Source organism: Aulostomus chinensis, chromosome 1 (genome assembly GCF_037954235.1).
Source record: "Aulostomus chinensis isolate RoL2024-O1b breed Wild chromosome 1, RoL_Achi_v1.0, whole genome shotgun sequence".
In the NCBI taxonomy this organism is placed as follows: Eukaryota; Metazoa; Chordata; class Actinopteri; order Syngnathiformes; family Aulostomidae; genus Aulostomus; species Aulostomus chinensis.
In genome coordinates this window covers 56979014-57121793 of record NC_141320.1, presented here as the reverse complement: position 1 = coordinate 57121793, position 142780 = coordinate 56979014, and the positions used below count along the sequence as shown (strand labels likewise).

General features: G+C 46.0%; 6 protein-coding genes across 12 annotated transcripts; 3 read left to right on the top strand and 3 right to left on the bottom strand.

Annotated features, from left to right (window-relative positions):
* The first annotated feature begins 22870 nt into the window (after positions 1-22870).
* prkx (protein kinase X-linked) lies at positions 22871-44115 on the top strand. Of its 2 annotated transcripts, XM_086211480.1 has the most exons (8): positions 22871-23533; positions 27623-27791; positions 28795-29058; positions 32246-32365; positions 38057-38152; positions 40976-41033; positions 41594-41671; positions 41790-44115. In XM_086211480.1, exons 1-8 carry the CDS (start codon positions 23386-23388, stop codon positions 41913-41915), a joined length of 1059 nt encoding a protein of 352 aa, XP_086067606.1. In that variant the 5' UTR covers positions 22871-23385; the 3' UTR covers positions 41916-44115. The 2 variants fall into 2 exon arrangements, with proteins under 2 accessions (XP_086067606.1, XP_086067684.1); XM_086211558.1 differs by lacking the exons at positions 38057-38152; positions 40976-41033; positions 41594-41671; positions 41790-44115 and adding an exon at positions 33396-37007.
* A 17342-nt stretch (positions 44116-61457) lies between these two features.
* On the top strand, positions 61458-73720 carry mxra5a (matrix-remodelling associated 5a). The gene is made up of 8 exons (XM_086202806.1): positions 61458-61507; positions 62238-62460; positions 62549-62678; positions 63078-63468; positions 63566-67435; positions 68417-69320; positions 69415-69741; positions 70858-73720. Exons 2-8 carry the CDS (start codon positions 62264-62266, stop codon positions 72446-72448), a joined length of 7410 nt encoding a protein of 2469 aa, XP_086058932.1. The 5' UTR covers positions 61458-61507; positions 62238-62263; the 3' UTR covers positions 72449-73720.
* Positions 73721-81016: 7296 nt separating this feature from the next.
* gyg2 (glycogenin 2) lies at positions 81017-88315 on the bottom strand. Of its 3 annotated transcripts, none has more exons than XM_086204053.1 (10): positions 88041-88315; positions 86973-87111; positions 86689-86863; positions 84397-84559; positions 83697-83823; positions 83384-83567; positions 82943-83065; positions 82303-82387; positions 81456-81509; positions 81017-81290 (listed from the first exon to the last, which is right to left on the bottom strand). In XM_086204053.1, the coding sequence occupies exons 1-10, from the start codon at positions 88045-88047 to the stop codon at positions 81157-81159; spliced, it is 1191 nt and encodes a 396-aa protein (XP_086060179.1). In that variant the 5' UTR covers positions 88048-88315; the 3' UTR covers positions 81017-81156. The 3 variants fall into 3 exon arrangements, with proteins under 3 accessions (XP_086060179.1, XP_086060163.1, XP_086060171.1); XM_086204037.1 differs by having other exon boundaries at positions 81026-81290; positions 82256-82387; XM_086204045.1 differs by having other exon boundaries at positions 81026-81290; positions 82256-82387; positions 86973-87108.
* Positions 88316-90631: 2316 nt separating this feature from the next.
* Positions 90632-107818, bottom strand: cd99 (CD99 molecule). Of its 3 annotated transcripts, none has more exons than XM_086211282.1 (13): positions 107584-107814; positions 102559-102588; positions 101399-101458; positions 100115-100147; positions 99813-99857; positions 99195-99233; positions 99005-99043; positions 98163-98216; positions 97946-98026; positions 97054-97080; positions 96341-96361; positions 93574-93744; positions 90632-92881 (listed from the first exon to the last, which is right to left on the bottom strand). In XM_086211282.1, exons 1-13 carry the CDS (start codon positions 107645-107647, stop codon positions 92853-92855), a joined length of 693 nt encoding a protein of 230 aa, XP_086067408.1. In that variant the 5' UTR covers positions 107648-107814; the 3' UTR covers positions 90632-92852. The 3 variants fall into 3 exon arrangements, with proteins under 3 accessions (XP_086067408.1, XP_086067332.1, XP_086067481.1); XM_086211206.1 differs by having other exon boundaries at positions 93574-93747; positions 107584-107813; XM_086211355.1 differs by lacking the exons at positions 90632-92881; positions 93574-93744 and adding an exon at positions 93806-95961 and having other exon boundaries at positions 107584-107818.
* Positions 107819-111968: 4150 nt separating this feature from the next.
* LOC147272360 (uncharacterized) lies at positions 111969-126536 on the bottom strand. 2 transcript variants are annotated; one of them, XR_015117570.1, is made up of 7 exons: positions 126164-126536; positions 121189-121730; positions 115978-117990; positions 115829-115891; positions 115005-115127; positions 114618-114719; positions 111969-112837 (listed from the first exon to the last, which is right to left on the bottom strand). XR_015117570.1 is itself a non-coding variant. In XM_086211083.1 (3 exons), exons 1-3 carry the CDS (start codon positions 126429-126431, stop codon positions 117959-117961), a joined length of 708 nt encoding a protein of 235 aa, XP_086067209.1. In that variant the 5' UTR covers positions 126432-126536; the 3' UTR covers positions 117830-117958. The 2 variants fall into 2 exon arrangements, 1 of the variants encoding a protein (XP_086067209.1); XM_086211083.1 differs by lacking the exons at positions 111969-112837; positions 114618-114719; positions 115005-115127; positions 115829-115891 and having other exon boundaries at positions 117830-117990; positions 121323-121730.
* Positions 126537-131823: 5287 nt separating this feature from the next.
* On the top strand, positions 131824-136055 carry LOC147272359 (uncharacterized). The gene is made up of 2 exons (XM_086207864.1): positions 131824-132195; positions 134139-136055. The coding sequence occupies exons 1-2, from the start codon at positions 131931-131933 to the stop codon at positions 135413-135415; spliced, it is 1542 nt and encodes a 513-aa protein (XP_086063990.1). The 5' UTR covers positions 131824-131930; the 3' UTR covers positions 135416-136055.
* Positions 136056-142780: the final 6725 nt, after the last annotated feature.

Sequence of the window (142780 nt, the reverse complement as noted above, 5' to 3'; positions counted from 1 at the left end):
TTTTCCAGCATTTTCAGTATTTCCACTCAGGTAGTTTTTTTGTTGATCTCCCTCAGCCTCTGCGAACCAAACGGTTGTTGGATGCAGTCCCCGTCCTCCCCATGTTCTAAAGGTCTCTTTCTTTGTTTTTTGTCGAGATTTTCCAGGAAACGTGAAAAAAGATGGTGATGCACATGCCCCTCCGTGTCTGAACAGCTTTAAGAAGAAAAAAAGAGAAAATATGATGCATGGGTGGAAGAGTTCAGGTTTAGATTATCTCAAGTCCCCTAAAGTACATGAGAAAATCATATTCAGTTTTATCTGTTCTCAACTGATAAAAGTTGTAAAGAGACACTGGTACATTTTTCACTCTGAGAAATATCTGAACATTTGCACACACACTTGCTTCATGTGCCAAAAACATCTTTGCTAGATCTGAGCTGAGAAGGATGAAGGGATTCTTGTTGTTCATGTGCTACTGTTACTGTTGTCGCCTGCTCTCTAATAGACACTTCTATTATTAGTGTTCTTATTGAGATGTCGGTATGAACCAGAAGGGTGATGGACAGAAGAATTTGCTTTGCCAGTTCCAGTTAGAGTGCAACTCTATGTTTGTGTTAAAAACAAATATTGTGGTACCTTTATGTTTGCACTGGCAGATGTGAGTTGCTTCATCTGTTGACTTCCTCATGTGGTGCCCTCACCTCAGTAGCTGGTTTATACAGACTCTTGTCATTCTTCTGTCGACATGGGTGTGGTCCAATCAGAATAGTTTGAATGACATCATGCATTCTGTTAACAGCCCCAGATGGAGGTCTGTTGATTATTAGGACAGTCGTTTCATGTCTCTTCATCTGGCAAACTGGTACTAGTTCAACCGACGACATGCTTAGAGGGGAGGGGCAGCATGGCTCAGTGGTAGAGTGGCCGTCTATCAACCACACGGTCGCTGGTTCGATCCTCACGTCCTCTGGTGACCATGTCAAAGTATCCTTTGGGAAGACACTGATCCCCTAATTGCTCCTGATGGCCCTGCGACAGACTGGCGACCTGTCCAGGGTGAACCCCACCTCTCGCCCAATGTCAGCCAGGACAGGCTCCAAACCCCCACCTCCACAACCCTAAACGAATTAGCCGCATAGAAAATGGATGGGTGTTTGGAGGGAAAAGTTCCAGAAATGCTAACATTAGCTTCATCATCCCAAAATCTGTCCTCAAATCCAGCGTCAAAAGAGTAATCACTTCCTTATTACTTGGTCCATAATGTTGAACCAAACATTTTCCTTCCAGCACTTTCTATCCTGTCATGGAATTGTAGGTATAGTTCAGTACTTCTTACTTTGCTTTGTCTCTTAATGTGTCTAGAGGTTAAAATTCATTCTAGAATAATGCAAACCTTCTGTTACGAATAAACACAAGACCGTCAGGACAGTTTGCAATGACCCTTCTGAGCCTCCAATGTTTGCTAACCAAACCCTCTATTATACAGTCAACAACACATTTAATGTTTACTGTTGGAGGTCCCGAATTAATCTCGAGGATGAAGTGGATCGTTACTGTGTGCAATAAAACCTGTTCATCCCGAGGCAGGACAATATGTCCAGGGTCCGTCCTCCAAAACAGAGGACGCCGTCTGTGATCTGTCCCCTGACTTGGATGCGGAACCTGACCGATCCATTTGCCTCCATTGATAAACACACAGTGGGGGTAATAAGAGCTGGATATGCACAGATAATCAGAGGATAAGAGCTCATCTACAACATCCAAGCCGCTAAAACCTCAACTTCTGCTGAACAGAAATTCACATTCATTCGCAGACACAAACACAGACATGGTGTGTTGGATGTTTAATGAAAGACTGCACCGAGCCAGCACCCAACATGCAAGCCAAAATAGTATTCTGAGATTTTTTTTAAGTACAATCACAGCAGTTTTACCATAGAAAAATCACATAACCATTGCTCATTTACCATGTTAATGCAGGTGAATGAAATATTTCCACTGATAGCAGGATTTGTCTTCAAGTGGCGGAGATACTGGGCTGTCCAAGTGGCTGAAAGTCCAGAGTAAAACTCTGCTGGAGGCCTTTAATGGGAGCAGTGCCCTCAGATAAATGTAGGTCAGCTGTGACTCTGTAGCTGCTTCCACTTTTAACCCACTTTACAGCTTTTAACTGCTCCAACTTTTACACCAACCCAGCAACATTCTGACAGACACCAGGTACTCTCTAAAGTCTCGTTGTCTGTTTTTTCTCCTCTTAACCTGGAGGTTTGAGTCATCTCGCCTCCTTCTCTCTGTCTCTCTCTTAAACCATCCGGTTGAGGCAGATGGCCGCCCGCCTGGAATCAGGTTCTGCTCAAGGGAGTTTTTCTTCACAGATGTTGCCGAAGTGCATTATAAATGAAACTGGTTTGATGACAAAACAAACATAAAAATGTATCTGTTTCTTCCACTCAAGCAGTGCCAGCCCGAGCCTTTAGGGGGGCCTAAGCAGAATTTGATTTTGCCCCTCCCCCCAACACCACCATCATCATGTAGAGTAAACTGCGCTGGATGATTATTGACACAGATATCACACTATAATGTTATATTACCAAGTATTAATGCAAACGTATTATGAACTATGGCCACCGGCTACAGATGCATAAGGTAAGGGTGTTTTTTTCAAGAGTGGGTGCAAACTGGATGGGGGTTAGGGGGTTGATGTGCATGAGTCATGATGTAAACAATAGGTGTATTGATCATGGAAAAAAAGGCAAAAAACATTTGATTAGGGGCCCCCTGGTGGCCATGGGGCCCCAAGAAGCTGCTTAGTTCGCTTATGCCTCAGGCTGGCCCTGCAATCATGGCTGGAATTTCAGAATTCCCCAATAAACCCAAGACACTGTAGCTTCCTGGCAGGGTGTAAAATCTATTGACATGTTCACGTCAAAGGCCAACTGAATTGTTTACATTACATCATGACTGCATTACCTGCAAAGGCCATGAAAAGGTGTGAATAGACACAAGTTCACCTCTGTTTCTGTCAAGATGCGCAAATGACAAGTAGCATGGATTAAATGCACCTTTTACCATATTCAAGCTATTTCTAAATATTGACCGATGAGGAAAAATTAGCTTCAAGCTGTGTTGCAACAGCCTGGACCATCAGAATGTTGGTAGCTCTACACATCCCACAGCAGACATGAGACGTCCCAGCTAGCGGGAGACTTCAGGATGAATTGGTCATGTGAGTTCACACCCGGTGGTCCTGCCTGGGGCTGCTGTTGGCACTGTTAGCAAAGACTGCCATCAACAGAGTCTAAGAGCAGCTGTAGAATGCTAGCGACGGTTGACAGCATCTCTGACTGCAGCTGGCAAGGCTGCTACTCACCTTGGTAGGTAGCTTGTTGTCTCTGATGATGCCTGGTCAAGAAGGACTTACATGGGTGAATCCTGTTTCGAGTTACACCGTGTAGTGGTTCAACATGGGTGTGTGAGCTCCTGTGACTGTCAACAGCTTTGCTAACTAGCATAGTGCTGCACTATCCATTATCTAGGCCAACAGTTCAGCATAAAATTGGATAGCTGTAACCATCATTTAGATAAAACGACTTCAAACTGAATGTCTAAACATGTACGTGCTCACCTAAAACACGGCTTAATTCTACACAAATACTTGTGCTGCAACAACTCTTGCACCAGGATCCACTCTTCCCTCCAGAGAAGCAAGCTAGCAGATTACTTTAACCAAGGGTAGATGAACACAAGCGATCTGGCAACCGAACTCCCACAAATGGAGCAACAAATTTGGCTTGGTGTTGGTGTGAACACAGCTGGAGTTGTGTTGGAGGAGAGGTTGGACCCGCGGGGGCCAGTTCACACAGAGGACAGTTACTTATGGCCTTGTTGTTCCGTCTATATCGTGTACTGGGGAAACAAAGGATTACGAGGTAAAAGTTCCCACTAAGTGGCTGTACCAAAGTGAATAGAATGACAGGAAGCAGCTTAAACCAGAGGCAGAGAGGTCTAATTCTCAAAAATATACATAAATTGGTACAGAGCATCTGGAGGTAAACAGGGCAGGATTAAAGGCTGTCTCAGTTAGGATGTAAGGCTGAGGGGGTGCTCATACAACCACCCGGAGTCCTTCGCTGCAAGACGTTATCTGGGTTGTTTCCCAGCCAAGTGACAAAATAGAAAGGATACCTTTACTTCTCCCAAAGTACATAATTGTTAACACACAAGAATACTGGGACTTTTAAGTAAAGCCCGGATAGGTGTGCTACTCTGACATCATCAGGTGTTATTCTGTTGTAACCTGTAAGTAAGCTAACATGCAGGAATATATTGATTGTGTTGCTTAGCGCATGTCCAATCCTGGCAGAGTTGCAGAGCCAAATATATGATTTGTTACACGATAATTCAGCATTTTTTTTCATTATATATGATTGTTTAAATAAAAATTATGTCGAACAAATGGGTGATCTGTCTCGTATCACTGTTACCTGAGGATTGTTGTAGTTGTATAGGGGGAATATCACCTTCAAGGTCATACTGTTGTACTGAATATCACTGTGATGCAGTCCTGCGGCCTCGTATATTTTTAGTACCACATATATTCAGTACAGCAGTACTACCTCTCATGTGATATTGCTTCTGGATGATTATTGATTTGCAAGCTAAGTCTTCCCTTAGAAGCAGCCTGTAGTTACACAGCATGGTCCCATTATCAGGTCTGAGGGTCTTTACAAGTTCTGCCTGATTCAGTCACACTTATGCCAACTTACAGAGGTGGTAGAAGAAAGTATTTCGAGAGAATACTACTAAAATATTAAATCTGTTTTAGTTTCATCAGAGCATGACAAGACAATCAAGAAATATCCCACGCTAATTGACCCCCAAGATGGGACGTTTATCTCCTCTCTTTGTATTGGTGGTCTGGGCCTCACCTGACGTGCATCATATGACAAGCTACAATGTGTTTTAAGCTTTAGAGGAAAACAGATTGAACAAAAACTATTACAAATTAAAATAACGAGCATAATGTTGCCAGAACATATTTGGCTTAATTCCTGCAGAGGTCCAGCTGTCAGTGGAGTAGGACCGAGATGAGCCATTCAGTGTAGATGACCTCTCCAAGCTTGGGTAGATTAAAATAAAATATGACAGTAAAATCTTTGTTGTAATCAAATACAGGCATCCCGTCTTAGGAAGGCCTCCTTCTCTGAGATGAGGAGGGTGAGCAGAGAGCCTGTAGCATCCAAACAGTAAAGACAGGAAAAAGAGAAGATCAGGCACTCACTAGGCTTACACACACATTCAGTATTCCACTGGTATTATCTGTCTTATTTCAAAATAGACAGTATTCCAAGTAAGCTGTTTACATGGCAAAGGAAATGAATTCTCAGCTAATAATCCTGTTTACATGGTTCAGCTTGTCAGAAAGACTAAGGGCGGAACTAAAGTCTGCTGCCGTTGTTTCCCTCCTGTCTGTATTACTCCCAGCGACAGTTGAGTTATAGTTATATTTTCCCCTATTTCATGAACGATAAGGAGGAGACGGTAAGTATCATTCTACTGTTACCTTACTGTGTTACTTGATATTTAAAGATTAATCAGTCTCTGGCTGAATTTCAGGAAGTTAGACGAGTTATTCGTTAGCAGTCTACACGTTAGCATCGAGCTAACGTATTAAAGCTCTACACACCATACACATGTCCAGAGAGAAATGCTGAATTCAGTTCACTTGGAGAAAAGCCATTGTTACTCCGCGCTACTTTCTGGTGCATCAGCAGGAGAGGACGAAATGTGGAGAAAAAGAGAGGTTCACCAGAGCAACCGAGATGTTGAATCTTCAGATTTTTATTTTTTTAAAGTGCCAACATATGGGGACTCACGTTTTGACAACATCAATAAATGAAAATCTGAAGACTCGACATCTGCGTTGCTCCGGTGAACCTCTCTTTTTTCAGTTTACTTGACACTTAATTCATTCATATTGTTCATGCTCTTATTTTAACGTGACAATGGTCTCCCTTCACCAATATGAAACTCCATATAGAGACATAGAGAGATATAGAGACAGCCATGTTTAACTGGAGATGTACCTTTTATCAGAATCAGTTGGTTGCTGGTTTATGCCATAATGCATTATGTATCTTCTGTGTACTATCATTGCATTTTGGTGTATTTGTAAGCAGCTGAGTGACAACTGATGAAAATGACTTAAATCCTGAACCGTGCACCGGGCCGCAGCTCTCGCGTTTGTCATGCTACATGCTTCTGCACAAATACAGACACTACTGGTGAAAGTGCAACATGCTGGTGAGGTCGATTTGTGTCAGGACACAAGAGGCTTTGCTGATAAAGGTTTAGAATTAAACGTGACGCTGGGATGAATCAGGCTGACTCCTTCACTGTGTTCTCAGATGCCTTTGACCTTTGTGCTTCAGTCTCTTTATCTGGACAGACCGCAGCCTGGCACAATGTGTCTTTCACGCCACTCTGGGATCTCCGCACCTTATCAGTTCGAGGACAGAATAATTGTGCAAAAAAAAAAAAAGGCTCTGTTTGAGAATGATAAAGGAACGGAGACTATTTTTTCCCATCAAACACTTGGGGCTTATCTTAGACGCTCGTCTGGAGAGGTGGTTGGATAACGAGTACGCTGTGAAGAGCATGTCTCCCTCTCCTCTCTCTGGAACATTCCTACAACATTCAGGTTTAGGCTGTGCACACAGAGCCGGCCTCATTCATGGAGGACGCCTGATTGCTACTCACTCTGTTACTGAAACAATGGCCTCTCAGCAGGAGTGTGACCAAGTGGTGCTTGTCTATAATAGGCAAACTCACACTGCTCTTAAAAGGACTGTTTTTGTGTTGAGTGTGATAAAAAGCAGCACATTTCAATTTCAGCACAAAGCCAACACGTGCAGTCCTAGAGAAATATCTCAGAACTGTTTCTTCTTCGCAGAAGTACAAGAGGGTTAGGGTTAGGGTTAGAATTCATGTCTGAATTTACCCGGATTACCTGTCTCACCTGTGCTGCAGGCCGCTGTGCTCACGGGCTACATCTCGTCAGCTCTCCGCCTACAAACGTGGACCAATCGGTAAATCGTGTGACCTTCAGAGTTTGCGAAGGTTATCACACAAAAAAGATGACATCATGGTAGTGAAACGTGATTTCGATTTCATCTTTTAAATGTATTTGTTTCACAGCTAAGACAAAAGCGACTTCTTCCATTTTACATGAATTTTGTTCTTTAATTTGAGGAAACCGGGCTACAGGTAAACAGCTGAATATTCAGATTATACTGTGTTATGATGTGAGCTCAACAGAATCCTCCTCTCCGGGAGCTCAGAGGAACATCGCCTAATAACTCATAACGACTTTCACATGCGGTTGATTTCTCTGAACAAAGGCAACATCTCAGGAGTTTCATCTCCTTAAGTGATCTTCTGTTCAGGGAAATGTTTACAGCGGTTACAGAAGATTTCATTCTCTGACCTGCAATATTCAATTCGATTAAAGTCATTATACTTTACACAAAGAGGCAGCGTGACCAGAGAGGCCGAACTCCAACACTCTGCTGGGCCCACCTGGTTCAGTCTGCTGGCTCTGTTAACCTCGGTCAACTGTGCTGGTCTACAAATCCTGCTGAAGCTGCAATGACACAACTAGAGCAGTTCCGACAACACAACCTACGAAGATGTGGCGAATTTTGCGCTAGGATTCTGTTAATTACACCTGAAGCAGCATTCGTCACATATTTCAAATCTTTTTTTTTTATCAGTAGACATGTAAAATTACCTTGAATCAGTAGAAAATGTAGGGCTGCACGGTGGTGGAGTGGTTAGTACTGTCGCCTGACAGCAAGAAGTTTCCGGGTTCGAGTCCCGGCTCAGGCAGGGGATTTTTCTGCATGGAGTCTGCATCTCTTCAGGTACTCTGGCTTCTTCCCACAGTCCAAAGACATCAAGAGGAGATGAGGCTGATTGATACTCTAAATTGACTGTAGGTGTGACTGTGAGTGTGAATGGTTGTCTGTCTCTATGTGTTGGCCCTGTGATGGACTGGCGACCTGTCCAGGGTGAACCCTGCCTGTAGCCCCTGGGATAGGCTGTGACCCTTAAAAGGAATAAGCGGAAGAAAATGGATGGATAGAGTACAAAATGATAGCCTCTACTCTTTTGGAATAGTACCAACTAAGAATGAGGTGCTGGTGTGGCCCCCCCACTTAATGGTGCACATCACCTGCCTTAATCCTCCTTGTGTCTGGATGTCGATGAATTTGTTGCTCACTATTCAAGAGGGTTTTTTTTATTAATGTGGTGTGTGTTTTTGTATAACAGAGTAACATTTTTCTCAAAGCTTCAGGCTTTCCATAAAGTTGCCTTCCTTCCTAAATGTAAGGTTGTTGCCATGATGTGGTGAAGCCACTGGCGCCTCTGATATCTCTTGGGCACTAGCAATTTTCAGCTGCTCGATTACATCTCTTTGAGTTTGTGTGCTTTTAAGGCTCTGCTAGTGTGTTATGGTGGACTGTGGAAGGCAGTTTTATCATGCTCACAGACAGCCTTATTCCAATTTGAAAACCCAGAATCACTGAGGAATGAATTTTCTTCCACACAGACGACATGAAAAGCAGAATGTGGAGTTTCTGGCTACAGAATACTCGGGCCATTTAAATTGCTCAAGACCAACTCATTAAATGCTCTTTGGAGAGCTCCTGCTTGACTGAGGGGGTATAGATGGAGATGAACATGCTGTCTTGCCTGAAAACTCATTTTACCATCAAAAACCACAATCATTCCACGCACTTGTCAAACTCAGTCAATCTGTGAATGGATAGTTTATTAGCTAGCAACCCATGTTGAGGAGATCTCTTCAAAACTTAGTTTGGCACATAACTAATGTTAGCTTGCTTTCTGGCCAACATTCCATTTGCCTGAGGGGGTTCCTGTTACTGAGGCAGCATCATTTTAAATAACGTCTGACATCTCACCAACTCACTGCTGCTAACGTTAGCTTGCTTTGCTAGCCAACATTCCATATATCTGAGGTGGATGGTGTCACGTAACAAAGGCAGTCTAAAGTTTATTGATGCCTGCCACCTCATCAACTAACTGCTGCTTACATTAGCCTGCTTTGCTAGTCAATATTCCATATACCTAAGTTGGTAGGTGTCATGTAATTAGCCTCATGGTAAATGACACGTGCCACCTCACCAACTCATTGCAAGCTAACAGCTAGTGCCAGCTGCAGTTAGCTTACTAGCGTTAAGTTGAAGCGTGGATTCGTTAGCCTGAGGCGTCGGTCTGAGAGATGAACATTCAATGGAGGCTGGAGTTGAAAATTCACCTCCTTTATTCATCTTTAAATGGATTTTCAACTTCTTTTTTTATTTTAGTTTTTTTACCCCCATCACTATTTCTAGGCAGTGCATTTTTGTTCCTGCAAGCACATTCACATGTAAAATGGCAAATGGAGGGAAGCATCTGACTGGAGTTTTCAGATGTAATGAGAACTGTCCACTATTGCTGGATCTATATCGGAGGCATGGCTGCGTGTGGCCATGCAGCACCGCTCCCCAGAGACTGATGTTCGTCTGGATGAGTCAGTCCAGCTCATAATAAGTAGTACCATCTTTCTGACAGTCCTCATCCAAGCTGTCGCAAAGCTTTAAACTCAATGTGAAGCTCGCCTGCTACTTCTTATTTGCATCTCCTGGTTTTCTGAGCAGATTTCTTTGAGGTAAGGAATGTATTTCACCTCTGTTCATCATGTACACAAACTGACCTTGTACCTCCGTACAAGTACTTGTACCTCTGTACATTGCCAGCAGAGGAGAAAACACTCTGTACTCCGAACTGTGTCTCTTCTGTCTTCCAGTTGCTCTGTAACAAAGGAGCTTTGTGAAGCTGTTTGGGGCCTAATTATTTTTTTGAGCGCAGAAAGATTTTTCAGCATGAAACTACAGTAAAACTGAACATTTCCCATTCGAGGAGGAATGATGAATCTGCAGTTGCTGTTCGTAAACAAGTTATTGAAATCCAGAAGAAATTACTTAAATTGAGCTGTTACATTTGAGCGCCGGTGCAAAGATGAGCTGGAAAGTCCATGCTAGACAAGCGTGGGGATCAAGACCATTAGAGCACAGACCAGGATGTGTGTAGATGAATGGACCGTAATGTCTTACTGTGTATTCACACCAAACGCAAATTTGCACATCCGCTCCAACGAATTTTCAGTTGGGCGACGCGAGTGACGCGAATTCACGTCACGAAATTTCACCATTCGCGCATCAACTTTGGCAAACAATTCGCATTACGACAGCCAATCAGCGTTGAGGTTGTCCCCACATCACTGCTGGCTGTGTCACAAGATGGAGGACAAGTTGATTGTGGCTGTGTGTGGGAACCCAGTGCTATATGACACTACGTGTCAAAATTACAAGAACCAGTTAAATAAGTTGGTGTCCATTTGTGAAATTATGTCACCGATCCTTACTAGCAGGTCGTGAAAACTGGCCAGTCGTCATCCAAAAATACCGCTGGAAGCGGCAGCTATCCAGACGCAGCCCCTGGATGAGCTCTGTGAATATTCACCGAGCTGTGCTCGCCTCTAGATGGTGTCGTGAACCCAGATACGACGGCGCGAAATTCACATTCGCGTTTGGAGTGAACACACAGTTAGTCTTCTGAGTCACTCGGCAGTTTTCGCGGTGTGAAGTTTGCATTACATCCTCCCAGACCTACTCTACCTCTTTCCAGACCTGCTCCATACCAGCCCTGGTGGGCCCAGGGCTGGAACCATGGACCTGGTGTGAAGTCAGAACTCTGAGGCTTTCTGCTATGTTCCACGTGTTATCCATGACAGAGAGAATATGTCTGTCATGTACCATCACATGGACTGATGGAGGTTTCAGACTCGCCTGTGGCCTCCTGAGTCAGGTGACCAGCTATATGGTCACACGACTACATCTCACCTGAATACAACCTTACCACTAACACATTCATTATATTTCTCATAAGCGATTAACAAAAAAGACGCACGGAGAAGTTTGAAACATGAATGTTTTTCGAGGTATCGAGTGATACATTCACTCATGGTGAGGTACGTATAACGTTTGAAAAAGTACACGACACATATATTTAAGATTTTCTTTTCTTAATTACAACAGAAGTCAGAATTTATTACATTTTGTACGCCAAAGCTCTATCGATACTCTCCCCTAAAGGCCTGATTCAAGTTGAAATAATGCAGAATAAAATCTCTCAAGCTCAGATATTAAGTCCCCCTTACCTCTTTAAGTCCTCCTTGAATATGAGAAAAGGTCATTTCAGGAGAGAGGTACAAAGAGCCGAGAGGAATTATGAGTGCTGACAATGGCGAGCGGCTTAAGAACAGAGGAAGAGCAACCAGAGGAGGGAGGGAGGGAAAACCTTTTAGAGGAGGAGATTTAGACGAGGAGAGTGAGGGGGTCAGACGGAGAACACTCTAAACTACTGTACGACCAACTTGGGCCGATGGGAGGAGTGTATGAGTGGCGCTGTTTAAACACCTGTGTTACAGGTGTTTTGCGGGAGACCGACTGGATCACCACAGCTACAGAACACGTGGGTGTGTCTACGCTCGGTCCACTGCGTCACGCATCTATTTCCTCTTTCAGGGATTCTAATTTGCTGCTGCTCAGATGAAGTGAACCAGCTTCCTGTCTGGACTCATCAGATCACCGGGTCCAACATGATTCCACAGCTTACTGGTACCCTGGTGTACGGTTCGGTTCAGTTTGGTACATTTGTAGAATCTTGGCTCAGGCTTGTTCAGGTTCTCTATCATGTGACACCAGAGCGGCTCTTTTTGGCGCCGATGAAAATGATGAACAATCTCAGGCTTCCTCAATCCAAACGTTTTCATGCGAGCTCTACAGAGTTCTTCCCCCCGGTTCTAAGTGTTTGTGTTCTTTAATTAAAGATAGTAGGCCTATAAAAAAAATTCAAAGTGGGAAAATGAACTCTGTCAAAGCCGATAAAATAACGCACTGATAACCACAATAAATAGCTCAAGGAATGTGTGAATAAAAATTAAAGGAACATTTGATTCATGTCCAGACATTCTTTTCTAGTCTGGATGCATTTATTCAGCAGAACTCTTTTATTATCAGGAACATTAAAACATAGATGAAATTCACAACGCCGGGCCAGAAGTCATTAAAGCATGTGCTGATACTTTATGACCCGAAGATATAAAACTGTATTGTATGAAAGCATGACTTTGCCTTCATATCAGTCCAAGGGAAGTGCTGCAGATGCCAACAGACAGGTGAAACTCAGCGAAACACCTGGTTGCAGCTGGTCTCTAGAGGACCTTCACTGAATTTGTGGTCTCCGTGTTGTCATTATCCGATTGGATAGTTCCCTCTGTAAAAGTATGAGAGCAGTGGGCCACTGAGATCCTGGGACCAGGGCCTGCTAGTTGGTTCCCCATCCAGACTGGAACGTGAACACCAGCTACACTTGCACTGATACCTACCCTTTTGTTTAGATTTTTAACTTTCTACTCTTCTGCACATTTCTATGTGAAAGAAAAGGGCCATCCCTGTTGAAGTGGGTGAGGCTTCAGTCAGCCAGTCCATCCATTTTCTACTACTTAATACTGTTGAGGGTTGCGGGGGGGGGGGGGGGGTGGAGCTGGAGCCTATCCCAGCTGCCTTCTGGCAAGAGGCAGGGCTCCCCCTGGGTGGGTCACCAGTTCATCACAGGGCCAACACACATTGACAGACAACCATTCACACTCACAGTCAAACCTAAGGTCAATTTAGAGTATCAATCAGCCTCGTCCCCCATGCATGTTGTTGGACGGTGGAAAGAAGCCGGAGTACCCGGTGAGAACCCACGCAGGCACAGGGAGAACATGGAGACTCCACGCAGAAAGATCCCGTGCCCAAGCCTGGAACCTTCTTGCTGTGAGGCGACAGTGCTAACCACTGCACCACCGTGCCGCATGCTAAACACAGACCAAGCAAATGGTACACATCAGCTAAGACAAACTCACCGCTGGCAATCATAATCGAAACATCAGCTAGTACAACCTAAATACTAGCTAGGACAAGCTAAACACCAACGAGTACACACTTAACATCAGCTAGATTAAGCTAAATGTTGTTTAGCACACATTAACAATGGCTAGCACAATCTAAACACTGGCTAGTGTGCACTAAATATAGGCTAGAACAAGGTAAACACTGGATAGCACAACTTAAAAACTGGGTAACCCAAGCTAAATGCAGCCTCGCACATTCTTAATATCAGCTAGGACAATTTAAACACTGAAAAGTACAACCTTAACACCAGCGAGGACAAGCTCAATCCAGCTACCATGCGCTGAACATCGGCTAGGACAAGCTGAACACTGCCTAGCGCAACATAAATGCCCACCAGGAGAAATTAAATGCCTGCTTACACAACCAAAATTACTGGCTAGCACACATCAAGCATCAGCAAGCACACGCTAAACATCTGCTAGGACAAGCTAAACACCAGCTAGCAGTGGTTAACCTCCAGTGCTTGTCCCCTACCTGTGCTCACTGGTGGGTAAAAGTCTCACCCTTCTTCTGCAACAAGCTTCATCCACATCTTCCTCATCAACCTCGCTGGAATTTGAGGTCGTGGTGTGTGTGTGTGTGTGTGTGTGGGGGGGGGGGGGTCCCTAACCCTAACCCTAACCCCTCCCCTCCCCAACCACAAGCCTGCCAACAAAACAAACAGACAACACAGACCCTGATGTGTCTCCTATAATTATTCATCAAAGATAATTCAGCAACATAGCAATATTGACAGCACGGAATTCATTTTGCTTATAAGTGAAATTTCTTCTCTTATGTTATCTGTGGTGATTTTAATAATCTGTAATAAATCAGCTGGTATCTAGTGTCATAATCTCCCAAAAATCCTACTGGTTCAGTTCACTCAGGTGGATACAGTGAAGCCCGGAGAGCCTGATCTATCACACACACACCTGCTGACACACTGGCTCACCAAATACTTTTCACTACCTCATGATGGAAGTGCAAATGTTAGGCCGCTTCCGTCTATATCAAATCCATCTTCATTCCACTCATGCAGCAGACAGCATGAAGGGGGACCCAGCTAGAATACTAACAGCTGCTCGGCTTTGCACTGCGGTCAGAAAAACCTCTAAACAATGAGCGAATGTGTAATAATTAATCATTAATGTCTTCACACTTTTATATAGTTCGGTCCCACTTAAAGGGTCTGGTGGAGGCTAATTGTATTCTGAGGGAGAGTTATCAGTGTGAAATAGAAATATGTGGAGCAGACTTCAAAGCAGTCAGACCCCTACCTCCCCACCCCTATCCTGGTCTGCCTGGAGGAGGTGAGGTGGACTGAGGGCAGCTCAGGCACTCGCACCAGTCCTGAGGCGTTGATGTTCTCCTCCTGGAAGGGGGGGGTGTCACTGCTGCCAAAGTGAGGAGGCAAAAACCCACTCAGTGTGAATGTGTACAAGTATATCGGTGTCACTGCGTCACAATGGCAGCTTCATCTGAGGGTGAATTCATCTGTTAATGGAAACTACCTTAGTTCCATCGAAGTGCAAATAATACCAGATACACAAATGCATCCAGACAAATATCGCATCAGGAAGTCTGGATGGGATAGAATGACTCAGTTATTAATGAATTTATCAGTTAATATGATCAAAATAAATTTTATGAAGCGCAAATATCACTCCGTGGTACAAGAACATTCCTGGTCGGTGGTGCAGGTTAGTGACTGGCTGTTAAACTACAGAACCAGAACTTTCCAACAAGCTCCTGATGGTCTTGTTTACTCTCAGGTGGAAATGATGGATCAGTCTGACCTGTTTCCTGGTGCACTGCTGCATCCCATTATTGAAAATAGAGGCAGAAAATAGTCTGTGAAATCAACCAAATAGTTCAGCAAATCATCCGGATCATTAAAATTAAGACGGAATGAATCATTTAGAAGAGAAACACTAAGTTCCAGAACAACGCATGCAGGTGATGCTGAGTGACATTCTGAACTGTCATGAAACGCAATGACGAACACGGGAAAGAGTTCTGAGACCAGAACTCAAACACTGCCTCAGTCCTGGCTCTGAGACCAGAACTCTAAAGCTGTGTTCACACCACGCGAATTATCGCGTCGCTTCATTTGTGCGAATTTGACCGCTGGATCATTTGTTTTGTATTTGCGTCACTCGCGCCAACTCTTTCCCCCGTGAAGAGAATTTTATTTCAGCCATCATCAGCCATGGCTGATGTTACAGCAGTTGCTGGCTTGTACCTGTTGTGGAAGTCCCTGATACGGCGGTAAACGCAACGAAATTCGCGTTGCGTTATTTGCTTCATTCACACCCCTCTGGCGAGTATTCACGCAAATTTGCGTCTATTCACCTCTCTACATAGTCTTTACATGTAAGCTTGACACGCAAAATATTTGCGTCACGTTGGGTGTGAACACACCTTAACACTGCCCCAGTCCTGGGTCTGAGACCTGAACTCTTAACACTCCCCAAATCCTGGCACTGATACCAGAACCTTGAAAGTCTCCAAGTCCTGGCATTCATATCAGAACTGTAGCACTCACCAAGTCCTTGCACTGATACCAGAACATTAACACTCCCTCGGTCCTGGCACTGAGACCAGAACATTAACACTCCCCCAGTCCTGGCACTGAGACCAGAACATTAACACTCCCCCGGTCCTGGCATTGAGACCAGAACTCGAACGCTCCCCAAGTCCTGGCACTGATACCAGAACTCTAATGCTCCCCCCAGTCCCCAAACTGATACCAGAGCTCTAACGCTCCCCTAGTTCTAGAACGGATACCAAAATGCAAATCGATGTTTGTTTTTATCAGCGCCATGTTGTTAGTACAGGTCACAGTACAAAAACTAGCGGTACGAACCAGCATGGAAGGTCATCCTGCTCTGTTCACACCTCTCAGCGTGTGTGTGTTTGTGCATGTGTGTGTGTGTGTGTGTGTGTGTCACCACCATCATTGGGACTCAAGCTGCATGTGCTGCATTCTCGAGACCTGAGTACAGAACGTTCTGTCATTTCAGGAGTTTTTTTTATTCTTTTCACCCCCCAACAAAGGAACAGGCTGCCTGGTTACTACTGCCACTGCTACTTTTACTTCAAAGCGATTATTACTGTACTCCATCTACCATCAGTATCTACTCCGATAACATTTTATTTCTTCATTTAAGGGGGGTTTTTATTGTGCATGCCTGTCGCTCAGCCTCCAAATGCAGTGTGAGTGTGTGAGTCACCAGGACACACTGACGGACATCATCTTAGCTCGACGATTTTGAAGCCGGTCCCACCTCACTAGGAGGGCGGAGGACAGCGAGACTATCATTGTCTCGCAGCTCTCATCTCGCTCCGCACTGATAAACAGCAGATCAGATGCTCAGGAAACGACGGGCAGCACCAGCTCCTACATGATTGCAGAGGTGAGAGGAGCAGTCAAGGAAAATGCCTGGCGGATGAAAGAATTGTTTGATGCCGCTTGTGTTGAGAGAGAAAACCCATGAGTTGATTACATCAAATCACAGATAGGAAAGAATAAAAAAAAAAAAATCTCTGATACACAAGAGGAACAGATTTCTTATTTGGGAAAGTACTCATACTGCAGTAATCTCCAGTTTGGCTGAGAAGGGGAAGCAGAGTGTACAAGAAGAAGTCATTCAGGGGTACTGAGCTCTTCTTCCAGGGCCACAGATAAAGTACCACATGTCAGTGATGCGCTGCGTGGCCTCAGCCCCAGACCCAAGACACTCCATCCACAGCTCACCTCTTGGATACGTCCTGCTGCTGCTCTGTGGAAAAGCTTGTGGAGAGCAAAAAACAGCCTGGAGAAGAAATTAATTCAGTACAATTCAAACGTACTTCCTCGGATCGTCAAGGGGCGCTTTGAGGCAAGAATGTCCGTAATCAATTACAAATAAACAGTTCCCACACATTTGAGAAACTGAAAGAACGCTCTGTGTGTGTGTGTGTGTGTGTGTGTGTGTGTGTGTGTGTGTGTGTGTGTGTGTGTGTGAATAAGCCCGCAGCAGGGAGCTGTGTCTTTATGATGGGATATAATGATTAAAAAAACACTACATCAAATTCTTAATACAAGCTGCACCTGTCATAAAAATTGAAAATAATGAGCCTGTCAAAAGCTGGGGCTGGCTCCCTTTGTGTAAGGGACACTGCCCAACAAGTTGTCCATTACCGGGTATTTATGGATGACGGGGCCATGGAGGGTCACCGGCAAAGTCCATTAATTCCTGATAATGGACACCTCGAAGGGTATTATCCTGCTTGCATCATCGTCACTTGCCAAAGAGATAGAAATAAGGCCATTAATTTCTATCTTCATGTATTCTACAATCAAATATTGGTGAAGAGGGAAAAAGATGGACGCACCAGGAAGCGTCATTTAAGGGTTTTATTGTGCAGTGACGCTTTGAGCCAAAATGCTCTTCGTTCGACAGTGTTAGTTTTACTTTGTATCCATCTTCTATAATCAAAATCTGAACATTTTGCAAAAGCTGTAACCCCATATCTCAAGTAAAACTCCAGTTGTGACTACAACCTGTAGTTTAATTCCCATCCCACGCAGTTCTTACGCTATGGAAAGCTTCACTACTTCAGTAAATGAGGGGGACCACTGATACAAGCTGACATAAACTCAGTGTGGCTTGGCTACTAGCAGGAAAGCTAACGTTACAAATTCAAACTTAATTACATGGAGGATGTTTGACTTACGTACATATAAGTGTTTCAGTATTATGGTTAATAATAGCTGACAGTTTAGTTGCCCAAAAGATTATCCAGTTAATCAGGTCTTGTCCACCCATCTATTCATTTTCTACTGCTTATCCTGTTTAAGGGTTACGGGGGTGGGGAGGTGAAACTCAGCGGAACACTTGGTTGCAGCTGGTCTCTAGAGGACCTTCACTGAATTTGTGGTCTCCGTGTTGTCATTGTCCGATTGGATAGTTCCCTCTGTAAAAGTTCGAGAGCAGCAGGCCTATGAGATCCTGGGACCAGGGCCTGCTAGTTGGTTCCCCATCCAGACTGGAACGTTCTCCTTTAACACCAGCTACAGACCCTTTTGTTTAGATTTTAATTTTCTACTCTTCTGCACTTTTGTATGTGTGTGTTGATGCAGTTGTTGAGGTTTTTTTTATTTTTATTAGCTCTTTGAAGCACTATGGTCTTGAAAGGTGCTATATAAATTATTATTATGAGCTGGGTGATTCTAAAGCTAAAAGAAAAGGGTGAGGCCATCCCTGTTGCTATGGATGAGGCTTCACTCACAGAGACCCCTCACTAGTCAGCCAGTACATCTATTTTCTACTGCTTATTCCGTTAAGGGTCACCGAGGGCTGGAGCCTATCCCAGCTGCCTTCAGGCGAGAGGCGGGGTTCACCCTGGACAGGTCACCAGTCCATCACAGGACCAACACATAGAGACAGACAACCATTCACACTCACAGTCACACCTACGGTCAATTTAGAGTATCAATCAGCCTCGTCCCCTCTTGATGTCTTTGGACTGTGGGAGGAAGCTGGAGTACCAGAGAGAACCCACACAGGAACAGGGAGAACATGGAGACTCCACACAGAAAGATCCTGTGATGGAGCCGGGACTCAAACCTGGAACCTTCTTGCTGTGAGGGGACAGTGATGACCACTGCACCACCGTGCAGCCCAATCAGGTCATGTCACTGTCCCCAGTTAAATGGAGGTTTTCAAAAACAAATGACTCTTACACAAGAGATCAATCAGTTTATGGAGCAGCAGCTGAGCTACGAGCAGGAAAGCTAATGTTAAGCTGGTGACATTCAATGCTAATCACATGCTTAGATCTGTCAAAACATGTGCTTCAGACATAATTGGCTATTTTGAAATAAAATTAGCACATTTGTTGGTTCAAAAACTTATAATTGGTAATATTAGTAGTTTATATTATTGGGTCAAACATCAAGCAAGAGCAGAGGGTGAGAGACAAATGACGGGACAGTACATGGACCTCCTGCCAGAGTCCCGGAGAGGGACATGGTCTCTGTTAGTCAGCACAAGCTAGAGTTTACTGAGACCAGCACCTCATGAATGGTTGAAGACATGGTTACCTCCCTTGTCTCCTTCCATTCCACACAGGTAAGAGAACCCTCCCTGATCCCACTCGCGTCCCTTGCTTGGTTGTCTTCAGGAAAACAGTGCCCCCTGTCCTTCAGGACACCAATCCTGTCTTCCCTGATGGACCCACAAGCCTCATAGCAGATCTGGAATAGATGGTGAAAGTGTGGCTGGACTGGTGTAAAAATTTGTCAACAAACACGTTGTATTCTGCCGCGAGGAAGGGCATCCGGAGCAGGTTGTCAACAGCATAGCCCAAACCATTGTCACATGTCTTGTATGTCACAGAAGCTGACATAAAATAGCTATGTTGCGGAATGTCTATTTTAAGGTTTATGAAACATAAACACAATGCATGCGTGTACGATCACGTTAAAGTCGAATCAATGTACGTTTTCATTGTTCAACATGAAAGTGACACAATTACACGTGTCACATCTCCCTCGTCGAACTAGAAACCTACGTCAGTTCCACATTTTCAGTCACATGATTGAATAACTCGTGTCTTACTAACACAGAAGTCTATGTCATATTAAGCGCGATTGTCTAGCAGAGTTGCACGTGGATGTGAGCATGAATCCAGTCGTCAGAATAAAAGCCTAAAAACTTAAGGGTTGAAAAGCACTCAAAAGGAAGAGTGATCCGTGTCAACTGTGCTGTGACAGTTGATGCCGCTCACTTGTCTGACTCCACTCCCCTCGAATGGATCCCCCTGGGGACCCGCTTGTGCTCGACTTGACTTGATATTAATCAGTTAAATGAGTCAGATAGTGATTTTTGTGACAGCCATTTCATTGAAAAGAATCACTGACGGCATAACACACCATTTCAAAATCAATAAATTGCCTGGACCAGTTGGCCTCGCTGTCAGATTTTATCAAGCATTTTCTGTCAGCTTAGCCCAGTTTAAAAAGAAATATTTGCAAATGACACTGACAGAGTTTCAGTCAATAGTGAAGTAGATACTGTTATTGTTTTGTGCAAAATATGGAGATTTCTATCAATGCAGCATTTATACTTTTATATATATATATATATATATATATATTTACCTTTTAAAGGCCTTTATTAGGATGCTTAACAACATTCCATCCTTCTCAAATGGTTAGCAACTTAATACTTAATTACTGTAAATTATTTCCAGTGAATACATCTACGCGGTATGGTGGTGCAGTGGTTAGCCCAGTCCAAAGACATCAAGTGGGGACCAGGTTAATCCAGACTCTAAATTGACCGTAGGTGTGACTGTGAGAGCCAATGGTTGTCTGTCTACATGTGTTGGCCCTGCCACGGACTGGCGACCCGCCCACGGTGAACCCTGCCTCTTGCTCGAAAGCCGCTGGGAAAGCCGCGACCCTTAACAGGATAAGCGGAAGAAAATGGATGGATGGATACATATACTGAGACTACGTATCTGATATGTTAGAAACTCTGCTGCATATGCACGGGTCAAAATGATTAAAGAAAATCAGAGGAACCTAAAACTTGCCTCAGTTCTTCAGAAGATATTAAAGTGTCTGAGAAATGTGAGGCTTCATTCTGTTATTGTCTCAAATACTGTCAGACCAATAAAAGAGCAGGACAAAGGTCAATAATGGTTCCGCATCTCTACGCTGGTCGAAGCTGAAAGACCAAAAGGGGTTGAAAAGAGCGGACACTTTTCTGATGGACAGCTAAGCTAACGGTGGCTAACTAACAGTAGCAATAGCTCAAGTTAGCAACAGTAGTCTCTGACAGGTTCATGATGATGAGATCGACCACAGGACTTCTCTGTCTTATTACTGCTATTCCAACTCTGACCACATGTGGTTAGTTGAGTCAACCTGGTAACCAGTAGAAGAGATTACTGCAGCAGGAGTGAGGGACACACCTGCTGACTGGGAGGTGGACATGTCGAACTTTGAATCTTAAAGCAAATGTGTTGGAGTCGGAAAAAATAGTCAAGCATTCGAATCTGAACAAGAACCACACAGTGATGGTTTTGTTGTTGGATCAGAGCATCTAAACTTCAGGTCTGCTTTGGGGTCCTGGTCTTCAGTGGTAATGACCTAAGAAAGTGGTCTAAGGGAGGATAATCAGTGAACTAATGACAGGGGCTTGGGGCCCAAGGCTCACTGATGCACATGTGAATGCGTGAGTCCATACGGTCTGACACAGAAGAGCTGCTGGAGCACAATCCACATGCAGGCCCTTGAGCATCAGAACTGGACCACTGAGCTTTGGAAGAAGGTGAATTGGTCTGATGAATAATTGTTGGAATTATGTGGGTGTAGCTTATCTGGGAAAGAGATAGTACCAGGATGCATTGTGGGTAGAGGGTGAGTCAGCAGAGGTAGCCTGATGCCTTGGCCAATGTTGTGTTGGGACAATTTGGGTCCTGCCTTCATGGGGAGGTCACTTTGACACAGGCCACCTACCTACACGTGCCTTAGACCAGCAGGATAACACACCTGCCCCACTGCAAAAATGTTTATGAGGAACTCAATAATGAGTTCTGTGTGTTGCCGGCCTCTAAATTCTCCAGATCTCAATCCAACCAAACTTGCGAGATGTCCTGGACGAACAAGTCCAATCCTCACATCCTGGCTCGAAGGCCCAAAAAAACAAAGAAATCATTTCAAAGATATTTTAAGGCATCTGTGGATTTAGAGGTACATAAACTCTTCCCCATTGAGAGCCCGTCTGCCAGTTCCGCTACCTGGAACCAAGGGGTTGCTGTCTGTCCCTAAAAACCTGAAGCTCCTGAGAGTCATTTTGATGCTTTTTACCCTCCTTACTCTATTTATTTCTTCTTTACTACAATAAATAAACGAATGTTAGGTATCCATTAGGAACTTCATCTGTGTAGAGCATCAGTGTGTGTACAGGTCACATGCATGTCACACATCACCTACCAGCGATCAACAGTATTAAGTGAGGAAAGGAAAGTAGAGCAAAGCTTCAAAAGCGCATTAAATACAAGATAAGAGAGAAAATTACAAATTCCACCAAGTGAAATAGCTGTTTTTGTTACCTCCGGTGTCATTTTCCCCAGCCAGCTTCTTCATCTTTATAACACCTACAGTGGGGCACTGCCCTGAACGAGGGCAACCGGGTGGTCGAGTCAGAGGAACCAGCTCACCTGTGCTGGTGGGCAGTCGCACCAATCCAGGTACAACAGTGTTCGATTTAGCTCCAGTCAAAGTGTCGGTGGATTACAGAGCGTGTGACTGGAGCAAGAAGAAGTGGGCAAAACCATCATTGCGGACTTAAATTCATTCCCCCCCCCCCCTTTAACCTTATATCATCTTATTTTCACCATTTAATTCTCTTAGCATCGTAACGATGAGGGTATGAGCCCCTTTAACCTGTTTATCTCGTTCATTTCTTTTTCACTGAACTTTTTAGATGTTTTGACTCCGTTTCCGTTGTGTACTTTCTATTTTTTTTTCCCATTTGTATCTTTATGTGATATAAAATAAGATTCATTGGAAGAAGTACCGTCAAGGCCAATAGTGGAAACACTGGAAGTGAATCACCCAGCATGTCAGGACTTGTTCTCAGCAGTAGTAGTTGTATTAGTACTAAAAGTAGTAGTGTAAAGTTTGTTTGGAACACTTTGATCCACAATCACATTGACTGTCCCCGTGGACATGTAATACACAATACATGTAGCACACATTCCGTTCTGATACTTCTACATTATTACTTTGAAATTCAGCACCGGAAGTGACTTGTCCACGCGATCTCTTCCTGGTTGATGTGGCCAGTCGGAATAGCTGGGTGTGAGGTCTGTTGTTGTAGCCCAGTCAGGAATGGAGAAAATCCCTAATTTGGAGTCGGAAGAGCCGCTGAGTTGAAGGCTCGTCCTCCTGACTACCGGGACGTTTCTCCCGCGGCTTCGGGGGATGCGGCTGCCCGTCACGGTGTCACCTTTTCGGGTTTGAACGCATCTCCCACTTGCTCGGTGTGGCTGTTAGCTGCTAACCAGGGTCGCTAAAGCTACATACCAGAGCCATGCACCTGTCACCGGCGTCTTTGTCTCTTCCGTGTGTCCGACTCTCTCCTAGTTAACCCGACTCGTTAACAACACCGGGGCAGATTAGTTTCGGTCCCTCATGCAGATGTGGAAGGTTTTACTGTCTGAGATCAGCCGGCGCTCGTAGACCAGGAAGATGAAACCTGCGTCCAGACATGTACGACATCAATTCCGTATCTGATAGTTGTGAACCCCCCATAGTCGTGAGTCCGGAACATTAACGATGGCGTCCTCCAAAGCCAAGGTGGCAGCCAGCAATGACGGCAACTCTCCGAAAGACAGTAAAAGCAACGCCAGCTGCTCAGCGGGCGAAGCTGCAGCCAACAGCCGAGTGTACAGCCTGGATGACCTGGAGACACTCGCCACAGTGGGTGAGTAGCAGGCCGGGGTGCCCCCTCAGCCCCTTGGTGACCGGAGTTCAATAACTAGAAGAAGCACAGACTGGAGCAGCTGGAAACATGTTCAAGGGGTCTTCAATAGCACCAGCCTTAGCTGACTCCTGATGTGACTCCAGATCTGGTTCTTGATGTGATGTGACTCCTGATGTGATGTGACTCCTGATGTCATGTGACTCCAGCCTTAGCTGAATCCTGATGTGACTCCTGATCTGGTTCTTGATGTGATGTGACTCCTGATGTCATGTGACTCCTGCCTTAGCTGACTCCTGATTTGGTTCTTGATATGATGTGACTCCTGATGTGATGTGACTCCTGATGTCATGTTACTCCAGCCTTAGCTGACTCCTGATATGACTTCTGATCTGGTTCTTGATGTGATGTGACTCCTGATGTCATGTGACTCCTGATTTGACTCCTGATCTGGTTCTTGATGTGATGTGATGTGACTCCTGATCTGGTTTTCGATGTGATGTGATGTGACTCCTGATGTGACTCCTGATCTGGTTCTTGATGTGATGTGACTCCTGATCTGGTTCTCGATGTGATGTGATGGGACTCCTGATCTGGTTCTCGATGTGATGTGATGGGACTCCTGATCTGGTTCTCGATGTGATGTGACTCCTGATGTGACTCCTGATCTGGTTCTCGATGTGATGTGATGTGACTCCTGATCTGGTTCTTGACGTGATGTGACTCCTGATGTGATGCGACTCCCGTCTTAGTTGACTCCTGATATGACTCCCGATGTGGCTCCTAAAGTGATGTGACTCCTGTTGGGACTCTTGCCTTAGTTGACTCCTGTTATGAAGTGACCCCTGATGTGACAGATCAACCAAGGTCGTGAGGGTCGTGGTCAATCTGGACTAAGAGAGGTACTGGGTTACTCCTCAGGGTGGAGTTGATTTTATCTTCGGGGCGGTCAGCTTATCATAACCTGGAAACATCTTAAATCAGTTTGAACTAAACGTAATAATAGTTAATAAGAGTTATTTCAACATTTACATATATAGTTGATTAACAAATTAACTCTACACGTTCCACTGATAATTAAATGTAACGTTTTCATGGAAGCAGGAGAACACTAATGTAGTGTGACACCAGAGAAGTTCAGGGTGTGTAACTTCACCTGCCAACTGATGACTCACTGCTGTTCCAGTTCTGGACTCCAGCCTCGACTAAAACCAAACCTGCTGTATTATATTGTTCCCCAGTTTTGTATTCCTACATGTATTGGCTACTCTATTTCTGTTTTCTCCTCATGGTTCAGTTGGAGATGTGCTGATAGTGGTAGAGGACATTTTCTAAGCGATCAGAAGTACTTCTGAGCTTCACTTTTGGTTCTTTAGCAATGGTGAAGTTGCTTTGATTTCCCAACAGAGGGCGCTCCAACTCTTCCGTCTCCAATCCCTTAGTGGCCTCTGGGAGGCGGGTGAAGCGGCGTCTGTATGTTAGGTGGCTAACACAAAGACCCAGTCAGACCCGGACTGTGAGACGTATCCCGGGTTCACTTAGAAGGACCTGCTCATCAGCTTATGTCTCTTCTTTAGGCAGGAATAGTTCGGATTGGCCTGCCAGCAGTGGCACATTAGCCTGCCGTTTATTTGTCAGGATCTAACAGTCCCATAACAAACCCACCAGACCATCCAAAACCTTAAACAGATATACAAATATCAGCATGATTTTCGTTGGTTTTCTTTTTAATATAAAAATAGCATGTAAAGTCCAATAATCCAACATTTGCAGTATTGTGGAAGTCCTCTCTCTGGAGCCTGTAGCCTGGGGATGAACATTTGAAGCAGAAACACTACTTTATATTCACTGGCAACCCTTTGAATCTGATATGAATTTTGTTCCTCTGTGGAACCAGAAAAAATGACTGTTCAGTGCTTGTTGAAGGGTTTGGTCTGATGTCCCCGGCGAAGATGCACGCGCTTGTATGGGGACCACTCAGATATCGCTAGAGCTAGTAGATGACGCTGGTGGTGAAACCCGCTCTGATTGGCTATGTTTGCTCGCCTGCTAACGTCTATACGGCGAGCTTAATCTTCAGTATATCGACACACGTGTGAACGAGGTGGAGTAGGGAACTCGTGTTTCTACACTTGTGCCGCCGCATCCCTCCATCTGCTGATGTGCTCCATCTTCCTGGACAGGAGCCGCTGCAGTGCTCTGGTACTTCTGCGGTCTTTGACATCCTTCGTCGTCCCGGTGTGTTTTACGATGTAGGTGATGTCACAGTGGCTCCATGCTGTGTTGGCATGACTACCGGCCACACTGCGGTTGAAGTTTACTGTAAAAACGAGGTCTGCGTAAAAAATGCAGGTGAAATCCAGATGGTGGCTGGAGAGCAGCGGCGTATTCTCCAGCTGACAGGGTGGCGCTGCCGCTTCGTAAAAGTCCAGATGTGAAAGAAAAGACAGCACACCCCAGAGTGATGACATCACATTCCCCCGGCTTGTCTCGTTACTAGCAATACTTCGATCCGGGCAGCTTAAACGTACGTTCTGATTGATGACATCATGTTGCATACTTCATGGAGGACATCAAGCACAGTAATGTGCAGTAGGCTACAGGCAGGCCCAGAGCTTAACGTTTGTCAGGGAGGTGTGCAGCTGGGAATGGCTCTCATCCTGTGTTGTCAGGAGAAAGTTCCAAGCTTATGAGCTCTGCATAAAAATCCAATTTGCCAAGCCATTTTGTCTGATGAGAAGGATTTGCTGCCTAAAACAAATCAGCTAAAGCTCTTTATCTGCCCGCTGTTGTTTGATTGTCATTGAAATCATGAGGCAACTCTCTTGTGGCATTTGATTTATTTGCTGTGGGAGCGCGTATGACCCTGAGAATATCACTTGAAGCAGCAAATCCAGTCCTGGCAGAGTGAAGCCATTCATCAGCCACATCCCTATCATCAACATAATTTGTGGAGCTTTTCTGATCGGGCTTGTGTGAGACTCTGACTCATAAATGTTGCATTATGCCAGAGTCACAACAGGAATTTCAAGAGTTGCGTACACTGCAGCTGTTTTCCCAGTTTGAGAACCCGAGCAGGTGGAAGACAAGTCAGGGATGACCCAGTTTCCACAGGACTGCGTATCACCTACAGCTCACTCTCTCTGAAATCATCTGGCCATGCCTTGATCTTGTCTCTGGGTTCTTATAACAACCCTCGCTCAGGAACCACCAAAGACGCAGCCCTAGAACGTGTCAGGCGTCTAAGTGTGAGGAGGGAGGCTTCGTCTGTCGTCGTCCTGTGCAGTATGTGTTCATGCGCTCCAACAATAGAGGCCTTACCCTGTGGTTCAGTCAGCTGTAACATTACACCGCTGATGCTAACTGATACCTGGCAGCTTCTACTGTATCACCATCAAAGTGTGTTTGCACTTGGGTCAGTCACTGTGGAACCAGTGTTCACATGATACACCCTCAATAAAAGATGCTCCCGTGTTTATGTCCCAAGCAGAACCAGGGTGAGACGGTCGTAGCTTTGTCTGTGAACCCAGCTGGCTGGTCTTGCTCCACAGTGATGGTCTATTCAGTCCAACACCAGTGACTAATGACTAATGGAACTCAATGGCCACACCTCACCCTGAGAGTTGACTTCCACGGCTGCTTCCTGGAAGTTGACGATGAGTTGAATAATGGCTCCGAACTCCACCTTCAGTCCACGGAGATTCTCCAAGTGGACAAGCCCTCCTAGTGTGGCACCGTTTCTTGCAGCCCCTCGTATTGAACACTCTCTGAGAGTGATGGGAAAAGTGCTGCGTGAGTGATACTGTAAGCCCCAGGGATGGGCCACAGGTCAGAGGAATGCTGATTAACAGCAGGACGGTCACGAGTGTTGACATTATGAATCATTTATGGGGAAAATATTACTTGGGCAACATTAGTCATAGGAATGGGAAGAGCAGAGCCAAGTTTGAGATGTCTTCGACAGCACTGATGACCGTTATTATTCACATGCATGATTGATCAGCGGGGAGTGTGATCAATACACGCATCACTCCCTCATGATGGTCTAGCAGTCCCAGTGGTTGATCCGGCCCCCTGTGTCCCCTTCCTCAGGCACTGGGACGTTTGGCCGTGTGTTCCTGGTCAAAGACAAGAAGAGCAGGGCCTTCTACGCCCTGAAGCAGATGAAAATCCCCGACGTGATCCGGCTCAAGCAGGAGCAACACGTCCACAACGAGAAGGAGGTGCTGACCGAGGTCAACCATCCCTTCCTCATCCGACTGTGAGTATACCCACACCACAGGAAGGCGTGGGAGGGGGGTCAATGAGGTCAAAGTTCATTATCTGCTGATTTTGAGTCAATGATGTCCTTATGAGTGGCAGAGCGGTTTCTATCAGAGTGTAATCAATAGATATCAAATCAATTCAGCTTACACTTCCTAATTAAGTCAATACACTCAAATGATAACAGGCCTGGAGGCTGACAATGAGCTGAGAGTTTGACTGAATCTTACTTTGCATAATCAGAATCCAACAGGAACTGCTGGATATTGAAAATAACTTTTTGTAAATGCGATATACCACCAAAATCTGCAAAAAGTAAACCTCAAATGTAGCAAAGCGAATAAACCATAAACAAAGAAAGAGAGGAGGCCAGGATAGCTCATATAGCTAAAGCTATCTGAATCATTATTACCCGTGACGCAACATTGTAGTCCGAGCACTACCTCGCTGTGAGAGCACTGTGTGCACCAGAACTCTCGGCTGCTGGCGGCAGAGACTGAACCAGTACAGGGTGTTGAAAGACCCCCAATGTACAACCGGCCTGTGTACGTGCCCCGTGTATTTTAGGGGTTAGAGAGCCCCGGGGTGTAATTTGAGACCTTTTGCTGAGGTTGCGCTGGAGCTTGACATATGAAATGAAAGGAGTAAAAAGCCTTTCTTCCTCTGTAGTGTAGTAGCTTTATTCATAGCTAGCTTTACAGCTAGAATAAGTTAGCTGGAGATGTGGGAGAAAATGGGAGTGCAGAAAAGAGGCAGTCATCGTCTTTGTGGCCAGCCGCCAGCACTTATGGGACACACTGGTGGCTACCCGTCTTCATCAGTGACAGTGCCTCTTGTTTTTTGGTTTTTTTTAACCTCAGAAATCTTCTAGCTGAAAGCGTTGCTTCCTGCTCGAAACCACACACTCTTCTGTCTTTGTTGACCCAGGACTAATGAAGTGCCAGCAAGCTAACGATTGAACCAGCTGTGTTCGATCTGACCTCTGTGTGATGGTTTCCCAGGTTTTGGACCCACCATGATGAACGCTTCCTCTACATGCTGATGGACTACGTGCCGGGCGGCGAGCTCTTCAGCTACCTCCGCAGCCGTGGGCGCTTCAGCAATGCCACGGGCCTCTTCTATACCTCTGAGATCGTATGTGCCATCGAGTACCTCCACTCCCAGGAAATAGTGTACCGGGATCTGAAGCCAGAGAACATTCTGCTGGACAGCGAGGGGCACATCCGCCTGACTGACTTTGGCTTCGCTAAGAAGCTTTCTGACAGGTGAGTGCAGTAATGAGGTCAGCCACAATGGCAGCGATCAGTCACATTCACAGGACATCATTTACATGATTTAAAGATGATTTAGGTTTTCACTTCAAAGTCAGAGCTGTAGTTTTTTATCTTAGGTTCTCTCAGAACAGTTTGTCCGTCAGCTGTATTGGGATGTTGGAGAGGAACGCGATAGAGAGGTGGCGAAATCTTTTTTTGGGAACATTCGAGTACAAACTTAACTTCGACGTTTGATTGGTCCTGAAAAATCAACACACGCAGGTTCAAACCTATTTGAGTATTTGTCTTTGCGCGTCTTGTCCGTAACCCTTTAAGTGATGTCAGCGAGCCCTTGATGATTTTACAGCTCATAAGAGGACAAAAGAGTAAAAGCCACCGTACTTTAAGGGGTACATGTGTCCATTAAAGAGATGATGTGCATCAGTCGAACATACACAAATGAACCAGGTTGTAGGCAGTGTCCATGGAGAAGGAGAAAAAGCAATCGGTAAATACTATTGTGACACTATAGAGCCACAAATGCCATCTTGCTTCAGTTTTCCACCCAAAATCAGAAGTATCATCAAATTAACTCAGTGGTCCTCCTTTATCCACTCTGTCACTTCACAGCATGTTCAACCTCCAATTAGGTCACCGGTAGAAGGTTACCTCTCAAACTGGAATGAGAACAGACTGCTCAGATATGTGCGCGTGCTCTTAGGCTACGGTCCAAACTGTGCTGGTTTTGAGCGGTTTGGGCCCAGAGACTTGGGCTACGTCCCGTCTTCAAAAAATTGTTTCACCTATCTGAGAAATGAGTGGTTGAAGACTTCAAAAATAAAAACATTCCCAAAATAAAACACTCTTTTATCCAAGGGGCTGGTTGTGTAGATTCCACAGTCAATAGCCAGAGAGTTGGGGTGTCTGACATTATCTAATTAATCATGCAAATGTTAACTTGCGGTGAGCGTCCGTCCAGCGCTGGGGGGTGCAACATTGCGCCAAACACGGCTCAAACGTGTTCACAGTTGCAGTGTGAGTGAGACGCGCGCCAGAAACTAAGTTTCTCTCCATTTTCCACTGGTAGAAGAGGTCCAGATGCGCCTGGATGTGTCTGACCATCAGTAAGAGGGAGGCATGGGCTCTGGTTCCTTTGTTCAGGCGAGCAGCATCAAAGAAATCCTCAGGACTACACAGGAGTCGGGAGAGTTCAGGCTTGTACGGGAGCTACGACTTCCTGATCACGTCCAGGTTGATTCCAGGCTGAACACAGCCAGGGTCATCTTTTTCCTCGGTCGCTATTTTGAATCAGTGAGGGAGTCGATAGAGAAACAGACTGACATGAAGCATTGATATCACAATGTTGAAGAATAAGATTTTACATTGAGAACAGGTCAAAACCTGATGAAGATAATGTACTTTTACTCAGAGAGGGCCCAATCAACTGGAACCTATATAATTTCAACTTGACCTTCAGCCCAAGTACTGAAGTACACAGACATCACGGGGCACGTGTTACTTAAATTTTGACACTCAATCGTCTGCCGGGACCGTTCTGCGAGGAGCTCTCCGCTCCAGCTTCCTCCCACATCCCAAGAACGTGCGCATTCGGTAAATGGAGAATCTAAGTGGCCTGATGGTGAGAATGTGAGGGTGAATGATTGTCTGTCTCCCTGTGATGGATGGGTGACCTGTCCAAGATGCACCACCATAACTGTAGACGGAACCTTCGTAGCACCCGTTGGCTCGGCCAGTCGTATCGATTCATCGACGACTGAATGGGCCTGTTGCTTAGTTGGTGTGTGACATTATCTGCTCAGTCATGAGTTGATGATGTCAGAGGGTGGAGCAGGAGCATCCTGCCCAGGTGCCTCTGTCCTTTAGAGGCTCTTATCTTCCTCTGGGAATCTTTGGGAATCCTCCCAACTCAAAGAAAGGCATGGCTGTACCAGCGAAGGACAAACTTCCCCGACTGATGGATTGAGTTGGAATTAGAGAGTGAGCGGGCCTCCTGGCAATCTCAGCGGAATTGGAAACATGTAGTGTGGAGGAGAAGAGACAGCTTTATGTCTGCACTGCAGTCTTGCTGCAGCAATGTTTTTCCCAAACATTTCACAAAGTGCAGCGTTGACCCCGGCTGACATGTAAACTTAATGGAGTAAGATTACATTTTCCCCCAGACTGGGAGAGCAAAACAGATGGGAAGTAGATACCTCTCTGATGTGCAAGTGACCCACTTACATAAATGGAGGGCAGCGCAATTGCCTGGATAGGAAGACAACTGCCTCCGTGCTACACAAGTGGGCAGGCCTGCTGGTGCTGCCACAGTGCCCCCTGCTGGCAATGAAGCTTATCACACAGTGGATCAAACCCTCCAGGACAACTCGCTGCCCTGAAGAGCACCAACTCCTGTTTTTTTTGTTTTGTTTTTTATTTCCACTGCAGCCACACCTCCGCCCATCCACCACCTATTCCCTTGTCATCAGCAGCCCCCTTATCCTCCACCAGACCTAACATAATTTCCATTCAAATTACCGTTGTCATGGCAACTAGCCGAAAGAGGTCATTACCCAGGTTATATCGGTGGCAGACTATGAAAGCCTGGTGCCGGGCCAAGTGCTCTTCATCAGAGGACAAGTGGCTTTCACAGAGAACGCCGCCTGTTTGTTGTACATGCTCCGAGTGTCAATCAGCCACTCTGTCAGGCGCAAAGAGGGAAGCTTAGCAAGCAACAAATACAAAAACGAATAACCTCTTCCTGTCCGCGTCGCAGCCGTCAGTGAATGTTGTCCAAAATATCTACTCATCATCACATATCTGGAAGAAACGCGAGACGTGGGGGCATTGCGTTGTACTTGTGTATGGGTGCTGATAGTCTGGTGTCTCTGTAGCAGACCATCCAGGCACATCACTTGTGCTTGTGCATCACTTGAGCATTTGTACATGTTTACAGAACGAGCCAGGCTGTCATTTCTTCTGTCTCCAGGGGGGGAGAATGGCGTCTCTGTATGCCCTAGACCTGCTGTAGTCCTGCTCATAGAACTCTTATTAGACTTGATCTGAACCTGCGTTAGAAAAGAAAATGAGAGGTATACCAGGAAGGGTCAGACACATGTTCAGTCAACGCGCTTTGCTCTGTCCGTGTGTGTGTGTGTGTGTGTGTGTGTGTGTGTGTGTGTGTGTGTGTGTGTGTGAGCAGGACCTGGACTCTGTGTGGGACCCCTGAGTATTTGGCCCCTGAAGTCATCCAAAGCAAAGGTCACGGCCAAGCAGTGGACTGGTGGGCTCTAGGCATCCTCATCTTTGAAATGCTGGCTGGGTACGTACTGCAGTACACACACACACACACACACACACACACAGAGTATATGTACTCATTTGAAACAGCAGGGGGCAACCTGTCCTCCACCAGAGAAGTAAAGATGATCCAGCTCTCCCTTTCATCTGACTGTCAAAGACTTCACTCTGATTAAAGACACAAGGAAAGAGTTTAACTAAAAAAGTGTGTGTGTGTGTGTGTGTGTGTGTGTGTGTGTGTTAGACCTGCTGCTAAAAGATTAGCAAGCTCTTAGTCTTTTTCATCTTTTAACCTTTTCACACACAGACACACACACACGTGTGTGTGAAAGAGTCCCAGTGTGAAGCTTTGAACACACACACCTGTAAGAACCTGAACTAGAATGATACTGATGCAGTCACACACTACAGCCCTTCCCTCCCACTGTGTGTATGTGTGTTTGTATGTGTGCATGTGTGCCCATGCTTACTGGATGCTGCTGGAGCTGCAACAGATTAATCTGTGAATGGGAGTCACTGATGGAGATGAAGAACCGTAATTTTAATCCCCCTCAGAAGCACAGGAATATATTCTGATGTTCTCATCCTGCATGAATGGTATCATCGACATTCTCAGCAGGCATGAAGGTCGACACCCCCCCGTCACATTCACTTTGTTTCTGCTGATTTTCTGGAATCCATTTTGTTTTATTTAGTTATTATTGATATGTAATTCATTAATTTGCATTTATCTTATTTTACTAGCGCATGTGCGGATTCTTGATTTGAGTGTATGTGATGGTGGAAAGGTGAAGCTAAATCAGTTGTTAGCGGCCTCCGTTGTGTGTTTGTTGTGCACTGTGTGAGTCTAGTTTGTTGATGAGTGCACTTGGGTATCTGCATCACTTTAGTTGTGTCACCATGAAAGCTGCAGCAGGAGGGAACACGCTCACACACACACACACACACACACACACACACACACATACACACACACGGCATGGGGCCTGTAATCTGGCACATTCCTGCTAGTAGTAGTTGATGATGAAACAACACATGTTCTGTCCGCGTAGGTTTCCACAAGTGAGGGAAAACCCGTTGACCTGCACCGTGCTGAGGGGCATGACAGACGGTGTGATGTTATGTGACTGTGTGGACACTCAAGCCCCTCCCACGTCAGATCCACTTGTGCTGACACAGCACAATTTTAAAAACCCTCAGTGAAAGGTCGCAGGCTCCATGGCAGGAGGAAGAGGGAGAATGGCTCCATAATCCCACCTCCAGGGCGTGATTCCTGCCCTTAATGGAAACCAGTGTATCGAGTGTGTGCATGGCAGTGTGTTGGTGTGACTGCTCCAGTGTGGCACTAGTCCACACCCTCATCACACTGGCCTCAGACTTCACTGTGAGACAACTACACTACTATTCAACAGTCCATCTGCATCTGTCCTGATTCTTCTTCTTGGCCTACAAACTTTCCTGAAAATCAGCCCGCCTCTAGCTGAAGCTACAACTTAGAGGAGGCAAATATGTTCTTCTCACACCGCTAATGTTTGATGGCGACCTGGAAGAATCAGCTCAGTTTTTGGCTAACCTCTCATGCTACTGCTAAACGAAGCTAAGCTGAACTTTGACATCACGCAGCTGTTTGGTCCTCACATGCACCTTTGCACACCAGCAAGAACACAGCAACGATGCGTGATGAAGCTAAACTTGAAGAGCGTTTTGAGTTGTCCACTATAAGGACGTAGCGTTAGTCCAAGAGGGAGAACCTATGAGACATGTTCTCCTGAAGAGGACAGTTGTATTCTCAAGCAGGGAAAACGTCTGTGCTTGATCTCTCGACTGAAGGGCTCCCAGCCAACACAGGAACATGTTTAAAGCTGTCTGGGTGAAATATACAATCCTAAAGAGTTCCACGTTTTGCTTACCATCTGATCCTGTGAACAGTACAGTAAATCACCTCCATAACAAATCTCTGGCTTTGATCTCAGACTTATTTGTTTAATCTTGGGGCTCTGACTTTCATCTCAGATTTTTCCCTTTGATCTTGGGGCTCGGCTTTTGATCTCTTTGATTTCAGGAACTCTACTTGGGCGGCATGGCTCAGGGGTAGAGTGGCCGTCTAGCAACCAAAGGGTTGCTGGTTCGATCCCCGACCCCGGTGACCATGTCAAAGTGTCCTTGAGCAAGATACTGAACCCATAATTGCTCCTGATGAGTAGGTTGGCGCCTCGCATGGCAGCGTCCACCATCAGTGTGTGAATGGGTGAATGAGATGACACTGTAAAGCGCTTTGAGTACCGCTAAGGTAGAAAAGCGCTATATAAGATTGAGTCCATTTACCATTTTACTTGACATTTTTTGACAGGTTGTATTAGAACACAGCTTTTTCATGAAAGACCTGTTTAGTCTGCTGGTGCTTGATCAGGAAGAAGACCAGTGCAAAGAAAACCTTGAGGTCGGGTTCAGGCCAGAGAGAGAGGAGGGACTGAACCTGAACTCTGTAACAGTGTCTACATCACCTGACTCGAGGGGTTCAATCTGTTGGACACAATTGACACCATCAGTTACTTGGACTCCTGCATTCACAAATTCTGCTTTGCCTACATTAATGAGTGGCCCAGTAAAAGGAGGAGTGTCCTCTGTGTGAACAGCTGTTAAATTTAATCCATTGTTCTGTGACTCCAGAGGAAGGCCTCGCCAAGTATGACACACACATAGGAGAGTCTGCAGGATGACCAGTATGACCAGTTTATTATCTACTACAGCCCAGCTGTGTCTGATGAGGACTGAGTCCACTGCCGTATCCATTCCAGGGGTGCACCTTCAGTGTCATCTGGTGGTGGGACTATGAGACACCCGGCCCACCATCTCACATCACAGAAGAGCTGTCAGCCCCTTGATGACTCCCACAGCGAGAATGTATTATTGTTGGTTTTATTCAGCCAACGGCCGAGCAGGTGCTGATATCCTCAGACTCTGAAGAGTTTCTCACCGATGACTCTGATCAGGACCAGAGGTCAACTAGGGTGGTAGCAGGCACTGGAGTTGGCTCAGCCCAGAGACCAGCCGAAGGCGCCATGGGAGGAGGTCAAGGAATAATAAAAGCAGGCGCTCACTCTGACCTCCCACCTCTCATATCAGCTGGACTCAGAGCTGTATTCCGTCTCTGGCTCCATGAGCTGCTGAGCCAGAAGGCGCCCTCCATGAACGGCCGATGGAGCAATCGCTCCCTTCCAGTAAAATTAAACACATATATATGTACACATAGTCCAGTGTTGTGACTTGACCACCAGATGGATAGGCTTCAGGCTACTGTGAGAAAGGTGACTACAAACATGGCGTCATGGCTGGGAGCTCTGGTGTGGTCAAGTGTATTTGTGCTAAGGGAGCTAACAGAGAAACCACTGGAGCTCCTTGCCTGAGAGCTGTAGAGGATTCAAACACCTCTCAGTTAGGATCGTCAGCAAAACCTGATTGATTGACTGCATACAAATGAAAGTGACCTCGTCTGTCTCATCACTGCCTCACTCCCCGGCTGGTGCTCGTCCACTCCGCTTCAGTGGAGCGTCCAACTGCTGATTAGAGGTCCTAGAGGACGAGAGCCGTCACCCTAGCACACCAGGTCTCTCTATCATGGATTTACGTCAGCACAAGACTACTGGAGGTACTACTTTTCCTTCAGAAGAGGACGCATATCTGCCCTTTTTTTTCCCCCTTCTCATTACTGAAGAAATGAAAATGAACCTTAACACCTATTCTTGAATTCCATTTTTACTTGGGATTACCAGGGATTGTGTTAAACAATTGAACGAATTCTGTTCCTCCTGTGTACACATCATAGTGCAGTACTACAGTCTGAAGTAAACGGTATCAAAACTAATGACGGGTGTGTTCCTCGTGGTGTAGCATCTCACCCACCATGACAGCTGGACGAATCGGCACAGCGCTCCGTGCCTGTGCTCCGCTGTGGTCATGGTTATATCGAACCTAATCTACACATGTCCTCAGCTCATCTCAAGGCCACTAGTTCAGTTTTCACGGTGATAAAAACAGGAAGCCTCACTGCTGGTGTTGAGTCTACGAGTGGCGGACCCGTCCGCCTGACGGAGGTGATTCCTAGCAAGAAGACCAGCACTGCTGAAGTTACTTCCTCTCACAGCTCATCCACTGTAAACAGCTTTTAAATCATTATTAAGGATCCAGTGTACTGATTGGCTTGTGCCATTGCTGGCTCCACCCACTTTCTCAGCTTAACACCATGAAGTTGGTCACCTAGGGCTACGTAACTTTCGAGTGACTCTGCTTCCCCTCTGCTGTCACACTCTTAGCATGTCCCTCTGTAATTACTGTTAGATTTCTGTCCAACCGACAACCAGTGACACAGACATGTTTTTCCTCCTTCTGCATTTCCTGTTTGTCACATCAGTTGAAATCAGAAAATAGTGCTCCATTTGGTCCTTCCCCTTTTTGCTGCAATGACCCAGATTCTCCAGCTATGACAGCATCAGTTTAGGAGCATGGAGTGTGTGGGGCACAGCCAGCTCCTAGACACCCCGGCCCAGCGTCTCTTGATTCTGGAGCTTTCTGCTGAAAAGGCAAGCAGCGTGTGACAAACTGGTGCGATTACACGCCTGTCTTCTCGCCGCATAATGCGTTTAGGGGCTGGGCACATTATGTAATTTGTGGGTAATGACTTGTCCAAGCTGGAGCAGACGGAAGAACAGCAGAGCTGAGAAAGCATGCCGAGAAGTGCAGGAGGCCAGTCGGAGGCTGAAACACACCCGCGCGCGTGCGCGCACACACACACACACACACACACACACACACACACACACACACACACTCAGAATAGTCAGAGTAGCTGTGAACAAAAGCTGCATTGTCTCCATCAGACACACATTGATAATGAGCCCCCCCTCGCCCCCGCTGATGACACGTACTGGAGCACATCAGATGTCCCAGCAAGACACTACGGTGTGTAAGTGGTGTCGTATGATGGACACACTAAGGATAGCAGAGGTTCACCAGAGTCCAGACCATGCTCTGGTTCTGATGGTTGATGACAGCCATAGAAGGAAGCCCACTGCTCCTGCTTCCACTGACACTGGCGTAGAACCCAAGGGTACTTACAAAGGCCTAACCTCCACCAGGTGGTGCTGGAGAACACACACACTCGCAATGAAGGAGAGCGCTGGACATCAACGGTCACTTTGATGTGCGTTCCATCGGTCTCACTTCCTGTAGCCAGCAGGTGGTGCTGTGACTAATCCGCCCTGAAGTGGATTCGTGGCCCATCGTGCCCTAAGGTGGCTGGGTACATTTTGTAGTGAGAATTGACTGATGATAGCAGACTGACTTTCACCATCCAGTCAGTTGTGAGTGTGTGGCTCTGTTGGAACCGGGAGGGGTCCAACAGAACCACCTCAGGTCTTCAGCCTCGTGCATGTGGGTTCACTGGTCCAGTACAGAAGCAATCTACCTTAAGAGGAGGAATATTTACCTCAGTAATTACGGAAATACAGGTTGGTAGTCTTAAGAGTCCCAGACCTGTTTGTCTGACTGATCCAGGTGTGTGTGTGTGTGTGTGTGTGTGTGTGTGTGTGTGAGCTCTTACATACGTTACCTGCTGCTTGCATCAGGATGTTTTGCCGAAGCCTAAATTGAGTGTGCTAACTGTGACAGCAGCAGAGCTGCTTCAGAGGGCCATCACAGTTATGTTTCTCTGCAGGTACCCTCCTTTCTTTGATGACAACCCATTTGGAATCTACCAGAAGATCCTGGCCGGAAAACTGGAATTCCCACGCCATCTGGATTTCTATGTCAAGTAAGTTCCGGACACCAGGCCGCTGCCAAACAACACAAGCAGGAGTGTGTGTATCCTGGCGCTGTATTCACCGTGCAGAGCAGCTCCTCCTTCTCAGATGTGGTCACATTTCGAGGCTTATGTGAGGTTACCTGCTGCTGCTAACATGCTGCTGCTGCTGCTAGCATGTTGCTGCCGCTAACCCTCAAACTCAATTGTACCTCCATTCCTAATCCAGATGATCTCTGCTGGCCTCCTAATCCCAGTCTGATGCCAAGATGGAGGATGGTAGTTATACATGTGTGTGTTCGTCAGGGACAGTTCATCGCTCAGGGACACCAGTAGTACCTGGACTGGACACAGACGGAGACAAACATCAACAACCACCTAGGATACCTGGGAGGAGTGCTTTTACTCCTGGTCATTGGGCAGTGCAATACTCAGACCGGTGACATCACACACAAGCAGAACCCAATTGGTTCTCTTGTTTGCGTTCAAAAAAGCCACGACAACCAGGACGGTTTGACCTTAGAGGGGCAACCATTCCACTGTCTTAAGAAAAGCACAAAAATGTATGCAACTAGAAAGTAGAAGAACACACACATTGTGGATTTAAGCCTCCACAACCTCTCCGCTTCATCCTGTTGTCCCAGTGGAAGAAAGAGATTCCTGCTGAGTAACAAGTCAACAGGGGCGAGGGAACGGTTCTCACATAATTTCGAGAAGAACAAGAATATGGACGTCACTGAAAAACTTTCAATAGAGAACTTGTCAGTACACTGCACTAAATTAATAACTGGATTGTTTCGAAACCGAATAATAATAATAAAAATAATAACGATAATAGTTGGAATAAGAAGCTCCAGCAGGTTGTTCCAGCCCCCCAAACCATTAATCAACCCAAAGAAGATGATGGTGTTTAAGATCTGAGACCTGAAGGTGAGCTAGCGTGTGTAGGGTCATTGACACCCCCCGCCCATCCACCCTAATGGCTGTTTAGGAACAATGAACATAAGACCTGAAGAGGGGCTTCAGAGGACCTGCAGCCCCTAATGACACACCCGGCACACCTTGGTGCTCACCCAGCCATTAGAGCAGCTGCTGGCAGTAGGAATGTGCCAGATTACAGGCCCAGTGCCGTGTGTGTGTGTGTGTGCACACGCACACATGCATGCATGCATGCGCTCCCCCCTAGAAATTCAGAGCTTCCTGCTGCTCAGCCATCTATCTCACAGCCAGCAGACTGAGGCATTTTTGATACTTGTACCATTTATATCATTTTTAGAGAGTTCCACGTCTCAAACTCTATCCATTAGGGAGTTAGAACTGAGTCTGCTAGCCAGCACAGATGATTCCCCACCGGGAGAGGCGAAGCTCCGGCAGCCCCAGTCCAGCCCGACACCAACTGACTCACTAGACCTGATAATCTATCGATGGTATATGAGTCGCACAGTTACTCAGTCTCTTTCATTTACCTGGCAGCTGTCAAATTTAGACAGTAAAAACAATAACGAAGAAGAGCTCATTCTTCTAATACACCTCAGTGCTGATTAGGCCACAATACAGATAGACGTGTCTGAGTCTCATTCGTTAGCGACGAGCTATCGTACCTGCCTCAGTGAGGGTGACCCGTGTTCCCCCGAGCCATGCAACCTCCACTCTACACGTGCTGCGGGTAATCCTGTCAGTGTCTCCTCTGGGGCGGGGGTGTCTGTACAATGTGCGTAGGAGCGGCTTCTCTGAACAGAATAGGAGAAATGTCCAATGATGCAGAGTGAAATGGAACAGCCCCGCATGAATCAGATCAATCGCATAATCCTGATTAGTTTATGTATTAGAAGAACAAGTTCGAGACCTGCTCCTTAGGAAAGTGACCTTTATATATGTGGCGCTACGTATGAAATAAGATTAATAAATAATATAATATATAATATAATTAACTTACCATTCCAGTGGGGTCCTTGTTTGGGGGTGGGGGGAACGTGTTTGTGGTGTCCTCCCAGGTCAAGAATCAGAAGTCCATGAGGAATGATAATTATATATTATCTATCGGTGTTGAATGTTCATCGAACTTTTGGGGTTTAGCATCAAAAATCTCATTTACATGAACGTTCATCATAGTACCCTGATGACTAATAATGAGCCATCAACAATCTCATGGTTTCGACGGTCGGTGCTGCCACCGACAGAGACACGCTGCCGCACTACGGACGTGGAGGTGCTCCCCTGTAGGCCCCAGCCCTGGTTCTAACACCTGGAAGGAAGACCCGCAAGGTGTCGACCGGTTTTCCTCCTGCCATGTATTGTTGAACTCTCCTCTGTGAGCAGACGCTTATGCAGATATTTCCCCGGGAGTGTATTAAAGTATTTGTGAGGGACATACCCCCGTCCCCAGGTGTCGGAGGGATTAAGATGGCGCAGCCTTTTCAGCACCCAGCCGGTGTATTAATGAGCCTGTCAGCACCCTCCGGATGGGAGATACAGCACCTTTATCAGAAGCTCTGTTTGTCGGCACCTATCACATTTCATCAGAAAGCTGCTTCTACTGCTTTAAGACGCCAATGAATCAGTGCCCCTCTTCCTGTCGCATGGATGTCTTCATCACACGCAGGTTTTGTAGGGTTGCAAAGTTTCTGTCCACACAACCGGCTCACTTTGGTCAATTAAAAGATTGTGAGAAGGACACGAGTCACTTAGCCAGCCTGGTCACCTCTCCTGGGCTGCCACGCTACCTCAGCTGGGGACGCATTTGTCATCTTGACAGCACCAAAAACCTCCTGACCCGTGTTCCGAGAGGGAAAGATGAGAGAGACGTACTGTACCCTGTTTCTGTCTCCTCCCCAGGGACCTCATCAAGAAGTTCCTGGTCATTGATCGCGCCAGACGGCTGGGCAACATGAAGGTGAGTTCCTGTGACTTCCTGTTTCCCTCCACCTCGGGGGCCCTCAGTGTTTCAGACCGCTAGGACGTCCTCAGAGGTTCTCAGTGAGAGAACTAGGAAGAGACCAAAGCTCAGTGAGCTTCCTCTCAGTGAAATGCAGAAGGCCTGGTAACATATCTGTGGTGCTTGACACACAAGTGTCCCATGAACAGAAACACGTGTGTCAAGTGTGACACAGGTCCACCAAACAGTCCAGAATCCATGCGGCTTGGGGGCTTAAGGCCCCACTGTGTCCTCAGGCACTGAGTGCTGGCTAGAAAGAGGGACACATCTGTAGATGCATGTGTTCCTATCCATGTAAGAGGGGACAGGACCACTCCCCTATGGTCCAGCACTAGTACAAGGGTTTGGGTGTCTGGGTCCAAGTAACCCCCCAAGACAAACCCACCACCGTGTTCAGCCTCAAACAGTGTCTCCTAAGATGCATAGGTTGCATGGTCTGGAAGTGTGTGTGTGTGTGTGTGTGTGTGTGTGTGTGTGTGTGTGTGTGTGTAGTTGATGAGGCCTCCCTCCTGTTTCAGAACGGGGCTGATGATGTGAAGAAGCACCGCTGGTTCAAGACCATAGACTGGGAGGCTGTCCCCCTCAGGAAGCTGAAGGTCAGACCCTTGAGTTGCGTGCGCACACACACACACACACACACACACACACAGGTCAGGAAATGTGTGTGTGTGTCCCAACTGACACTCTCATCCCACTGTGTCTGTGTTTCCACAGCCACCCATTGTTCCAAAAGTGTCCCACGAGGGCGACACATCCAACTTCGAGGTGTACCCAGATGACGACTGGAAGAAGGACCCTCCTGTGCCTCCCAAGGACCTGGAGCTCTTCAAGAACTTCTGACCCCTCAGTCCAAGGCTGCTGCTGTAAAACCAACAGAACACCTGGACTGGTTTATCAAAGTGGGTGTGTCATCCTAAGAACCTCGCCCTTCACAGATGATTGACGCTGTGACATGTACACAAAGATCATTTGCTTTTTATATTTTTATTTATCTGTTTCTGCTGTTTTTTTTTATCACTGATTTTTCTGAGCCTGCTTATATGCAAGAATGGTTCCTTTGAAACCAGAAGACTGTTATGTTCTCGGTCCCTCCAGAACCAGGACCAGCTCTTTTTTTATAGCCTCCTGTTTTATACTTGATGTCTTTTTTAAATGTTCACGTCGTGACTTCAGACGAGTCGTCACTTATAAACTCTTCGTCCTGTGACCGTGACAAGCCGCACTTGTAAATGAGTGCCTTATGTCGCAGGAAGTGATGTCACACAGTTGAACTTGTTGGTCTCCTACTGTAACCTTCACGTCCACTTTATGTGTGTAGTCTCCTGCTGCTGCAGCAGCACTCCAAACAGAGCTAAACTTAAATGTCCCTCATCCTCCTCATCCTCATCCTCATCTTCATCATGGTGGAAGGTGATGGTTCAGCCAGTCCATATGAACTTGTGGTATTTCAGGCATTAAAATGAAAACTCCTGTCAGCGTCTCTGTGCCTCACTGCTGTCCTAGCGGAGACTATCTCATCCCAAGAACTGCCTTGACCTTTGACCTCTACTCCGTCACACACTCAAACACAGACAAAAAACAAAATGGGGGGGGGGAATAGTGGTTCACACAAAGATGTGCAGCTCTTTTTTTTCTCTTTTTTTTGGAATCTCGGTCTCAGCTACTTCCTGCTTGAGGTGGTGACATCATGTCTGGGCAGGCCCACACTGGGACCACGGTCTGTGGACTATTTGGCTCCTCTGACAGCAGGTTGGGCCAACTGGTACAGGAGTTGTATCCTGTTTAAGGAGCTTTCACAAGGGAGTTGAAGCAGAACATGTGTGTGACACGTGAACAGCTGGACCAGATCATCCATGTCAGCATGTGGTCTCTGGGGGGGGCGGGGCTACATACCTGTGTCTGGTGTGTTCGTTATTCTGTGTTTCGGCACTCAGGTGAACCTCAGCCTGTGAGCAGAGACCTTAAAGGCTCCACGAGGCCAGAGGGCGACTGTGACACTAGTGAGTAGCCCTGCCTCAGCTCCCACTTCCTTCGTCAAGGAGCATCAGGAGGACTAGTGGAGGGATGAGAGGCTCAATAAACATGAATGTGTGGCTGCATGAAACTGTGAACACATAAATGCAGTTTCGACATAATTAAGGAGTTTTGGTATTTCTGTGTCAGCCAACGTGACACATCTGTGAGTCAGAGCCATCGTCCCTCCTCAGGTGCTCTCATTCTGGGGTCAATAAAAGATCAAAGCCTCTACATCTGTCTTTAATGTCGACTCAGCAGACCACCACAGCTGCAGAGTTTCTGGTTCTTCCAGTAATCCTGCCAGTCTGAAGTGCAGAAACATCAGTAGCCATCAACATGGCGCCACGTCATCAGAGAAACACTCACCTTCACGCCTCCAGGTTGTGAACATGGAATCAACCCTGTTCTCCGGCAGCTCCCTGTTCACCCACCATGTGTGAGATTTTTCTGGGGCGTCGGTGCGTTCTTGTTCCTGGAAATGTCTGTGAAGGGATGAGACGACATTCCATACACACTCTCCGGGTGTTTACAACCATTAGTAGGTGTAATATTTATGTGAACGCAGTAGTCAGTACGACAAACACTGACATTTACAGTAAATTAACTCATGTTCAGGTTTTGTATTTCAGGGAATTGTGAGAAGTAGGTGGAATTTGAATGACTGAAATGTGATTTTTGTTTTCCCTGCAAAAAGCAAGGACACACACACACACACAAAGTATTTATGCCAGTGGTGTTCATACCTTAATACACAAGATGAAGACAGCGCAGGTGTAGTGAATATATCGGTGAGACAGGGATGCGTCTGCTGCTGCTCCACATCATGTATAATAGTGATGCCTAAATAATCATCATATGTGTATTTATATTTAAAGCAGTACTGGAAGTCACTAAGTACTGAGAGTGAATTGTGTATTTATTGCCACGGTCCTGCTGAAATAATGAGTGTGGTTCGTTTTCCCTGTCATCCTCTGTGTACTCATCCTCTCAATAAAGGCTACTCTGAGTTAGCGTGAACTCCAAGCTGGCCTCCACAAGCTGTTACTCCTACAAAATAAAATCCGACACTTGTGGGAAGTTAATTCATTTCGGTGATGTTAAGTTTCTCAGGCGTTGATGACATATTGCAGTATTTCACCAGATTAGCACCTGCTCGGCTTTTGGCTGAATAAAACCAACAATAATACATCCTCGCTGTGGGAGTCATCGGGGGGTCGACAGCTCTTCTGTGGTGTGAGATGGTGGGCCGGGTGTCTTATAGTCCCACCACCAGGTGTCACTGAGAGTAGATGTGCACCCCTGGGTCAGATCTGGTTCCAAAAGTGGACTCAGTCCTCATCGCCAGACACAGCTGGGCTGTAGCAGATAATAAACTGGTCATCCTGCAGACTCTCCTATGTGTGTGTCATACTTGGCGAGGTCTTCCTCTGGAGTCACAGAACGATGGATTAAATTTAACGGCTGTTTACACAGAGGACACTCCTTTTTCTGGGCCACTCATTAATGCAGGCAAAGCAGAATTTGTGAATGCAGGAGTCCACAGATTGAACCCCTGGAGTCAGGTGATGTAGACAGTGTTACAAGAGATTAGCTTCAGTCCCTCCTCTCTCTCGATCCTGAACCTGACCTCAAGGTTTTCTTGGCACTTGTCTTCCTCTGAATCAAGCACCAGCAGAGTAAACAGGTCCTTCATGATAAAGCTGAGCAGTTCTTATACAACCTGTCAAAAATGTCAAGTGGAATTCCTGATATCAAAGAGATCAAAAGCAGAGCCCCAAGATCAAAGGAAAAAATCTGAGATGAAAGTCAGAGACCCAAGATTAAACAAATAAGTCTTAGAGCAAAGCCAGAGATTCATCAAAGTCAGGGGCCTTTAATGAAAGTGTGAAAGTAAAGTTAAGCTCCAAATGTTGTGAGGAAAGAACAATTCAAAAGAAATGTGTACTAGCCACTTGGACTAGCTGAAGAAAAATGTCTCTCTGCTGTGGCTTCCTGTACCAGCCAGGGGCCAGCGTTAAGATCAGACCCTGTAATAACAGTAAAAGCCGAACCTGCCCTGTCAAAGTCATTGTGAATCAGCTGGTGGTGAACCAAGTCTGCCCCATGTTATGGAGGGAGACTTGGTTCGTCCCTCGTCTTCAAGTTTAGCTTCATCGGGCATCGTTGGCGTGCTCCTGCTGGTGCGTGCAGGCGCGTGAGGACCAATCAGCTTCCTGATGTCAAAGTTCAGTTTAGATTAGTTTACTAGTAGTATGAGAGGTTAGCCAAACACTGAGCTGATTCTTCCAGGTTGCTGTCAAACATTAGCGGTGTGAGTACAACATATTGCCTCTTTGAAGTTGTAGGGGGTTTGTTGAATTTCGCCATCTTGTTGGGTCTCCAGTGAGAGTGCATTGGTAGAGAGACATAATTTGACCCCACTCTGATGGTTGTAAATGTTACTTGCAGGATGCGTCAGGCAGCAGAGATTCTCCCGTTTCAGAGGGGCTCCTCAATGTCTCAATCAGGTCTAAAGATATTAAATACAATTCAAACATGCTCTGACAGGGTGTTGACTCAGTGCCTCGGGGCTGATCTACGCTTTAAAACAAATCTTTATTGACAGAGACCATTTGTCAGAACTGCCCGCAGGGTTGAACACATGAATCATCCGAGCATACAGCATGATCTCTAAGAGAATACAGCAGATTTGCTGGAAGCTTCTTGACAGAAGTGCAGCTCCTCGACTGCTGGGCGTTCTTCTTCTTTGCCCATACACACTTGGTCATTGTTCACTAGTGTCACTAACCCTGAACATCCAGTGTTGGAGTGACTACAACATTTCTTATTGTCTTTATCAGTCTGGGTCTGGCTGGGTAGACTGTAGCAAACGCTAGAAAAACAGAATATTCAGAAGAGGGTTGTTGATTTGAAATAAAAAAATGATCTTGCTTTATTGTTCCATATTTTACCAAAATAATGGTCAAAATGCATGTATACGGGTTTGTTTGTTCTCAAAATTGTAAAGCAATCTGGCAAGCAAATATAGCAAACAAGCTACCAGTTGCAAACTGTGAAACAAGGTCTGAAGACTTTGTGCTTCCCAGCCAAAAGCCACCACTGTAGGCCTCAGCACGGCCTCGAATGGCTAATGGACCTCTCTACCTGCAGGGGGCGCACACTAAACAGAAAGTTACCATTACACAAATCTCACACTCAGCAGTACATAGGAAATAAGCAGATTATGACTTTAAAAAAATAGAAACATAGAAATTGGCTCCTACAGTACCGGCCCCTGACTGTATTTGGGGAATCACAACAATTACTTTTCATTTAAAGGGAACCTCTACTTGACCATTAGGTAAAACTATGGGTTCCTGAGGTTGAATGGCTGCTACTATTGTTCTGTGTCTTCCAGCAGCAGACAGGGCTTTGTATTGGGCCTCTCCAGTACGCTGGTTTGCGTCTTAACTTTGACACTTCTCACCAGGCTTCACGACTTCACCTCTAATACTCTTCCTGAGACCCATGAGCCGCGTGGTGCAGAGGAATCCTCCACCATCACCAGGTCTCCAGGAGTGAAGCTTCTTCTCTTTATGCACCTTTTTTTTCTGTACTGCATTAGAGACAAGTACTACAGGGTCCAACTTTTTCAAAATAAATTGGCCGTGTACTGCACCTGTCTCCAGCAGCCCCCCATACGGGTCATTCTTCTCAAAGATCCCAAGTGGATCTTTCTCACTGACCTTATGAACCGCTCCCACACTCCTCAGTGGTGGGATGCTCCAGGGGGAGGGGGCTGAAACTCCACTGCACACCCCTGTGAAGAAGAGCTCCTTCCACTTTATTCTGGTTTAGGGATGAGAGAGCTTCCCTGAGTTCCCGCTCGGCCCCGACAAAGTTGGTGCCATTGTAGGACTGGATATTCACTTGCCCTCTCCTACAGGTGAATCATCTCAGGGCATGGATACATGAGTCTGTATCAAGAGAGTTGGCGACTTCATTATGCACGGCTCTACTGGTCTTGCACGTGAATAAGACCCAATATCTCTTCAATGTGGTGCGTCCTCTTTTGATGTTGATGGGGCCAAAATAATCAACACCTACATTCGAGAGTGAGTGACCATTTCCTCTTCCTCTCAGTGGCCCATTGACCACCCAGCCCAGCAGGGTCCTTTCTGCATGTTGACCCTGTCCTTGGCTGTTAATGACCTGCCAAGGTTCCATTACCACTGGTGCATCAGTGCCTATCAAAAGGTCATCGTCAGCATCAATGTGGTGGTGTCTGACGTCCTTGAGGTATGGCCTCTTGATAATATCACGAGGGGTAGGGATGTTCTGTTTTGTGACAGGCGTGGTCTTGTGGGTGTATGCAACTGGGAGAGATATGAATGTGTTGCCATGTTCCTCACTCACCTCCAGGCCTTAGGACAATTTGACTGCTTTGTCTTTTCTTGACCCATGGTGCGAAGCGGGATGCTGTTCTCTTTTCCTCTGATACATGAGTCAGTTTATGCAGAATGTGGCCATGCTGCCAAGGTCAAGGAATGCATATGTATTGATTAAATTGTTCCCTTTGCTGGATTTCACCTGAACAGGCACAGTGCAGACTCCTCTTCACCGGCCATCGACCCCAATCGGCCCACATGCAGAGACCTTCACACCACTCATTGAGTCCTGTCCTGTTCCCTGCATGGTTCCTTTTTCCTTATCCATGTTGTTCCTATATGAAGCACAGTTGAGCGGGTTTGCACACTTCGCATAAGAGACGCCTGTTGCAGTCTTTGCTCGTGTGCCCTAGTTTGAGACACCCGAAACAGATTCACTTTTACTTCAGGAAACAAATCTTTTCTTTGTGCAATTTCCTTGAGTTGCGGCCGTGTTCATTTGAGTAGAACAGACAGACTTGCCCCTTTAAACAAGAGGATGTGAAGGTACTGTAGAGGAGAGTTTGGAACCGACTTGAGATGCACTTTCGTGGGGAGCAACATGAACAAGAGCTTTGGCATCCTTTTCATTCGTGAAATCTTTGTCTTCGTCATCGTCATCATCATAATTGTCAATCATTGCTGGTGGATTTGACAGCCACTTATTCATGTGAGCATTAATTTATCAATGGAGGCTATTTTGGAACTAAACCAGCTACCAGTGTCATTGTCTCTGTCGTTATAGGCAAAATCTTTAAATTCTTCAATCAAGTCAGAATATTTCAGTGTGTGTTCCTTTACTTCATCAATATTTGCCACATACTTCATTAATTCAAGGACAATGTTCTTTCTGCGCATTAACTGCCCAAGCTTGGCTTTTCTGGATAAACGTAGTTTCTTTTCGTCGGAAACATTTGCAGAAAACTTCTCTTTCTCCTTATCTTGCGTTTTTTTTCCTCGTCTTCCGAGAGGAATTTTACCTCCACATCACTCGTGTTAATGCAAGTTGACTTCCTTTTATCATTCGCACTTTATTAATTTCTCCAAACAGGCCAGTCCTTGCAAGCGCTCCATAATTTGAATACATCCCAAATTCAAACAAACGATGGTACACCAAACAATTTTTATCTCATTCCTTCAGCTCAAATTCACTCCTTTAGTGATCCTAAATACAAATTCCTGTCCGTCTGAAATAAAAACACATCCAATGTTGCAATTCCACTTGATAATTTCATTTGGAGAATTCTGAACTTGCAATTTTATACACTTTTTCAGCGCTCCGCCTTGGTGCTGTGTTCGGGGTCAGTCCTCAGTTTTCCAAACTCCACATTTCCTTGGAAAATCTGGTAATCCACGGATCATCAAGCAAGTCTTTAGACTAATGTAGGGACTAAAACATTTCCTATTGTCTGTATCACTCTGGGTGCGACTGGGTAGATGAAATTAAAAAATGATCTTGCTTTATTGTTCCATATTTTACCAAAATAATGGTCAAAATGCATGTATACGGGTTTGTTTGTTCTCAAAATTGTAAAGCAATCTGGCAAGCAAATATAGCAAACAAGCTACCAGTTGCAAACTGTGAAACAAGGTCTGAAGACTTTGTGCTTCCCAGCCAAAAGCCACCACTGTAGGCCTCAGCACGACCTCGAATGGCTAATGGACCTCTCCACCTGCAGGGGGCGCCCACTAAAGAGAAAGTTACCATCGCACAAATCTCACACTCAACAGTGCATAAGAAATAAGCAGATTATGACTTTAAAAAAATAGAAACATAGAAATTGGCTCCTACAAATGCTGACACACAACATGTGGTACCAGCCACTATACGATGACACACACCCAAAGTACAAGTACTTGGGACCTAAGTATGACCAGTACTGCTGTGTTGGTTAGGGAGGATCTAGACTAGCTTGATTGGTTTATACCGGGGTGTGCTGCACTTCCTCTCACTACAGTGCAGGGTGCTAGAGAGTCATGCTTGAGCTTGAGGTCGAGCTCAGCTGGTTGCTATTAGGGCTGATAATGAGGCCTAATTAGCTGAGCTGCTGTTACTGCACCACGTTGTGTTCTCTCACTTCTTCTCTGGGAACACAATCCACTCCGAGTGTTCCGCGTTAACTGATAATGTTCTCATAGCACGATGATGGTTCCTCAGGAGAACGTTTACCACCCGCTATGTCTGTGTGAGGAAGTTATTTTCCATTGTCCCCAGGGCCATACAAGAGCTACAGAGAATGCTAGTTAGCTTAGCACAATGAATGGTGGTGAATCGGAAATGTTAGCAAAGCTCAGTCACAAATACCAGATACACATCTCATGACTGCAGCTGTAGTTGTGTTTAGCTAACAAGAGCGAACAACTAGCAGAGCGACTGTCAGAGAGAACGATCACTGCTGGATTGACCAAGACCCTGGTCCTGATCTAGATTATCCAGGATAGACAGAGGAGGACCTCCAGGTCTTGGAAACTGAGCAAGTTGAATGGAAGTATGCTAACCTGCCCATCCACCACCAGTCACTTTACTAAGCTCACTATCTGTGTGGATCACAGCTCCACAGAGGACAGAAGTATGTTCCTCTGATCTGTGTCCAATCAAAGTTCCAACCAATGGGATGAATGCTTAACTGCAGTGTTAGCTTGCTAGCTAACGCTGCTAACAGGGATCTGATGTTCCCAATGCCACAATCATACTCATCAGCTCATCTGCTTTCAGTGTCTTCAGACCCAGACCTGCAGCTCCCTGCCTGGTTCTGGGAGCTGTGATAATGAAGGACCTGGCCCGGAGGCTGCAGGTCAGACAGAAACGGTACCAGACAGCTACTCAGACACTCCATGTCACGGGCTGGCATCATCTTAATGGGTTCACTGAACTCAATTTGAAAAGTTCTCTGTTTAATAAAACAGCGTTCAGTGGGACTAAATAGCAAACTTTAGCATGAAACTTTGTTGGAATATTCTTTGCTCCTTCGGTTGACCTTTGACCCTCAGAACCAGAATCAACGGGCCCGTGTACATGAGTCTAATAGTGACTGACGAGAACAGGAGAACAGCCGGAGTTATCAATCACGGTCAATCAGTCGTGTATTGGATTATTAGACACAGTGCCACCTGGAGGATTAACATGCTGAACTCTCATGTGGCTCTTTGAGTGATTTTCGCTTCAGTCACATGACTCGGTCACATGACTCGGTCACAAGACTCGGTCCCGTGTCTCCCTCAATTTTCAAACGATTTGAAAAGAATTCTAGCTCTCCTGCTGCAAAATTAGCAGCAATGTCAGCCTGATTTGTTCTGGTTCTCCAGCCGGCAGGCCGAGGAAAGACTCAGTCTGACCCAAAATGCACCAGTTCTTTGTTCCTGTGCGAGATGTTCCCTCAGCCGCACCTCGCCCATCTTGTTGGACACGGATCACACGTTTGAGGGGGGGATAGTGAGCGTTGGAGCAGCATCTGCTTCAGCTTAGCGTCTCTCTTCTCGTCTGCTTTCCGTCTCTCCTGGAACTCTTAGTTTAACTGATCCCACGCTCCCGATGCACCGGCCTCCAGACCTTCAGTGGAGACGCAGCTAATCCCAGTTGCAGGATCATTGACCCGGTCAAGCTCCACCCGGCCAAACCACAGGTTGCGCTTGTTCACGCGCCTTGTGATGTTGCACTAATAACAGGCTGCACTCAGTTCAGCTCAGCACCGCCCGCCTGGAGCCCCCTTGTCATCACCCCCCCCCCCACTGCTCATCCCTGCAACTGTCTTCTGTCCCCTGCTGAAGCAGCAGCAGCAGCTCCACCCCTCCCAACTCACCTGGAGGAGCAGGAAGTGGCATCCAACAATCACGCTGGCGTAAGAGACACACTTTAGAATGAGAGGGGATGGATGCTGACGCCCTCAGATACACACACGCCGACAGCTCTGTCTGTGTGTGTGTGTGTGTGTGTGTGTGTGTGTGTGTGTGTGTGTGTGTGTGTGTGTGTGTGTGTGAGACAACCTCAGATAAGATACTGTTTATTCACATGTAGATAAAGCTCAGCCGTGTGTGATCGTAGCAGCTGGAGAACAACTTGAACGATCGACGTCTTTTCCTTCCCAACATGAGAACCGCTCATTCATTCATGGTGACGCTGTTCCACTCCGCAGGGTTCTACTCAGAGGAGTTCCCCCCTAAAAGAAACAGCAGAACACTCAGTATGTGACAGCTGATCCTGATGAGAACGTGGATCTCGGAGACCTCCGTATCTGTCTCAGAGGGATGTTCCTGATCCTGGTGGAGGTCCAGCTGAGTTCTAAACAGCTTGGATGGTAGGTCAAAGTCACATTGTAGCAGAGAAGTACTTAGTACCTGTAATACCTGTACCCACACGTACCTACAATACATGTACCTTTAACCATCACATCTTGGGCTGAGGGAGGGCTCTGATGGTAGACCCCCCCCCCCCCAGCAACTTCCCTCCATGGAGCTTTACTCTTCATCTGAGACACCAAACATTCCTATTTGTCCCATAACTGTTTTCATAATAAAATCTGTAATAATACGAACAAATGTTGTAATACTACTACTACTATTACTACTATTAATAATAACAATAATACATGCTGTAGTAATACATGAACAACCCCAGTGTGAGGTGAGAGAACAGCTCTCAGGTTCTGTTGCTCTCTCTGGGGCCTGAGGAGGGATGTGCTGATTGGCTGATGAAAGGAACTAGTACCTTTGTAGTACATATATAGTATATACAGTATCCAGTATCGTCTAATCCACCGGTCTAATCTCATATAAACAAGTTCTTCCGTCCCCTCCTGACTTCATTATGTGGCTACTGCTCAGTAAGCGGAGACACATGGCTGGGGCCCCCGATCCAACCTGGAGCAGCTGGATGTGATTGTGAGCTTCTACGCCGCGCTCAGTCTCACCGTCTCCCTCACCGTCTCCCTCTCCTCGCTCGCTGGCTCACATCACACCGCACCACGGGAGATCCTTCCCTCCTTCAGCTTCAATTTAAACACATCCTTCATTTCATTGAAGGATTTGGGTAGCAGCGCTTGCTCCATCCCTCCCTCTCTCCCTCCCTCCATCCCTCAAGATGCTGCTCACTTCTTCAGCCGTGCTTGTGTGCACAATGAGCCCATTGAGTCTGCTGACCCTTTGTGCTGCTGTTCCGGCACAGCTCCGGTGCTGTTCCGGCACAGCTCCGGTGCTGTTCTGGTGTAGCCCTGGTGCTGCACTGGCGCAAACTCGGTCGACTTCTCCTCTGGATACAGGGCTTTGTGGAGACATCTTCTTGGCCCTGGAGGAAGGAAACATTAACACAGGCCGGTGGCTCTAAGACAAGCGAGGGGGAGATTGTTTCATCATCCTGCTGGCCAGGAACGCCTCCAGGCTCAGCTGCCGAGCAGCTTGGCCCTCCACAAATCAATGAATCATCCTAATTCCTCATGGTTAATGTGTCTTCTTTGCAAAATTGTTCATCTGTGGGCATGACAGATGTAGTGTGCGAGGCCCCAGTTTTCCTGATTTAGTAAGCGAGTCTGAAAGAGGGAGCGGTTTCTGATATTTACGCAGTCAAAGATCCAGCAGAGAGACCCGTGGCCCCGCTGACCCCCCATCTAGTCCTGCATGAATCATAGATAGCTCGCTGACGGTGTCCAGACACATCGCTGGTGTCTAAGCATGGAGATCTGGTTACCTCAGAGAGTTTCTGTGTGTGTGTGTGGTGTGTGTGTGTGTGTCAGAGCACAGAGGAATGAACTGATGATGAGCGGGGAGTGTATAAATGAAGACTAACCAGCAGTGATTCAGGTGTGCAGACGGATGAAGCCTGTTTTTAAAAACTTAGAACAAATCACCTTCTCACTCCCTGGGGTGATAAAACTGTTGAGCCTCTCAGGGAGGGGTGAGGTGGGGAGGGGTGAGGCCAGAGTTTAAGAACAAAGGAGTTCACAGATTAAAGTGGATGACAGGATTCTCCTCCCGAGGCAGGTGAGGAGTGGAACTGTTGTTCCTGCAAACCCAGAGGAGTCCATCAAGGAGGATTACTGCCAGGTTCCTGAAGGTATTCCAGGGAATCCCAGCTGGGGGGAAGAGCTGGAGGGATCATGTGGCTCATCTGGCCTGGGAACATGTGGGGGTCCCCCAGGTATGTAAAGTCGTCAGGAGAGCAGGCTCGTCTCCTGGTGACCCTGATGTGTCACCCTGATGTGTGACCCTGATGTGTGACCCTAGTGTGTGACCCTAGTGTGTGGTACAAATATCTCCTCTAGAACTTCAGTCACTGGAGTTGCTGGAGTCACTGGAGTGGAATAGCAGTTCATTTTGGGGTTACTCAGAACAGGAGAGTACAGTCTAATCCAGTATTTGATGGAGTTCCAGTGAGGATCGGAGCGTCCGGTTGCTTCCGAGCAGCTGGAACCAGTTAGTGATGATGTCATTCCCTCCTCTCTCACAGCGATAGATGGTCTGTGGGCCCTGAAGACCCCCAACTCTGTTGATGAGGCCCTGCTGCTCAGAGTCTGCAGTGACTGAAGGAGCACGATGAAAACAACCAGCCAGCAGACAATGTGGGACTCACTATCTCATCTCTCACTCGCTCGCTCGCTCGCTCACTCACTCACTCACTCACTCACGTATGTTCTCATCTCTCACTCACTCACCTGCTCACTCACTCACTTGCTCACTCAGTAACTCACTCACTCTCACTAACTCAATCACTCACTCACTTGCTCACTCACTTTAACTCATTCACTCACTCTGTCAGTAAATCACTGCCTCACTGACTCTCACTCACTCCCTTACTCCCTCAATCATTCACTCACTCACTCTCTCTAAAAAACACGTTCACTCACTCTAATACACTCATTTATTAACTAACTCAGTCACGCTAACTAACTCACTCACCTACTCAGTAACTAACTCATTCACACGCTCACTCTAACTAGCTCACTCAGTTATTCACTCAGTAACTATATCATTCAGTCACTCACTCTAACAAACTCACTCACCTACTCAGTACCTAACTAACTAACTCAGTCAATTACCAACCCACTCACTCACTCACTCACTCACTCACTCACTCACTCACTCACTCAGTAACTAACTTGTTCACTCACTCAATTACTAACTCATCCAGTTACTCACTCTAACTCACTCACTCAGTAACTAACTAACTCTATTCCTTTTTCTACTGCTTATGCTGTTAAGGGTCATGGGGGGGTTAGGGGTGCGGGTTGCTTTCGGGCAAGAGGTGGGGTTGACCCAAGACGGGTCACCAGTCTATCGCTGGGCCAACACTTATAGACAGACACACAGGCACACACACACACACACCTGACACACACACACCTGACACATCTGTAGAGCAAGGTGTGGACTGTAGCGTTGATGGCACAGAAGAGGAGTGAGGGGTTTTGGAAGGTGCTGAGCTGGGCGCACTCTTGAGCGTAACACCAGCGTCTGCTAACAGGACGTGCCTCACAACAGACTGAAGCTCTCAGCCCCATGAACATGTCTGGACCTGGAACGCCGGATCAAAGCTTGGGGACGGGGCAGCAGGCGTTAGCTGCGTGCTTGTTACGGGAAACTTGGTGTTGTAATTTGAGGGAGGTAATGAGTCAAATCCCGGCAGGGGAGGAGATTGTAAAGCCAGATGAATTTTCAATTTGGTGGGTGAATAAATGTAGCACCTGGACCTGCTGTGTCAGAGGTCATAAGGTCACTGATGACGCACTGATTCATTTGCTGAGAGGGAGGCCAATGAGCTGACGTGCCTTAGATATTAAACCACATTCCCCGATACTGATACTTCCAGCGCCGATATCATCTCGGTCATGATTCCAGGACTGATGAGCCTGAGTTTTCGTGACCAATACAGCAAAAATGCAGCTGTGAACTCGTCGTCATGGAGCTGCTGAGAGAGACTGAAGGATTGAGCGAAGGCGTCCGGCCTACTGCTCGAGGCTGGCGTTCCGAGTCGCTCACAGACGGTACTCTCATCATCTCGGCTTCTCATGATCCAGCTGCCAGACGTGGGAGTCAGTTCCAGCTGATTCACGGCTCCCTCCAGGGTGGAGAGACCTCACCGTATGGAAGCAACCACGGCGCGTCACACCTGACGCCCAAGTTCCTGGACAAATAACACGACGGCTGCAGTTTTACAAGTCAGTGAGTTCAGAGCTGAAGTTACTCCCATCACAACAGATCCAGGAACGGGGTTTACCGAATCGGGAGAAGGACCACATAGACCGCGGACACTGACCTCAAAGCCCAAAGTGATGTATGCATCACAGCACGGCCCAAGGCTTGTAGGCGGAGTCAGGGAACCAGGTGTGATGTGGATCCTGACTGCCCTGTTTCATGAAAGTGCTAAAGTGCTACATGCTAATATGAACGCAGCGGTGGTCACGGGTGTCCAGCTGCACCACATGGCTCAAACATGCGCTCTCTCCTTCAAAACAGCCAGAAACCTCTAAATCCACATGTGTGCTTTCATGTGTCAGATGCATGCTCACATGCGGTAGCATGTAACTTTCATATGTATGAAGCCAGCCACAGCCCTGTAATTAGCGTGTCTAATGATGGCGAACCGCTCGCACCCGCACCTGGCAGCCACCTTTCATTTGCTTCTCCTGCCCTACAGATGGGCCTGAAGTGTGTGAAGTGTGTGTGTGTGTGTGTGTGTGTGTGTGTGTGTGTGTGTGTGCATGTGCGTGTGCGTGTGTGTGTGTGTGTGTGCGTGCGTGTGTGTGTATGCATGAACAGAAGAACAGGAGCCAGTACAACAGAAGCTATGTCAAGATCTCAGCATTTACTTCAGAAACACCCCCCACCCCCCCCCCATCAGCAATTGTTCTCCTTCAAGATATCAACTGTGGTTCTCCTTCAAGATAACACCATGACTGACTCTGACTCAGGGAAACCATTTATTCAGACCTTCTAAAGCTCAGTATTCTTTCTGGTGGTTGCAGCGCTCAAGTGCGGACCAGACAGCCAGACCTGGCCAGGAACACTCGTCCTCTCATCATCACATGTTGATGCTCGAAATGTGTGTAGTGTGTTGTTTGTTTTTGTGCAGTTCGGTACCTGCTAGATGTGTCTGAAGAACAGATGTTTCTTGCTCCCTCGGTGTGCACATGTTGGGTTGTGATGGGAGGCCCGGAGTCTGGCAGTCTACATCACAGCATCCTAACTTCCGTGAACTGGAGCACCAGAACAATTCGGCAGACACCAGACAACGAGTCCGGGACTTTTATTGTAGTACTCTTGGCTCTGATGTGTGTAACAACTTTGTAATAACTCCTGAGAAGTTCTCTTAGAGGACTCTGGAACACTAGACCCACCAGAACCTTATACATGGGGCGGGGCAGTACCAGGACCCGATCTTTTTGGGGGCTCAGCATCTCAAGCAAAAATTTAGGAATAAAAATTAAAAATCCTTTTAAATTCTCTCAACCCGAATCAAAACCCAGACTACCTTATGATACTCCCGCTTTTCCTTCATCTCTCTTACGCTGCGTGTTGCTAACCAGGCTAACATCATCTACCTTGGCTGATTGGCGTGTAGCGTGGCCCCGATGTCACTCTCTCACCCGACACCATACTCTTTACGCTAACTCATTATCATTCTATCAGATTAGGGAGAATAATATGACCAAATAAAAACAGCTTCCTTCAATAGCTTGTTAGTTAGCGAGGTTGCTATGCTAGTAGCTAGCTCACAGAACAAAGCAGAATCTTTGATGTAGCTAACAAACACTGTTAGCAGACATTTATTGATTTGCATTTATTCAACTATAGAAAGACTGTCCATCTACTAATGAAGCTGAAGGTGGGTGGGCGGGGTTGTGCAGGTAGATGGGCAGAGCTATGTCCCATGCAGCAGAGGATGAAAGGAGGAAGAAGAGAGGAAAATATTCATGATTCCACGCCCTGCTAATATCCAGCATCTTGGCACCGCCACCGAGGAGGAATCACATGATCCTGGTGTTTAATGGTTAACACCTGTCAGGTGAGTCACATGGATCAGACAGAAACCTTTGGTGTCAGAGTCTGTGGACAGGATGTGTCCCACCACTGCGTCACATGACCAGATGTAGCCCTTCCTGAGCTCTCCTCTGTATCCCTGCCAGAACTATTTTTTAAAGTATGTATCATGTGTGTCATCCAAACAAAAAGAAGAAAAAACTCTTTGTCTGCCGACCGAAGCAACAGTCTGACCATGAAGCCGCTGAGAGGCTGTAAAGTTGCAGTGTGTGAAACATCTGGAGGACATTAGCTGGTGATGTCAGAGGCTGCAGCAGACATCACGCCTCCTCCCAGGCCAGTCGCTAACGCCGTACTTTTACTCTCTTTGTCCCTCATTTGCCTGCAATTAATCTAGACGTGTTGTACCGGGGTCACATGACTGCTCCGCTCCAGTAAGGCCAGTCCTCTCACAACCCAGTCATGTACTGGGTGATTATACAATTACACACCCACCCACACCCACTCTGCCCCTCCCAGTGAAAACAGCCTGGAGTGGAGGGGGGTGGATGGAGGGAGCTCTGGTCCCTTCACCTTCCAGGCACTGGGCTCACCTGGCCAGAGCATGTCTGATTCATACATGTGTGCTGGTCTCCTCTCAGCCCTGCTTTTACTGCTGTCTGAGCTTCACACACACACACACACACACACACACACACACACACACACACACACACACACACACACACACACACACACACACACACACACCGGTTCTCTCTCCCAGCTCTGTGTATGTTCAGGTGCGTCACGGCTGCTGGCTGAGTACAGAGGTTCCCCTCATCCTGCAGTGGTGCATCACTGGACTGATGGACTCAAACGTGTGTTCTTGTTTAACGTACATGTATCATGTTGTTGCCAGAAGATGAGAAACTCTGCTTCTGTTCTTAGTACCAGAGCTCTGGCTGCACGGCACCGGAACCTGCTGCCAGGTACTATGCTGCTCAGTTTGTACAAGAACTGCAATAAGATTTCTCACCCAATGCCCCCCGCCTTTTACCCAATGACACAGTCCACCTGTTACCCTACCTCTGATGTGTCATGGTGTTCCAGTTCTAGGTCAATGAGGTGGAAATTGGTGTTAATGAAAGGACCTTTATGTTAACCTTTAACAGGTGAGAGAAGAGAGAAGATCAAAGCCAAGAGTTCAGAGACTTATTTATAGCTGACAAACATGACCTTTCTGACCTGACAGACCTCAGTAAACTATTCAGTTCATGTACAGGTAGATGGTATTTCCTGCTTGGCATCGCTGCCTGTCGCACCTCCTCCAGTGCCTACGGGTAAGCTGCACGGTCGTCAGCGAGGAACCACCATCCGCCAACTTTTGCTCCTTTTATCAATAGAACGTCTCCTGGTGGTGGAGCAGTGACAGGGACGTCTCCTTGTCACCCCCTGCAGGTGAGAGGTGTTACCCCCTGCTGCTGTTGTCGGGGTTACTTGTTCTTTCCCCTGCTCCTGTCCTTCCTCCTCAGCCAGAGCCAAAAAGCTGCCTTTCTTGGCCTCCCCCGCAAGATCTTTTGTGGCCTTCCTCAGACCTCCCTACTTCTGCGTCCCTCAAAAGGCATATGGTTGACAGCTCCCCATAGCCTCGGCAGCCAATCTCAACTGAGTAGGTGGTGGACTTCCAGCCAGCCTCCGGCACTTAGCGGCCAGCTCAGAGTACTTGGCCTTCTTGTGCTCAAAGGCGGCCTCAATCCCCTCTATTGATGGCACTGTCAGCTCGATGAGGTGCACCACTCTTTCCTTGGTGGACCACACCACAATGTCAGGGCGCAGAGATGTAGTTGTGATCTCCGTGGGGAACCGAAGCTGCTTGTTGAGATCAACCCTCATGTCCCACTCCTGGTCACAGGAAAAGGGCCTTGGTGTCTCTCTTGGCCTGGTGTATCTTTGGTCACCCCCTTCCATGACCCAGCGAGTGTGGTTCTCTGCTGGTGGTGATTCTTTGCTGCCCTGTTGACAGCCTTCCAGCACCTCAGTCAGTTTCCTCAGGACCTGGTCGTGACACCATCTATAGCACCCCTGAGAGTGCAATCTTGCAGCACGACAAGATGTGCTGCAAGATTGCATTTGGAGCATTGCAGAGTGAGCAGCATTCCACATTCCGGAACGAGGAGAACAGGGAAGTGTGTCAGAAGTTCCACTCATGAGGACGGTGGTCCTTATGACCTAAATGGGTCCAATGACCTCAGTGTGACTCTTACATGTATCTGCTGCTCTTCATCCTGTTAGCGTGTGTTTCTCTACACATGGTCACTAGCTGTGTCTCCTCCTCCTCATCAGCTTTCCTTCATCACAGCTCTCTGAATATGTCACTCATTTGAATTAAGAGGTGTGCAGGTCACCTGCATGCAGCTTCATCACCCCTACCCCCCCATCTGCCCCCCCAACTTGTCGCCCTCACCTGTCCCCTCCTAAACTGCCCCCCTCCACCTACGCCCCGCCCCCACACACCTATACACCTGTGCCCCCACCACCTATTTCTATTTGTCGACTGATTATTAGCCTTTTAATTTGCCTCTGGTGTTTCAGATCAATGATGGGGTTTCCCCAGCCAGTACTCTGATGTTAGTTACAAAGCGCACGTGTGTGTGAGCCAAAGACAGTAAGTCAATAAGTGCGTGTGTTTGTGTGCGTGTGTGTGTGTGTTGGTGGGTGCTAGTGTGTGAAGCACTCTTTTTTACATCGTATATCAAACTCTCTTGATGGTGTTGCTATAGCAACTGTAAAAAACATTTAAATTCAGAAACAATCAGCTACAAGCTAAATGCTATGTGCTAAATGTTGTCCCTGACCTTTGACCTGAGGCATTTTCGAGTCAATGATTTCAAAAATGTAGCCTCTGTTTTGTTGTTGTTGCTCAACTGACACCAAACTTGCGTGAGTGCATTTTCGGATCCAGCTGGATATTAAACGGTTCAGAATTGCTCGCTACTGCTCATTCTCCCTCCGTATATCTAATGGAGCAATTGTAGATGACAGGCGTGTCTGTGAAGTTCACAGAGGTTTCTCACACGCAACATCCCTCAACGTTCTACCACCTTCAACGCAGCTGCTGTAGATGAACATCTCTCACGCCACGCACATTCACATTGATAGGATGGAGATATTTAGCTCAGCAGGTAGGGCAGCTGCCAGGTAAAGAACAGATCCCCAGTTTACCCTCGGCTCCCCCAGACTTTGTGTCTCCTGGTTAATGCAGAGAAAGACTTTTCCCCTCTGGGACGGCCGTAAATCCTCCCCGCTCCTGGTGTGTGTGTGTTAAAGATGTCAGCGCTCTTGATGTGGTTCAGTTTGGAATAAATCACCACGTGGGATTGTTGCAGTCATGTATGTGTTTCAGATTAGCAGGCTGTTCCCAAGGTGATGGGGGCTGGCAGAGGAGGAGCTGGTGTGGTGTGACAGGCTGGAGACACAATTGGAGGCCAAAGATTAAAAGTAACTAAAGGTTATGCTGCAGTTTGATAATGTGTGTGTGTGTGTGTGTGTGTGTGTGTGTGAGAGAGACAGAGAGAGAGAGAGAGAGAGATCTGTGAATCTGATTTCACATATTTTCAGCACAACTGGCTGAGTACACACATCCAGTGCTCCCACACTCTGCAGCATCAGCACACCCGAGTGTGTCAGTGTTTTTTTTCCAGTGTGGAATCTTGAGTCAGGCCCACTACCGAAGCCCTGGCTCCGGGCCTCCAGCTGCAGGCTCCTCCTGTTGCGTCTCTTCACTGCGCGCTGCAGAGGCTCCATCCCTCATTCCTGACTTGGAGTCCACAGCGCACACTCCTAACCAGGAGGAGCTCCACGTCCCCCCCCCTCACCAGTCCCCTCTCAGCCCCTCGGAGGTGTTTGCTGTGTGCAGGATTTGACACTTTGTCGCACCAACTTCTTCTTTCCTTCCTCGGAGAGCTGCGGAATTTGATTTCTGCCGCGCGTTGCTTTTCCTCATGCGTGTTGAAATGGACCGTGAGGAGTTCCCCGGAGGGAGGCTATCAAAGTTCTGAGGTAAAAGCGTTATATTTATTCCATCAAACTCATCAAATATTCAGCGCTTGGCCTCACAGTTCCTCGCCGCGGCTCATTCATAAACTGCTGGAGGCGGAGACACCGGGACCTGGCCGGACTCGCTCCTTCCCGGGGACGGTCATGAGGAGGTCCATCAGTCTCAGTAGTTCCCTTTGGCCCCTTAAATGCATTACACTACTACTAGTACTACTACTGCTTCTACTTCTAGGAATAATAATAATGATGCTGAGCTAATGTGGAGTTGTGCAAACTCCATTTACCCCCTTATAAAACTGCTCCAATTAATAATATTTCATCAGAAATGAATGAAAATGTAATAAAAAAAAAGCCTTATCATGGGATCATTCCAGATATTCAAGTTTGCCATTCAACCCATCGCATATATTTAGAATTATTTTGAAAAATAAAACAGATCAGTCTTATTTAAAAAAAAAAAAAATTAAAGTCCATGTAATTCTTTCTGAGAGATTCATGAAAATTTCAAAAGTGCCAGGGTTACAATGTTAAAGCTAATGGAAAAAAAATCCTGGATCTTGTTCATAAAAATACCACCACCACCACCACCACCACCACCACCACCAACAACAACAACAACAACAACAACAATAATAATAAAAACAATAATATTTCTGCCATGTGCAGTGATGATTCTGTTTGCTGAGGCAGCAGTAATACACATATGACTTCACTGTTTTTGTGAAACACACAGCTGCTGTGACTCCAACCCCCCTGCTGATGAAAATGGACCGGTCCACCATGTGCGTCCTCCAGACCCTGCTGCTGCTGTTGCTGATGGTTTTACCCCCTGTGGCCTGCGCTCCCTGCCCCCGCCCCTGCTCCTGCCCCCGGCCCACCGAACTGCACTGCACCTTCCGCTCCCTCCTCACCTTCCCAGCTGCTGTATCCAGACATGTGGAACGCATCAACCTAGGGTCGGTCCCCCCGGCAGCCTCACCACTACGGAGCTTGACACAGACAACAGGTTGAATTTACTGCTCACATTTGTTTTTGCTGTTTCAGGTTCAACAGCATCAATAAGCTCACAGAGAAGTCGCTGGCTGGTATGAGGAGGCTGGAGCTGCTGATGATCCACGGGAACAACATCCACACTCTGCCTGATGGAGTGTTCCGAGACCTCATCTCACTCCAGGTACCCTGAACCTCCTAACACACTTCCTCCCAGTGTGTGTCTGTGAATTGTCTGCTGCTCCGCCATCGCAGCTGTAAGTTCAGATGTAACCAGATGTTAACAGGACTGGAACCAGCTTCCTGTCCTGTCAGTCTCTGCAGTGTTTGGTTCCTTTTAAAGATTACAGCTGGTTCATGTTTCTATTTATCATCAGTAGGACAGTGTGCGTGTGCGTACGCATGTGTGTAAACCTCGTGTGTATTATAATTAACATGCTTTACCAGGACCCATTAAGGCTTCGGTCCTGAATATAAATCTGTTTTTTTCTAAATTTGAATTCTGATTTCCTTTCTGAAATGTTGATTTAAATTTAATATTTGACATTTGATTTGATCTTGATGATCATCCTCCTCGTCTTAGATGTTGAAGATGAGCTACAACAAACTGACGGAGCTCACGAGACACAGCCTCCAGGGTCTGTGGGGTCTGACAAGATTACACCTGGATCACAACCAGCTGGAGTTCATCCACCCAGATGCCTTCCATGGCCTCACCTCCTTGAGGCTCCTGCAGCTGGAGGGGAACTCTCTTCAGCAGCTCCACCCGGACACCTTCACCACCTTCACTCTGATAGGACACCTGCATGTGTCCACACTGAGACACCTGTACCTGTCTGACAATGGGCTGATGTCCCTGCGTTCGAGGCTGCTCGAAACCATGCCGCAGCTCGAGAACCTGTACCTCCATGGGAACCCATGGTCCTGCGATTGCAGCATGATGTGGCTCCATGACTGGGACAAAACCTCACCAGGTTAGACCCTGACACTGTAAACCTGTCCAGTGAGCTCTACATCAGTGAGGCACTGCTTCCTCTGCTTATTTGACAGCATTTTTGTTTTTTGCTCCAGGTGTCTTGAAATGTAAGAAGGACAAGGCGCTTCCCAGTGGACAGGTGTGTCCTATATGCTCATCTCCCAGGATCCTCCAGCAGAAGGAGCTCCAGGCTGTGGAGAACCTGGTGTGCAGTGGCCCTGTCATCACCTCTCCTCACAGGACTTCCCCACCTGAGGACACAGAGAGTGAAGTGATGACCATGGAGGACTTCAGGGAGGTGGGCAGCAACATCTCTTTGGGCCTGTCAGACGAACATGGCAATGAGGTGGCTCTGGACTGTAGCTTAGGTGAGCCTCGAGAGCTCACCAAGGTCAGCTGGGAGCAGCTCACTCAGCTCCAGCTGCTGTCCAATGTTACATTAGCAGTGGATCTTGAATGCCCTGTGGACAGAGAGAAGTATGAGCAACTGTGGAGGTTAATTGCCTACTACAGCAATGTGCCCGCGCACTTAAAGAGAGACAGTATACTCAGTGAGGAGCCTCGGCCAACCTACATATATAAACAGGATTGGGAGAAAGACGCCCTGTACTACACGGGCGTTAAGGTCAACATCATGTCCCAGGCAGCATGGCTAATGCAGACCTCTGTGGACCTCCAGCTGAACAGGCTTCAGTCGTCAGGCAACACTGTCAAGTTGATCTTGAGCACCTTCCTCTCAGAGACAGTGGAGGCTGAGCGGGAGCGGAGGCTGAGAAGAACATGGGTCATGATCCAATCAACAAATATGACACGCACAGTTTTCAGTGCTCTCTTGGGCAGTCCGGTTCAAATGGACTGTAGCGTTCACAGTTCTGGTCTGCCGGTTATTCACTGGATGCTGCCAGATGGCTCCAAGCTGGAGGCCCCATCCACTAGCTCAGACAACAGGGTGTCTGTGTCTGCTGATGGGAGGCTGGCCATTCAGTCTGTCAGTCACACGGATACAGGAGTCTACTACTGTATTGCCAAGGTTCATGGAGACCTGGCTGTCCTGCCCTTCCATCTGACGGTGCAGGACTCCTCCAGTCCTCCTCCAGGGCAAGATGCCTCCCTTCCACCCATCGAGGGATCTTCAGGGAACCCCCTTTCCCTCCCTTGCACTGCATCTAGCTCCCCTGATGCTGAAATCAACTGGATTTTACCAAGCAGGAATATAGTTAGCCTCCATGACAACTCCTCCAGAGCTTTAGTCTACTCCAACGGCACCCTACACATCCCACGCACTCAGCCAGCAGACAGCGGCTACTACAAATGCATAGCTATCAATCAGCATGGTGTGGATACACTCGCTACAAAAGTCTCTATTGTGAAGCGCAAAGAGACTGTAAGGCCTTTGAAGAGGTTTCCAGCGAGACCTCAGTCAGCTGCAGGGGTCAACACCAAGATTAGTGTCCCAGCAGAGGATACAGAGGAGGCATCCGGAGACATGGAGGGGACTCAAGGGGGGGTGTCAAGGAGCCGCATGGATTCTTTGAGGAGGAGAGTTCCAGGAGGTGTGGCAATGGGCAGGAGAGGTGCGCATCCGTCACGGGGTATGTGGCAGAGACAACCAGTGCTAAGGAAACAAACAGGATCACGTGGCGAAGACAAGAAGGATATTGTTGAAAATAGGAGGAGGATCAATATGTCAAAGAGTAAAATAGATCCAGAGAAGTGGGCTGATATCTTGGCAAAGATTCGGGAGAAAAATGTTCAAAACACTGTGACAGCAAACCCGGCCCAGCTCACTACAGAGAGGGAACACACAGAACCAGGAGGAACCACTGATGGATCACCGCACACTCCACAACTGCATACTCACAATAATGAAGACACACATGTGACCTTGAAGAGCTTAATTACACACAACAGACATAATCTGACATCAGACAGCCGTTACACACATGATATGCATGCTACAACAAAACCACACACAACACAGAGTTTTTACAACCTGCAGCAGATTACAACTGAGGATGTGGAGCCACACACAAGTTCACACAGTGAGGCTCCACCGACCACATCTGTTCCCCTGCACACTCTCACTTCCTGGCATGTCAGTGCAAGCACCGCTAGTAGCAGCGATACATTTTCTCTACAACACAATGATAACATAAATACAGATGTTTATGGAGTCAAAACAGCGGAGCGGTCCAAGGCATCAGAGAGCAGCGAGAACACGGATGGACTGGATATTGTTGCCAGCTCTGATACTGAGACAGAACTCTCCTCAAGTGGAAGTCCCATTATCCACTCAGTCCATCCAAATAAATCAGAACCAAACCAGGAAGAAAATGGAAAATATCATGATGAAGCTGCAGTGACATCACAGCCTCACACTCGGCCAAAACACATAACGCTTAATGATTTCCAATCACAAGCAATGCTCACAACAGCATCTCTGACAACTGCTGTGGTGCCCACAACAAGTACAAGGGGATTGCAAGGACCATCAACCACAGTCCACCAACAACAACATTCCAGAAGAAGAAATGGAGGCCGGAGGAAAAGGCCCAACAGAAGGAAACAAAAACAGAATAAATTCAGCCATTCTCTCACCACTACACCTGTAAATCCTCCCCTGGAAACCATCGAGACCACTCCCTCACAGCTAAAAATACACACTGTGGATGTTACAACAGAGTATTTCCAAGCCACTGTTCCATTCAGCAGCAGCCAAGCAGCATCATCAGGCAGACTGAGTCACAAGGAAAGCAATGTCTCAGGGCAGGACGAGGAGAAACCCACCTCCTCCCCACCAGCATCACCCCACAAAACAAAGGACAGCCTCAGCCTTCTACCTCTGGAAAAAAGACTCTACACATCAGTGGCACCAGCATTTCCACGAGCCTCTCCAGAGGTACCACATGAAGAGGTTCATTACGAAACAGTAGTGGGAATCTCTGAGGGTGTGCTGCCTTCAGAAAACTCAGAGATGCAGACATCACTTAGTCAGCAGAGTTACGAAGACAGCAGTCTTCCCTCTGTCAAACCCATCGAGGAGGCACAGAAACCAAGAATTGGCGGAGGGCTTGGACCTGCACCATGTTCTGGAAATTCCTGTGAGACCCAACAATCTTATGTGGAGGGATCATATCATCTGGATCCGCTCAAAGAAAAGGCTGAAGAGATCAGCAAGTCTGTTATGCTGCTGCCATCCGCCACCACCTCAGCTGCTTCCTGGTTTGCACATGAAACAGAAGCAACCTCCAGCATGTATACACCTGATAGCTCCACGGTAACACCGAGCATGGTCTATGAAGGTGTTACCATGACCACCGCTGCAGGCCCTGATAATTCAGACCATAGCTTCAGTCTAACTGAGACCACAAGGGAGCCAGAGGCTGAGCAGCTTCTTACGGAAACCTCAAACACCGGGATCAGTGCTTGTCTTACAACAACAGCACCTCCCTCGGTTGCTTCATCAAGGTTTGATCCCATGACCGAACCACATGTCCCACTACCCAAGCTAGACCACTCACCACAGGCCACCACCCAACAGGGTCCTCAGCTTCGTGGAACTCCACAAAACATTGGTCGCCCAGTCCAGCCCCTTACCATGTCACCATTGAGGGGAGCACCAGACATTCACCCTGAAACACAGTCACATGACCAGGAACAGGCCCTGTTCACAAGCACAACTTCCTCAGCTCTAAATCCGAGCCATGGACACACAACGCAGCAGATGACCACCGCTGAAACAACCATTCAGCCTCATCCATCCCGAGAGAAGCTACCAACAACCACTCAGGATCAGTCCAGAAAGCTCCAGTTACCTGCTCGAGGATCCTTTCCAAGAGGAAAGCCGAGGATAATCCTGAGTGATTCCCAGACTTTCACAGTGAGAGAGGAAAGAGACGCTCAGCTTCCTTGTGAGGCTGTCGGTGAGCCAGTACCCTTCCTGTCATGGACCAAAGTTGCGAGTGGTATGTTTTACTTTTCCTCTTTATTACATTTTTGCAGTCCTCCATGTCTTTCAGTGGCATATCTGGTGAGAACACGAGAGAGATGCTGACATCAGCTGGTTTGCATGCTGGTTTGGATGATGATCATCACAGAAGATTATTGTTCATTGACCTTTGGTTCAATTTGATTTGGTCTAAACTCTCTTGAAAAAGTCTACATTCAGAGACAATGATGACCCAGAATACTAATTCCACACCAATGATAGACTTAGAGAGCTTAAAGATAGAAGTGCTAAGGACAAAAATGTCACCTGTCAATCATCCTGCCGTTAAATCAGCAGGCTGATGATGCCACAGCTGTCAGGGAGAGGGATGAAGAACTCACTGACATGGATCTGAACATATTAATAAACAATTTAGTTTTCCTTGAGGCAATCTCGCAACTTTTGCTTGAACTTGTAGAAAGTTTTGGCTTTTAGTACTTTTGTTGAGGGTATTTTCTGACATTGATAACCTTTGTTTGGAATATGAGGTTCCAGGCTCTTTCAGATTCTTACATGAACATTAAAGAAAAATGTGAACATTGTGTACATGAACTAAACCACCCAAGAAATTCTGTTCAGACTGAAAGGTGCTGGAAAAGTCAGGTGCTCAGATGTGAAACATTCAAATAAGAACCTTTGGCAAATTAAGATGTTTTTTTTCCCTCCTGTATTATTTCTTTGTGACTCCATAAAGAATTGACCACATGTATTTAGCTTGAAGCTAATGGAGACTCTTGGCTAACAACAGCTAAACTGTCCAGAAACGTCAGTTTATAAATTCTCCAGGTTGTCTGGTATAATCCAAGTCTTCTTAATACAGACATATGATCAGTGATCCTCAAAAACTTTGACTGGAGATTCAAAACCAGTGGTTCAGCACTTCTGTTGATGAAGCACAGCATGTTTCATTTGTAAAGTTTGTATATTTTTTAACTTTGTTTTCTCTCCATTTATGCAGGTGCCAGTATTGCTCAGAACACCAGGGTCCAGAGGTTTGAGGTGCATGTGAATGGTACATTAACCATCAGAAACACACAGCCAACAGATGGCGGCCAGTACCAGTGCATTGTCCAGAACCAGTATGGTACAGACAGGATGGTGGTTGACCTCGTGGTCCTGTCACCCCACCCTCAGCAACGAGACGTCACTGTTCATCTTGGTGGCAGCATCGATCTTGAGTGTGATGTTGGGGGTGATCCTATACGTCGAGTCACATGGGTGCTTCCTAACCAAGCCCACATGGCTCCTGCCCAACTCAGTGTTGGCTCCCAGCAGCGTGTGACTGTCCTAAGGAATGGAACGCTCCGGATCAGCCAGACTACTTACACTGATAGGGGACTTTATAAGTGCATTGCCAGCAGTGCAACTGGACCTGACACAATGTCAGTCCACCTCTATGTCTCAGCATTGGCACCAGTTATTCAACAGTCACCAGAGGAGAACAGAACCCTGACTGAGGGCAGTCGGGCCTACATCCACTGTACTGCCACAGGGGCCCCCCCTCCAGTTGTCCAATGGGTCACACCTGAGGGCGTACGGCTCACTCCCTCTATGTTTGTTACTGGCCACAATCTTTTTGTATTTCCCAATGGCACCCTCTACATACACCAACTGGGCCCAGGGAATTCTGGGAGATATGAGTGTACCGCCAGTAATGCAGTTGCATCCACTAAGAAAGTGGTTGTTTTGAATATTGTGAGGAATCTCTTGTCTGCCAAAGCCATGATCACCTCATCATCACCCCAGAGAACAGATGTCATCTATGGGGGAATACTAGTGCTCCACTGCATGGCAGCAGGTCAGCCAGACCCTTGGATCATCTGGAAAACACCCTCAAAGAAGCTGGTAGATGCCCAGTACAGGTAGAGTCACCCCAGTACAAGCTTCCATCCTCAGTGAATGCTCAAATGAAAACCCTGATATAATCAAATGATATAATTTCTACTTTGTTTTCAGTTTTGACCCCAGAATCAAGGTGTTTGCCAACGGCACCATCACCGTTCATGCTGTGACCAACAAAGACGACGGGGACTACCTGTGTGTGGCGCGCAACAAGATGGGTGATGACTATGTACAGCTGCATGTCAATGTGCTGACGAGGCCTGCCAAGATTGAGCAGAAGCAGCAGCGATCCAATCAGGAGGTGGTTTATGGCGGAGACCTCAAAGTGGACTGTGTGGCGTCTGGGCTTCCCAACCCGGAGATCAGCTGGGCATTGCCAGACGGCACCATGGTCAACCCAGTCAAACAGAGGCAGAGTGTCAGTGGGGGGCGCAGTCGCAGGTATGAGTTGCTCAGTAGTCTCTAGGTAGCAATAACCAATTGCCGTCACTGAGCCTGGAGCTTGTGCTTTCACCTTATACTAAGACCTCTTTAAATTCCTTTTCAGTTCCATTTTAATCCATAATAACTATTTTTGTCATTATGAAATCCACAAACTCTAAACAAATACAGCTCCAAAAATATTTTACAACTGTTGGTTGTTGTGTTGAAAGCAAGTAAATTTATGTTGAATCTGTAGGCTAGAATAGAAATGTCTACCAATGACCTCACTGACTGTAGCTCCATCAGTTGATGAAATCCCTGCTACACTCACTAAGACAATTCCTCAATTGGATCTGAGTTTATCTTTGAACAGATATTTGTTTGATGGTATGAAACCTCATTGAAGGAGTATTTGAAAAAAACTTTAATCCCTTTAGACCTGCATCAACCACATGAAATAACACTCTTCAACATAACACTTGCATAGTATCACAGATATGCTGGAAATGTTTGGAATTTAGTCGGAACGTGTTTAGGAAGTCTGGATTAACAGTTACAGCTTGTATGTGCTGCTGTCCACGGTAATAAACACCAACATACTGGAACCATTTAGAAGCGGTTTATAAGAAAACTCGCTCGTGCGTATGTTGGCTGAACGTTAGCAGGTGTTGGAAACTGCATCGAGTTGTTTTTTCATTCTTCCTCAGCCTGCTTTCACCCTGCTGATCTCACCATAAACCTGCGCATAATTAATCAATTCAAACCTTAGAATCATATGTGATTGCTTCATGAAATTAAAACCAGGCTCGCTATTGGAAACTCCTCCCTGACTGAGCTGTGAGTGCAGCTAACTCCCTTTAGATTCATGACTTTTCTTTTCCACAGAAAAGGAATTCAAGAAGCTGCTATGATACAAAAATGCCTTCATCCTTAAGCTTCCATGAAACCTAAAGAATACTGTAGATACTACTTCAACTACCACACATGTTCTTGAAACATGAAACCCACTCATAAGTTTGTTCGTAGTCAAATCTTAAAAAGAAATAAAAAGCCATAATACTGGTGTGTTAAGTGGCAGATAACAGTGGCAGTAACCACCTCTGTCCTCTTCTTCACTGCGTCAACGCTCTGCAGATACGTAGTCTTTGACAACGGGACCCTCTACTTCAATGATGTTGGCATGCGAGAAGAGGGTGACTACACATGCTACGCTGAGAACCAGCTGGGCAAAGATGAGATGAAGGTGCGAGTCAAGATCAAGGCTTCGACTGCCCCACCACGGATCCAGGACAAAGACCGCAACACTGCCAAGGTTTTCTATGGTGAGACAGCATCACTCAAGTGTCATGCGAAAGGAGAACCAATGCCGGTTGTCACTTGGATATCTCCTACCAATAGAGTCATCTCCCCTTCTGTGGATAAATATCAAGTCCTGAATGATGGGACATTGGTGATTCAGAAGGTCCAACGTTTTGATGGAGGGAATTACACCTGCACAGCTAGAAACAGTGCAGGACAAGACCTTAACATCATCAGACTGGAGGTCATGGTAACACCCCCAACGATCAATGGCTTGAGAGGCACTGAGAATGTTATTAGGATGCTAGCAGTCCAGGATCAGTGGAAGCTGATGGACTGCATCGCAAAGGGAACTCCCACCCCTCGCACAATGTGGGTCTTACCAGGAAACGTTATTCTACCTTCACCATACCACAGCAAAAGAATGACAGTTCACCAAAATGGCTCCTTGGAGATACGGCCCCTCAAGAAGACGGACTCAGGTCAACTGGCTTGTATCGCTCGAAATGAAGGAGGCGAGGTCAGGTTGGTGGTTAACCTGGATGTAAAGGAGGCTGTTGAGAAGCCACAAATTAGAGGACCCAAAACAGACAGCCTGTCTCTGACTGTGGGGACTGACATGACTTTGAACTGCTTCTTTGAGGGTCCAATGCTACCTCACATCACATGGATCCTACCCAGTGGAATACCTTTACTGAGTGGCGCTCGCTCCTCCAAGTTCTTCCACCAGCCCAACGGCTCTTTAATTATTAGCAACCCGTCTATAGCTGAGGCTGGAATGTACCGCTGCTTGAACTACCACTCTGGAGGTGTGGTGGAGCAAATCATCACGCTGTCTCCCGGGAGAAAGCCAGAGATCATCAACAGGTACAGCTCTCCTGTCAGCATCATGAATGGAGAGACCTTCTTTCTCCATTGTCTTACCAGTGATGAGCCCCTTAGACTGACATGGACGCTGCCCAGCGGCGTTGTCCTCAACAGACCGCAGAGAGCAGGACGATATTCTGTCCTGGCCAATGGAACACTTGCCATCCAGCAGGTATCAGTTTATGATCGGGGGTCCTATGTTTGCAGAGCTGCCAATGAGTATGGCAGCTCTCTGCTCTCAGTGAACGTAGTAGTGATAGCGTACCCACCCCGTATTACCAATGGCCCCCCACCTGTGATGTACGCCAAACGTGGGGTTGCTGTTCAGCTGAACTGCATCGCAACTGGTATCCCGAGAGCGGAGGTAGCGTGGGAAACTCCTGATAAAACCCGCCTAGCTGCCAGTGCGCAGCCACGTCTTTTTGGCAACAAGTACCTCCATCCACAAGGCTCCCTCGTTATCCAGAACCCCACACAGAAGGATGCCGGTGTGTACCGGTGCACCGCCAGGAACGCCATCGGCATTGACTCCAAAGCTACATTTCTTAATGTATTCTGAGTGCTGTTGCTGTGCTCCCTGGTCCTCCACCATGCACTGCTCACATGCAGCTTGTGTTTTTCATTTTAAAATGTTGTAAAACTGCTGTCACAAAGATGAAAGAATGAGTGGAGTGAAACCTTCACTGGGGATCTGAGTGTTGCTGCCACCATGTTTAAGTCACTCAAACTACTCTGAATTCTCCCCAAGCCTCCCGTCTCTGGGAACTGCCTCAGTTAAAAGCAGCGGGAGAAATGTCAGTCATTTGAGAAACCAACTCGTTGCTTCAGCAGGTCAGCTTTGACCATCCGAATCTTTCTGTTTAACAATGATCATGTTTTTAATCCGTCAAATGTTCCCATCAAAATGTTGCGTTTTGGAGGTTCAAACCACCTTTTGTATTTATTAATCTACACATAGTGCAGTTTACACACTGTTGTATGTGTAGCGGTGACCGACGGCCTGGATTGGTTAATAGTGTTTATGTAAAATAGGATTTATGATTCTGGTGCCTTATGATGAACATACACAATAATTACTGGTTAAGAAGTACAGTAGCTCTAAATTCTATATTTGATGTGCTGGCTTCACAACACAAAACTTTGAAATATTTCAATTCACTCAGAGAAGCTGAAGTACTTCATGTACTCCGAGGCAGAGCTGAAAAAAAAAACTTTACTTGTTAAGGGTCTTGGCCACTTTCTGTTACAACTTAGGTTGAATCTCTTATAACTTAAGTTGAAGGCAGAAACTTGACCATCCAGGTATACTTAAAGTAGTACTGATATTATAATTACAGTTTTACTTGACTCAAGCACATACATTTATAAAAGTTTTTTTTTTATTGTCATTTCATATTGTTCCATCTCTTCAAGTCATGCCACTATGTTGGATAAGCCACACCTATTAGTCAGCCAGTTATTGTATGAGCTTACATTATGTATATTTCTATACATAATGTATATTTCTATACATCATGTATATTTATATGCTTTCTGTGTATTTATATACGGTGTGCAGGGCGAATGGCCACATGATGGTGCTATTGACACAGGTCCTCTTTGAGCTTTCTGTGGTTTTATATCATGTTTTTATTGTCCAACCCAACCGACTGTGGTAGAGCTATGTAGTTTTGATACACGGTAGGTATACCAGGTGTGTAGAAATACACCAAGTGGTTCAGTTCCAGGCTTCGTCCAGTTGTACATATCAATACTTTTACTTTGACGATTCAGAATGTTGGACAAGGACAGATTATGTCCAGCTGTAAAGAAATAAATAACGTCCATTTAAGAAAAACAACAACAACTAGGATATATTGTTTAATTTAATTGTAGAATTGAATTGAAAATATGTACAATGTTGTGGAATCTGATTTTAAAGTTATTTGAATGTTTCGTGTTGCTCTGTGTGTGTTTCATCCATGTAAGGTGTGTGTCCTGGGTTCCTGGGGTTGGTCGTTGGAATCAACCGTGTGCCTCGTTTCACTCGGCGTTGATTCTCCATGTCATCTTTTATGAACTAATTGTCTTTGAAGGAATTTGATTGATAGCAATTTCTACATTTCAATAAAAAAGATTTTCATCTAAGTGCAGAGACGAGGAGAGGAAAAGATGGGAAGATTGCCACAACTATGGATGATGTCCATTTGTGAGGGTAATGTTTCTATTTAACTTAACAAAAAAAGCCTTCAGGAGACCAAAAAAACTACATATTTTCCACTTTTTCCACATGACAAATAGCGTATTTTGTCCTGCAGGAACTGAGGAGCAGATATAAATCAGACAAGAATATTCAATTTAGCATGTAGGATGAATGAAGTAGGTCACCATTCTTCTGCAAGAGTAAAACCTTGCAATTATCGCTCTGGGAATACAGCCGCAGTTTTCTCTTCTAGCAAGGAGAAACATCTGGAGCCATGAGGAAATCCCCCCATTAGTTCAGCAGAGTCGGCCTGAAACGGCCCCACTATAAACTTCAGTGTCTTTGGCATTCATCAGCAAAGCGCTGTCTCTGCTGCATCAGCTCGTTTCCACCCAAATGCTCTTCAGCCTACATGGGAAATGTTCCACGCGCTGATAAGGCTGCGTTGAGCGATGCGCTTGTCGTCCCCGACAGGTAAGCCAGACTGATCATGACATGCCACGTCATGTTGCGGGGCTGCGTTCAAAAGCGCGTTTACTTGTACTCCGGCGCTGAGGTAACAGGCCGTCTGACGTGACTGGAAATGAAAGAAGACGTCGTGATTTAAGGGATCGCAGCTAATCAAGGCGCTTCCTCTTCCACTCAGAAGCAACTAAATAAGAGAAGCTGGAGCATTTGAGAATTTGTGTCCTACAGCGACATGATGAATGCGCGTGAACATCAAGGCACTTCATGTCTGATCCACAGAGGAGCTGAATTTGAAGAGAAGTTGAAAGGAGCACTCCATCAGAAGACTTTGGCAGTGTAGATGTGCAGATTCATTGGTAATGAAAGCAGCAACTATTCTTTTTCTTCATTGCTTGTGCTGCTGCTGAGATTCTGACGTTTTCATTGGGTTCCCGGTTGAAGTCATTCTGCTGAGCGGCGGCGGCCTCTACTGACAACGCAAGGTAAAAACAGGACGCGAGACTTGGTAGAGCCCTGCGCCGTTGTGTCTCTTCAAGTTGCATCTGATTTTGACAACAAAATCCAAGGAAAGGAACAGAAGCTGTTATAAGGAGTTGAAAACACTTGAGACTGAACACACGTAAAACACATTTGCTAACAGCTAGCGACCATGACTAGCAGCAGGTACTGCTGTTGTCCTTTCGTGAGAATTCTGAGCTAGCTTCCAACTGAACTTCAGTACTGGTTTTTAGCGTTTTACTAGCCGTCGTGCTCAAAACACACAATGTAGAAACAGATGTCGCAAGTGTACCATCATAATGTCAGGAAACATACAGTACTCACCTCAGTAAAAGAATGGTGATTGCAGTACTCTTCAGTCATTATACTGCTACATAGTGAATAACACAGCTGCTAACTGAGTCTTGACTCATGTAATTGAGTTTTTTTTTTTTTTTTTACATGCTCGTGTTTATGGAAAATCACCCGTCTTGAAATGTGGTGCGGTATTTTCTGCGGCAGTGATTTGTATACGGTCACAGATTTCCATGGCACGTGCTCACTGTTGTCATCAGTACTGCGTTTAGTAGGGCTGAGAAGTAAATTCTGCTGTGGTAGTACTTCAGTCATGGTTGGTGTTGAGACCATTATTTTACCCTGTCTGACATGAACTAACTGGGTTCCTTCAAGGTTACATTAGGATAAGTGCTAGGTTGGCTAGTAGTGGTTAGGGCTACGGTTAGGGTACGCTTCCAGGAAGTGTTCCAGCATTCTCTGAAGTGATGAAAACATGACTGCGTCGATATTCTGGCTGTAATACATGTTGTGTGTTTGTGTATGCATTGTGTGTGTGAAGTCACTAACACACTCCAGCAGGAGCAGAGGGACTTCAGTGTCCGTCTCGGACCGGACGAGGGGCCAAGATTCGTGCTCATTCCCCGTGAGATTGCAGAGGTGAGGCTGAGATGTATGGAACAGCGTAAGTAATGGTCGCAAATGACGAGTAATATTTACCACCGAGTGCAACAATCGGTGCATCATTTACAAAACTCACAAAATATAGTCACCAAACCACACTCAGACACCAAGCAGGAAAAACAACACACAAACATCCCTAGCTGGAAAAGAATCAGACTTTTGGCTTTGGCCAGCCACACCACTGCTGTGGTCGCTGACTGACAGGACTGAAATGCGCCTGTGCAGCATCAAGAGTGGACTCCTGTGTGACTGGGGGCTCCACAGAGCACCAGAAGAAGTGAGGGTGCTTTGCTGCACTGCTCTGACCTTGATCACCTATCCTAAGATTGAATACATTAATATTATAATTTGTCAAATTAAGAGGACCAAATATTTTGGTAGCCATGTCAAGTGTTATTTCATGTATGCTGTTGTGACGTCTAACTGTGTGTTGGCGGTGAAGAAATGCTGTAAACTTGAATTGTGAGTGCGTTGCCGTCACTGACAGAGCCGAGACTGGGAGCAGAGGGTGTGTTGATATCATCTGCTGTCATATGGCTGTGAGCCACGTGGCGCTTGATGTCCACGGTCACGGAGTAACATGGATGATAGTGGGAGTTTCTGGATGTATAAAGAATTCATCATGATTCATGGTGAGCTGAAACCATATCGGGTGCATCCTAATTGTTCTTCTTTTTTTGTTCTTCTTCTTTGTGGTTTTGCAATAATCCAAGTCTGAATATTGTCTGCTGTTCCCTCTCGTGAGTCCGTACAACATACATGTGAACATGCAGGTGAATATGCAGGTGGACACGCATTTGAATGTACATGTGAAAGTGCATGTGAACCAGCATGTGAGTGTACATGTGAAAGTGCATGTGAACATGCATGTGAATGTACAGGTGATTCTTGCATGTTAATGTGCATGTGAACGTACATGTGAGCATACATGTCAACGTTCACACAAACGGACATGTAAACATGCTGGTGAACCAGAATGTGAATGTACATGTGAAAGTGCATGTGAACATGCATGTGAATGTACAGGTGATTCTTGCATGTGAACGAACATGTAAACCAGCATGTGGACCTACGTGTGAACGAGCAAGTGAACGTTCATCTGAACACTCATGCGAAACAGCATGTACGTTCCCATGCATGTTCACATGCAAGTTCACGTGTAGGTTCACATGCACATTCACATGTATGTCCCCAACACGTAGGTCCCCAAGCATGTTCACATGCACATTCACACATAGGTCCCCGTGCATGTTCACATGCAAGTTCACACGTAGGTCCCCATGCATGTTCACATGCACATTCCCATGTTGGTCCCCATGCATGTTCACATGCACATTCCCATGTTGGTCCCCATGCATGGTCACGTGCAAGTTCACATTTATGTTGACATGTGAACATGCATGTGCCAAACTTGAGAGTTAAATAGATGTTGATGGACAGTTCTGCTGTTGTTAGCCATCAGTCTCCATTAGCTTTGAGCTAAATAGACATGGCTGGCTCTTCCTGTATTATGGAGTCACTTAGAAGTAATGCTGTAAAACATCTTAATGTGCTCAAGGCTCTATTAGTGAGTACTTGAAAGGTTAAAATACACTTTTCGGGGGACATTGACAGCATGATGAGGTCTGTGTTAGCCTGGCATCATTTGTAATGCCTCCCTCCATTATGTGTTTTTGTACCTCTTCTTTAAGTATTTAGACTTGTGAAAGGTTCATTTGCTGTCAGGTTCTCAGCCATATTCAGCATCGCTCCAGTGATTCCTTCCAGCATTCTGTCTCTAGTTATCTAATATGCAGCTCGGCAGCAGTTGTGTAATCTCCTCCAGCACACTTTAGAGGCACTCCAAAAAATGATTTGACCTTGAATGTTGTTGAAGATGCGAGTGCCCATTGACCTGGAAAGTGCTTCGTTGCCTAATAGTAGGAATCTGTGTTGGTTTGTGGCCCAGTTTAGAGCCGGCAGTCTGCCACTGGAAGACAAACTCCACCCAGCTGCTCGCCCCGTCACAAGACTGGAAATATCCCCTCCGCAGCTGACTGTCATTACTCTTGCTATCCCCAATTAGCCTATTCTCAGAAAATGTGGGTCATTATTCTGAAATCGCTGGTTAAACCGCTGATCAAATTAGGCGAACGACTTTGAGAATGAATCAAAATAGTCATGTAATGGCTGCCATACATGATGAGTGGGGGGGGGAGCATGGGAGGCAGTTCAGCCAAAACATATGGAGGCGATTAGGAACCTCTGACAGTTATCACATTACCATTTAGTCCAAAGTGAGTGTGTGTGTGTGTGTGTGTGTGTGTGTGTGTGTGTGTGTGTGTGTGCGTGGGTGTGTGTGTGTAAGCAATCATAACATGGTCGGGGCTCAGCTGGGCTGACTGGCGTGGGTGTGTTTACACCTCTACACATCTCTACATCATCCAGACAGACGGCGCAAGGAGGAGGTGGAGGAAGAGCCAGGAGCGTCTCTTGCTCAGCCCTCCGTCCGCACAACTGGGTCAGTGAGCTGAACTGTTCCAGGGTCAATGTGACATCAGTGCTGGATTCATAAGTGAGGGTGAAATCATCGTTCTCGGCTCATTTTTCTCGACTGGTCCTCGATGCAGCTTCTCACTTTAGCGTGAGGAGTGAAATCACCGGAAAGAACCGATCCATGAGTTAGCAGCCACCCTCCGGTACCGGTGCGTTTTAGGGGACCAGTGAGAAGCAGGTTTTGACGATATTATTAAGGCTGTTTCTGTCTTTCACTGTGAGGCTGTGAAACCAGCCGGTAAGATCCGTATAAGATGGGTCAGGGGATGACAGGAAATGGGTTCTGTGTCCCACTTTCCTCGTGTGAACATGGTCAGTTAGCACGTTAGCTGCAGCAGCTGCTGTGAGCATCCCGTTACCACATGGATGTATTTCAGTAGCTTGTCAGAGGTTTTACGGTGCAGTATCAGTGGATCCCACCGTGTGTGCATACTCTGTAGTTCAGCATTGGAAGTACTAACTAGACGGCTGTACTTGTACTTCAGAGCAGCAGTACATCATGAGGCAGAGCGGGCGGCGGCTTCTGACAGTGACAGTGATGAATAATGATGAAAACAAATGCAGCATAGTCCAGAATACATATGTTTTCTAGCTGTAGACGTTTGTACCAAGCCAATAATGAGGGAGAGCATCGGTCTCTTGAGCCTGCGGCTACTGACGGATGATTTTGATCAGGTTTGCAGGGACGAGTCTCCATGGGGGTCAAAGTCTAGAACTGGACATGTTCTTAAAGGATCAGTTGTTTGCAGACTACAAATGAAAGCTGCAGAAAAAAGCTTAAGTTACTATCGGAGGAGTTTGAAGGATAAGAGTGAAGGTCTAAAGAAAGACATTGTTGATTTGCATAATGGGAAATGTAGGACGGATCTGGTATTTCCTCAACTTGACACATGCAAACAATCCAGCACTGGAATATTCTGCTTTGACTTTGACGTATTTTTTTCATTTGTTTCCTGCAAGTCCACCGACTCATGTACAATATTCAAATATTGCAGCACCCTCAGAATTCTAAACAGGTTGCTTCTCCAAAACCAAAGAAAATCAAATGCAGCAGCGTCTTCCTCTGACAAACACGGCGAGGGAGGCAGTCCACACTGGCTCCCTGACGCCGTAGCAGAAGCAGCAACTCTGAATGTGTCTCAGTCCTCTTTCATTCCCAACGGGCTTCAAATCATTGACCCAGCAGACGAGGTGAAATTGGAGCCAATCTAGTTCATTTAAAACTGAGTTCATACTTTTAAAGAAACACTCCCATAAATGTTAGGAAGCTTAAACTAAGATTACTAACAGTTTCAGACTGTTACTGGGATGTATCATCGTACGTACATGTCATTTGCCTTTAGATTACTTCCAGATTGATTAATTAAAACCTGTGTGTGTGTGTGTGTGTGTGTGTGTGTGTGTGTGTGTGTGTGTGTGTGTGTGTGTGTGTGTCCCTGCTTATAATTAGCAGTCGCTGGCTGCCATGAGTGACAGGTCATATTTACTATCAAGGACGTGACAGGAATGCAGGATGAGCCTCCGATGGAGCAGCTAATCAGGAGCTGGAGCTCCATTGCTGGAATAAAAACTCTCTGCTGAGCCCCAAATAAAGATGGTTCTCTTCTTAGTCATCCCGGTCTGACGCCGAGTTTAACAGCAATGTTCCAGAAATATCAGCGTCTGCAGGGACCTTTCTTTGATTTCTCCTCACGGCTTAAAGCCTGAGGCCGTCCGTGAGAAGCAGACGTCAGTCCTCACCGTTTAATCGTGATGAATGTGCGTTCAGGGGAGCAGCCTCACGTCGGCCTGTCCGTCGAGGCATCATCACAACACATGATCACACCGACGCTGGACCACTGCTTCTGAAAAGTACATGTAGTGTGTGCCAGTGGATGGGATCACACAGCATACGGTTGCTGCCGCAGCCCTGTGCTCCTGCTGCCATGGAGGAAGAGGCACAGTGCCCCCTGGTGGCTCCCTTCACTGGATGTCCCTTTTTGTGTGTGTTAGTGTGAGTGCTGAGGTTAAGAGGTAAATGTACTGCCTTTAGCGTCACCTATACAGAAATACTGTTTACTACTCCTTCATTCACTCACCCTTGACCAGACATCAGCCCAGCATATCCCAGAATGCATTTGGCTTCAGCACAAAAGGCCATTCTGAGTCATTGAGAGTTGATGTTGTGATGGTTGCACGACTTTACATGCTGTCTCCACACAACCGATCAGCGTATTCAGTGAATAGTATTATATATATTATTATATTGTCAGTCGTTATAGACTAATAAACACGTACTGCATCGGCCTGTCGATCAACAGTCTTACTGGCTGCACGTTCCTTCAGCTGCAGGACAGAAACCTGGAGGTCCTGGTCCAGAGCGGGTCTGCGTTGTGTCCTAGCACATTTCCACCACTAACGTTTTCTCTATTTCAACTCAGTCAACCAAGCAAGCAGGGGAGCCTCTGGCTGTGGGCAGTGAGGATACATCAGCTCGTTTTAGCACAGCTTTTATTTTTGAACTTTTAAGTTTCTAAAGACACAACAGAGGCTCATTTCCACAGCATGGACCCTTTCCTATCACCTTCCAAGGATGTGCTTATGTAGAAAACTCTTATTTCCCATCAAACTCTTACTGAAGTCCAGTATCAGTAATCCAGTTCTAGTCCAGGAAGCGGTCCAGCATCTTCTGGATGTTGTGGAATGCATCTTTGCCCATGTAGTCGACGTGTCCTTCCTCCCACAGCCGCCGTTGCTCCGGCAGCTCCGTCTCCACAGGCATCTGCCATGATTAGATTTGAAAGAGAATTCATCTCAGGAGACACAAGTGGAACGTGCGAATCGATCCATCTGTTCATTCCTGATCATCTTCGTTCAAAGAAGAGAATCAAAGGCTTCCTGGATGGCCTGGAACCTGGTGTGATCCAGGTCATTCCAGGCCACTCACCTGAGGGGAAGGTTGTCTCGGGGCTTGCTGGGTGACTGGACTGGCCGGGACAGGCTGGTGACAATGAGACATTTATTAATGACATCATAACACCTGTGATGACTTGTCAGGTTTAAGAATGTGTGTGTGAACACTTTACAGCCAGCGAACACTGAACCTGATCCCTCATGAGGTTCACGGTGATCTGGATCTACTATGGAACTGATGTACTTTTAAAACTTCTTTTGGCAACAGTTCACTGGCCGTCTTCTGTTATGCGAAAAAGTTACAAAAGTGAATCCTGCTTTTTTGTATTCACAGTAGCTGCATGCTAACGTGCTATCATGATCTTAAAATGCTAATATCTATGGTATTTAACACACAAGCTTCTGCTGATAGACTACTGTAATTTACTAACACCCATACATGATGGCAGTTGGCAAGCTGAGCGCTGCCGTTAGCATTTTTAGCATGCTGGCAGCCGCTTAACATGCTAACATTTTTCAATTTTGGGAATCAGCGAGCCAGCTGCTGCTTGTCGCACGATGCTAAAATTCTTACTTGGTAGCAATCAGCAAGCTATTTGTTCCTCTTAACATGCTAACAGCAGGATAATATATCAATGCTAAAATTTTATTCATGACAGCATTTGGAAAAGCTGACTTGTTTTGTTAGCATGTTGATATCTTGAATGCTACTTCCACGACTTCTTTTACCTTCAAAACAGACATCTGGTCTATAACTGACCTCATCGTTGTATTTGCAATTATGCTGTGTATATTTCACCAGCACAGGAGCAAACTCGTGTTGGGTTTACACACCGATTGTGCATCGGTGTCGCTGGCCTCCGAGCCCTCTGCACCCAGACCTGAGTCCTTGATATCCCTGGTCTCCGGTGATCCGGCCTCATCCTCCAAGGGGGGATCTGCTATCTGTACATCTGTGGGGGAAGACTGGAGAACACACGGGAGTCACCTCACTCTTCAAAGCTGCACAGATGCGCAGGTAAATGCGACGTCGGATTAAATGAAGTTCTTTCTGAATGTGGGGTGTTTGATAACAATGATGTATTAAATGTTCATGTCCTCTGTTCCAGCTTGTATAAACACAATATATCAAGTTGAAATGGATTTAACAAACGACAGAAATGCAATGAGCAGCTTGGAGGCCTGTGGCAGATAACCCACTCTGGGTCGCGGTGCTGCTTTCTCTCTGCTGGACTCAAACGCAGTCAAGCAAAACTACTCATAAATTAACAGTCTCATCGGCGTGAGCTAACAAGAGCTGCCTAATAACCCTTCATAATCATCACTGTGATATATTATAAACACAAGCAGCTATGCTAATGGGGTCATTCATTCAGATAATTAATTGAAAAATTAGCAAATAACTCTAATGACTACTTACTTGGCTTCACATAGAATTGTTTTGGAGCTGTTTTGTCTGTTCTGCAGTTCAAGATTTACATCAACACACACACACACACACACACACACTTACTGACTTACTGTCTGTGGCTCAGCAGATGCAGGAAGCCTCTCACAGGGCAGTGGAGGGTAATGTGTCAGCAGAGAGTTTGAGCTGTGCAGGTTCTTTTCGGTCTCTGGCATCTTTACTTCTGGTTCCTGGATCTGCAAACCAAGGAGGTTGTTGAATGTCCGCACCTGAGCTGGTTCACACAAGCTACCCTCATTAACCACTATGGTGAGCTGCAGGTATGACGATGTTTTGTAGTCCAACCAGAAGTTATCATATCAGGGATGAGGTATATTTGTAGTCCAACAGGAAGTGAACATATCAGGGTTGACGTACATTTTTAGTCCAACAGGAAGTGACCGTGTCAGGGTTGAGGTATGTTTGTAGTCCAACAGGAATTTACTATGTCAGGGATAAGGTATTTTTGTAGTCCAATGGGAACTTAGCATGTCAGGGTTGAGATATGTTCATACTTGGGTTACATGGTGGTGCTGACTGGTCTGGCTCACTGCTGGAGGAGAAGACGTGTGGCTGAGATACTCCTTCCACCAAAGAGAGACAAAATCTCCCATCGAGTGTGAGTGTCCAGTGGCCTGCTGTTGGCTCCAGGGTTTCTCTGCTCCCAGGAAGTGAACAATCTTTGCATTGTGGCCAAACCTGCTCGAACAGAGCACCGGAATTACCTACCCTAGTTTAAGTGTGTGTGTGTGTGTGTGTGTGTGTGTGTGTGTGTGTGTGTGTGTGTGTGTGTGTGTGTGTGTGTGTGTGTGTTGCAGAGCCACTCACTGCTGGAAGGCAGGCCGGTAACTGTAGACTGAGGTGGCACACAGGTTGTAAATGAAGGGCAGGTGTTTCCTGATGTCCTCCACGGCCCAACCACTGAAGAAAGAGTTCAGCAGGCCCTGGTCCCCTCCTGACAGCAAGTCATCAGCTCTTCACTCATCATAATCATTCCTAAAGGAGTATTAAGGGGGTAGTGTAGGACCAGGACCAGGAGCGTAGGGATGCTATGATCCAGCTTGAAGAGCTAACAGCAGCTACAGGAGGCATCGCGACTGTTGGCATCAATGCACATGAAGTTGTGGTGCTGAGGTCGTTAGCGAGGTGTTTAAATACCTCACAACAGCAGAGAAAGCTGCCCCCGAGCGCTACCAGTGCTAGCAGGCTAACATTTGCCCCTCACATGACCAACTGTTGTCAGTTGTGTTAAGTTGATAAGAGTTGTGTGCTTTATTACTGACATTACTATTATTACTGATCATGTAAACACTCACGTAATCCAGTTTTGTTTTTGTGCCCCCTTGTGTGTCTTTTCTTGTATTACTTCCTGAATTCTCGGTTTCTCAGGTGACACATTTGAGTGGCAGCAGGCATGTGCTAAAGGCTACATTGCTAAATTAACAACTGCATCCCTTCGAGTGAACAAACACGATGTTCCTGTGCATGAGCAGATGTGGTTGAGTTGTCGGTGTTCTTCGGGTGTTACCGTCAAAGCTGCCGTGCTGAAGGGCGTGTTCCAGGAGCCTGGCGTGAGTCTGGTGCGACGGTCTGAACACAAACACGCCGGAGTTGAAGCAGTCGGGCCAGCCGGGATCAGGAGCAGCCGACAGCTCATCCCTCTCAAACAACTCGTCCACGTTAGACAGGACCTGGGAAGGACCAGGTCAGCCAGAGGTCAGCCAGTGGTCAGATTGCTTCATTGAAACAACACGCCTTCCAGATGGATTCATAGAATCCAGCATCAGGTTCACATTTGACTCAGCCTATGGTGTTTTCCAAAGTCTCAGATAAAACTGAACAATACTGAACCTAATTAATACCAATGCATACAAGTCTGGATGGACATATGCAGTTCTTCATGAAGTACAACATTGAGCAACAGGATGAAAAGACTAGATAAAGACCTGACCCCCCTGTAACTGATGATCCACATTCATAAGTATTTCAGGTAATCCCAGACCAACACCTGCCTAAGGTGGGTCAAGGGTGAGGTACCAGTCCCTCAACAGCCACAGTGCTGAAGCAGCGTCCCAGCCTCCTACCTGGACCATCAGCTTCCCGAGAGCTCTGGATGGCCTCATTCTGATTTTGCAGAAGAAAAGTGAGGCTCAGTGAAGTGATACACACTCATCGTCTGGTGAGGCATTGTGAGTCCTGATCTGCCCCTCGTCTGTTACCTTGGAAACAGGTCCAGGCTGCGCTGAAGATGGTGGACGCTAAGTGATTTTGTCCTACAGATGTTGACAGATGTTCATCGTCTCTGCCACTCTCTCACCAGCAGCAGCTGTGGTGAGAGGTTACACACAGTACGAACACAACCCCTCTGTATTAATACTGTAATAATACTGCTGTAAAAAGGAGCCGTTACCATGGAGATTCTCTTATGACCTGCCCTGCTATGATCACGTTACACATCGTGTTACATGTGTTGTGTTTGAGTCCAGAGCTAGCAGCTAGTTGGAGATGCTACGCCACGATAAACTCCACGTGAGAGAATCTCCGCGTCTCTCAGGACCTTAGACTCACTCGCTAGCAACTTTGAGTGTAAGACTGATCCAAAGCACCTTGATCGCCCCCTGGTGGCTGGTTGCAGTAAAGCTCATAAGTCCCACCCCTTTCTTGCTGGAAGGCTGAAAGATGGGACAGATATTACATCTGAAGTTTTGAACTGCCAAATTTAATATTTGAAATTTGATTTATTGTGATGTACCATAAACTGGTCATCATTGTATTATGTATTATGTGTATTATTACATTTTCCTCATAATAACCACGAACGTCCATGTACATAAAAGTTTATTACAACTATATTGTAGTATTGCATTATGTTGTTACATAATAATGGGAGTGTGTACTACATTATGTGTTGTTAGAGTTGTTTGTGTATGTGCAGACACATATGCATGTACGTCAGTGCAGGCGTGACCTTGAGACCCCAGTTCATGTTTGTTGACTCAGCTCAAACATGCCTGTGTCAGCTAACAATGATAACATGTCCCCCACTGTCCAAACACGCAGCAACGACAAGTTCTAAAGCCCACCAAGATCAGAGAAGGGTATTGAGCTCCATGGCCAGGTGGACCTGTAGGGGGCGCTTGCCAGCAATCTGGGATTCCCGTTTAGAGCTGCTGTGAAGGAAGTTTTCTCTAGTGGTAGCACTATAGAACAGATCAGAGCTCTATTAAAACCTCCTGGTGGGTTCTGACCTGTTGGACACGCACAGTCCTTCATTCTGTTCTTCGTCAGGACTGAAGCTGCTACCCAGAGACAGTGGACATGTCTAAACCTCCATCCGCCAACTGAGGCGGCTTCCAAAGACTACAGGAACGTGACAGAGGGGAAGGAATCACACATTTAGTCGAAGATGAAGGTGCTGAACATGTTTGACGCTGCGCCTGTTCTCACCTGTCCTCACCTGTTCCCACCTGTCCTAAATCTGTCTGCACCTATCACCATCTGTCCTCACTTGTCCTCCCCTTCCCCTCATTCGCTCCCATCTGCCCTTATCTGTACTCAGCTGGTCATACCTATCTCCACCTGTCCTCACCTATCCACGCTTGTCCTCCCCTGTCCCTCACCTGTCCCCTCTGCACTCATCTGTCCCATCTGTCCTCACCTGTTCACACCTGTCCCCATGTGCCTTAAAACACTCTTGCCTGTTTTGTGGCAACAAAGGAGGAATAAGTATTGTGATATTGTTGTAGTTGTCTCATTGGTCTCGGTTCTGGTCCCTGTCCCTGTCCCAGCTCTCAGTAGTGTGTCTGTGGTGTATCCTCACCAGCGTGTCAGCATCCAGGAAGACACATTTCCTGTACTGAGTCAGGGTCCAGCAGTGGATCTTGGTGAAGGTGATACCAAGCTCAGGGCGTCCCAGCCAGGACAGGTGAAGATGGTCCTCACTGTCCATCCCATCTACCACGATGACCTCATCAAAGATGTCCTCCAGGGCGGCCCTGATGATATTAGTGGAGTATTCTAATGGTGTGGTGGAATTTATGAGCCATCCTTTCCTTCTAGCGCTCCCTAATGGCAGCAGCAGGAAACCTGAGGTTTCTGTCCTACCTCGACTCTTCTGACACATTTGTGGTCACCATCACAGCGATGCGGCGGGTCGTCCCATGCCGCCGTAAACTCATGGCCACCACGAGGGCTCCGGTGCAGTAGCCGTTCGAGGTGGCCAGCGTGACGAAGGCCTCATCTGCTGCAACACAGCTGACGTTACTCCAACACGCTCTACTGTCCCACAAACTCCACCAGTCATCATCAGCAGCACAAACCAAGTCATGTCTACCTGCCAAACACCTGACAACAGTGACCCACTCGCTGCTTCATCCAGGCCCGATCACTTTACGAGGCTCACGCCCCAAAAGCCAAGAAACTGGGGAGACACTGACTTTAAATCCACTTCCTCAAAAGGTGGATTGTAAACCATTAAGGATCATGATAAATCTCGTAGGGGGTCAGCTCCAGAACACAGAGACGACTTCCTGATCCATCTCTACTGACCCTCAAAGCCCAGAACTAAAGGTGAACTCTGCGGTCCCCTCAGATCAGGGAAACCAGCTCACTGTCTGCTGGGAACTCACTCGTTCAGACCCGCCTTAAATCATATTAATTAATATTATGTATCATATTATGTAGAATCTTGTGCTTTGATTCTAATTATTATTATGATCAACAGCAACAATGATAAAAACTGTATCAATGTACCACATTAATGTGAAGTCTGAACGAGCCCTGACATGTTCTAATGCTAGCCGCGTGTGCTAACTTGGTCCCGCGCCGAGTATTGAGTTAGATTAGCGGCTGTCACGTTGTTATTTTCCCGCCTGCAGTCACATGCAGCTCTCTGCAGCACTGCCTTTCCAGCTGGCTCGGTGCTGCGATGACAGAGCTTGCTCTGATTTCACGTCCATCTGGGTCACTACACTTTGTTTCATTTAACGTAATAGGTCAGAGGGAAACCGGAGAGAAGCACTCTCTCTGTTCCCAGGATTCACAGCTGAATTTGTTGGTCAGTGTTCGAAGTCTGCTGTTTTTTTTTCTTGTCTTTTAATGTCTCTTAACTTTTGCAGAAAGATGTCAGCCAGCAGATAGGAGCACATTCACTCAGCTCAGAAACACACATACCTGACATTTTAGCGCCTGCTCTCCAGGGGTCAGGAGCTGAGTGGACGTCTGTGTTTAAGGCCTGTCACTCAGTCTTCTAGCAGCAGTCGGTCTCAGAGAGCTGCATCTCGGCACCTGCTGCTACTGGAGGGTGAAGGAAGTGTGCAGCGGGAGGTCCAGTCCCAGTCTGTTTTCACTGGTGGAGGGAAGCGTGGAGCCAGGCCCACCGCTGCTGCTCTGTTTGCTCAACTGGTCATTCAACTACAAGAAAGTCAGCTTTGACAAACGTTGTGCAACCATGCTGGACCTTCATGAAGTGCCCTCCTGCCCCTCCAGTCCCTCTTGTCCCTCCAGCCCCTCCAGTCCCTACTGTCCCTCTTGTCCCTCCAGCCCCCTGCCCCTTCTGCCAGTACTGTCCCACCATTCCCTCCTTCCCCTCCAGTCCCTACTGTCCCTCCTACCCTTCTTGTCCCTCCAGTCCCTCTAGCCCCTCAGCTCTCTCATTCAGTCCCTCCCGATCACCATTTTTCTCTCACACTCTCACGTAACAACTCACAGACACACATGTTGCCTGGGTAGATCAGCTCCATTGTTAGGGAGATGTTAGCTTTGGCCCAGTTCACAAGGACGATGCGACGATCATTCCAAAATATGTTGAAACATTCTGAAGTTGTTCTGTTACCTTGTAAATCATCGGTATGACCCAGGTCTGATCAGAGGCTTGAACCAGTTCTGTCTTCAGGACCCCTCTTCCATGTTGAGCATGAGTGAAAGCAGTTACTTTGTTTCAAGGTTAAGAACTAAGAAACTGTTTGACTACGACATCTGTCATGACTGAACGACTAGCTGTTGTCCCTCTTCCTCCCTGCAGCGGCACGGAGGTCCCTCAGGTCCATCCCAGTGTCATGTACATGGACAGTCTGGGAGTTTCAGGGGGTTTTCCATTGTTGTTCTCCACAGATGTCACGAGGGTGCTCCCTTCCATCTTGGGGCCCCAAGCAATAATCTTGATTGTTACAACAACCCTGATTTTTAAAGGATTTTAAAAAGGATGTGGATTTGGGGGGGGGGGGGGGCTGCACGGTGGTGCAGTGGTCAGCACTGTGGCCTCACAGCAAGAAGGTTCCGGGTTTGAGTCCCGACTCGGGCGCGGGATCTTTCTGTGTGGAGTTTGCATGTTCTCCCTGTTCCTGTGTGGGTTCTCTCTGGTACTCCAGCTTCCTCCCACAGTCCAAAGACATCAAGAGGGGACGAGGCTGATTGATACTCTAAATTGACTGTAGGTGTGACTGTGAGTGTGAATGGTTGTCTGTCTATATGTGTTGGTCTTGGGATGGACTGGTGACCTGTCCAGGGTGAACCCCGCCTCTCGCCCATAGATGCTGGGATAGGCTCCAGCCCCCCCGTGACCCTTACTAGTAAGGAGTAAGTGGAAGACGACGATGGATTTGGGGGGCAGGACAAACAGGAAGTCTGCACATCTAAAACCAGGATCTTATCCTGATGATCCGTGTGATGGAACCAGTGGGAGTGATCTGACTGCTGCTTTTCACATGGTTTAACATGTAATCAAGTACATTCAATTACTACGATACATATTTGACCACCGGCCCTCAGAGCGCCTCAACACCAGGTGGTGTCCTCCAGGGCTCATTGGTTGGACCTCTTTTGTGGAATTTCTACTTAATCCTGAAGGCTAATACCAATACACATTTTGTAGTTTCGTGCTGCACGTAAAGATATGATATACAAATAGTTCTACACCATCACTGAATGATTCAGGTTCAAGTACTTGAGGCACGATCTCGATCATTCAGAGCAAACCTTGTAAACATGTCAAGTCTCCGGACTGTTGGTGGTTCTCAGGTTCTCAGATTAAAGCTGCTTCAAGACATGAGCTTTGAGACTGGAAACAATGCAAAGCATTTTGAATTCCGAATGTAAGTCTCTGGGCCCTATCTTAAGCGACTTTTTAGTTCACGCCACTGCAAATGACATCTTCACACCAAGCGTCCTCAGCCTTTAAGTAGCTAATGGACCTGTGCTCCACCTGCACCAACAGGTGCTCCATTATGTTACGGAGGTTGGTCTGGTGGCACCGTAGTGGTGCTCAGTAGCATCAGGAGACGTTTGCTCCATAGACCAAGAAGAGGCTGTTCTTTGGTCAGTGGAGTTAAGAGGGACGTGATATTGAAAGACTCAACCAGACCAGGAGAGGCGCAGAGAACCTAGAGACATGGACCTGCTCCACCTCTTCAGTTTCTTCTAACTGACTGTGTTCTCTTTGCTCTTGGTGAGTTTTTGTGTTTCAAGTTTTTATGGTTCCTCGCTGTTGTCCTGTCAGGACTGTATTTGGATGAAACTCTTCAGGTAGAAGGTTCTCAGGCAGCTTTTCTGGTGTTGGGTGGTGATGCGGCTGGTGTCACAGATGCGCAACAGAGGAACCCTCACAGGCTCCTAAGGGTGCCCACCCAACCTCCTACTGAGACGAAGCCTCATTGATAATGCGGCGTCTTATTTTAGCAGTGTAACGGATGGAGTTGCAGTACTATTACGGTACACTACCTACTTCCAACTAAAACCTCCATAGTAAGAAAGACAAATCAATAATGAACTGTACAACACCTTTTTATTGAGACCAGGTACATACACATTAAAGTCACACACACGCTCACACAAACACACACGCACACACACATTCATCTAATCACCAGGAGTAGAAGTAATATACCGGGATAAACAATGCTTGTTAAACTGAGAGTAAAAATACTCCAACAAACCTGTAATGGACACAATTATTGTTATGACTAGAAAGCAACATCAAGCAAAATCAGCAAGTATCTACACACACGTCACTCAAGTATTTACATCTCACTTTCAGTGCCATAGCAACCGACGCTAAGACCCTGATCACATGGTGCCCGATCGAATGGCTTTATGAGCTCATGACAGGCTCCAATAAACAGATGACAAACGTGAGGGAATGGAGATACGAGTCAGCATCATGCAAATCTACAAACGGCATTATCGTCATCGTCAGAGTGCAGCATCTGCAAAACCTCAGAGCTCTGCTCCTGCAGCAAAGACAGTTAATACAATCAATGACAAGTGCAAAAAACATTTCTGTCCATTAGCGAGCCCGTAAACAAGTAAGACGCACGACTTTCACTTGATAGATTCTAGAGAGTTCTTCAACTAAGTCAGTTGTTTGAGGTTCCATTCGAGGTTTATTTTAAAGCCGCATTATGTGTATTTTTTTTTTGGGGGGGGCCAAATTGTAGCAGCAGAGCAACAGAACAAACAGGGTTTGATGTCTCAGCAACAGTCAAGCTGAAGCAGGAAGGGGCTCCCAATAGATGAAGTCTTTCACCCTTGAGCCACTAGATGTCAGTAACCTCCTCGGTTACACCGGAACTGGCTACAAAACCAAAACAGAGGCCTTAAAAAGAGGCTAAAGCACCTGCAGTTTGAGTACAGCTCCTAACAAAGCGAGACGGCGAGGACTCAAAATTCACACAGAAATGGATTTTGCGGTACACAATCACAATGCAACGAGAGTCCAGAGGTAATACAACCCCCAGTTGGGATACAAGAGCAATGTCACTCACAAAGGTCAGATAAAAGTAGCAGAGCTGTATACATTAACAGAATATGTGTAACTCCTTCTGCCATCGGTACATTCAGCATTGTACAAGCTCCTTCTGTTTACATGAGGGATAGATCAAAGCACACACACACACACACACACACACACACACACATCACTGATTAGTGATCTATCGATCCTGATTATTGATCCTGTATCGGATACCCATCGCTGACCTCCAACATTTACCAGACTCAACTCTTCCTCAAGCAAGTCACTGCCATTAAGCGCAGCAGCAAATGCTTATAAGCTAGAATTAATAGAACCACTTCCTGATCTTACATTTCACATTAAAAGCTATTCACCAACACAAATGGTTAAACTCCACTTGGTGGTAGGCTTTTATTTTGAAATATCAACAGGAAGTCTGTTGTGTCAGATGTGCGTATTAAAGGGTTGGTTGGACAGAGTAGGACAATGGAGCCACAGATTCTGATGATACACAGGAACAAATGTGCCTGAACACATTTAAGGTGCAAAGGGACATACTACATCCACTCTGGATGACAGGAAAATACACAACAAAATATAAATGCAACACTTGTACTTTTGCAGTAGTAATACCTGAAACATTTGTTCTTCATGCCCAAAGATTCTGATAGTATTAGTATAAACGTTTGAATGTTGAACTTCTACGGAAATTTTCCTGCAAAAGTGTCTGCAGTCTATTTCCCACGACGAATTTCAAGTCCCTGCATTGTTTGAGACCCATGCTAGATAGCTTAGCACAATGAATGGTAATGGATGGGAAGTGTTAGCTGGTTGTTGTGGGGCTCTATCGTCTTTCCTAAAAATGGGCGTGTGTCTCTAAGTGTTGCATCTATTTCCTGTTTCAGTGTAGGTTCACGCCGATGATGCGTGCACAACACACATGTTTACTTTAAACATGTATGATGACGTAAACTACCCTCAGGTAGCCACATGTAACAATGTGTATTTGTACTAGCAAGAGTTAAAGAGACATAAGGACAATAGAACAATGAATCCATGAGTACTTTGGTATTTGAGTCCAATTCATCATCAGAAAAGTACTTTATGTTATTGTGTAGTTTTCAAGTTGTGTGCATCCATTTTTTTGAGAGGAAAGACGACACACCGAAGATGAAGAGGCCACTGACTGGTCTGGTCCTGGGGGGTCCTGGGGTGGGGGGTGGGGTGGCAGTGTGGGGGGGGGGTGGCGAGTGGTTCTAGGACGTCCTGAGTAAGTTGCTAAACACTGAAAGGAAAAAGAACACAGTGATGAATCAGATGAATTCAGTACCAACAGTTCACCACTAGATGTCACGCTACACCAGCACAGCTAAGTACATACTACATACTAAGTAAGTATGAAGCTCAGTCGCCTCATAAAAAAACAACACTGCGAACATTTTGGAGGCATGGAGTCAGCAGACAGGTTTAAGAACAACGGCATTCATTCATGAGGCACAAGTTTTTCCTTGCAGGACCTTATTTAACCCTCCGTGTAGCCTTACAGGCAGGAAAAAAGGAAGCAAAGCCTGATGACTTGTTAAAACTCCTCCCCCGGTTGATTGACAGCTACCTTAGAGAGTAGAGCTACAAATAACCCTCAGGCTTTGCTCCCTACCTGTCAGACTGAATTGAGGGTTAAAAGGTGTTGGCTGTATTTATCAATTTAGCAGCTGAATATGTTTCTAAGGTGTGTCAGCGGCGTCACCCTCACAGGTGTAAATAATAACATCGTGAATCGCATCACAGATATTTTTCTAAACTGTTGAGCTCTGGTGGCCCCGCCTCCTCACAAATCCACAACCACTGAAGTGAAACATCAATGATTGGGGCAGCAACTCGGCGCAGATGTACTGTTTCCTGTCCACATGCTGCCATTTGATGACTTTTGAGTTGATTCATTTGTATTTATTGTTCAAAAAATATATCAGAGAGAACCTTGAGGATCCGACTGAGTGCCGTGATGTCCTTTGCCGCTCTCTGGGTCGGCGCCTCCCTGAATCTTGAAACACAGTTTCTTCTTCTGGTAGGCGAAGTAACTGGATGCTGCCCCCAGCAGAGCCACTCCGATGGCGCTGACGACTCCTGCAATCGGTCCAGATCCGGCTTCTGCTGCGGGACATAACCAGCATGTTAAAACTTGACGCTTGCTAGAGTGCCATTACAGTCTACAGACACACACACACACACACACACACACACACACACACACACACACACACACACACACACACACACACACACACTTAAATTAATTTGTTTACAGATGCTTACTGAGCTCATTGTGATGCACTAATATAGCTCTTTAAAGAACCTGATCGACTACTGGAATTTGTAGTAACACCAGTTCTCCACTAGATGGTGACAGATGGCTCGTAAAGACAACCAGACTCTACTTGCTCCGACAAAACAAACCAGAAGACCAGAAAGACAAAAGAGGACATGTGGGTCAGCTGAGAAAATATAAGCCAGACAAACCCTTTAGAAGTGGAGTGAGAAAACGGTGTATTGACACCGAGGCTGCAGGGCGGGGTGGGGCGCGCACACACACACACACACACACACACACAGTTGGCTGGCACTGCTTTAAAACCAAAGTGAGTCATGGAGGAGAGGTGTGTCTTGTGATGCCTGCTAAAAACAGGGCGTTGACAGAGAGAGAGAGAGAGAGAGAGAGAGGAGGATCCCAGGCTTCAGCAGGATGACTTACTGCTGGAATATGCTGAGCATGTGGACCGAAGCCCCCGTACACACACGCACCACACCTGAATTCACTCATCAAAGCACGATACAATGACACTTCAGTTCTCTAGCTTTTATTCGCAAATTGATGCCAGTTCCAGGAGAGAGAGTGAGAGAGAGAGAGAGAGAGAGAGAGAGAGAGGGTGTGTGTGTGTGTGCGTGTGTGACAATTTGCTTACATAGCTAAAAACACAAAAAAGTGATGGACAGTGGTTTTAATAGGAGTTACACTCCGGAATGTTCCTATGATGTTACAGAGGCAAAAAATGATTCAAATAAAAAGAGAACAATGAGCGCTAGAAAGGGGACATTTTGTCTGAACACACCAGAGTCCATGAACGGTCACGAGGCTTCAGAATCTCCTCAAATCTTGGGATGATAGCTCGCTGTTATCATTAGTAGCGTCTTTAAATTCAAACAAACTTCTAAAATGAAGTCTGCTGCCAGTTACCAAGGAGGACAAGAGGACTAGTCAGCAGAAGTGCCACAGGCGTCACACCATCATGTGATCAGACTGATGGGAGCTGAGTCTGACTCAAGAACACGCTGGGTATGCTAGCCATGATCAAGGCGTGTCCTGACACGACACCGGAACTCACACGTGTTCATCAGCACCCTCTTACGAGTCAGGAACTGAGCGCCTCCTCCCCCTCACCCCTGATGTTTTTCACTAATTCATCAGGCATTTCCTGTCTCACAGGCTTGTTTATATCATATAACCCACCAACAACAAACTACTACCGCTAACTAGCATAGCATATGGAGGACTAACCGCTGACCCGGGCCCTGGTTCCATCCCCTGAGGGCATGTAAAAGTCTGGGACAACAACCAGCATCCAACATGAAACCATTTCAGCTTCAAAAAAGTACCTGCACGAACACACACACACACACACACACACACACACACACACACACACACACACACACACACGAGATGGTAATAGCCAAGAGCAAAACAATAATAACCATAAGTTTTAAACTGAAGATCACATTCAACTGTGAGCTCGATCCAAATCATGAATGTGAAGAAAGAGATGAAAAACTAACATTCGGGAGGTGGAGCCTAACCTCAGTCTAACAGGTATAATCTCACTTTTCACAAGTCGCCGCGTATTTGTAACAAACCAGGCACTGTTAGCAAGGAGCCACACACTCCCTCCACGTGCATTTTATCTAAGTTCCTTGGTGATAAACAAAGACTAGCACTAAAGTTGCGGCGGGTGTTTCTGATAACTTGTCCACTCGTGCAGTTGAAGTCCAGACAGAGTTGAAACCAAACGGATCTCAGTGACTTAAAACAAGGGAAGCCAGCAGCAGGGGTAATCAGTATGTCTCTCACAAATCACAATCCTTCCTCCGACGCTCTTTTGTTTCAAGTCAAGGTCTAATTTCTGAGCGTAGCCTGAGGCCCGAAAGCCCGACGGAATGGAAGCTAGTTTCCTGGCATTGCTTGCAGCAGGTCCATGGCCCTCTCTAACAGAGGTAGGAACATTTGCTTTATGTTGGACATCCAAATATAGAATTCCTCTGGCATGTTAGCATTTAGCATCTTCAGGATTTGTCCCCACGGAATGTCTGGATCTGCAACGACACAAAATCGTAGCAGAGTTTTAGCCAGAGGGACCAGACCAGGGGTTGGAACAACACTACTTAAGCCCCCTAACAGAGCTTTCCTATCCAGTCCTAACAGTCCCTCAGTGCAGAGCTACACCACGACAAAGAGCTTGCAAGGCTTTCAAGGCCTCAGGGAGGAAGGTTAACAGCCAGGTGATGGAGGAGTGTAGAACAATTAGAGCACCAACACATCTGTTGGATCAACTTCCTCCCAAACAGGAAACAGGAAATTCCCAACGACAGCTCAAGAAAGATCCACTCCAGCGGGAGTGTGAGTGATGCCAGAGTGACACTGGCAGAGGGAAGAGACAAAGACAGGAAACACAGAAGAAGCAGAGGGATTTACCTTGAGGCTGATCAGCACCACCTGCAAAAAAACACAGAACCACATTACTGAACGTGTTACTCAGAATCTTTTTCACAACTCTTCTTATCTAGAGAGGAGTCTCCACAAAGGATGCACCCGTCCTGGTATGGGTGCCTGCCTGGGTACTGGTCTGACCGGAGGATCAGGCTCATAATTTGACAGAATGAGATCAGCTCTCAAAACTGAAGCTTAGCTTAAGCACACAAAGTTGATTTACGTTAAAATGTACCAGGAATATCATGCTGAGCTTTGCGTCAACCAAAACGTTTGCTACTTCCTTCAAAAAAAGGTATTTTCTAACGAGCAAAAAATAATAGGGTCTTCGCCTGAAGTACCTTCAGGCTCAGGCCCTAATTAAGTTTAGGGGAATTATTGCCATCTGGTTTTTGGAGGTCGGGCTTATTATTTCATATGTAAAGACCGCTGAGTGATTGGCGGCTTACGATTGTCATTATTTCCCCATGTCTGATAACTCTGAATAGTCAGCGAGTGTGGTACGAGTGTGTCAGACATGTTGGAACACACCAGAGAACAGGCTCAGTCACGTGAGACACTTTTCTAGCGCGATATCGCAAGGTGGCCACTCGTGATCGAATCATTCAGGGTGAGTTTGAAGACGGTCTACAAGTCCCTGAGGAGGTTCATAACCAACGTTGAGAGCGCAGGACAGACAGTCAGACACAAATACGTACCATGAGAATCATAGTCCCCTGCACCACCTGAAGTCCAAAGACAAGAAAAAATATCAAGTCATACATTTGGAATTCCTGCTTTTACTTCCTGCCGTCTAAAGAAAAGTACTGAAACAAGCTGGCTCTTGAAACAGACACATCCGATCAGTATTGTTCTGTTTTTTTTTCGCATAGGCTCTTTTTCCTTCTGCAAAAGGAAAACTGTAAGGAACTGAGGCTGACATCAAACCGCAGATCTGAAAACCAACCATGTGTCTCTAATTATACACAGAGGCTGTGGCTTTTTATCCCCCCCCCCACCACCCCCCTCTCCTTTGGACAAAGAACTGCTCATTCCTTCCATTATTTGATTAGACAAAGAAAAATCCTCCAAAACAACCTCCACTTCTTTGTCTTAGCGTTAGGACTCCTTTAAATGTGAAAATGGAGATCTTTTTTTTTTTTTTTAAAGAGAGCAGGAGGGAAAAAAAGTGTGTTTGGCAGCAGACGTCCGCAGCTGAAAACTAGCTTTACCCTCTCTCGTGGACAGGATACGTCTAATAGCTTCAGCACACATTCTAGCGGTGCACTTTGTCGATAACTTTGTTTTAACAACTAGAAGTCAGACGAGAGTTGGTCATACACGGCTTGGCTGAAATATCCGTGACCCCGCCTCAGTGGTAGCGAGGAACAACAAGACACAATAGAAGTGAGCTGAATACCGAGTGTACATGCAGAAAACCCAAAAATGACACAAGATCGCACGCGGTAATCGTGCAGGAGTTAAATCTTCCCTCTGCTGAGAATGGGGAGCTAAGTTTGAGCTTGTGGTGTAGTTCTGGGATTGGGCAGATGTTCTCCAACTTTGGTGACATTTGTAGAAGTAGCTGGCAGCAGCAGATGGAGGACTTACCTCCTCCTGTATTACCCCCCTCAGGCTTGTAGCTCCCGTCATTGACATCAAACAAGTCAGAGTCGTCGAAGGTTCCACCACCTCAGAGAGAACGCATGCGCCGTGATTACTTACAGACATTCATCAGGACAAAAGCCCCGGTGTTTGTAAGAGTAGGTGTGACTCAGTATCTTACGAACATATATGCAGTACTGCAGTAATACATGAGCCAGCTTACCTCCTCCACCCCCACTTGGTGGGACTACAGGTGTGTCCGGTTTAGGTTTGAGTTCTGTATGAATAAAGACATGACATTAAGATATATTAGACTTTATTGGCCATTGGCCCCCAGTCACTGGCCTCCCTGCAGGCCAGTCTCTAGGGTGATAATCAAGGTTTAGAGACTACTATGGGGCCCCTCGATGGCTGAGTACTCTAAAAGGTTTCAGTTCAGTTCAGGGGGACCATGAGTTTTGGGTGAACATGACTGATCGAGACAAAAATGATTGGGAATTCTTCTGATATTGCCCATGAATGCTAAGACCCAACAAGCGCTGTTTCCCTCTGGGAACATTATGTACGACCATCTGGTAATTTGTTGAGAATTAGAAGAATGATCACACTAGAGAGGAAAACTTTCTCCAAAACATTCAAAAATATTCTAAAGATGTTTGTGTCTCATTTAGTTATGGACTTTGAATTCTGGACTCAAGTTACTCAGTCTTACTGACTGCTTAGTTTTGTAGTTCTCCACCCATTTCTTGTTTCATCATCAGCTGAGCGTATTTGAGTTGGGTTGTCAGAGCCAGTTTTTGTCAGATCCTTAGGTATCGTCCCTGCAGATTTTCGATGAATTTAACAGACTCTTTAAAAGTTCTATCATTTAATTTGACATCGTAAGTTAGCTGCCCTGCTAACAGGGAACTAGAATATGGGGCAACTAACTGAATCAATCGGCCATTTTCTGCTTGTTGGACCCAAGACTACATCATTTCCACAATTGACTAATTCCTCCTCAACCATCTTAATCAGTTGATCATCAAAGAATTGGCACTGGTGACACCTCTCTCCCAAGCTCACCTGGACCCAGAGCATCTTCTAGATCCAGTCCAAAGCCATCTGTAATACACACAAATACACAACATCAAACAGGATGTGATCCAGGCCAGACTCTGTTTACTGGCCAGTGAAGGACGGCTATCATTTTAACTAGGAGGTGAATTCAGGCTAGCGTCAGGAATCAGTAGGGTGTAGGATGAAGGCTTCCTACCAGAATCTCCGGATGTTGGTTTCTTTGGCTTGGCAGGGTCTAGGTGATCCAAAAAAAAAAAAATCACAAATCATCTTGATACCAACGCAAATTTGTACTCTTCTGAGGATGAAATGTGTAAACACAGTAACAACGTGAGATTTGGTGCAGTCAAGTTGCGGAAGACCAGCAGTCTGGCCGCCCCAGCAACAGGTGCCCTGGCGAATGATGCCCTGGGCTGGGAAATCCCACCAGAGTTTCATAATGTCAAATTCAAGGATGTAAACCATTCGGCTCAGTTATTCTGAAGTCCAGAACAAGGCACACAATGGTTACCACTGCTCTCTATGTTAATCAAAAGTGTATCTCAGGTGTAATGCGACCCTGACCACTTGTCTTCCTTCAACAACCAGGTGAGCTGCACCTCTGGGGACTGCTATCATAAACTGACTTGAGTATTTAGGCCACAGATCTGGTGAGGTGAGATCTAACGCTTTTCTGCTAAGGAAAAAAACTTGATCTCATTCGTCCGTCTGACTCAGTCTCTGTTCCTCCTTGGTACTCTGGCCAGGCAAGTTTATAACTATAGATTGTAAAAAGACGCAACAAGTACAGTCAGAGAAAGAGATACCAGCTTACCGGGATCTCCAGATGTTGGCTTCTTGGGTTTAGGCTCTGGGTCATCTGTAGTCAAAGGATTGATTTAGACAAAGACACAAATAATTTTTTTCAAACTCTGAAGGCTTGAACTCTACTGAGGATGGGATGAGAGAATGAAGAGTCCAAACTCTTCCTGTCCTGATGTGTCTGCTTTCAGTATTACCGAAACTCTGTGAAAACTGAAACAACTCTGTCTAACCTCTGCTACTGTAGCATGTATGAGGCTGTGTAGCGATATACAGCAGGTCTAGTGATGGTGCCGAGGAGGTGTGTTGAGTTACCTGGTCCAAATGCATCCAGAAGGTCAAGGCCATCTGGAAAGAAAGCAGAAGACCTGTAATACACAGACTAGTCCGAACAAAGCATGTGATGCAACTTGGAGGTGAGTCTGGTCCAGAGTAGAGTCATACCCCATGATTACACCTGCTGTGCCTGTCTGTTACGCAGTTGGTCCAAAGGTAAGAATGACAAGGATGGTAGAGTTCAGGAGCCAAAGAAGAGTAGGCCCATGAGAGCAGTGTAGAGGTTCTACTTCCTAAGGGTTGATGAAAATGTCTGGACCTACCCTGTGCATGTCAGCATTGACCATCTTCATGAAAAACTAATCTTGCTGACACACACAGTATTGTTGAGTACTGGTACTGAAAACTTTATTGTAGACCAGCACGTCAACGCTACGGGGACTGTGAGTGGACCTCCACTAAGGCCGCTGGCCCACGATGATGGGCACACTTCAAGATTTAACACAGTTTGTAAGAGGTCACCAGACCACGAGGAGTCCTTCCTGTTAGAACACGTCGGACTGGTACCAGTTTGATGGGCTCTCATGTCACCAGAGCTGACAGCTATAAATAACATACCAGCTGCTGCGGGCCAGTATCTGGGTCACTGCTCTGCCCCTCACTGGTGAACCTACAGTGACTTCAGGTAGATGTGAGGTGTTTTAATGCCTTCAAAGGTTCACTGCCATCTTTTGGAATGTACTGTTAGTGACTACTTCTCTGTACAGGTTCAGGATATGACATTCCTGATGACTACTCAGGTTTTTCTAATGGTGAAGGAGGTGACATCAGCTAGGGGACAAGTGCCTGTTACCAAGCTGCTGTGTCAGTCTAGCAAACTGCTGTCAAATGTTAATCCTCCAACAATAATTCAGTTTAAATAAGTACCCATGAACAACTGGAACTCCTTCACCCAACACTGTACTCAGGTTGATTGAAATACTTTCTGTATGGGTCATGAAGTATTTCATGCACTGTCGTATTTATTGGGAGGGGTTGTTGTTTGACCAGTATCCACACTTACCGCTGACAACGTCTACTTTTCAGTTCTCAAACATGAAAGGTCTCTCTCAAAGTGTTGAGCTTATTCGTTTGTTCAGTGTACAAATGAGCCGTGCAATGTGAGGGTTGATTTTCGTAAGATTACTATACAATCACTTATTGCGATTGAGATTTCCAATTTCCATTGTTACTGTAGGTTTTGAGCAACAGCAGCAGTGGGACTCGACTCAGTCAGACCTGGACTCCTGCGGTACGAGTGTAAAAAAGTGCAGAAGTACAAACCGTCATTTTTAGGCGGCTCCGGGGCCTTCGGAATCTCTTTGGGCTTTTCAGGTGTCGGAGCTACAGGGACAGAAAAAAATTTAATGACATTTGCTGACTTTTGAATTCCTCCTCGAGTCATATTTCCTTAAGTTTGTCATCCCGGGTGACGCCTGGAGTTACTGCGGGAATACTGCAAAACCAGCTCTTGTTGAAACAGCCAATAACACTGGCCTGCCAAGAAAAAAAGGTCAAGCATGTGATAGGTGATCCTCGGGTAGTTTGCTCTGCAAAATCCAAAAATCATCCTCATTTTGTCCAATCAGGTCAAGTTTTTGAGATATGGGGTTGTAAAATAATTTTTATTAACTCCCTTTATTACTATTTACTACCTTTTATTTTGGACAATGTGCTTCACAAAAAGCAAGCATTTTATCTAACAAACTTTAGAAAATAATGATTATACATTAGCCAAAAGCTAATCATGGATGAAGGGCCTTTTTCTCCTGTGCTGAGTAGCCACCATGTCCATTTTAAACACCAACAGTAGTCGCCAAGAAAATTCACATCCCACCGGCCTTGGTAGCGTTCTTCCATGACACAAATGTCCTGGTGGAAGCGCTCTCCCTGTTCCTCACTGAAGTCTCCACAGTTTTGAGGGAAATAGTCCAAGTGAGACCGGAGAAGCGCATTTTGACTGACATGTGAGCCCTTCATTTTTGAAAGTTCTTCAGGAGTTCGTCGACTTCTTTCTCATATTCCGCACTCCGATTGTTTCAAAGAAAGTTTGTAATTACTGACTTAAGTGACAACCAACCAAGACTGGGCCAGCTAAAGCCTTGTTTTTCTTGAATTAGTACTATTTGAGGGTCAAAACGTGCACTTATCATATCTTAAAAACTTGACCCGATCAAAGCAAATCGGTGTTATTTTTGGATTCAGCGCACCAAAATATACACAAATCAGGTGAAAAACATTTGACCTTTTTAAAAAAGATTTTAAACGCAGGTCAGTGTAATGCGTGTGTGCGCTCCACACCAGCGGAGGTGACTAAAGGGAAGATACGCACCTCAACGGCTCCATTCAACTATCATCTATCATGACACCTTTCTACTGTGTGACTTTTACAGGATTTTTCCAGGTTTTTCGAGCCAAAATAAAGCCTATAAACAGTTACTCACCTGGGTCAAGGGCATCGAACAGGTCAAATTCTGCAAGAAAACAACAGACAGCACGTTAGCACAGGCTTTCTGCTTGACCCACGCCCATTCCCAGGAGCCTTGAGATCATGAACACATCGGTATCAGGACGATTTCTTCTGCAGTAGATATTTCCAGCTATATCATGTTTTCACTTAGGGAAATATTCCAATCCGTCACTTTTACCGCGTGTTTCCTAGTAATAACTGGAATATAATCCTATGTATCATTTTAAAATAGATCTTCTCTCTTACATTCAGGTTTTTACTTGTTTATTTCCCTTGCTGACTTCAAATATTGCTCCATACACTTTCCAAAACGGAACAATTTCTGACTCATTTTACATTTGCAGTGATTAGCAGTGAAGTGCGTGTCCTCATATCCTGCCAGTGAAGCAGAAACTTTTCACTGAGCTGAAGCAGAGCCATCATAGCAGCGAGCAGTGAAGCCAGCAATGCTGATCAGGCATTCCCCCTATGCACTGGAAGTCAGGCTTAGTTGTGAAAAATTTGCTATTAGTGGACCTCTAAGATGGAGTGGCTATTCTCTAACTCAAGTGATAAATGTCTGCTGCCCTCTCCAAGGACCGCCTGGCCCAACAACAACTATGTTTCTGGGGGGGAACCCCAGAGCAGAACTAGGCCTGCAGTTTCACGTGAGCACCTCCCCCGCCCAGAGGAAGACAAACGTGACACAGCCTGCAAAAAAAACAGCAGAGCATTCCCTCCTGTGTGTGATGCCTTCAGAGTCAAGACATGTGTGCAGTGTTTGGGTGTTGGTCTGAGTCATGTCGGATATTTGGGGGTCGCTATGACTACGCCGTGGCTAAACTGAGTAGCTTTGAAACACGAGTCGCTTTTGAAACTCTGAGTTGTTCTGCCACAGACAAGCACGTGGTTAGAGGTTTTATAAGATAGAGCAGAATGGGGACGCTGCGGCAGACAGACATCCCAGCATAAAGACACAGCATGGTGACGTAGGAGCTCCTCCATACACAGTTCTACCAGCTGCTGCAGGCGCAGTAACACCAATTCACTTCATCAAATACTACTTATACTTCAACCTCATAAACTTTCCAGCGTTAAAGTGTCTCTGTCTCGTGAACAAGGAAGCACCTTTACCCCCACACCCAAACACACAGAAACTGTCTTGTACTCACATCTTGTACACTTTCTGACCTCCATTACTGTTTGAACACACAAAACTAATTTGAAACAATTAACACAAAATACAATTCATCTGAAACAATTTGCATTAAATGTGCATCCTCATCACTCAAGGGCTGAACAACAAAAAACAAAACTCCACGGTGCATTTAGGTACAGCTGGTTAACTCAGAAATCTTTACTGAAATGGCTAAGGTTGTATTTTTAAAAAAGGGAACATTAAACGCATCTGATTTTTGTTTTCTATGTTCAAATGTCGTAATGAAAGAAGGAAGGAAGTAGAGAAAAATATTCCAATCTCAATCAAATAACCATATCAAAGTGTTATCGACAGTTAGCGGTAAACCTGAGCCTGTGGTGGCACAGCAGTTTAGTTTCCGTGATAGTATACCCTCTTAAAAAAAGACACATGATAAGTTCAGTATAATCACTTAAAATGGTGCAAAAGACATGCTAACATATTGACATAGTTTTTCTTTTATGTCAGCTAATATGAAAATAAAGGAGCTGCATAGTGGCCAGCAGTCAACCTGTCTCTCTACCACCACCATCAGTTTTTAGAAGCAAACATTAGATCCTTAACGAGGAAGAGTTAGTAACTACAGAGGAAGAGTTAGTTACTACAGAATAACAGTTAGTAACTACAGAGAAACAGTACTTATAGAGGATGGGTTAGTAACTACAGAGGAACAGTTAGTTGCTACAGAGTAACACTTAGTAACTACAGAGAAACAGTAATTATAGAGGATGGGTTAGTAACTACAGAGAAACAGTTAGTTACTGCAGAGTAACACTTAGTAACTACAGAGAAACAGTTAGTAATTATAGAGGATGGGTTAGTAACTACAGAGAAATAGTTAGTTACTGCAGAGTAACACTTAGTAACTACAGAGAAACGGTACTTATAGAGGAACAGTTAGTAACTACAGAGGAAGAGTTAGTTACTAAAGAGTAACAGTTAGTAACTACAGAGAAACAGTTAGTATATATAAAGAATGGGTTAGTAACTACAGAGGAACAGTTAGTTACTACAGAGTAACAGTTAGTAACTACAGAGAAACGGTACTTATAGAAGAGCAACAGTTAGCTCTTACAGAGGAATAGTTAGAAACTACAGAGGAAGAATTGGTTACTACAGAGTAACAGTAAGTAACTACAGAGGATTACTTAGGTACTACAAAGCAACAGTACATTAGTAAATATACATAAACAGAATTTATATGTTAACAGTTAGTAACTATACATAAACAGAAGGTACATATGAATAGTTGGTAAATATACAGGAATGGTTAGAAGTTATAAATACATAGTCATTGTACAGTAATGGTTAGAAGTTATGAATAAATAGTCACTGTACAGTAACGGTTAGAAGTTATACATGAATAGTTAGTTACTGTTGAGGAACAGTTAAAAGTTATATATAAACAGTTAGTAACTGTACATACAAAGCTAGAAGTTATATATGAACAGTTGTCAATTACGTAAACAGAAGTTATATGTGAACAGTTAGTAACTACTCTTAAAGCAGAAGTTATATATAAATAGTTAGTAACTATAGAGGAATGGTAGAAGTAATATATGAACAGTTAGTATCTACACTTAAAACAGGAGTTATATATGAACAGTTAGTAACTATACAGGAATGGGTAGAAGTTATATATGAACAGTTGGTAAGTATGCATAAATGATTAGAAGTTAGAAAAGAATAGTTAGTAACTTACAGGAATAGTTCAAACTTATAAATGAACAGTTTGTAACTATAAATGAAGAGTTATAAGTTACAGCAGCAGCAGTTCACAACACTGGTAGCATGTGACCAGCTGCAGGAGCTCTTGGGCGTATTTCAGTGGCGTCATTGATAAAAGGAGGTGTATCTGCTTTTACTTAAATCCCTAACTTTCGTACGTCTCATTTTAATCTCATGTTCTTCTAGTTGCCCCTCGTCTGCTTTTTGCATGTGCTCCTCTTTGAACAAATTTAACCAAGCACCTTTAAACCCTGTCTACAGCTGTTATAAGGGGGTATCGTGATTATCGCACACACAAACGCACGCATGCACGCACGAAGATTAAAGTATCAACACGCTCAGCTTGTATCAGGGTATCTTGAAGCTGACGGCGCGCCATCTTGTTTCGGTTGGCATGCCTGTGGTTAGCTGCTGCAGCCCTCAGCTTCCTCAGCAGAGGGTGTAATACATCACTATCATGCCAGCACTGTACTTTTATTCCTCTTCGTATTAGCGAGTGAGTCTGTTAGCTTCTGCCACATGTAACCTGCTTCAGTGCGTTAATATTTGATCGTTACATACTTCAGACCCTCACTTTACATCTGTACACTATATGGCCGAATCAAATGGGACTGACACACATGGCCACACACAGGTAACGGTTGAAGTGAAACACTAGAATAACTGGGTGGGAGAACTGGCTCAGACTGGCAACTGATCATGTCAGGCTCTCTCTGATTCAACTTTAGCATTGCATACCAAACTGATTACCTAGCGAGAGCCAAAGAAGACCAGGCTGATGGAGGCCGACTAAAGCCTGAGCACGGTGTTGTTCAGCTATGCTAGTCCAGCTCTGAGTCAGAGTAGCATGTTTACGTCCAGATTCAAATCCAGTTTTAGCTGATACAACACAATCATCCCGCTTTTGAAAACAACATGTAAAGAGCCTTTTGTTTACTTGAGCTCAGTGTTTGTGGATATCAGAAAATGCATGTAGAATTGATCTGTCAATAGCTAATTATCAATCACACTCTATACACACTGCAATTAAATATTGGTGACAATTTCCACTGAAGGTAAAGCACGTATCTGATTGTTTATTTACTGTGATAACTACTTCTCCATGACAACTTCACACAGTTGCAACACTTCTCACAATGAAGAGATGCAGAAGGACTAGAAGGGATTCGGTAACCAAGCAACCACAACAACAGCAACAACAAAGGAGTTCAGAGCAACAGCCACATTGGACACATGGGCTCCACATCAAAATGGAGCGAATGACGGGGGTCCACCCACCACACAGGCATGAAACAGTCTTGTAACAATCAAGAAACAGTCTTGTAACAATCAAGAAACAGTCTTGTAACAGTCAAGGAACAATCTTGTAACAGTCTTGTAAACGTCTTGTAACACTCAAGAAACATATTTGTGACAGACAAGGAGCAGTCTTGTAACAGTCATGAAACAGTCTTGAAACAATCAAGAAGCAGTCTTGTAACAGTCATGGAACAATCTTGGAACGGTCTTGTAACAATCAAGAAACAATCTTGTAACAGTCAAGCAACAGTCTGGAAACAGCCATGAAACAGTCGTATAAAACTCAAGCAACGGTCTTAAAACAGTCAAGCAAGGGTCTTGTAACAGTCAAGAAAAAGTCTTGTAACAGTCATGGAACAGTCTTGTAACAGTCTGATAATACTCAACAGTCACTAAACCTATTTGGTTATTTAGTTCTTTAAATCTTTCACTGCTCTGCATCACCTCTGCCTCAAGTAAATGATGAAAATTTCACTCTTTCCATGTTTCAGTGTACATGAATGTGTGTGTGTGTGTGTGTGTGTGTGTGTGTGTGTGTGTGTGTGTGTGTGTGTGTGTGTGTTGGAGGAGGGGTAGAGCACAGGCCTAGTGGTTCAGACTTGTAACTCTCATGAGCTGTATAAATCCACCAAACCCCCCGGACTCAAACAATCTTGAACTAAAAGCCTCTTTCCCTGGACGAGAGAGAAACTAGCTCCCAGAAACTTTTCCTGCCTCCTTCAGAAGGAGAAGTAGTAGAAACCCTCCAGTTAGAATCACTGCAGGGTTTCAGGGGCATGCAAACAAAAAGCTTACCGTCTTGACAGAATGTCCCAATGAGGAGAGAGAGCAGCAGTAGCGTCCTGAGAGCAGACTTCATGTTTACTGGAACTCACAGCTGAGTGACTTGGTCGTGTGTTACCAGGTTAGCTTGGAGCTCTGAACTGGCTCTGGTGTCCGGTTACAGTCTGACTAGAGTCAACTTCACCAGGGAGGACTGGCACTGGGTGTGGCAATTCATAAAGCCATTAACCCTTCAGTGCGGAGCTGAAGAAAGTTGTGACAGGGACACACCCTCTACTCCTCCCACTCCCACTCCCACTACCACTCTCTGCTCTGTTGTCCTATTTTCCTAACACTTTCCATTCTAAATATGTGTGATTTGGGTCAAGACACACAATGAGTTCTTTTGAGGGGAGCTTTCCTGCTTTCCAAGAGTCTAGGACAAACCTTTCTCGTTGTTTAGCCAAAGTTGTGTAGAAAAGCAACAATTGTAGGACAACCAGATAAAACCAGCTGGTTGTGATTCTGGATGCTGTAGTCAAAGCAATACTCCAAAAAGCAGACTTTGCCTTTCAAGTATGCCCACCACAACCCAGGAAGAATAAAGACCAGTGTGTTTCTCTGGGATTACTGTTGTGGGGACTGCGAATCTATTCTGTTGTTTATAGACAGTGTGTCTGGCTGTGCGTCCTGGAGTCACAAAGAAGTAATGAAGGAAAAAGATGGAAGAATCAGACTCTTTTTGAGTACTTGTCTGTTCCCCTGATATGAGGAGGGTTGAAGAAACATGTTTCAGTATGACAGCATGGACGCTGAACATTTATCTTTTTAATGAAAAGGACACCTATCGAGGAGACGGTCTGGATCAGAGTGGGTGTTGTGGAGGTGCATGAGCTCTATCTAGTGTCAGGTTCGTGGGACGGCGGCTGCTCCTGGTTCAGGTGACTAAAGAAGACCTGAGGGGATCATTTCCATAGGTGGTCAGGGAGGCAGCTGATACTGGTTATACTGGTTCAGCATCCCTATGCTGGATGAGGCTGAAAGTCAAAAAGTGGCTATTAAACCATACTGAGGTGGACATTCCTGATTAACAGCTAGGCTAACGGTTGCTTGTGACTAGAGTGGGTGAAATCGACTGATTCGACTACTTCTGTCAATCTGTCCAGCCTCTGACTGCTTATGCAGTCAGGTACATCTCTTATCTCTACGCTGGTCTAGGTCGACAGACAAAAAGGAGCCATAAAACAATGCTGAGATGGACACTTTTCTGATTGACAGCTAAGCTAACGGTTGCTAACCAACAATAGAAAGTCCTCAAATTAGCAATTTTAGCTAATTGTAATTGTAATTGTAATTCTTAGTGTCTGACATCACTATGAAATATATGAAGACTCTGGCACTATGATGTTGACAGGAAATTCATCTGGTATCCTTTCTTTTAACTGTCTTATCCTCATAATTCACCTGTATGATCAGAGCTGATCTGACCCTGGGCCATGACCCTGAGGCTGGGAGTGAACCTGTGGCGTCTTCCTTAATTATTTTAAATTTGTTGCTTTATTGTTGTTTGCTGATAGTAAAACTGACACTTACAGTGCTGCATTGTCTAGGCGTATAGCTGCATATAAACTATGTGAAAGGTCACATTTGTGCAGTGTGTTCCAATAAAGTAGTGGTACTACCCCACATTACTAGTTTGACTGTTTATGAGGGGTGGGACTCAGAGGCTCTGGAGGAGCTGACTCATTCGCATCTCTCTACAGAACCTGGTGTCGTGGTATCTTATCTCTCTTTATCTTCACTCTCTTCAGTTGTAGTTGGATTTATTCATCCACCATGGGTTTTTTTTTTAATTAAATGAAATATGTTAAAATGGTGAGGGTAGGATGGAGCGGGAGATTGACAGGCGGATTGGGGCAGCATCTGCAGCGATGCGGTTACTAAACCGGTCTGTTGTGGTAAAACGAGAGCATCACCAAAAGACGAAGCTCTGGATTTATCGGTCAATCCACGTTCCAACCCTCACCTGTGGTCATGAGCTCTGGGTAATGACTGAAAGATCAAGATCATGAATAAAAGCGGCTGAAATTAGTTTCTTCTGCAGGGTGGCTGAGCTCTCCCTTAGAGGCAGGGTGAGAAGCTCAGTCATTCGGGAGGGACTCCGAGTAGAGCTGCTGCTCCTCCTGGTGAGGATGCCTCCTAGACGCCAGGTCTTTCAGGCATGTCCACAAGCGAATTCGCCATGTAAAACTTTTTACACTTTCAAATAGAAGCATCCATTATTCTTGATGTCGATTTCAGTCGTAACTACTCAAACAGTTCAAAGTTAAATACATTTGATCCTTTCTACACTTCAAGTAATTCAGTTTCAGTGATTGTGAGGTTTAGCAGGTTGCCATTGTTGCCAGTAGAGGCCTTACGGTTCTGTTTTGTGATCCCGTAATTTTTTTTTTTTTAATTTCACTCTTCTCCCCTGGGCCGAGGTTAACAGAAACGCAGAGGTAACAACCCAAAACATAAAAACTCTGACAAAATGTCCCAGCTCAACAAATCAAATACATGCTGGTGATAATTCAGAGACATCACGTAATAACGGAAAAATTGATGGATAAATGAAAGAAGTCTCTATCTTTCTGTGACCTGATCAACTCCGTACATTTCAGCCGATGAATGCAACACTTGTCATGGGCATAGCCAGAGGTTCTGGTCCAGATCTGCAATGTAGTAACACCTGATATCCCAGAAGAAAACATCCCCCAAACCCAAGTGGTTTCTGACCAGGTGACTGCTCTCATGTCCACCAACTCATCAACTGATTAGTGCGAGAGCAAATGAGCTATAGATGAGAAAACACCCTCCGTTCCACTCAGACAAATCAGTCCACTCTCAAGAGTCCAGGTCACTACAGTGCTGCACCACCAGGGCCCCCTTTACCTCCCCTACTTACAGACCCGGGTAAAGGGGGCCACTTTCTTACCACAACACCAGGTTCTGAAGGGCTTAGTTAAAGTTTTGCCCAGAGATGAAAAGAATTTGAAGAGGCTTGATTCTTTCAGCCAAACGTGTAGGGAGGTCCTCAGGTGGGTTCTTAAATATTTGAGAACAGCCACATCAAACAATGACGCATCAGATGCTGTTGCAGCTTTCAGCAGAAAATCTGGAGAACCAAACTTCTGCAGCAGGTCCTTCATTACCGCCTGAAGGACAGTTTCTATGGTGTTATCTTGTCCAATGGCCTCCACCAGGAGGTTGCTGACATCAGTGGTCACCTTGTGTGACAGACGGACGACTATCTTGCCAAAATCACTGATCAGCAAGGAGTCTTTGGATTTGCGAGGGAGCTGTTTGACCAGCTCAAAGACAACACACCTCATTACATGGCGGATCATGGCCTCTTTTTCCTTTGCTGTGGTTCTTTTTAATGAGGAGCTGCGGCCCCCAGCCTCCGCAAGTGACTGGGACTCAGCTTTGGGGGTCACCTTTGCTGGTAGTTGGCAGTGTGTGAGGCGGTCCATCTTACTGAGCGAGTTCTTTACTTCCTGATTATTGATAGTCAGCAGACTAGTCAGTTGTTTGACTCTTGTCTCAAACATTCTGTCTGCTGTGACTCTGATACAGTGTTGGTTCTGTCTGACATGACTGACGGCTGTGATGTCAGTGGTCACAGCACTGACATCACTGAAACAAACCCATTGATCTCTGACTTGTTTGGTCTGAGTGTGAATCAGTGACATCACACAACCTGCATGAGATGAAGGGGCGGGGCCTCAAGTAGCTGTGAGATCTTCTTCTTTCCTGTAATGTCAGAGGTTCAACTTGGTGTTGTGTAGCCATGCTAGCATCTCAGGTCCTAGGTCAGAGAGGCTGGCTTTTGAGGGTGATCTGCATAAGGAGCAGGTGGTGATGATATGGTCGGTAGTCTGCTTAGGGCATGCCTTTGTGCTTTCCTGGCCAGGGTGAGGTTGGCAGTCTTTCGTCAGAGCCCGGCCGGGGCTATTCCTGTAACGACTGGCAAGAGGGGCACCAGGGTAGGCTTCACGCATCCAGTTGTAATTCGGATGGCATCGACCCCAAATAGAACCAGGACACTGACAATGGAGGAAAGCCCCTTTGGCAGCAGCTCCACTTTGAAAACTGCCATCAACTAAAGCTTCTATGTTCAGTCATGAAGATGAAGAACAAAGAAATCCCACACATTCAAATCTCCCTGATTCAGCTGCTGGTAGAATGGACTTGTAGCAGATTGAGTCTTTGAACAGAGGGATTCACCTCACTGAGGCTGACAGTCTCCAAGCAGAGTGAAGCAACCAGCACCAATGATTCTACAGGGGATTTTAAACCTGCACTCATCAAACACTTCAAATGATTGACAACACATCAAAGAGAAACGTTTAGCAGGTTTCCATAGGAACCTCTTTATCTTCACACTATTAGTTGGATTTATACATCAACCATTGTCGTTTGAAATTAAATAAAATATGTTAAATTAGCCAGTCAATAACAACATGTGTCCCTCCGAGATGAAGCTGCTTGATGGTTATTTGTGTGTCTCCACAGAGTCCAGAGGTCAGGTCAACCTGACTCAGCCTGCAGCAGTGAGATCTGCTCCAGGAGCCTCCGTCTCCATCCCAGTGTTTATACCAGGATGTTTATGGTGGTGACTGTTTAGCCTCGTACCAGCAGAGAGAAGGAGAACCTCCTAAACTTCTCATTTACCAGGCCACCAGGAGAGCATCAGTAATTAATAAATATAGTATAACCACTATGGCTTTGTTAACTTATACACAACTTCAAATATCAGAACTGTTGAAGTACTTGCTGGACTATGTCAAGTGGGGACTTGGGAAAAATCGATTTTACATGGTTGATGGGGACCAACTTGAATATATGTAAATTATTTTACATAATTCACACAAGGTCCCCACCAATTACATGTGATTAATGGGGACCTTGCACCAGGTGTTTTACCAATGACAACATCTCTTGGAGCACGATGTTCAAATTGAACTGGCTGAAATGAAAAAAAAAAAAGCCTTACAAAGGATTTGGTAACCAAAAAGCTAGTTACATCGCAATTTCCTTTTGGAGGCTGAAATGCGGTTATAAACGTAAAATTTGAGGGTCTGCCAGTCCCGGTTCTTCAGGGCTTCTGGTTCATCCCTTAAACACTTCTCGCAGTCCATTTTTCCTGGTAAAATGCAAGATGTGATGAACTTCATCATGTGCCTTTCCACCGCCCGCACTTCTATCTTCTGCCAAGGATTTTTCTTCTTCAGTGTAGCTTTGCCTTGGAGTCGTGAGAAAAAAGGAGTTTTGTGATTGAAACAGTAGGGGAGAGCACGTGACACAATTCCAATCATAAGCTCTTAACCCTTTCAGTAATGGACCAGGTCCCTCAATCAAAGTGAAAATATTTGGTGTTTACTATTGCTGGGTATATAAAAAAAAAAATCAATAGAATCAATTTTAATCGATCTCCCTTTAAATGGTTCATAACCGATTCATAAAATGCAAAGATTTATCTTTTAACTTGAATAGTTTTTTCTTCATTGGACACGTGGAAAAGCAGCATGAGGTATCAACCCTGCTAGTCTCTCGTGATCAGCGTATAGCGCTGCTTTCCACGTAACAAGATCTCGTGAGATATGAGAATAGTCGACAATGGAATTCATTGTCGACTATTTCCATTATCGACTTTTGTTGACAATGTCGACTAATCGTTGCAGCCCTAGTGGCAACATGACGAATCTTCGCAACCATTTGACGAGACATCTCCCACAAACACAGTCAGCACTGCTCAAACAAACCGGCCTGGGGGAGGTGTTGGCGCTCAAGATACCAGCAAACTCTCAAAGTTCCAAGAAAATAACTGAAGTCGTTGCACTTTTTCGGTGCAAGGACATAGGACCATAGAGTGTTGTTGAAAACGATGGTTTCCGAAGCCTCATTAAAACTCTGGAGCCACGCTATGTTTTGCTGACGTGCAAAAAAAATTAAGTCAAGTGACAATCCCAAATATGTATGCATGTGTGAAAGAAAGTCATTTTGGGGTTAAATTCTTAATGTAAACATATTTTTTCAATAATGTACCTGGCCAAAAGGTTACTTGTTAAATTTACAGGAATATTTTAACTGATATCCCTGACTGAATCGATATTGAATCGGATCGAATCTTGAATCGAATCAAATTGGGACCTTGTAGTATCGAATCGATCTGGAAAATCAGAATAGATACCCAGCCCTTGCGTTTACATAGACTTACACTGTCAGTCAGCGTTGTTTGGACTGACGTAATCCCATTTTTACGTATGCACTGGTGTGCCCTTACATAGATTGCACCCTGGATGACCGTCTACATTGCCCATACCAAAAACCGTCTCTGGTCTATGTCATTGGAAAGCCTAACTAGTCGCATTTGCCATGAGGACCTGTAAAGATTGTGCATTATTGGAATGACCAACAGAGCCAAAAATGGGCCAAATTTCTTGGGATTATTCTTATGTTTGTATTCAGGCTGCCAGCCTTTCCTGCTGAGTTTCCCAAGTCTCTATAAATTTAGATGTTTTTTTCTATACATACAGCAAATGTGGATAGTTATAACCAGCAAGGCACTTTGCTGTTCAGAGAACAACCAAGGCTGCCCTGTACAAATATTCAACAATACACGATAGAGGCTCCGTGAAGCTACTTAAAGTAAAAAGAGCAATACGTTTTTATTAGAAAAACTTAATTTCAAATTAAAAACAAGTGCTTAATGAACCTATATACTGACAGCCATCAGTGATGTAGGGTTTAGTCAGTGACAATGGGTCTCTCAATCCCTCTGCTGTGCTATAAATGGAAAGAAATTAGAACAAGAAAAGACAGAACAAGGCGAGCTAGGTCTGCTTGGCGGCAGCAAAAGTTGCATCTCAAAAGAGAAGCAGAAAATAAAAACAAAATATTCACATTTCAGTGCAAAATTAGACAGGTGTACCTACTATTAAAATACTTAAATTTGCATCTTTATTTTATTTTGTACAGTGACAACACTCTCTAAAAAAGCAGCATGATTTGTAATAGTTTACCTTTGGAGGAGGACTTCTTAGTACTGACTCCTGATGGTGGTGTGCCTCTCTTGTGTGGTAATAGGGGCCTGTTATCCCTCTCAGTTCCTTCCAGGTGTGCTCCTGTGGAAAATATGTAAAAACTGTGTTAACGCTCAAAGAGAACTGAACCATTATAATTATTATTTTCATTTCAGGCCTTCTTTTTATATTTCCTTTTAATAAGTGCAAGGTGTTAAAAATTTCAAAGCTCATCCACAGTTGTAAGAAATTTGTAAATGTTAAAATCTCATCTCCTCTTGTTGGTATAGGAGTCAATATTCTTTTTTTTTTTTTAATCATCAGAATAGTTACTGGTTTTAGTCCAAATTCAAACACAAACTGCTTTAAAAAAAAACAACAACCAGCCTTTGGAGGAAGGCTCGTTAGCTCTGACTCCTGATGGTAACTCATCGTCTGATGAAGGAGGGGCGCGTCCCTCTTGTGGTACCAGTGGAGTTTTGTTCCTCTCAGGAGGCGTAAGTGTCTCTTCTGTTGGTAGTCATAAAAGCAACACTTTTCAGTCTCATAGAATTTTGACAGTAAACATTGTAAAATGTGTATTTAACCTTTATAACCTAACCCTATGTAATAAAGAAACTCATAAGTCTAGTAAATATTTGCAGTTCTGTAACGGTCTTGATTTTTTCCCCCTTAAACTGACATACGCATATTATCATCGCAACCCACTTAATATTTTATGTTGTTGAATGCCGTTTCATAATGTATTTTATCATTTAGTTATTTATACTAACAGAAGTATTGGGTTGGCAAAATCCTATCAATGTGTATATAAGTGCTTCATGAACATTTTGAGCAGATTGTAACCATTTATCAATAAAACCGATCATGTCATTATTTGGTAACAATAATCGTTATATGACATTTCAATATTGTTAAATCTCTATTGGACAAGAAAAAACCCAGGTGTTACAGTATGTTTGATTTCAGAACACATTAAATTACAGTTATGCGCGTTTCTTTTACATCATGTCCACATGCCCATGAATTGATAGCACATTTAAAGAAAACACACTGTACTAACAACACCCCCCCCACACCCAAACCCCCCCCCCCCCCCCCAATAAAACAAAAAAAACAGATACCTGCCAACCAAATTCCCGGAGCTGAAACTCATTCATGGACTTCAACTAACCAACAAGTATGTCAACTTCTGACAACGCGGTACATACCATCATCAGTAGGGTTTCCCTCTTGCATGTTCTCGTCGACTTCATCACTGTCCATAGGTTTTTCTACAGAAGTCATACCAAGTGTGGTTTAATTTTGTACTCAGTCACAAAGGAATGGATGGCAACTCCACAAAAGCAACATGACATACCGTCTGGGTCAATCTCTACTTCATCCAAAGTTTTCCCATGAAACTCAGCCACTCTTCCCTGCTCGAGAGCCATCAGAAGTTTGCTGACCTTAGCAAGCTGAAGTCTTCTCAGGCAGCTGGTAATACTCTCTTGTTGGACTCTAATGTCATAGCCGAGAAAGTTGGCCAACTTGTCCATCTCTGTGTTTGTCATGTTTAGCACTGTTGACAAGGTAGCGGCATGCTTTCGCAGCTTGGTCGATGTCAGTGCCCTGGGACACACAGCACCACATTGATTTGCAAAAGCACGGAAGCATTCTGACCCTCGGAAGTGCGTCATGGCCCCTGGTCAAGCAAACACATGTTTGTTGTCTTTCAGAACCCCGCATGCTTCTCTCTGTGACACAAGGAGTTCGATGGCATTCAGCATTTTAGCGGTGAGAAGAATTGGGACTGGGCGTTCACGCTTTCCTCTGACAACAATCCTAGTTAAGTGTCTGCAGATTTTTTCTCCACTTCGGAGAGTGCCCAGTCCAGATCAACGTGTGGATCAGAAGTGTCTCTTGATAGAAATGCAGATAGGGGCATGCTTGCCACCTCCCCCTCCCTGCGCCGGTTAAAGAGAATGAGCTGGACGAGACACACCTTTGTCAACTCCTTCCAAACTTTTGCAGAGGGACTTTCAGAAAGGAATTCGTACAATTTATCTTGCTCTTGAGTGAGATATACGTGCAGTTTTTGGACATCTTCGGTGAAGGGCACGACGCCGGGCATATTCCACTTTGCTTCCCTGATGTTCCTCAATGCTGCAGCCGAGATCAACTCGTGCCACTTTTCCTGATGGACCGTCTGAAATTTGCTGGCATCCTTAACTAGCTTTTCATTGTTTGAGATCAAACCCTTAGCTTTGAGGAGTTTGCTTATTTTAACTAAAGAGTTCCCAAGTTTGATTACTAGTGATGGAATCAAGAACCTGTTTGATTCACTCTCATATCCACATGTAAACTTGACAGCTTTAAAAGTCTCCATGTATTTTTTTGGATTCATGAGATCTTCTGTATTTTTCAAGGTGGTCACTGCCCTGGCAGCTTGAATCAACCTTCCCAATTCCTCCATCTTCCTTCGCACATGATCTTTATTCTTTGCTGATGTCCCTCTTTTATTTAACAAGTGTTGCCCAAAATCAAGAATGACTTGGTCATTTTTTATTATGCCTGAGATGGGGTCAGGATTCATGGAAGAAATTATTCCCCACAACTGTTCACTCATGGTCGTTGGCACCGGCCCTGCGTATGTACACATGGACTGAGCATGGTTCTGTCCCGGTTTGGGGGCAAGTGATCCAGGTTTGAGTCGGCAATTATGCATGTGTCGCCGCAGAACTTTGCGTAGGTAAAGTCCTTGACAGTATGCACAGTGCATAAAGTCTTTTCCCTGTGCCTCTTTAAGAGGACGTTTAGATGGCACTAATTTTCCCTTTCCTGACTGCATGACTGAAGCATTGTGAGCAAAGTTTCCTTTGTTCCTTATATAACATAACTGACTTTTTCTTTCCTTCGGGCCCTTTGGGAAGCTTAGAGCCTGGGCTACATCAGATTCATCTTCATGTGCATGTTCTAAATGCCTTGCTATCTTAGCATAAGGCTTACAACAATACCAGCAATAATGTCTCTTATCATACACTCTTTTCCCACTCATCTTTTTGCATGGACCAACAACTACGGTGCCTACGCTTTGGCTTAAACAGGGGTCTTCATCTGCTCTACTGGAGCAGGGTTCTTCTTCTGTTCTGACTTTAGATGTATGGCTCTGTCCGTCAAATCTCATATTGCCTGGTGCTGTGGAGTCACAGATAGGGGAACCGATAGCAGGTTCATCTTCAAAACAATGTTTTGTCATTGAGGTTGGCTTGAGTTTGAGGCCAGCCTCACGGTCAGTATCACTTTTGGAGGCTGTACCAGGGATGAAATCAACTCCGCTCGATGGCGTAGAGTTAAAAAGTTCATTTGAATCTTCGGGAATGGTGTCTTTCATCTGAAATAAATTCAAATATCATTACAAACAGGTAATGACAATGAACTTGAACAAGAAAAAGGTATAAAATTCATGTAGTCTATAATTTTTTTTCAAAAAGCAAAAAGGCGGACGAGCTGCACAGATCAAAGTGAAAAAACTCACGACAACAATTTAAGTACTCATCGGCAAATGTCAATGCAAAAAATATAACATATTTTACAATTACATTTGTAGTAGGGATGCAGAGCAAACACAGAAAATTCTTTCATTAAGATTTAGAGTGCATCAATCAGTGGCTACTTTTTATGGAATTAGGTCCTCTGGTAACAATTGCTCAAACTGAAATTTTGACAATTATTGACAAAAAAAAGCAGCATGGATTATGAATCAATTTCACGTAACAGGTGAAAATCAGAGACAATAAGCAAGAGACCCCCTGAAAAGGAATGGTTTTGCAGGTGGTGGCCATAGACCATTTCCCTGTCCTCATCCTCTCTGGTTGATGTTTGGTGAGTTTTGCATTTTGCCAGTGTCCCCACCACTTGAGGTAGCATGAGGCGGTATCTGCAACCCACAGAAGTTGTTCAGATTGTGCTGCTCATCCAGGATGGCACATCAATCCAAGGTTTGCTGTGCCATTTCAACAGCATGGAGAAGATACCAGGACACAGAAAAGTACACCAGGAGATGTGGACAGGGCCGTAGGAGGACAACAACCCAGCAGCGGGACCGTTATGTGGTTCTTTGTACAAGGAGGAACAGGAGGAGCACTGCCAGACCCCTCCAAAATGACTTCCAGCAGGCCACTAACGTGCATGTTTCTGCTCCAAACAGTGAGAAACAGACTCCATGAGGGTGGTATGAGGGCCGACATCCACAAGTGGAGCTACTGCTCATAGCCTAACACCATGCAGCCCGATTGGAGTTTCCCAGAGAACACCAGCATTGGCAGATTCGACATTGGCACCCTGTGCTCTTCACTGATTAGAATAGGTTTGCACTGAGCACATGTGACGGACGTGACAGAGTCTGGAGACGTCATGGAGAACATTCCGCTGCCTGCAGCACAGGGCGCCAATGGCCAATGATACACCAATGATTGGCAAATCTACCAATCCTAGTGTTCTTCCACAACAAAGAGCACATGTAAAACAAAAAAGAGAAGTCAAAAACAAATGCAAAATCCATCCTGCTCATGTGGTATTGAATATCCAGGTGTCCCCCAGCAAGGACATTCAAATTTAAACGCGCAAGAGGCCATTGATACCATGTTTCTGTTGGGCTGCTTTCCCAAACCCGATTGATTGATTGCCGCAGTTCTAATGTGGAGTTTAACAACGTAGAGGACAGTTGCTGTAAAACACACAAGAGTTGATTTTTACCCAGAACTTCGATAAAAAAAATTGAAAACCAAAAATAAATGAAAAATGGCAAATGATGCTTTTTTGATTAATGCCTTGAATCATTCCAGGAATAACATGAGATGGAAAAACATCTATTTAAACTGTATTGTTGCTGTTTCCCTTAGCTGTCACCAAAACCACTGCTTCAAAAGCCTCCTCTGGACCCTGAGGTTCTAGCCAACTATGGACTGATAGCTAACCTCCCCTCCTCTCTAAAATCCTGGAGAAAGCAGTTGCTAATCGGCTGAGTGACTTCCTCCATAACAAGAGTTGATTTGAGGGTTTCAGTCTGGTTTTAGAGCCCAGCAAGGAGACAGCACTGGTAGAAATGACTAACACCTTTAATTTCATCAGATGATGGTTTTGAGTCTGTCCTGGTCCTGTTAGACCTCAGTGCTGCCTGTGACACAGCTGACCATCAAATCCTGCTACACAGACTTAAGCACTCAGTTGGCATTAAGGGAACATTAAACTGGTTTAAATCGTATTCATCAGGTTGATTTCAGTTTGTAGACGTTAATGATAAATCTTTGACACAAACCAAAGTAAAACATGGTGCACCCCAAGGTTCAGTGCAGGGACCAATATTCTTCACTTTATATATGCTTCCTTTAGGTCATATTACTGGGAAACACTCCATACATTTCCATTGTTACACAGATGATACTCAATTATATTTATCAATAAAGCTGGATGAAGGCCAGCAGTTGTCTACAACTCCATGCATTAGTTCCTTCTAGGCTGGACTATTGTAGTTCTTTATAATCAGGCTGCACTCACAAGTGGTTAAAGACTCTGCAGCTGCTCCAGAATGCAGCTGCATGTGTCTTGACAGGAACTAGTAAGAGAGACCGTATAACTCTGTCTTAGCTTCCCTGCACTGACTGCCGGTAAAATCCACAAAAGAGTTAAAAATCCTTCACCTCACTTTTAAAGCTCTTAAAGGAAAATTTAGGCACAAAACAAACCGAAGGTGTGTTCTTGTATTATCTTTTTTTTTTTGAACGATTGCAGGGATTTGGTTTTACAGCATCCAAATTTAACCCAGTTTTGGTGCATACTGCTAATTAGCTCCCAATGCAGGTTGAACTGAAAATTCAGGTGGAATCTGGTGTCTTTCATTATGTTTCTCGTGTAAAGAATGGTTTTTCGGTGTGTATGCTCATGTATGATTTCAGACATCCCTTAACTGTGAATGTTTTGCCACAAATGGAGAAGGGGAATGGTTTGCATTCTCATGGGACTTTTCAGATATCAATCCATCCATCAATTTTCTTCCGCTTGCTCCTATTAAGGGTCGCGGGGGGGGGGGGCTATGGGCAAGAGGCGGGCTACACCCTGGACAGGTTGCCAGTCCATCACAGGGCCAACATAAAGAGCCAAACAACCAGTCACACTCAATTTCATATCTACGGTCAATTTAGAGTATTCAATCAGCCTAGTCCCCAGTTGCATGTCTTTGGACGGTGGGAAGAAGCCGGAGTACCCAGACAGAACGCATGCAGGCATGGGGAGAACATGCAGACCCAACACAGAAAGATCCCATGCCTGAGCTGTGACTCAAACCCGGAACTTTCTTTCTGTGAGGCCACAGTGCTAACCACTGCACCACCGTGCAGCCCTTTCAGATCTCCCTTTTCTGAAAATCTTGTGCCACAAACTGAGCAGGGGAACGGTTTCTCCCCAGTGTGTGTTCTCATGTGTATAACCAAACTCCTTCTGTAATTAAAACCTTTACTGCATGTTGAGCACCTAAAGGGACACTCATCCTTACTGACTTCTTTCTGAGATTCAGAAGGACCAAAGTTTTTACCTTTTCATCCTTTGAGCTGCAATGAGCCACTTCCTGTCCTGGGCTCAATTTCTGAAGCAAATTCCTCCTTGAGCCAAAGGGTTCCTTGTGCTCAGAGGTGGCCATGTTATCAGGTCTGACCCAATCATACTCACTGACTTCAGTCTCCGCTTCAGAAGAGTCTGACATCTGGTCTTCAGTCTCAGGTTGTACAAGTGGATCTGGATCTACCTTGCTGGCTGGTTCTGGTCCTCCACTCTCTTCTCCATCAGCTTCTGTTTTCAGAGGATGAATTGGGCTGCTGCTCAGAGACTCTTCTTTCAAGTTCTCCTCAGTTAGACTCTGATGAAGCTGTGGGAACTGAGGTTTCTCTTCGTCCCCTTCACTCTTCACAGGGACCAGAGTGAAGGGGAACGTGGTGATATCAGCCTCCTGCTGCCCTTGAAGCTGCCCTCCCTCCTCACTGGTCCAGAGCTCCTCCCACTCCTCTTTAATGTGGGGGGGCTCTGGGTCCTGCAGCTCTGGGGGAACCTCTTCTTTAATCACCAGCAGCTGCTCCACATCTGAAGGACACAAACAGCAACATCAGAAATCTCTTCATTTGACTCTGAAACAGCGGAGCAACAGACATCAGCTCAATTAAAAGAGACGTCCTGCTACTGACGACCAGTCAGCAAACTGGGAATAGAAGCGCTGGCTTCAGATGCTTGGATCAACGTTGGGTCACCCAGGTCAAAGGTCATAGGTCCCCTCTGCTGAATGCTTTTGTCCATTCATCATCACATCTGCTAGTCAGAATGTTCATTTCTTGAATGAGATCCTGTAGGAGAATGAGAGTTAAGTCTGCATTGAGGGAACATGTTGCTCTGCAATTCACCGCCAAGCCGCTAGGGGGTGAGGCTGTATCTTTGTATGGTTTTGGGGGATCTTGTCGGTTTCCAAAACAAAACAATTTAAAACAGAAAGTCCAGTGCTTTTCTGTGAACGACTGTTTGCTTTCATGAATCAAACTGTAAAATTTGAACATGACAAACATGACTTTGTGTGGCCATTTTCTTCCGGAGATGCACATATTTGTCGCGGAGGTTCTTCCACCTCATCATGCATTCTGCAACCTTCTCTGAGTGGACCAATCACAGTCCTTGACGTTCACATCACAACGCATCGAGGCGACGCGTAGTCAGGATTTTTTGGAGGTGTACGTCAGGCTACGGCGTAGGGTCCGCACTGGGGTCTCCGTCAATACGACACAGAAGCATAAACCAGGCTTAAGACATGATCAGTGTGTCGCTGTTATCTGGTTACGCCCCACAGTCCTTTAAAGTGGCAGTAATTAGATCCTTTCTCAAAAAAGCAACCCTGGATCCAGAAGTTTTGGTCAACTACAGACCAATATCAAATCTTCCATTTCACTCCAAAATTCTGGAGAAAGCAGTTGCCAAACAGCTCTGTGACTTTCTCCATAGCAACAGCCTATTAGGGGATTTCCAGTCAGGTTTCAGGGTTCATCATAGCACAGAAACAGCACTAGTCAAAGTTACCAATGACCTCCTACTAGCATCAGATGAGGGACTGGTCTCTGTGATGGTCCTATTAGATCTTAGTGCAGGTTTTGATACCATTGATCACCATATCCTTCTACGGAGACTGGAACATGTCATTGGCATTAAAGGAACTGCACTAAATTGGTTTGGGTCATATTTACTAGGCCTAAACCAATTTAAACCTAAACTTCTTCACACGATACTCGCTTCCTCTCGGTCACATTATTAGGTAAACACTCGATTATTTTTCACTGCTATGCAGACAACACATAGCTGTACTTATCAATGCATCCACATGAAACAAATCAGCCGACTAAAATGGAGGCCTGTCCAAAGGAAATAAAAACATGGATGACCCAGAATTTCCTTTCAGTAAACTCTGACAAAACTGAAATTATTGTGCTGGGCCCAAAACAGCCTAGAAACACCTTACCAAATGAGACAGGTACCCTGGATGGCATCACCCTGGCCCCAGCATTACTGTAAGGAACCAAGGAGTTCTCTTTGAGCAGAATCTGTCCTTTAACTTCCACATTGAGCAAATCTCTAAAGCCCCTTTCACACTGCACAAAAGCACATGTCAACACAGGTTTTTGGGTGCTCTAAAAGGGTCAACTCGGCATTTCGACACGCTGCGACCGACTCACCAAGTGACCCGGGTATTAAGCGGCTCGGCTTGCCTGCGGTGTGAAAAAGGCAACCCGTGTTGTCTCAGGTTTCACGCGTCCTTCCTGTCGCATCCTGATTTTTGTCACTGTGCCGCCTGTCAGGCTGTCATTGTAGAATCTCCGGAGATTGAATGCGCCCTAATGCCGAGCAAACGCTGGTCCAAAAACCCATGTTGACATGAATTGTTCTGTGTGAAAAGGGAAAAAGACTGCTGTTTTTCATTTATGCAGCATTGCTAAGATCAGACACATCCTGTCTCAAAAAGATGCAGAAAAACTAGTCCATGCTTTTGTCACTTCCAGGCTGGAATCCTGCCATTCCCTCCTATCAGGGAGCACCAGTAGGTCCCTAAAGACTCTCCAGCTGGTCCAAAATGCTGCTGCCCGCGTGTTGACTAGAACTAGTAGAAGAGACCATGTCTCTCCTGTACTGGCTTCTCTGCATTGGCTCCCTGTCAGATTCAGAATAGAATTCTAAATTCTCCTTCTAACATACAAAGTCCTCAACCAACAGGCACCTTCATCCCTGACAGAGCTCATAGTCCCCTATTATCCAGCTAGAACCCTTCTCTCCCAGGATGCAGGGTTACTGGGGGTTCCTAGTGTTTCTAAAGTAGACTGGGAGCCAGAGCCTTCAGCTATCAGGTTCCCCTCCTGTGGAACCGTCTCCCAGTTTCGGTCCAGGATGCAGACACCCTCTCTACCTTTAAGAGCAGACTTAAGACCTTCCTTTTTGATCAGGCTTATAGTTGGGTTGCTTAGGCTGGCCCTTAGATATGCTGCTATAGGCTTAGGCTGCTGGGGGATCTCCCATGGTGCACTGGGCTTCTCTCTACTCCTCTCTGTCCTCCTATATGTGTCATACATAAATCATACTCATATGTGTTACAAACTCTTCTTCTTCTCCCCTCATCCCAGATCCCAGGTGCTGCTGGAGGAGGCTACAGACCTGAAGAGGCTCAAGCTACCACCCGTAGCTCCACCTGCTCACGTCCCTGTCTGTCCATCAGTCTCTACCATTTATCGCTCTCTTTATCTCTGTCCCTGTCTTTCCTTCTGTATATCTGTCTTCCTCCATTATCTTTCATTGTCTGCCCCCTCCCCTCCTGCTCTCTTACCCCCAGGAGATAACTTTTGTTGTGATTTGGTGCTACACAAATAAAACTTACTTGACTTGAATGTGATGGACAGCAAGGAAAAAAATGTCAAAAAGAAGACAGGTAAGAAAGAAATGGGAGGGGAAAAAACGAGATGAAAGCAAATAAAACTGCTACAAAAGAAGCTGCCAGATGTGCTAAACTAACAGACCTTCCAAAGTGGGGGGGCTGGGGGTGGTGAGGATGCTGAAGCTGCAGGAGCAGGACCCACCATGTCGGACACGACGACAGGTGGACGCAGTGGACACTTAAAGCAGGTTAAAAACGGCTAAATATTCAACCTAGCAGGGGCATGCATGCATTAATGATGCTAATTATTTGGTAACAAACTTCCTGTCTAAGACAAGACCCAAAACCCAACTCTTCTTGACATGACCTCCAGGATTTGATCATTATTGTATATTTTCACTGTATATTTGTATTCTATATGTTGCTGAGTCAATGCCAATGATATAATATTTTACTCTGAATTTGGTGAACTTTCTAAAACCTATCATACTGTAATATTGTGATAGTAACAGTGTGAGAGCATTGTTCTGTACTGTTGATGAATGGTTGATGGTCTACAAGGTTCCTGTTAACCAGTTGTAGCACTGGGGGTCTGAACCAGTGAGACACACAATGAGCTGCATGAGTGACCTCAGTTCAAATAGCTGGCAGAACCAAACCAGCGATGGTCCTGCTGAGTGTTGTGATGCTCCGTGTTTAGCTGTCAAGCTAGCAGCTCAAGACTCACTGATCTGGACTGAAACTGCATTGAAATGAAACAACAGAGCTTCACTGGTGTCTGCAGGAGGTTTGCCTTTGGATTTTGTCCCCTAAATCGACTGTAACATTGGTTCATTCTGACGGGACTCATTTGGATATCATGTGACTTGCTGCAGGACACAGAGAGACTGCTGACACGTGTGTGTGTGTGTGTGTGTGTGTGTGTGTGTGTGTGCGCTGACTGAGTCCTGTGCTGCTCTTTTAGCATCAACATCCTGGTCCTCCTGATGTGTCTGGTAGTCTTCAGCCTGGCAGCAACCACCTTCAGCTGCTCCATAGCTTTCCTCATTTCTCTGATCCATGATGGTGGTAGAATGGAGCTCCATCATCAGAACAAGTCCCAACAACATTGTGCTGCCTGCTCTCTGACTTTTACTGACTTGTTGTTGCTGATTTGATCCACCATCTTTATCTGAGGGGGCATTGAGCAGGTCTGGGATCATGGATGAGATTTTACCACCTTTGCCTTTATATAAACAGTCCAATCCTTCTTTGTGGCTCCTGAAGGTGGAGTTTGTCTCAGGGATTTTTCCACACTGGTCTGGACCACTTGGTCTGATGAAGCTCCAGTTAGAATTCCTGGACTTTGTTTCCTGAGCGACTGAAACTTCCCTTTATGTTGGTAACAATGCAGCGCTGGAGCCTGGTTCACATTCTGGTACACAAGTTAGCAGTTGTTGGTGATCCAGTGTGAACGTCACCTCAGCGAGGTCTTGTGGTTCAGTTTAATAGTAACATGCTGATACTGATTGTTAAGGCAGGACTTCTTAACAGGACCCAGGACACCGCGCCTGGAGGGCCTCTGCAGCTCTACTTCCTGGGCTGAATGAGGGGCCCAGCAGGTCCCTGGGGGACTCACCTGCTCTGTCCAGCCTGACTCGGGGCTTCAGCACGGCATCGAGCAGCAACCTCTGCCGGCGGTTCTCCCGCTCGTACTCCGCCACGGTTTCCTCCAGCAGAGCCACGATCTGCTCCGCGGCCGCCGCCAGCCGCCCGGTGAGCAGCGCTCTCAGCACCGGGACTCCAGCCGCTGAGTCTCCTTCTCCCAGCTGCAGCAGGAAGTCTTCAGCGGCGGCGAGGATCCGCTCCTGGACCGACACCCGCAGCAGCAGCTGCGCGGCGCACATGTTGAGGTTCTACCGGCGCCACTCAGCCTTCAGGAGACAAAGACCGAGGCCGGGGGTTCACCGACTTCTCCTTCTTTCCTTGTTGTTTAAAAACGAAAACGTCCCGCTTCTTCTTCTTGTGCAGCGCGTATTGATGACGTATGTGGTGACGTTGGAAGCCTCGCGAGCCGGCAGTGGCCACGTGACTGATTCAGGACCTGCTTCTCCGGCTTGGCGTGAGATTCTAAATGTAAAGCAGTGAAACGCCGTGGTTTCCTTCCTCCTCGTCCAAAAGTGACTCGATGCTGTGAGGCTGAACTCAGAGTTGAGAGAACTTTCATTCTGATCTGAGAGCAGCAACAAAGCCACTGAGAAAAACTGAACCACTGTCAGAGTCAGCACAGCATCAGCAGTCAGGCTGTGTTCACACTGGGAGAAACCATCGGACAGAAACCTCCCTCAGTCACACTGAAGGGAAACTGAACTGACTGCTTCAGCTGGAAGCTGCTGACACACACACACACACACACACACACACACACACACACACACACACACACACACACACACGCACACAGCAGGAAACATTAACAGAGAGAGAGAGGGATAAAAAGCACAGGATGCCTCCTTCTAACAGAGATCCAACTGATCTCAAGATTGACTTCAAATTCTTTGATCACAATTCTTTTTCCTCCGTGTCCTGGGTTGGCTTCAAGGCCTCCTCCCAGTTGGGCATGCCTGGAACACCTCCCGAAGGAGGCGTCCTCACCAGATGCCCGAACCACCTCAACTGACTCCTTTCGACGTGGAGGAGCAGCGGCTCTACTCTTAGTCCCTCCTGAATGACTGAGCTTCTCACCCTATCTCTAAGGGAGAGCCCAGCCACCCTGAGGAGGAAACTCATTTCGGCCGCTTGTATTTGCGATCTCGTTCTTTCGGTCGTTACCCAAAGCTCATGACCACAGGTGAGGGTTGGAACGTTGACTGACTGGTAAATCGAGAGCCTCGTCTTCTGGCTAAGCTCCTTCTTCATCACAACGGACTGGTTTAGCGCCCATATCATTGCGGACGCCGCCCCAATTCGCCTGTCAATCTCCCGCTCCATCCTACCCTCACTTGTGAACAAGACCCTGAGATACTTAAACTCCTCCATCTGAGGTAGGACCTCCCCTCTGACCTGGAGTGGGCAAACCACCCCTTTCCGGCTGAGGACCATGGCCTCAGACTTGGAGGTGCTGATTCTCATCCCAGCCACTTCACATTCAGCCGTGAACTGTGCCCGGAAAGAGTTGGAGGTCTTGGCCTGATGGAGCGAAGAGGACTACGTCATCTGCAAAATGCAGAGACAACACCCTCCCACCACCGAACTCGACCCCCTCCACCACCCAGCTGCGCCTAGAAATTCTGTCCATAAAGGTTATGAACAGAACGGGTGACAAAGGGCAGCCTTGGCTGAGTCCAACCCTCACCGGGAACAAGTCAGACTTATTGCCAGCAACACGGACCAGACTTTCGCTCCTCTGGTAGAAAGACCCAATGGCCCTTTGTAAGAGGCCATCCACCCCATACTCCCGGAGTACCCCCCATAGGGTGCTCCTGGGAACACGGTTGTAAGCCTTCTCTACATCCACAAAACACATGTGGACTGGTTGGGCAAACTTTCATGCCCCCTCCAGCACCCTAGCAAGGGTGAAGAGCTGATTTATGGTTCCACGGCCGGTACGAACACCAGACTCCTCCTCCTCAATCTGAGGTTCGACTATCGCCCTGACCCTCCTCTCCAGTACCCTGGCGTAAACTTTACCAGGGAGGCTGAGGAGTGTGACCCCCCGATAGTTGGAACACACCCTCTGGTCCCCTTTGTTAAAGAGGGGGACCACCACTCCAAAGGCACCTCCCCTGTTGTCCATGCAGTGTTGCAGAGACATATCTATCAAGACAGCCCCACAACATCCAGAGCCTTGAGATACCCAGGGCGGATCTCATCCACACCTGGAGCTCTGCCACCGCGGAATTGCTTAACTGCCTCGGCGACTTCTGCCCCAGAGAAGTCATAGTTATTTGTCATAGATGGTCCATTGCAATTGGAGGACATTAAAGAATATAAGAGGTAGGTTCCCATATATGGCACTATAATATTTATGTACTGTATTGCAGTAGTTTTCAGTATATTCCACCATATCCATGTTTTATAGGAGAGGCTTTAATCTCTGGCTTTGATTTCTAAACTCTGATGTCATTGGTGATGACTGAATTCTACCAGCTAACAGACTGTGAAGGCTCATATTTTGGATGTCGTCATAAATGTATGAAGGCATTGTTTTAATGTCAGGAATCAATCAATCCTGAAGGCTGAGTGGCGCCGGTAGAACCCCAACATGTGCGTTGCACAGCTGCTGCGGGTGTCGGTCCAGGAGCGGATCCTCGCTGCCGCTGAAGACTTTCGGCTTTATTGATAAATATGACTGAGTAACAATGGAAATTCATTGTGTTTCCCAATAATATGACCTAAAGAAAGAATATATAAAGGGAAGAGTATTGGCCCCAGCACTGAACCTTGAGGAACACCGTGTTTAACTTTGGTTCGTATAGACGATTTATCATTAACGTCAACAAACTGAAATCAACCTGATAAAAATGATTTAAACCAGTTTAATGTTCCCTTAATGTCAATTGAGTGTTGGCCAAGTTTTGTTTCAAAATGTGACTTTTAAAAACGCCGCATGACTGCAGCAGTCTCAGCCTGGCACCGTTCTCTCTTCAGCTCTCTTCTCTCAGCTTCTTGTCCTGGAAGACATGTCAAGTACAAAGAATATAACAAAAGTAGAAAAGAAAATCTGTTGTGATCTGACTTTTGCCATGTTGCTGATTTTTCTACCCATAACAAAGAGTCCTAGCAAAAGAATACACCACAGTGAAAATATGCTACCAGAGTGACATCATGCTAGTAACGGGACATAAAAGTGACACACACAACAACATGAATCTCGATCCCAGATGTGAAAAAATCAAAGTATTCTGGATTTTTTAAACAATTTTAGCAGCTGCATGTGGAAATGTGGGGCTGCACGTTGGTGCAGTGGTCAGCACTGTGGCCTCACAGCAAGAAGGTTCCGGGTTCGAGTCCCGGCTCGGGCGCGGGATCTTTCTGTGTGGAGTCTCCATGTTCTCCCCGTGCCTGCGTGGGTTCTCTCTGGTACTCCGGCTTCCTCCCACCATCCAAAGACATCAAGAGGGGACGAGGCTGATTGATACTCTAAATTGGTAGGTGTGAATGGTTGTCTGTCTCTATGTGTTGGCCCTACAATGGACTGGTGACCTGTCCAGGGTGAACCCTGGAGTGCACGCCTGCTGTGTCACTGAAATGATCACATCTAGTGAAGCACATTTCCACATCCATCCATCGTCATCTTCTGCTTATTCCTTACTAGTAAGGGTTGCGGGGGGGCTGGAGCCTATCCCAGCATCTACGGGCGAGAGGCGGGGTTCACCCTGGACAGGTCACCAGTCCATCACAGGGCCAACACATAGAGACAGACAACCATTCACACCTACCAATTTAGAGTATCAATCAGCCTCGTCCCCTCTTGATGTCTTTGGACTGTGGGAGGAAGCTGGAGTACCAGAGAGAACCCACACAGGAACAGGGAGAACATGCAGACTCACCCAGAAAGATCCTGTGCTGGAGCTGGGGCTCGAACCTGGAACCTTCCTGCTGTGAGGTATTTTTATCTAAGTATTGTAAAAATATCGAATTTTCGTGTCATTACATGTCGTTCTCCATTTGGTCACTAGGGGGCAGCACCTACCTGCATCACAAATATGAGCCTTCACAGTCTGTTTGCTGGTAGAATTCAGTCAGCACCAATGACATCAGAGTCAGAGTTTAGACATCAAAGCCACAGATTAAAGCCTCTCCCATAAAACAAAAATGTAGTGGAATTTATTGGAAAATATACCGCAGTATATTAAATATTAAATATCAATATTTTTAACATGACTCCAAGTCTTGCTGCATTTCCTGCTGTCACTCATTTTCTCATCTTTTTTCTTTTACCTTTCCTGCGTGTTGTCGCTCTCTTCCTCTCCTCCCTCTCTTCCATCTCTACGCTCACTGACTGTTCTGTGTGCCCCCCCCCCATGCACTGAGTGCAGGAGCACAGGCCACACCTCATATTGACCAATCATCTGTGGCTTGAAAGAAAAAAAATGCAACCCGCCCCCCCCAAAAAAGCAGCTCCCAATCAGGATCCGGATCCCGCGGTTCACTTCAAAGAGCCGCTCAAAGAGCTCATTCATCCTCATCATGTTCACTCATTTCTTTCCACATGAATGTCACATTTAGAATCTGCTTGTTACTTGGTTTGTGGATGTGCTTCTGACACCAGGACGACATGGAACTCATGAAACAGAGATTTGACTCATTTTGATGTAAAAAGAACAATTCCTCCTCCAGGCTCAGACTCAGGTGGTTTCTTTCTCTTGCCAGGGTCTCTCCCTCTCTTTAAATCCCTCTTTCACAGGGCACCGATGAAGCAGGAACCCAGAAACGCTCCAGCCGTTCCAATCAGCACTGTACTCCCTGCTCCCTGCTCCCTGTACCCTGCTCAGGGAGTACCCTGTGTCGTTACAGTTCCTCCTGCAACGTCATCAGCGCATTGTGTTTCCCTCTCAGAAGGCACATGTTCCAGGTTTAGGGTCATCAGAGAGGCATCAGACAGCATTTCACCTCTTTTATTCATTGTAGCCACTGAATTACTTGCTGTAACTGTTATGAATTCAAACATTAAAGGACTAGACATAAACGATCACAGATTCATTATGAGTCAGCTCGCTGATGATCCTGGATATAATAAAGCTTTTCTCTCAAGCCTCTGGTCTGCACCTGAACCTGGACAAATGTGAATTTACGAGTATCCGTAGCTGTTCCGATTCTTCTCTGTATGATGTACCTGTCAAAAATGAGATCAGATATTTAGGAATTTGGAGAAGTAAAGATGCAGAAGATAGTGGGGAAAAAAGAACATTCAAAATACTATTGACAAATGCAAAAAAAACTGTAAATAATCGGCTGCAAAGGGATTTACTGTTGTTTGGTAGGATTCACTTTATTCTTTTCTTCTTCTGTGTTTGCTCTTGTAATATGTGATGATAACATGCTGTGATATACACTAGCATTGTAAGCTGTTAGCTTGCAGTTTGTAGTCTGTAAGGAGATGTGAATGGACTTTGATATGAAAGTTTGGTACCTTTTGATAGGAGTTTGTCATTGTTAATGTTTTGTTGTTTGTGTTAATAAAGAGGAGGGGGGGGGGGGACAGCGAACCAGTTCCTGAATCAGTCACGTGGCCACTGCCGGCTCGCGAGGCTTCTGACGTCACCACATACGTCATCAATACGCGCTTCACAAGAAGAAAAAGGGGGACGCCTCTGATCAACAAGGAAAGAAGGAGAAGTCCGTGAACCCCCGGCCTCGGTCTTTGTCTCCTGAAGGCTGAGTGGCGCCGGTAGAACCTCAACATGTGCGCCGCGCAGCTGCTGCGGGTGTCGGTCCAGGAGCGGATCCTCGCCGCCGCTGAAGACTTCCTGCTGCAGCTGGGAGAAGGAGACTCAGCGGCTGGAGTCCCGGTGCTGAGATCGCTGCTCACCGAGCGACTGGCGGCGGCCGCGGAGCAGATCGTGGCTCTGCTGGAGGAAACCGTGGCGGAGTACGAGCGGGAGAACCGCCGTCAGAGGTTGCTGCTCGATGCCGTGGTGAAGCCCCGAGTCAGGCTCTACAGAGCAGGTGAGTCCCCCAGGGACCTGCTGGGCCCCTCATTCAGCCCAGGAAGTGGAGCTGCAGAGGCCCTCAGTGAGCATTTTGGGGGATTTTAGGTGTAAAAAGCCATTTCTGAGTTGTATGTGAACGTCTGAAAGGTAAAAGGGCAAAATCAAAGGGTAAATTAGTTTTTCTTTGGATTGTTGTCCAGCCTTCTTTTGTTTGTTTGTAAACCTGTCCTGCTCAGCAGCAGCATCCATGTTCCTGGTGCCTTGTTGTCCTGAAGCAGTTTTACTCTGCAAAGGAGGAACCTGATGCCATTTGTGTTTAACTTTATTTGGAATGGTGTTGGTTCATTGATTAGGCGACTGGACTGAGGCTCAGGAGTGGATGGACAGAGAGAACAGGGACAGGATAGGGAAGACGGGGGGGGCCACACAACAAAAATAGCAGAAAAACAAACAAATTTAAAAATACAAAGTAACAACAACGACAACAGAAAAAAAGCATTGGTTGCAGAATTTCCAGTGCAGATTTACCATTTGGTTTAATATAATTTCAAAAGTAAATGTCTGAGTGTGTGATTAGGGATCAGTTGTGCATCACATGTGTATGTGTGGGCTACGGTTTGTCTTGGATGCTGTAGGTAGCTGATGTGGGGGACCACAACAACACGCCCCCAGTCCAGGATAGCAGGCAGGTAGGCAGGCAGCAAGCCCCGCCTGGAGGCAGCCCACAGAAAGACAGGGCAGACAGAGACCCCCAGGCCCACTGGGCACCCCCCCACAGCACGAGCTGAGCCCAGGGGCATGGAGCCCTGCCAGCGTCGAGGCCCACCCACACCCCACTCCAAGACGGGGCAAACCACAGCTCACTACAACGACCAGGCCCATCGCCCCCGTACAGAGCTACCCTCAACCCTCCACCCCCATCCCCTCCACCCATCCCCTGTTCTCCCCCTCCCCCCAGAGCGGGTCAAGCTTCAGGCCATAAGGCACCACCACCCCAAGATTCGGGGAGGCACTCAGGGCATGGGAGCGCCGCCGGTTGCTTGTGTGCGATTTATTCTTTTTTGTTGTTGTTGTTTTATAAATATTAACTGGCCCAGACGTTATGTGTGCCAGAGAGCTAAGTATTTCCTGTGTAGGTGTTTTTTGTGTTGTTATTTTTTGATGGCGCCATGAGGATCATGAAGTGAAAGAAACAAAGTCCTGACGCATCAGTGGATCTCAGGAATCGTCACTCCAGGGCTGGAACCTGAGGTGTGAGTCACTGTCAGTGGTCAATGTTAAGAACACTCCCATTGACAGGCATCAGAAGCATGTTACCATTGAACTGAACCAAGACAAGACCAAGCTGAGGGGACATTCACACTGTGTTGCTAACTCCTGCTAACTGAGGCGTGTGTGACAGGCTGGCCCAGCATGCTGTGCATGTTGGTGTCCTTGTGTTGTTCTTCTGTAGGCTGCTACGGTGCTACCTTGTTAAAAGATGATCCTGTAGACTGGAAATTATATCAGCCCATTAAAAACAACCTTTTTTTCTCCACTGCCCAGTTGGCCTGGGCTGGACCGGCCATTAGGGAATCATTCCACTTCTCCCAGTGGCCAGCACCTCCCTGGCTGTGAGTGTAGGTGGGCTGACATGTTTAGCATCGGTACAGGTTCCCTCTGGTTCTAGGGACTGAACTCTCATTCTCCTACAGGGTCTCATTCTAGAAATGAACATTCTGACTAGCAGATGTGATCATGAATAGACAAACATTGAGCAGAGGGGACCAGTGACCTTTGACCTGGGTGACACAACGTTGATCCAAGCATCTGAAGCCAGCGTTTCTGTTCCCAGTTTGCTGACTGGTCGTCAGTAGCAGGACGTCTCTTTTCATTGAGTTGATTTCTGTTTCTGTCTGTTGCTCCGCTGTTTCAGAGTCAAATGAAGAGATTTCTGATGTTGCTGTTTGTGTCCTGCAGATGTGGAGCAGCTGCTGGTGATTAAAGAAGAGGTTCCCCCTGAGCTGCAGGACCCAGAGCCCCCACACATTAAACAGGAGAGGGAGGAGCTCTGGACCAGTGAGGAGGGAGGGCAGCTTCAAGGGCAGGAGGAGGCTGATATCACCACGTTCCCCTTCACTCTGGTCCCTGTGAAGAGTGAAGGGGACGAAGAGAAACCTCAGTTCCCACAGCTTCATCAGAGTCTAACTGAGGAGAACTTGAAAGAAGAGTCTCTGAGCAGCAGCCCAGTTCATCCTCTGAAAACAGAAGCTGATGGAGAAGAGTGTGGAGGACCAGAACCAGAACCAGCCAGCAAGGCAGATCCAGATCCACTTGTACAACCCCAGACTGAAGACCAGATGTCAGACTCTTCTGAAGCTGAGACTGAAGTCAGTGAGGATGATTGGGTCAGACCTGATAACACGGCCACATCTGAGTACAAGGAATCCTTTTGCTCAAGGAGGAATTTGCTTCAGAAACTGAGCCCAGGACAGGAAGTGACTCCTTGCAGCTCAAAAGAGCAAAAAGTAAAAACTGTAGGAGAATCAGAAAACATCAAGAACATGAACCTTGGTCCTTCTGAATCTCAGACAGAAGTCAGGAATGATGAGCGTCCTTTTAGGTGCTCAACATGCAGTAAAGGTTTTAATTACAGAAGGAGTTTGGTTATACACATGAGAACACACACTGGAGAGAAACCGTTCCCCTGCTCAGTTTGTGGCGGAAGATTCTCAGAAAAGGGGTATCTAAAAAGACACATGAGAACACACACTGGGGAGAAACCATTTCCCTGCTCAGAGTGTGGAAAAAGATTCTCAGTTAAGGGACATCTGAAAACACACATGAGAACACACACTGGAGAGAAACTGTTTCCTTGCTCAGTTTGTGGCGGAAGATTTTCAGAAAAAGGATATCTTAAAAGACACATGAGAACACACACTGGGGACAAACCGTTTCCCTGCTCAGTTTGTGGCAAAAGGTTTTCAGAAAAGGGATGTCTGAAAAAACACATGAGAACACACACTGGGGACAAACCATTCCCCTGCTCAGTTTGTGGCACAAGATTCTCAGCTAAGGCAAATCTAGAATCACACATGAGAAGACACACTGGGGAGAAACCATTCACCTGCTCAGTTTGTGGCAAAAAATTCTCAGTTAAGGGACATCTTAAAAGACACATGAGAACCCATACTGGGGAGAAACCACCTTGCCATTCCAAGGCTTTGAAGCCTGACAAAAGAGCGAGACGCAGGTAGGGCTGCAACTAATGGCTATTTTAATAGTCGACTAGTCTCCGACTATTGAAATGATTCAGATAATTTGTATTTCTTAAATTTAGCATGAAGTTGATTTAATTATGTCGCAAATGATAATAAACACAAGAAAGATGGGTACAATGAAAAATGGATCTTTTATTGTTATGATTTTAATGATTATTGCTCAAGCTCTCTTTTAAAGCGAAAAAAGGCTAATAAAATGTACAATGTATGTCATAACAACCATACTAGCTTGAATGTTACTTGAATCTCACCGAGGGGAGTCAGACTCCGTTTCGTTCAACTGCCCAACGTGCTTTCTCTTTAAATGTTCGGACATCGCCGAAGTACTGCCATGATACGCAAGGTCTGCTTTGCAAATTTTGCAAGTCGTCTTTTTTTCGCCGCATCCAGGCAAAAATTCCACCAAACTTTAGAAGTTTTGGTACGCGTACCTGATGTTGACACCACCATTTCTGTATGTTACCGCTCAGAGACAGAGATGCTATTGCACATGAGCGACTCTCGGCAGAGATTATAATCTAGAGTGATGCCTCACTCTGTATCGATTTTTGTCCACGTCGACTAATTCTTGCCCTAGACTCAGGCTGAAGGCCCATCCATCCATCCAGCCATTGTCTTCGGGTTATTCCTGTTCAGGGTTGCGGGGGTGGGGGGGGCTGGAGCTTATCCCAGCATCTACGGGCAAGAGGCGGGGTTCACCCTGGACTGGTCGCCAGTCTATCGCAGGGCCAACATACAGAGACAAACAACCATTCACACCTACGGTCAATTTAGAGTATCTAGTTGTCTGCAGTTGTGTGGGGAATAGACACCCGAAAACTAATAAAAAATCACCTAAAACCGATTTAAAAACTGTAAAACTTCATCGGCGGTGCAGGTGTGCACATTTTTTTAACGTGCGCCCAAAAGGCGTGCGCACAGTTCCCGCAAGACTTTTAAGCCACTTTCACCCCTGGCTGTGAGGCCTTAGTGCTCACCACTGCGCCACCTTGCAGCCCAGGTTGAAGGCCGAATAATAAATTTAGTCAATGAAAAAAGACAAAAATAAACCAAAATTGAACTAAGAGCGCAATGCAGTGTCAGTGGTGTCGGTGTCTGTGGCCATGAGTGTAAGGGAGGTGGAAGGAAGAGATGTTGGCTGCTGAAAATCAAAGTGACAATGGATGAGGAAGAAGAATGGCTCCCAGCCAGCAAGGTGGGGTGGGTATTTACAGAGCACCGGGCCCTGGTGCTTCCAACGAGGAGGAATGAACTGCCCCCTCCCCCATCCAGATACCTGCTGCAACACAACTGCTTTATCCAGAATTTTAGCGAGAAAGGGGAGGTTAGCTATCAGTCCATAGTTGGCTAGAACCTCAGGGTCTAGAGGAGGCTTCTGAAGCAGTGGTTTAATGACAGCTACCTTCAAGGACTGTGGTTCATGTCCTGTTACTACAGAAAGAGGAATCAGATTTAATAAAGAGGTGCTCACTGAGGGAAGACTTCCTGAAGCAGCCTAGTAGGAAACAATCTAAGAGACAGGAAGAAGGTTTTGATGAGGTCATCATTGAATGAAGTTCTGAACTGTTAATTTGATAAAAGTGGTCTAAAGAAATATCTGGTTTAACAGCAGTTTCTATGTTTTCTGAGGCAGCTCTGGCTTTACTGAGGACCTCCTTATACATTTTAAGACGATTCTGCCTCTTGTTTAGTTGCCTGGTGATGGAATTCTACCACAGGGCTTTTCTCAGTTGTTTAATGATCTTTTGAAAGGAGTGATGGAGTCGGTAGTGTGGTGTTTATTGTACTGCTGTGTTGCAATGTCAAAGTCTACATCAAGCGTTGACACAGCCGCCAGTCTCAAGCCGCTAGTCTCAAGCCGCTAGTCTCAAGCCTCCAATGGTTTCCCCGGTCTCTAGGCTGAAGGTTTTCCTGGTCTCTAGCCTCCAGGTTTCCTAGGTCTGAAGCCTCCAGTCTCTCCAGTCTCAAGCCAAGCCTGCAGTCTCTCATCTCAAGCCAAACCTCAAGCCAAGTCACTAGCCGCTAGTCTCAAGCCTCCAGTCTCTTTAATAAACCTCTTTTGTGCACCCTCCTTACCCTCCTCTTCATTTGGGTCTACTTCCCTTCACCCTGCCTCCTGACAAACAAAGGAAATGCGTCACCAAATAAAGGAAAAAGCAAGCTTCTGCAGCAGTGAGCCTGCAGTTTTATCTACCATGAGATCCACCTCCAAATGACTAAACTCAGAAACAGGCACCTCTGTTGTTGTCATCCATCCATTTACTTAACATTGAACTTAAAGTTAACAGAAAAATTTAAAGTTTCTTAACAGACAGGATTATGAGGACAGTTAAAAAAAAGGTTTAAAGGAAAAGTATTTTTCTGAACTCGCTGTACAGTTTTAAAGTTCCCAGTGCTTTTGTTTCCATGTAGAGGCTCTACTTGTATCACCACCCCTGTGTTTGACTATTTGGAGAGGATGTTATCAACCTTCATCTCTCTCTCTGAAGGAAAGAGCGACAATGCAGTTTAAATAGATGTTTTCCATCTCATCTTGTTCCTGGAATGATTGAAGGCAATCAACAAAAACCCACCATTTGCCATTTTTCATGTCTTTCACTTTAAAAATTTTTTTTAATCAATTTTCTGGATAAAAATCATTCTTCGTCTTCCTCTTCTGTGTGTTACGGCAGCTGTTCTCTAAGTTGGTAAACTCCAAATTAGAACTGCAGCAGTCAATCAATGGATTTGGATGGATTTTGCGTTTGTTTTGTCTTCTCTTTTTTTCATTTTTTTCATGTGGTCATCATTCTCTCCAATCAGAAAATCTGAGGCAGGGACGTCTTGATGAAGCTTGAAGAAAGGAAGCAGGTCTCAGAACAGTGTCGACAGTGCAGTGCTCAGCTTTCTAGTTCCTGGTCTCCAGCCCTTCTCTCTTGTTGAACAGCCAGCATATCAGAGCCTTGTCCAAGACTTGCAGCCAAAGTGCACCGTCATGTCTCCAACTACTGTGAGGCGCCATCTTGATAAAGCCACATTAGTGATGAAGAAGCAGGTGAAGGAAGCAGTGAGGAAGATTCCTACTCAGCCCCATCAACTGATGCTGGAATGCTAGGAGGAGGAGTTTTATCAGCGTTCCAGCCCATTGGCTGGATCCAAGCTGCTTTGAGAGGCATTCTATTTGTCTCGCATGTAGGCAGTTAAAGGGCACTCCCACATTCAACGTCTTGGCAAGTGAAATGAATGACATACACTCAGAATATGAAATCCCTGAGAAGAAAGTCAGAACCCCAACTGATCAGTCAGGCTCTCTGGAACAACACTGCAGGGTCCACTACTGCTGCAGAGGAGGTTGAGGAACATTGCAAACTTCAGGTGGTGCAACCTCACACAACAAGATGGAAGTCCTTGTATTGGCTGTGGAGTCGATCCTGAGAATCCTCAAAGAAAAAGGAGAGGAGCTGTGAGAGCTGTCTGGGCTGCCCTTGGTGTTCCACTGTAAGTAGTAAATTCTTGTTTGGGTGTTTCATCACCTGCACTACTACTCCATACCATGACCCTGCTGAACTCACAGAAATGATCCCAAGTGGATCTTGGAGAAAAGAAAAGTACTGGTTAAGTTCTTAAATGGTAGCTGGTCTCCTACAGAACTTGATCCTACATTCTACATTCTCCCAAACATTTGTGTGTGTGTGTATACTTTTTTTTGTTATCTTTTGGAGACCTTTTCTGATATAAACACTAACCTTATCAGGACCCCTAGTCCTCATGGGGACAAAAGACCGGTCCTGATGCGAACTTAATTCATGCACACCTGGTCAAAGTTAGAGGGAATGTGTTAATTGCAGTTAACTTGAGGTTGAGGTCAGGCATCAATTGGTTAGGGTTAGGGTTTGGGCTAGGATATTCACATGTATGGAAGTAAATGGAATGTCCTCATAAGAACAGCTACACAAACCTCTGTGTGTGTGTGTGTGTGTGTGTGTGTTTGTGTGTGTGTGTGTGAGAGTTGTCAAACTTATGAGACTCAGGTTCTAATTTGCGAATTTGCGTCATATTTATGACATGGAAAGAACACAGCCTGCAGAATGCGATGCATTTCATGTTTAAATACCACAGTTTTACAAGTTATAAAACATAAACATGTTTGAATCAAAATGTGTGTGAGATGATTAATGTGTCCTGATTCTGTTACACAAAAGAAAAGGCAGTCAGAAGATGCGCCATTTAATTCCATTGGTTGAGATCCAGAAGTCCTGGAATCCGCCAGCAGGTCATTGGGCCACAGCTTGACTTTCCTGATGGGCTCCCAGGAGAAGAGTGTCAGTGCTTCCTATGTGAGACCTGTTCTTCACCTTTTCAATAGTTCATCACAGGGCCAACACATAGAGACAAACAACCATTCACACTCACATTCATACCTACGGTCAATTTAGAGTATCAATCAGCCTAGTCCCCCAATTGCATGTCTTTGGACAGTGGGAAGAAGCCGGAGAACCGGAGAGAACCCACGCAGGCACGAGGAGAACATGCAGACTCCACACTGAAAGATCCTGTGCTGGAGCCGGGACCTCGAACCCGGAACCCTCTTGCTGTGAGGCAACAGTGCTAACCACTGCACCACCGTGCCATCTGTCATCTAATTTCTGACTACTGAATTCAGATAAAACTGAGGTCATCGTGTTTGGACCTAAACACCTCAGGGACACACTCTCTAATCAGATCTCTACTCTAGATGGCATCACCCTAACTCCGAGTACAACTGCAAGGAACCTTGGGGTCATTTTTGACCAGTACCTTTCCTTCAGCTCCCACATAAAGCATGTGACTAGGACCGCCTTCTTCCATCTGCGAAGTATCGCTAAGATTAGGAAGATCCTTTCCCAGAGTGATGCTGAGAAACTGGTGCACGCATTTATCACTTCTAGGCTGGACCACTGCAACTCTCTCCGGTCAGGATGCCCCAAAAACTCTCTTAAGAGACTCCAGCTGGTCCACAATGCTGCAGCGAGGGTTTTGACGGGAGTTAAGAAGAGAGAACACATCTCTCCCACTTTAGCTTCTCTCCACTGGCTTCCTGTAGGATCTAGAATCCACTTCAAAATCCTTCTGCTGACTTATAAGGCTCTTAAGGGTTGGGATTAGGTGCTTTGGTTGGGGTTAGGGCACTCTGCTCCCAGAATGCAGGTCTGTTAGTCACTCCTGGTATCTCTGACCACAGACTGTGGAACCAGCTCTCTCCATGAGTTAGAGAGGCAGACATTCAGACTACTTTTAAGTCCAGGCTTAACACCTTCCTCTATCACAGAACCTTCAGTTAGGGCTGGGTCAGGTAGCTCTGAACCATTGATAGCTATGCTGCTATAGACTGAAGCCTGGTTTATGCTTCTGTGTCATGTTGACGCCGTACCTGCGCCGTTGACCCCTACACGGACCCTACGCCGTAACCATAGACGTGCAACTCTAAAAAATTGACTACGTGTTGCGTCGTGATGTGAACATCAAGGACTGTGATTGGTCCACTCAGAGGAGGTCGCCGAATGCATAAAGAGGTGGACGAACCTCCGTGACAAATATGTGCTTCTCTGGAAGAAAATGGCCACAAGATGTCATGCTTGTCATGTTCAAAATTGACATTTTGATTCATGAAAGCCAACAGTCGTTCATAGAAAAGCACTGGACTCTCCGTTGGAAATACTTTTGTTTTGGAATCCGACAAGAGCCCCCAAAACCACACAAAGACACAGCAACACCCCCTAGCGGCTTGGCGGTGAATTGCAGAGCAAAGCGTTCCCTCGATGCAGAACTTCAAATGCTCAATGACGGCGTAGGGTCTAGGCCATCGCTATGCCGTCGCCGCGACGCAGAAGCATAAACCAGGCTTTAGACTGCTGAGGGACACATCAGGTTACATGGAGCCCTCTCCTCTCCTCTCCTCTCCTCTCCCCTCCTGTCCTCTCCTCTCCCCTCCTGTCCTCTCCCTTCTCCACTCTTTGCACATTTTTGGAACTGTCATTATCATTACCTGTCGGACTTTGTAGTTTGGCCTTGGTGTCTCACAGTCTCTCTGTGTTTCCACAGATCCACCAGAGTTCCAACCGCCGCCTGCATCGCCCCCCCCCCTCTTATTCCCTGCTGTTACACTGGCCTGCGCTCCCCTCCCATGAACCAGTCTACCATCCAGTCCCCCATCAAGCTGGCTTTCTCTCCCTGCCTCCCCTACCAGAAGCTTCCTTCTTCAGCTGTTATTAACATTTCCGTGTTTCCCACATTCTGCATTGTAAACTGTTTTCTTGTCTGTAACAACATCTACTGCACGTCTGTCCGTCCTGGGTGAGGGATCCTCCTCTGTTGCTCACCCTGAGGTTTCTCAGATTTTTCCCTGTTAAAAGGCTTTTCTATGGAGTTTTTCCTCAGTCGATGTGAGGGTCTAAGGGCAGAGGATGTTGTTATGATGCCATGTGAAGCCCTTTGAGACAAACTGTTGGTGAAAACGGGCTCTACAAATAAAATTGCCTTGCCTTGCCTACTCATCAACTGATTAGTGCGAGAGCAAATGAGCTATAGATGAGAAAACACCCTCCGTTCCACTCTCAAGAGTCCAGGTCACTGCAGTGCTGCACCACCAGGGCCCCCTTTACCTCCCCTACTCACTGACCAGGATAAAGGGGGCCACTTTCTTACCACAACACCAGGTTCTGAAGGGCTTAGTTAAAGTTTTGCCCAGAGATGAAAAGAATTTGAAGAGGCTTGATTCTTTCAGCCAAACGTGTAGGGAGGTCCTCAGGTGGGTTCTTAAATATTTGAGAACAGCCACATCAAACAATGACGTATCAGATGCGGTTGCAGCTTTCAGCAGAAAATCTGGAGAACCAAACTTCTGCAGCAGGTCCTTCATTACCGCCTGAAGGACAGTTTCCATGGTGTTATCTTGTCCAATGGCCTCCACCAGGAGGTTGCTGACATCAGTGGTCACCTTGTGTGACAGACGGACGACTATCTTGCCAAAATCACGGATCAGCAAGGAGTCTTTGGAGTTGCGAGGGAGCTGTTTGACCAGCTCAAAGACAACACACCTCATTACATGGCGGATCATGGCCTCTTTTTCCTTTTTTGTGGTTCTTTTCTCAGTGTCTCAAACATTCTGTCTGCTGTGACCCTGATACAGTGTTGGTTCTGTCTGACATGACTGACGGCTGTGATGTCAGTGGTCACAGCACTGACATCACTGAAACAAACCCATTGATCTCTGACTTGTTTGGTCTGAGTGTGAATCAGTGACATCACACAACCTGCAATAGATGAAGGGGCGGGGCATCCAGTCGCTGTGAGATCTTCTTCTTTCCTGTAATGTCAGAGGTT

Bases quoted from the DNA above. Each gene is read 5' to 3' on its own strand.
- gyg2 (XM_086204037.1), bottom strand. The intron at 86,864-86,972 runs GTAGGACAGAAA...TAATATCATCAG, and splicing joins AATGTGTCAGAAGAGTCGAG to GGCCGCCCTGGAGGACATCT. The intron at 81,510-82,255 runs GTGTGTAAACCC...CATTGTCACCAG, and splicing joins GCGACACCGATGCACAATCG to CCTGTCCCGGCCAGTCCAGT.
- cd99 (XM_086211206.1), bottom strand. From the start codon at position 107,647: ATGAAGTCTGCTCTCAGGACGCTACTGCTGCTCTCTCTCCTCATTGGG. The intron at 100,148-101,398 runs GTTTGTACTTCT...CTTTCTTTCCAG, and splicing joins GGAGCCGCCTAAAAATGACG to ATGGCCTTGACCTTCTGGAT. The intron at 99,044-99,194 runs GTAGGAAGCCTT...TGTGTATTACAG, and splicing joins ACCAACATCCGGAGATTCTG to ATGGCTTTGGACTGGATCTA.
- prkx (XM_086211480.1), top strand. From the start codon at position 23,386: ATGGCGTCCTCCAAAGCCAAGGTGGCAGCCAGCAATGACGGCAACTCT. The intron at 32,366-38,056 runs GTACGTACTGCA...GTTTCTCTGCAG, and splicing joins ATCTTTGAAATGCTGGCTGG to GTACCCTCCTTTCTTTGATG. The intron at 38,153-40,975 runs GTAAGTTCCGGA...TCTCCTCCCCAG, and splicing joins CATCTGGATTTCTATGTCAA to GGACCTCATCAAGAAGTTCC.
- LOC147272359 (XM_086207864.1), top strand. From the start codon at position 131,931: ATGTGCGCCGCGCAGCTGCTGCGGGTGTCGGTCCAGGAGCGGATCCTC. The intron at 132,196-134,138 runs GTGAGTCCCCCA...TGTGTCCTGCAG, and splicing joins AGTCAGGCTCTACAGAGCAG to ATGTGGAGCAGCTGCTGGTG.
- LOC147272360 (XM_086211083.1), bottom strand. From the start codon at position 126,431: ATGTGCGCCGCGCAGCTGCTGCTGCGGGTGTCGGTCCAGGAGCGGATC. The intron at 121,731-126,163 runs GTGAGTCCCCCA...TGTGTCCTTCAG, and splicing joins AGTCAGGCTGGACAGAGCAG to ATGTGGAGCAGCTGCTGGTG. The intron at 117,991-121,322 runs GTGAGTATGATT...AATTTATTTCAG, and splicing joins TGAAGCGGAGACTGAAGTCA to ATGAAAGACACCATTCCCGA.
- mxra5a (XM_086202806.1), top strand. From the start codon at position 62,264: ATGAAAATGGACCGGTCCACCATGTGCGTCCTCCAGACCCTGCTGCTG. The intron at 62,461-62,548 runs GTCGGTCCCCCC...TTGCTGTTTCAG, and splicing joins GTGGAACGCATCAACCTAGG to GTTCAACAGCATCAATAAGC. The intron at 69,321-69,414 runs GTAGAGTCACCC...CTTTGTTTTCAG, and splicing joins CTGGTAGATGCCCAGTACAG to TTTTGACCCCAGAATCAAGG.